This window comes from Choloepus didactylus, chromosome 14, assembly GCF_015220235.1.
Source record: "Choloepus didactylus isolate mChoDid1 chromosome 14, mChoDid1.pri, whole genome shotgun sequence".
Taxonomy (NCBI): domain Eukaryota; kingdom Metazoa; phylum Chordata; class Mammalia; order Pilosa; family Megalonychidae; genus Choloepus; species Choloepus didactylus.
Window position 1 is genome coordinate 51,853,187 of NC_051320.1, and position 144,179 is coordinate 51,997,365.

General features: G+C 41.2%; 3 protein-coding genes and 1 pseudogene across 4 annotated transcripts; 1 reads left to right on the forward strand and 3 right to left on the reverse strand.

The window, feature by feature from the left end:
- Nucleotides 1–9,101: 9,101 nt before the first annotated feature.
- LOC119509271 (cytochrome b-c1 complex subunit 7) lies at nt 9,102–17,280 on the reverse strand. The gene is made up of 4 exons (XM_037803205.1): nt 17,192–17,280; nt 13,369–13,440; nt 11,012–11,178; nt 9,102–9,921 (listed from the first exon to the last, which is right to left on the reverse strand). Exons 1-4 carry the CDS (start codon nt 17,208–17,210, stop codon nt 9,844–9,846), a joined length of 336 nt encoding a protein of 111 aa, XP_037659133.1. The 5' UTR covers nt 17,211–17,280; the 3' UTR covers nt 9,102–9,843.
- Nucleotides 17,281–20,756: 3,476 nt separating this feature from the next.
- On the reverse strand, nt 20,757–42,502 carry MTERF3 (mitochondrial transcription termination factor 3). 2 transcript variants are annotated; one of them, XM_037802708.1, is made up of 8 exons: nt 42,376–42,502; nt 39,556–39,904; nt 37,203–37,355; nt 27,464–27,653; nt 25,060–25,207; nt 24,630–24,701; nt 22,789–22,950; nt 20,757–21,019 (listed from the first exon to the last, which is right to left on the reverse strand). In XM_037802708.1, the coding sequence occupies exons 2-8, from the start codon at nt 39,887–39,889 to the stop codon at nt 20,825–20,827; spliced, it is 1,254 nt and encodes a 417-aa protein (XP_037658636.1). In that variant the 5' UTR covers nt 39,890–39,904; nt 42,376–42,502; the 3' UTR covers nt 20,757–20,824. The 2 variants fall into 2 exon arrangements, with proteins under 2 accessions (XP_037658636.1, XP_037658637.1); XM_037802709.1 differs by lacking the exon at nt 42,376–42,502 and adding an exon at nt 42,224–42,357.
- A 264-nt stretch (nt 42,503–42,766) lies between these two features.
- On the forward strand, nt 42,767–105,274 carry PTDSS1 (phosphatidylserine synthase 1). Its single transcript, XM_037802707.1, has 13 exons — nt 42,767–43,091; nt 53,705–53,796; nt 66,061–66,105; nt 69,156–69,280; nt 74,216–74,374; nt 77,876–78,027; nt 81,632–81,773; nt 83,627–83,739; nt 87,229–87,294; nt 95,561–95,660; nt 101,547–101,615; nt 102,342–102,411; nt 104,149–105,274. Exons 1-13 carry the CDS (start codon nt 42,913–42,915, stop codon nt 104,256–104,258), a joined length of 1,422 nt encoding a protein of 473 aa, XP_037658635.1. The 5' UTR covers nt 42,767–42,912; the 3' UTR covers nt 104,259–105,274.
- A 24,758-nt stretch (nt 105,275–130,032) lies between these two features.
- On the reverse strand, nt 130,033–131,860 carry LOC119508847 (annotated as a pseudogene).
- Nucleotides 131,861–144,179: the final 12,319 nt, after the last annotated feature.

Consider the following 144,179-nt stretch of genomic DNA (forward strand, 5'->3'; position numbering starts at 1 on the left):
ATGCGTATTAGAGAAAAGGAAAAAGAAAACAAGACCACCTTTGTGCACTAAAAGATAACCACTACTGACATTTTAGTGTTTCTTGACAGTCTTTCTTTTTTAATTTTATTTTTTTATTAGAGAAGCTGTAGGTTTACAAAAAATATCATGCAAAAAAAGCCAAGTTCCCATATATCACCCTCAGACATACAGTTTTTCCCTATTAACATTTTGCATTAGTATGGCACCTTTGTTACAATTACTGAAATATACTATTGACTATAGTTCAGTTTACATTGTTTACATTGACTATTGCTGTTATACAGTCCTACGGTGTTTTTTTTTCCTCTTAATTTTATTCTAGTAACATATTACAACCTAAAATTTCTCTTCTTAACCAAGTTCAAATACATAATTCAGTGGTGTTAATTACATTCATGATGTTGGACTATTACCATCACTATCCATTACCAAAACTACTCAGTCATCACAATTTCTGTACCAATTAATTTTTAGAAGAGTTTGGGCAGGACTGGTGTTAATTCTTTTTTGGAATGTTTGGTAAAATTCACCGGTGTTGCCATCTGGCCCTGTGCTTTCCTTTGTTGGGAGGTTTATGGTATTTGACTCAATCAGTCTCTGTTACTGGTCTATTGAGATCATCTATTTCTTCTTGAGTCAGTATAGGTAGTTGGTGTTTCTAGAAATTTGTCTATTTCATCCAGATTGTCTAATTTGTTGGTGTAGTTATTCCTAGTATCCACTTATAATCCTTTTTACTTCTGTGGGGTCAGAAGTAATGTCCCCTCTTTCATTTCTTTTTTATTATTATTATTTTTAACTGAAAATTTTATTGAAATACATTCACATACCATATAATTCATCCAAAGTATACAATAAATATCTCAGTGTCATCACCTAGTTGTACAATCATCATATTCAATTTTTTCCCTGTATTATTATTTTTATTTTGAAATAAATTCAAAGTTATAGGAACAGTTGCAAAAACAATACTAACCCCATACACAGAATTCCATCATACCCTGACCCCCTCCCCCGACAGCCCAATCCACCAACTTTAACATGCTGTCACATCGCTGTTTCTTTCCCTCCCTATCATTCATCATCTATTGCTCTGTCTTCTGAACATATGAGAGCAAGCTGCACACATCCTTGAACAAACACTATAATTCACATATACACTTCCCATGAATAAGAACATTCTTTTATGCAATCCCATTAAGCGCAGCTAAGAAGTACAAGAGATTCAACAATGATACAAAGCTTACATTCTATATTTCCTTTTCCCTATGTCTCAACTGTGTTCCTTTGAGCCACCTGTCCTCCATCCTCCAATACCATCCAGGTTCATCCTTGGCATTCAATTGTCATCTATTTAGACTGTCTCTCTTTTTTTTTTTTTTCAATTGTGGAAACATATACAGCCTAAATCTTCCCATTCCACCCCCTCCCTAGCCTTCCATTAGTGGGATTAATCACATTTAGAATGTTGTAATGCTCTTTCCCACCATCCCTTATTAGAAATTTCCCTTCACCTCAAACAGCAACCCTACACTCATTTCGTAACTCCCCATTGCCCCTTCCCCCATTTCTCTTAACCCATACTCTACTTTTCATCTCTATGGTTATATTCTCTGATAATTTCTTTGTGTTTACTGTGGGGCTTGAAATTAACCTCTTAAATCCATAACAATCTTGTTTTTCTTTGATACCACCTTCACTTCAATAGAACACATAAACTATGTTCCTATACTCCTCCATTCCCCCACCTTTATATAGTTGTCTAAAATTACATATTTTACGTTGAGTTCAAAACCACTGATTTGTCATTAGAGTTTGTGTATTTTATATCATGTAGGAAGTAAATAGTGGAATTACAATTCAAAAATTATTGACTTCTATTTGTATTCTGTTGTGGTTAGAGAATGTGCTTTGAGTATATTCAATTTTTTTTTTTTTTAATTTATTGAGGCTTGTTTTATGTCCCAGCTTATAGTCCCTTCTGGAGAAAGATCCATGATCACTAGAAAAAAATGAGTGTCCTGGTGATTTGGGATGTAAGGTACTATATATGTCTGTTAAAATTCTCTGTATCTCTTTCTCCTTTCTTTGTTTCTCTGTTGGTAGGGCTCCCTTTAGAATCTGAAATAGGGCAGGTCTTTTATTGGCAAACTCTCTCAGCATTTGTTTGTCTGTGAAAAATTTAAGCTCTCCCTCAAATTTGAAGGAGAGTTTTGCTGGATAAAGTATTCTTGGTTGGAAATTTTTCTCTCTCAGAATTTTAAATATGTCATGCCACTGCCTTCTCACCTCCATGGTGGCTGCTGGGTAGTCACAACTTAGTCTTATATCGTTTCCTTTGTATGTGGTGAATTGCTTTTCTCTTGCTGCTTTCAGAACTTGCTCCTTCTTTTCAGTATTTGAGTCTGATCAGAATATGTCTCAGAGTGGGTTTATTTGGATTTATTCTATTTGGAGTTCGCTGGGCATTTATGCTTTGTGTATTTATATTGTGTAGAAGGTTGGGGAAGTTTTCCCCAATAATTTCTTTGAATACTGTTTCTAGACCTTCACCCTTCTCTTCCCCTTCTGGGACACCAAGAAGTCTTAAGTTTGGACGTTTTATTTTATCTATCGTATCCCTGAGATCCATTTCGATTTTTTTCTCCATTCTTTCTTTTGTTCTTTCATTTTCTGTTCTGTGGACCTCAAGGACACTGAAACGTTGTTCAACTTCCTCTAATCTTGTATTGTGAATATCCAGAGTCTTTTTAATTTGGCCAACAGTTTCTTTTATTTCCATAAGATCTTCTATTTTTTATTTACTCTTGCAATGTCTTCTTTATGCTCTTCTAGGGTCTTCTTTATGTTGCTTATATCCTTGGGTACGGTCTTCTTGATGTCCTTTAAATCATTTGCCATGTTTTCATTCCTCAATTATAGTTCTTTGATTAATTCTGCCAACTACTGAGTCTCTTCTCATATCTTGATTTGTGTGTTTGGAGTTGGATTCTCCATATCGTCTGGTTTTATCATATGCATTAAGATTTTCTGTTGTTTTTGGCCTCTTGGCATTTGCTTTGCTTGATAGGTTCTTTCAAGTTGTAAAAAAAAAAGATACCAATCTAATTTTTCAGAAACACAGTTTGGTGACGTACACTTTCTCTAACTAACCAGCAGATGGCGTCTGTGAGTCACCTATACCCCTCAAGTCAGTTCTCAACCATGTTACTGCGGTGTGTGGGGAAATGATTCTTGTGGGGTTCAGTTGGAGAACTGTTTGGGTGTGCTGCTGGAGCCGTCCACCCTGAATGTGGGGCGTGTGTCTGGGTGGCCAGGGAGGAAGGGCAGCTTTAATATTCAAATCCCCCAGGTTCCCGGAGATTCAAGGCCGCCGCAAGAGTCTAAGCCTCCATTTCAGTTCAGCCCCAGACCCTCTCTCTCGCTGTCCCACAAACCACCGGACTTGGCGTAGTGTCCCTGGGTTCTCCGAGCAGGTCCCCCCCCCCCCAGCTGCAATCCTCCAGGAGCTCTGCCAAGGAAATGCCGTGCTACATCACCAGTGCGTGCTGTCCCTCAAGGGAAGCCCCGGGCTGCTGGGCCATGCAGGGGCACTCTCAGCCTGATGCAAAGATGGCCGAACGGGGCATTTCAACCCCCTCCCCTCCTTGCACAGTTCCTCTTTCCCAGCTCCGGGACAACTGGCGGGGCTCCAGGCTGTGGGCACAGCCCCGGGCAGGAGCTTTTCCAGCCCTCCAGGGAGCCAGCTGCGAGCCACGGGGTTTCTTTCACCTTCTGGCTCTCCCCTCCATTCCCCCGGCCACGAGGGTATCTTCAGCGGACTATCCTCCAGGCCAGACACCGAGAGGCCGGCCCAGTCCCCTCTTGCTGTGCTTTACTGTGTGGTTCCCAGTCCCGCAACTGCAGCCGCTCCTGGGTTTTTCCCTTTTTTTTTAAAAAAAGAGGCAGTGAGTCTCCAAACGCCAACCCCTGGCTTCCCCAGAACGCCGTGTGGCTGCGGGTCTTCCAGCTAGTTTACTCACTCATTTCAGAATGCAGACTCCCGGTTTCACCAAGTATATGGCCCCTGTGATACTAGCAGACCTCGTCCAGCTGGCGCATCGCTGTAACCGATATTCTGGGTCACTTTCTGGTTTTTATCTAGTGTTTTTCATGGAGGTGTTTTTTTACCCTGCCTCACCTAGCCACCATCTTAGTTTTCTCCCCTTTCATTTCTAATTTAGTTGTGTCCTCTCTATCTCTTTGTCAATCTAGCTACAGGTTTGTCAATTTTATTGATAATGTCAAAGAACCAACTTTTGGGTTCATTGCTTCTATTGTTTTTATTCTGTTTCATTTATCCCCACTCTCATCTTTATTTTCTTCCTTCTGCTTCCATTGGGTTTAGTTTCTTTTCCTAGATCCTCCAGTCGTGAGGTTGGATCTTTGATTTGAAATCTTTTTTTCTCCTTTTGAAAAATATAAGCATTTAGTTATAAATTACCCTCTCTGCCACATCCCCTAAATTTTGCTATACTGTTTTCATTTTCCTCAAGATATTTCCTAATTTCCCCCATGATTTCATTTGACCCATTGGTTAAGAGTGTGTTGTTTAATTGCCATGTATTTGTAAATTTTCCAGTTCTACCTTTATTGAATTCTACTTTCATTCCATTTTAGTTGGAGAAGATACCTTGTATGATTTGAGTATTTTTTAATTAACAGAAACTTGTTTTGTGACCTAACTCATAGTCTATCCCGGAGAATGATCCATATTCACTAGAGAAGAATGTGTATTCTGCTTTTGGGTGGAGTGTTCTATATATGTCTGTTCGGTCTAGTTGGTTTAGCATATATATGTCTGTTCGGTCTAGTTGGTTTAGCATATCATTCAAGTCTTCTACTCCTTATTGATCTTCTGTCTAAATGTACTATCCATTATTGAAAGTGGTATATTGAAGTCTCCTATTAATGTAGAACTGAGCACTTCTCCCTTCAAATCTGACAATATTTGCAACAGGTATGTTGGGGCTCCACTATTAATTACATATATATTCATAATTGTTATGTCTTCTTACTGAAATGACCCCTTTATCGGTCTATAGTGACTTTCTCTGTCCTTTTAACAGTTATTTTGCCTTAAAGTCTATTTTATCTGATATTAGTATGTAATCCCTGCTCCCTTCTGGTTACTGTTTGCATGGCATATTTTTTTTTTATCCTTTCACTTTCAACTACTTGTGTCCTTTCAGTTTCTTGTAAACAGCATATAATTGGCTCATGCTTTTTTATCTATTTTTCCAATTTCTGCCCTTTGACTGGAGAGCTCATAATATTTAAATTTAAAGTACCTACTGCTAATACAGGACTTCTCTATTTTGCTAGTTGGTCTTTGCAAGTCTAACTTTTTTTGTCCCTCAATTCTTCCATTAATACCTATTTTAATGTTTATTTGATTTTTGTGTGTTGAATCATACTGAGTCCCTTCTCATTTCTTTCTGTATACATTTTTCACATATTTTCTCTGTGGTTACCATGGGCCAATATATAACATCGTAAATCTCTAACCATCACGTTTGATTTGATTTCAACTTAACTTCAATAGCATACACATACAGTGTTCCTATAACCCTCTCTCTCCCCCACCAGTTTTTGTCAAAAATTATATAACTTTATATATATCTTTATACATTGTATTTCCAAAACCATGGATTTATCATTACTTTTTATGCATTTGCATTTTAGGACATGTAAGAAGTAAAAAAAGAGAGTTGCATACCAAAAATAAAATAGTACTGGCATTTATAATTACCCTGATGACTACAAGGTCTTCATTTCTTCATATTGCTTCAATGCACTGTCCGGTGTTCTTTCCCTTCAGTCTGAAGAACGCCCTTTAGCAAGCTAGTACTGACAACTCAGCTTTTGTCTGGGAATGTCTTAATCTCTCTCTCATTTTTGGAAGACTCTCTTGCCAGATATAAAATTCTTGGTTAGCAATTGTTTTCTTCCAGCACTTTAAATTTCATCCCACTGATTTCTTGCCTCTAAGGTTTTTTGATGAAAAATTGTTACTTATTGAGATTCCCTTGTACATGACTTGCTGCTTTTCTCTTCCAGTTTTCCCAACTCTCTTCCTTGTCCTCGACATTTAACAGTTTGAATGCTGTGCCCAGGTGTGGTTCTCTTAAAAGTTTGGGGCTATTTGGGCTTCTTGAATGGGCATGTTTATGTCTTTCGTTAAACTTGCTAAGTTTTCTGCCATCATTTCTTTTAATATTCCTTTTGTCCATTTCTCTTTCACTTTCTGGCACTTCCATAATGCAGATATTGTATGTTTGAATTTGTCCTACAGTTCTCTTAATTCCTGTCCACTTTTTTCATTTTTTTTCCTGCTTCTCAGCCTGAATACTTTCATTTTTTGTCTTTGAGTTCAGTGATTCTTTCTTCTGGCAGCTCCAATCTGCTGTTGAAACTGTTTAGGGAATACAGCATTTTATTTATTGTGGTCTTCAACTCCAGTGGGTTCTGTTTGGTTTCTTTTAAAAATAGCTCTTTATTGAGATTCTCATTTATTCCTTGTTTTTCCTGGTATCTTTTAGTTCCTTTTCTGTGTTTTATCCCTTTAAGCATATTGAGGATCATTTTTTGAACTCTTAATCCAGTACATGCAGTCTGGTCTTCAATGATGGGTTATGGAATTTCATCTTGTTCCTTTGGATGGGCTAACACTTCCTGTTTGTCTTGTAATCTTTTGTTGCATACATTTTAATATTTTAAAGTGTTAACTCCGGGATGTAGTCCCTGAGCTGTTACTTAAGTGTTTATCCAGCTAGTGATGGGACAGATATTTTTTTCAGCGTAGAAGCTAACAAAAACCAACCAACACACAAAAAGCCTTTCAGTCTTTGCAAATTGACTTTGCGTTGGCTAGTGCTTTCCTTCAGTTCAGCCCTCCTAAGAAGTTCTGAAGTTCTGCCTGAGGCAAGAATGGAAGTGTCAGGTCCTCTCCACCCTTTCTCAGTCTGGTTCTTGGTCTGAGATTACACTTCCTGATTATGGGAATTCAAATTCATCCTCTACCGTCTATGAAATACTTTCTCCCCATCACAGGGGTCTATTATATGACATAAACCAGGTAATCCTCTGCCCCAGGCCACTTAGTCTTATTTCTTACACTGCTTCAGCTGTCCAAAAGCTGTTTATGCCTGCAGGGAGGACAAACCAGAGGTGTGTTTCTTGGCCGTCTTTCATTCTGCCACTGGATAAATTGACACCAACATACAGGTAGCACATATGTGTATAGGGGTTACTCAGCTCTCTCTGAAGCAGGGTCAGGGACCCAAAACGAGAGTGCAGGTGGGCTCCACACCATGCTAGGGAAATGGTAGGGGAAGGAATTGCAAGGGCACTAAGAGATTCGCCTACCATTTCTGGAAGCTGTGTTTTTTGATTGGGCACTTGTTCAGTTACTATAATCCTTTATTTTCCCGAGTTCTAAGATGGCTCTGCCAGTTTTTGCTAGTTGTTTGAAGATTCTGTGGTGGAATGGCACTCTGGAGTGTCTAATGCTGCCATCTTGTTCCTCTTTCCCCTCAGTTGTTAATGATTAAGAGTTGTGGGTTTTGTTTTTCCACTCACTTTCATCTTTTTTTTTTCCCACTTAACATCAGAAGAAATTTCCAAGTTTTAAAGCAATCTTTATAAATGTACTTTTTTTCACTTACCATAGCTTGCTTAATCATGTCCTATTGTTGAAAACTTACACTGCTCCAAATATTTCACTTTTATAAACAATGCTGCAACAATTTCTTTTCTTCATAAAGCAGCTTTCACTGTGGTTACCAGCTTAAATTTTGGAGTCGTACACTATTTTATTTTTGTGAATGCACAATCTTGCACAAGTTGCTTGAATTCTGTAAACTTTACTTTCATCATCGGTAAAGGAGAGGTAATATACCTATGTCACTGCATTGTTATGACAAATACAGAATCAAAATGATCACTCAAATGGTGGCTGGTATTGGAATTATTTAGAACAATTTTGAGATTCTTAATACATATTACTAAAATTAATTTGGAACATTACACCCATCAACAGTTATGAGATTCAAATTCATCTGAAGTGGGTGAGAGCGAAAGGGAATTGGAGCATTACTAGCCAGCATTAAAACATTGGGGGTCCTTGGTTGTTCAAGAATTTATCATCTTAAGATCTACAACGAGATTCAGTACAGACAACTCATGACACAAAGATTTTACTAACTGACCCTCAAGCAAACAGTTCCTCACTAAAACATCCCTTAACACTAGCAGCTATAAACATCCTTATCAGATTCTCTGATTTCAGATATGGTTCCAAAAATATAATGCAAGTTGACTGCAAAGTGAAATGGCAAATCTTATTTATATTATGTACTCAAGTAGAACCGCTTTTACCAAGAGCAAAACCGTCATCAAATGAGGATCTGACAGATTTGGATCTGACAAGTAACAGAATCTTCAAGAATGATTTCAGGAGAGGTGTTTCAGAAAATAGTTTGAGTAAAAACTAGAAGACAGGCCCTTAAGGAATTTAATGAGGTCTTCTAATATTTTCACAAAAATTTCAAAAGACCCCCTTTATGATTATGTTGTAACTCAAAGACAACAAATGTGGAATGTCATATCACATCTTGGGGGGGGGGAGGGTGTTTTACACATACACAAATACACACCCGCTAAATACACATACATACTTTTAATTCTTTTAAGAATTTAAAATGTAATCTAAAACTTGTTTTTCTTAGTCTGTTTTGTCCCTTAAGGTAAGATCTCAACACTTGTGGACCACTGTGGGTTCCACAGAATTCCTTCCCTGCTTTGTGTGTGTCCATCCTTTTCACTCACATCAAAGAAAGCACTTCAGAATTTAGGAGTGGGAAGGATATTATCAAATAGTTCTAGTTTATATTCAAGGTAACCAACCTAAAACCTTAAAACTTTTAACTATTACTCATCTTCAGTCCTTAACAATATACTTTATAACAACAGTTGCTTTTTTTAAATAACAATAGTTTTGAGAGTAGACAAGTCACTCAAATATGGGGACAAAGCATAAATTGTCTTTATATTTCTATTTATTTTTCTAATGTCTACCTTTTGTTTTCTAATATACATATTAGCACAGGAGTACACATGTATGTTTTATACAACTTCATACTGGCACTGTGTACATGATTTATTTTTCAGTAGGATGCAAAATCAAATATTTGGAAGGCCTGTGGTTGAAAAGGGTCGAACTGGGGTTGGTTCCCAATCTTAGCAAACTGGGAAGTGAATCCTTTCTCTTTTCATTCTACTGAAGACTCACGAAGTAAGAAAGCCGGTCTGCTGGACTGCTCTATTTATTTCAGTTGAAATCAAGTACTGGCACTTGCTTCTGGCTCCATTTCATACCTGCAAGTTAGGCCCTTATGGAGTTGGCTTCCAAGCATCTTGCTAACCTAACAAAGGCAATATAAAGGTGACTATTCTACTTGGTATAACATTATATCCTTTAGTAAACTGACATTATCCAACCAGTGAGAACTGATTAAATTGTTCTCTCTCAGCCCCAGGAAGGAATTAAACACTAACTAAATGTTAGCTTAGAAGTTTGGAAAGAGTTATAACAAATAAGTGAAACCAGTAGTTAAGATTTTTGCAAAGTTTAAATTCAAAGACTCCAACAATGATTACAATTGGTATTTGTTTAAAGTAATATATTTGTAGCCCAAGTAGTTCTTAAATTGTACATTTTAGGTTTTACCAACTCCATAAAAATACTTTGGGGACAGCTGCACCCACATTTCAATTACATGATTATTTCTTTGCCCACTCTTCTCTCTCTTTTCTTTCCCGAATAACTTCTTTCAGATATGGTTCAAGATAGAATTTATCCTAAAGAACAAATAAAAGAATAGTATTATATACCACCATCATATATGGATATATCCCAAACACCCAATAGGTCTTAAACAACAAACAAAACCTGTGGTGGTTTGAAGCTGTATGTACCAAGAAAAATATGTTTTTAAATCTAATCCATTCCTGTGGGTATAAAACCATCATAAATAGGTTCTTTTGATAAGGCTACTTCAGTTAAGGTGTGACCCACCTCATTCAGAATGGGACTTACTCCTATTATTGGAGTCCTTTATAAACGGAATGAATACAGAGAAAGTCACAGAAGCAAGAAGCTGAAATCAACGGAACCCAGGAGGGAAAGGAGAGACCAGCAGATGCCGCCATGTGCCTTGCCATGTGGCACAGGAGCCAAGGCTTGCCAGCAGCCAGTCTTTGGGAAGAAAGAATTGCTTTGACTTGGACATTTTCCCAGAATCTAACTGTAAGTGAATAAACTCCATTGCATAAGTCAACCCATTTCATGCTGTTTTGAGCAGCCTAGGCAACTAAAACAAAACCCATCAAAATTAATTATTTTTATTTTCAATTTTACAAGATAAATTGTCAACCAGAGTAAGAATTATCTGCTTTTCTAAAATTTAAAACTGCCAAAGATACTGTAATAAGTTTCTCTGATCAGTTATGAAAAGGAAATTTTTCAGGGAAGAAAAAGAAATTATAGTCTACAGGCTCTGCTAGTTTTGATGCAGTTCAAGGTGGAGGGTCTGCTTCATAGAAGTCTCTCCTGGAAGCTAGAGGACACTCAATGGGCTGGTCACACCAATCCACATGACCATCTGATCAGGAAGCAGAAAGCAGAGGAAGAAAATGGCCTTGGAGGAAGAAAACTCGGAATCTCTATATCTGAGAATATGGAAGAGTCACTTCACCTCTAAGTCTGAATTTGTTTATCTCTAAAATGGGGCTAATACATGTTCTGTTAAGCTCACCATGCCATTGTAAGGAGAGTTATTTGACAAAATTTGGAGATCTCTAAAGCACTATAAAAATGAATGTGTTTCTAATGTTACTAATACTGAATCCTTAATTGCCAACATTATCAGATACATTAAAGCTGTTTTACCTCCTCATATTTTGTCCACTGCTCTTTAGGCAAGATCTGGTGTTTCATGCTCAGGTCCAGTGCTCTCTTAATGCGAAACACCCTGTCATTATAAACGTTCTCAGGAAGCCTTCTTATGGCCTCTTTTACATCTTCATTCTCAGATATTGTATCATCTCTCATTAAGCCTAGGATAGAAAACAAGAGAGTTAGATTCAACATGCATCTCTAAAATCAGGAATTTTTTTCTTTAAATGAGTAAAATCTTTATTATTTACATTGTAAGCTTGGGTGATATATCAAGAGTTCAAATACCAGGTACAATGGAAACTCTAGTAAGCAATGTATGTCTTACATAATAATGTGTTATTTCTTGAACTGTACTGTGGAAACTATGTGTGAGCCCTTTTGTATTGGTTTGAATCTGTTATGTACTCCATTAAAGCCACGTTCTTTTAATCCCATCTTGTGAGGGCAGACTTACTGTGTGTAGGATCTTTTGATTAGGTTGTTTCCATGGAGATGTGACTCACCCAACTATGGGTGGGACCTTTTGATTAGATTATTTTCATGGAGATGTGACCTCGCCCTTTCAAGGTGGGTCTTAATTGGTTTACTGGAGTCCTTAAGAGAGCTCAGAGCCAACACAGACCTAGATGCTTGGAGATGCAGACAGACAGATGTTTAGAGATGCTAAGTGAAGAGAGAAGCTTAGACAGAAATACCCTGGGAGAAACAAGCAGAAAAGCTAAGAGAGAAGCTAAGAGAGGAAATCTAGTTTGCCCCCCAGGAGAAGAAGGAGGACCCACAGGTGCTGAGAGAAGCTAAGACAGAAACCCAGAGACGTTTTGGAGAAAGCCACAGAAACCAGAAGCTAAATTCAGGAAAGGACCAGCAGACTCTGGCCATGTGCCTTCCCATGTGACAGAGTACACCAGATGCCATTGGCCTTTCTTCAGTGAAGGTATCCTCTTGTTGATGCCTTAGTTTGGATACTTTTATGGCCTTAGAACTATAAATTTGTAACCTAATAAATACCCTTTATAAAAGCCAATCCATCCCTGGTATATTGCATTTTGGCAGCTTTAGCAAACTGGAACACCTTTAAAATCCACAAATTTTTATAATATTTAAAGTGTCTACTATGTTGGTTTGAATGTATTATGTCCCCCAGAGAAAGCCATATTCTTTGATGCAATCTTGTGGGGCAGACATATTAGTGGGGATTAAGTTGGAACATTTGGATTAGGTTATTTGCATGGAGATGCACCCCACCCAACTGTAGGTGATAACTGATGAGATATTTCCATGGAGGTGTGGCCCCACACATTTAGGGTGGGCCTTGATCAGTGGAGCCATATAAATGAGCTGACAAATAGAAGGAACTCAGTGCAGCTGTGAGTGACATTTTGAAGTGCAGCTGTGAGTAATGTTTTGAAGAGGAGCTACAGCTAAGAGGGATACTTGGAAGACAGCACAGAAGCTGCAGATGAGAGACAGTTTGAAGACGGCCACTGAAAGCAGACTCTTGCTCTGGAGAAGCTAAGAGAGGACAAATACCCCAAGTGCAACTAAGACTGACATTTTTGAGGAACTGCAGCCTAGAGAGTAATGGCCTGGGAGAAAGCCATTTTGAAATCAGAACTCTGGAGCAGACGCCAGCCACGTGCCTTCCCAGCTAATAGAGGTTTTCCAGATGCCATTGGCCATCCTCCAGTGAAGGTACCCGATTGCTGATGTGTTACCTTGGACACTTTATGGCCTTAAGACTCTAACTGTGTAACCAAATAACCCTCCTTTTATAAAAGCCAATCCATTTCTGGTGTTTTGCATTCTGGCAGCATTAGCAAACTAGAACATCTACCTTGTTTTAAAATGCAAATCAATAAACTACATCTCTATTTTCTCATACTTTAAATCTGAGATCAAGATATCAAAGAACCTTAAAAGGGTAGTACAGTACCCTTTCTGTACTACATTATGTACTACATTACTGGACAGTAACATTTACAAAGCTTCCATCAAGCTTCAATAGCAAAACATGGTGTTCATGACAAATTATAAAGTTCTAAAAGTTCAGGAGAAAGATGAAGAGGAATGTATCATAAAGAAACATGTCCCAGGACCATATTTCCAGAATGCAAATCATTTCCATCTGAAACACTGAAACCATTCCATCCTTCTCCTCTCAAAAGAATGAAGAGGAAAGGAATTCGATTAAACATGATAATAAAATGTGACCTGGCTTTAAAATCTTCTGATGTACACATGAACAATTAGTTGGACGTATTTTTTTGGAACCAAAATGAGTCTTGCAAAAACACCACTCTCAGAAAAGAGAGAAAAAAAAGAAAGAAAACAGATGTATAGATACTCACCCAGTTTATTGAACCCTGCAGCATTGTAATACCATTTTCGAATACCATCCAGCCATCGGCCTGATGCTGCAACTGATAATGTCACACTGTTAGTTGCTACAATCCAGTTATATTATATGAACACACTGATAGGCAAGCAGCCAGTACTCTTCTACAGTTATCTTGTTAGAGAATATGAATATAGGAAAGTTTCCTTTTTTTAAAATTCAGTTTTATTGAGATATATTTACATACCATACAATCATCCATGGTGTACAGTCAACTGTTCACAGTACCATTATATAGTTGTGCATTCATCACCCGAATGTATTTTTGAACATTTTCCTTACACCAGAAAGAATCAGAATAAGAATAAAAAATAAAAATAAAGAACACCCAAATCATCCCCCCACACCCTATTTTTTCATTTAGTTTTTGTCCCCATTTTTCTCCTCATCCATCCATACACTAAAGGGAGTGTGATCCACAAGGTTTTCACAATCACACTGTCACCCCTTGTAATCTACATTGTTATACAATCACCTTCATGAGAAAAGTTTCCTTTTAAAAGCCTATACTCTATATACTGTAGAAAAACTGCTTTTGTATTTGCAGGTAAAAAAAATTAGGTGGCGGATCACGAAACAAAATGGGTAAGCTCAAACACCTACCTTACAAAAGCTCCACAGATAAAATTACTGCCACTCCAGTCCCTCAAACTCCAAAATCCCCAGCCTTTTAGGTGTCCCTGCTATCATAAGAATTCAAGGGAGGAAGGGAATGGAAAGGGGACTCAGAATTTCTTGATCATTTATAGTTTCAGAAATAGATTATATGAAATAATGGAAAATTTTTCAAGGGAGTTGGGATTGTATGTAAAGAGCATGAGATTTTAGGATAGGCTGGCAGGTCTAAATGGTCCCCACTCTTCTTTTATTCCAAATTATCTTTATTTCACTTGGCCACTCTCTTTAAAAATTTATGTATTTCTGGGAGGATTCCAATACCATTAATTAGTCATTTAAATATTACTATGGATGAATAAAAGAGGCCCACTTTTCTCCTACCAGTCAGTTACCACCAAGGAAATCAATATTTGAAATTGTGTGAGGAGAAACAGGTAATGTTGAAACTCTTTGGGGAACAGGGCTGAGCCCTAAAACTCAGCGAAGGATAAGGGCAACATGGCAGTGCCCAGCATTTATGGGAGGGATTCGGTACAGAAGGGGAGGTAGAACAAGTTCAAACTTTCTTTTACAATTTTGTCCGGGTCTAGCCTCTTACCAAGGAAGGAAAGCAAATTCTCCTTTTCTTCCAACTCCTCCTAGCCCCCTATTCCTTATCACATCACAGATGGCATGGCTTTGGTAAATTAAGAGCCATCTATAACACTCTAGAAAAACAAGTATCAAAGAGTCAACAACTTTCAAACATACTTGTAGAAGACAAATTATTCATAAACTTTGTACTACTTACAAATAATGTATGACTTTCAAGTTCCTCAATAGCATCTGAAACAAATCTTACAGGTTTCCCCTCTAGCCTAACAAAAAGCTTTATTTTTTAAATAAAGCTTCAAAAAAACCTCATATTACTTTTGAGCTTAAAGTCCTTAATAGGAGGTAGAAATTAAAAGTTCAATAACATGCACTTTGTTATTCTTTTATGTTAGTGGTGCTTCTTACAAAAAACAAAAACAAACAAAAAAAACCAGTGAGTGACCACTATATTCATTCAACAAACATGTACTGAAGTTGTGTGCCAGATATGGGGATACAAAAACACAGACACCTAGTCCCACTTTCAACCAGTCACCATCTAGTGGAAAAGTAGAGGCAACAAATACCTGCCATACAACAAGACCCCCACAATGCAAGGAGAATGCACAGAGTGCTAAGGGAGCCAAAGATGAGGGGAATGACACCTAGGGCAGGGGCAGCATTAAGGCTAAGCAAGGCTTAGGAACGTGATGTCTGAGTTGGGTCTTAAAAGAATGGATGGGAGTTACTCAGGCAAAGGAGGGTGGTGGAGGTAGGAGAAAGTAATATCACCAGAGGCGCACACACTCTGCGGTCAAACTGTCTGCCTTGAAATCCAGGCTCCTAAAGCTGGTTACCTCACTTCTTTGTATCTGTTTTTCCAACTCCAAAATGTGGTCAATACCAATTCCTATCTCATAGACATTGCTTGAGAGGAATAAATAAGTTAATAATAGTATTATATTATAGATTTCAATGTTATTTAAAACTCCTGTATTAGATATATATTAATATATCAACACTGTATATTATAAATCACATATATATTACAAGGATTAAATGAATAAATATTAAATGAGATCTTTGGAAAAGTGACTAGTGCTTTATAAGCACTTCATAAATGTTAGCTTTTATTATTATAATTAGGCAAAGGGCACAGTATAAGCAAAGCTGAAAAACAGCATTCTTTGTGAGGTAAGTTAAATGCAGTTAAATATAATGGGAGAAGGAATGAATAAATTCTCCCACATATTCAGAATTTATTCAAATTGAAGAAGGCTAAAGTTTCCTATTACTTCTTAGTTTAACCCAAATGTATTCAGGTAGCAAATGTTAATGGATTAATGGTGCTATTATCAGAATACTTTGAAATATTTAAGTATTTTATAACTTTACTACATGAATTAGGTATTAGGAATGCTCTTTGCCTTCCAAATTAAACATATTTACCAGTGGTAATAATAATATTCACTGAGCACTTACTGTGTCATGCACTATTCTATTTGCCTTACTTGTATAGCTCAGTTTACAGCACGCCTGTATTGCAGAAGCAGCAGCTTTGCAGAAATTATCCTATCAAAGAGCTAGCTAGTGATAAGATTGAGATCAGTTCTCCAAGAGAGCCTTGGACTTCAGTATTTGTCAAATTAATGAAACAATGAATTCTTAAGCGACTCTTCATCCTACCCCATCCCCCAAAGAGCTCAAGGTCATTTAACTTAACGGATTTTTTCGGCAATCTGTTTCCTAATAACTTCATAATTTCTGGGGAGCAGGAAGGAGGAGAGCAGTATTTTTAAAAAGCTAGTCCAATTTAAAACACGAGAAGGCAGAGATCGGCCAAAAAAAGAAACCCTACAAAACAAAAAACAACCAACCAACCAACCAACCAAACGTCAGAAAACCCGGCGTGACGTCCAGGCTGTTTCAAATATTAAGTTTAATTTCTTCGTTTTACTCCATAGTAAATATGCTTGTTTTTGTTCTGAAACAAATAAAAAATTCCCCAAATCTACAGATTAAGTTGCTGTTCCAGGTAACCCTTGATCTGCTGACTCTAATTACCAGGGTAAGAAGCGCGGGAGATGGAATAAGGTCCCCACCCTCATTCCACCCTATATCCGTCAATTACTTTGCCAATTACGTCTTCGGCGTGAAAGGGAACCTAGTATCTCCCCGGTGTCGCTGGTAGAAAAATTTCACGAGCTTATGAGAGCGCATGTATGGCTCCACAGTTAAGCACTTAGTGCATTTTGGTTAAAAGTCATCCACTAATGATCTCCTGACCGCTTTGCGAGTTCCGGGACCACAATCTTCTAAAGGGAACGACTGCCGATCACCAGCAGGGAAGGCCGGGGCTGTCGAAGACATTGCGGGCACCTTTACAAACAGAAGGTCCATATACCAACCGTCTGCGCAACGCCGGCTTGGGGGCAGCCACGCGGCGGGGAAAACACGTCCTTTCGCCTGGGCCAAAGCCTCCACCCTCCCTTACACCACAAACCTAGCCATGCAGAGTGAGCAAAGGAAGAGGAATATAAGGGCAAGTGGCGGAATAACCGCCAGACAGTGCAGGACTCACTTACCAGCTGGGCGGCCCGCCATTTTGACCCCAGGGCAAAGCGTTGCCTACCGGGTAAGTCCTAGAGGACGCGCTGGGCCCAGTGCGCAGGCGCCTTAGATCGCGGAGCGACGCGAGGCGAGGGTGGGCGGTGCCAGACGACGCTCGCGCAGGCGCCGCGCTGGTGGCCAATGTTAGGGATGCCGGGGTCAAACCAACAGAGTAATCCGGGAATTTTGCCCACCTGTTCCCAAGAAACATTCCTTATGACATGGAGGCAAGATTACTAGGCAAGCAATTAGGAGAACTGGCGTTAGCCTGGTTCTGTTACTAACTAGCTGTTGGAGCTTTGGTAATACTAATTGAGCCTTTTGTGCCAAAAACAGTGTTGTGCGTTTTACAGACATGTTCTCATTTAATTCTCCCAAAAAAATCTTTGAGATAAATACACTGATCCCCACTGGAGAGGTGAGGAAACTGAGGCTCAGAAAGGTTGGCCAGGTTTTATTCAACCTAGCCTGTTGAGGCGTTCAAATTTGGGACTCTGGATTCAAATTCAAGACTTCTTGACTACTGCCACATGCTGCCTTACTAATCCAGGAAAGACACTAAACCTCTTGCGTTCAGTTTCTCCAGCTGAACAATTACATCAAGCCACTTTAGGGAAAGGTTAGGGTCAGAAAAAAATTTATAATATTAAAACTATATTGCAGAATTCACATAAAACCATAGATAAATAAAACAGAAGCAAGTACGTAGATTTGCGCATTTGGAAAAGTTTCATACCCAACTTGTTAAGTCTAAGGCATAAAAGTCTAGGGACAGAAAATAGTTGAGGGAATTAGTATGACTGATAACTTGATTCAGTTACTGGTGGCTTTCTACCATTACCCACCAATACTGGCTTTTCTATAGTCTTCAGCTGAGACCTGGGACAGCATAGAATTCTGTCTCATTGTAAAGTCAAAAGGTTAGAGTTAATGGTCTTAGATCCATTCCAGTTCTAAAATTCTATCTGCTGCCTTCTTTGTCTTTTGTCTCTGTGATGCCACAATTTCTTGTGTAAATCTTATATGTAGCACTAAAAACTGATGAAAGAGTACTCCTAGCCTACACTAGCCAGTGAAGTCTTAATGTTGTGAAGAAATGCAATATATTTGTATAAGGGTACATTGCACCGCAAAAGGAAGTATTCAATAAACTTCTCTCCCTTCCTCTTCATCTTTTAAGTTCAGCTTGCTGGTTGCAGGGTGAAGAAGATGCCAAGAGAAGGAAGTTCTTATGTCAAGGCATGAAGTAACCAGGACAATCATCAAATCCTGTTTCTACAGGAAAGCTTGGATGTCAACTGGTAATCATTCGTGCCAATACAAAATATTTTTGGATTTTCTCCCTCCTGGTGAATGGTAGGATTGCACTTCCCTGCCCAAGGCATATAGCTAGCCTTAGCCAAGAAAATGTTTTTAAGAGCAATTCTCCATTTCCCTTTTTCTCTTCCATGGACTGGCCAATAGTCCATAAATGGTGGAGGCTCCATCAACCTGTATCACTAGATGATGTGGAGCCGAGCCACTCGTGGTCCCAAGATGGGTAATTATGAATGAAAGATAAACTTTTGCAGTTTCAAATAATGAGCTTTTAGGATTGTTCATTATAGCAGCATACTTAGCCTATTCTGAGTGGATTAAGACAAAATGAAGTTCTCAGCTACAAAGACCAGACAGGATGCTGTTCCATGCTTTGCCTCAAGGCTGTACCTTCATCCTTGTTTCCTCTGCTTACTGATCTCATCCATTGGACAGAGAACTCCATGAAGTTGCATATTTCTGCCACACTCACCACTGTGTTTTAGGAACTCAAATGTTTTTTGAGAGAATGAATAAAATAAAAACAGGAGGGCCACCATACTTAGCCCTGACCAATTACAAATTCAGTTTCTCATGAAATTTCAGGTCATCCATCACACCACTGAACACTGATGAACAACAAACTACTCTTAAAGTTAGTGGCTTGGAGTACTTTATTTCTTCCAATTCTGTTTAGTGGTTAATTGGTATGGCTGAAGGAGCCGGGGTTTAGCCAGGCAGCTCTCTCTTTACCAAATGTCTCATTGGAGTAACCAGACCCAAGAGCATGTTACAAGATGACAAGCTCCAATGTGCAAGCATTTATTAAGCATAATCGTACTGACCCAGTGTGCTGGTTTATACATATTATGTCACCCAGAAAAAGCCATGTTCTTTGATGCAATCTTGTGGGGGCAGATTGATTAATCTTTTTGATTAGGGTGTGACCTTTTGATTGGATGTTTCCATGGAGCTATGACTGACCCAACTGTGGGTGATGACTCTGATTGGATTGTTTCCATGGAGGTGTGGCCCTGCCCATTCATCGTGGGTCTTGATTAGTTTACCAGAGCCCTATAAAAGCTCAGACAGACGGAGCTCACAGCTTGCTGCAGCTTAGAGAAACATTTTGAAGACAGCTGTTGAAAGCTGATATTTTGGAGAATGTCATTTTGAAACACAGCCTGGAAGCAAGCAGACACCAGCTACGTGCCTTCCCATCTAACTGAGGTTTTCCGGATGCCAATGGCCTTTCTCCAGTGAAGGTACCCTATTGTTGATACCTTACCTTGGACACTTTATGGCCTTAAGACTATAACTTTGTAACCACATAACCCCCCTTTATAAAAGCCAATCCATTTCTGGTGTTTTGCAAAACGGCAGCATTAGCAAACCGGAACATCCAGAATCAGGGTGGGAGGGATTATGCAAGAGTGAAAATGCCAGGTATGGTTCATTAGGGGCCACCAGTATTAACAGTCCACCAAATTTGGTGACCGTAAGGCAATAACTGCTTATGATGTCCCATTTTACAAATAAAGAATCCAAAACTTGGAGGTTAAATCATTTACCCAGGATTACATGCCCTGTAAATGGGAAAAAAAAAAAAAAAAAAAGAAGAAAAAAGTACCAATTCATGCTATAAATCTTTGCATACTGGCAATAAGTAAAAGGTTTATCATGGCCTTTTTTACTATGTCTCATTCTCCCTACATACCTTCAAACTTTACTTTCCTCCCTATCCCTTTTCCTTTGCTGATTCTTAGTAGTTAACTTTGTGCAACTTCTGAATATCCATGCTCAGGAAGATGAGTAACAATGTAGATAATCCAAGCTTGAATGAGTTTTGTAGCATTATCTACATGAGTAATAGATATTACATGACTACTGTAGTATGCTCCAGATATTCCTAACACTTCAAAGAAAATAAAGTGTGATGAAACCACTTTAAAAGACCTGTGACTGTAACAGTGGGAAAGTCTCCAGTGTTCTTGCCTTTACCACAACTTTCTATCAGGGTGATGGGAAAATCAATGACAGAGCACCAGCCTCTAGTAAATCAACTCATAGTAAACTTTCTCTAAGTTTGCTATATTTTCAGTTCTTCCTTTCCTGAGAAGGAAGGAAATGATTGTGTCAGAGAAGAATTAAGTCACTAGGAACTTATAAGAAAGATCTACCAGAAGTGTACTCAAATTTACAATATCAAGCCATTGTTTCCAATGTCAATTGAGACCTGAGGCATTTATTTAAAATATATTTATTTATTCATATATACTTTCACTTTATTACATTTTAATATTCATCAAAAACTAAAGAGTTTTTAAGAATTTTTCAAAGTCCTGTACTGAGGCTTTGGCAATCTCTTCACAAAATATTTCATCAGGAATAGATACTAGTTTGTCCAAAGAGATGTAGTTAGATTTTGCTGGATCATACTGTGCTCTTCCTAAATAGGTAAGAAACAAATGTCTTTCTTTGATTTTTAACAACTTTGTATTAAATACCTAGAAAATAAAAAAAAAAGTTTTTAAAAAAACATTGTGCACTACAAGATGAAATATTAAAATTTACTGAGCTAAAAATTTAAATAGGTTAATATTTTTAAGGTATTGAACAATACTCAATAAATATGATAAATGCACAGGATTTTAATCCTATAGCTCCTGCTAAAAAGCTAATTTAAAAGGGACTCAAAACTAACAAACAAAATAATTATAAAATAATTAAGGACTACACTGTAGTCAAAGAACAATGACTATTTCAGAGAGACAGGGGAGAACGTACTAGAATAGCAAATCCTCAGGTCCCACCCATACCTACCTACTTAATCAGAAACTTTGGGAGTGGGGCACAGAAATCTGTTTTAACAAGCCCTCCAGATGATTCTGATGTTTGCCAAGTTTGAGTATCACCTTTAAAGATCAAGGTCTATGGCATCAAACATTTATAATATTTCATAATCTGTGAACCTTCTCTATATGTGTGTGTATCTTTTTTTTTTTTTAATTTAAATTCCTGCTGCTATCTCTGACTAGGATCAAAATGAAACTAATATTGTTTTTTGGGGGAGCAACTAGGTAAAGTATGTCTTACACCAGTCAACCTTGGAATCAAAACTCCCAAGAAACAGTGGCAGCAACCTTAAAAAGGAATCAGAAGCAGGCTAAGTCCCTACAGTCCTCTGCAAAAAATAAGGGTGAACCGGGCTTGAGATGGTGCCCTGAAGCTTGAGAGGGATCACCAAGGCTCCTTCATAAGGCCCAAACAAACCACAGTTGGTATCATGTCTCAAATTCTTCTCTTCGCTATATTACAGATAAACTAGGAATACTCCACATGACACACAACCTCCAGGTCTCTTTCCCTATGTTCAAATGCAAACAAAATAGTAACATACCACTTCAAAAAGACATTATGAAAAACAACTGCTGAAAACTAAAGTACTTTGAAAACAGTGATCAAAAAAATGTACAGCATGCTAATTCAACATGGGGTTGATTTGCTTTTGGAATAAAACACCCCTGGCACAGGGTGGATGATTAATTATGTATTGAAAGAATGATTAGACCACTAGGGTTTGGAGGTGACAAGATCAAATTCCCTTATCATGATCTACTGTCACTGAATGCTTTCATTTGTCCAGTGAATAGTTATTGAATACAGGAAAAGATTACTTTTATGAAATTCAATCAATCATTTGTTCAACCAATATTTACTGAGTGCCTACTAAGTGTCAAGTATAGTTCTAGGCACTGGGGATTCAACAGTGAATAAATCAGATAGGTCTCTGATTTTAAAGACTTAACATTCTTGCCAAAAAGCAGATAATGTCACTCACGAGGTCAGGAATATGAAAGTTTCATCAACTTAGAAAATAAGTCTTTGGCATGAGAGGCAAATGAACAGTTTTATGCTTTGGTAGATGATTACAATATGGCTCATTAATTCATGGATTCAGATAGATTTTGAATAAAAAGTACAGGAGGTGAAAGAAGCTTTAAGAGAAATGATCTATTTCAAATTTAGGAGAAAAAGGAGAGAATATTTACAAACCCAAGAGAGATTTGTTTTGCCTGTTTCCTACTGGCAGAACCAGTAACAATATGTAAAAACCACAGGAGACAGATTAATCACATATTTCTCCTCAGGAGATGTACATATGTACCTTGGAAATGATAAACTTCTCACAAATAAATAGCACTATGAACCTGGAGAGCAGCACTGAATGAAGGGCAAGGACAGCTTTTATAAAGAGAGATGTGTATTGCATTACCTGTGGGAACCTTACAATGATGTGGTGGGGAATCTGCATCACGTTGTGCACATAATCAAAAGTGTCAGTAAGTTTCCTTTTATTTGCAGTTAACATCTTTGGGATTCTGGTGATCATATGTTGAATTTCATTGTGTTTAAAACCAAGTTCAAGACGATAAACCTAAAAAAAAGGAGTTGTTACGAATCATGAATAGAAATCATTTTTGTTACTATGCCAGAGCATGCCTGATTCTTTTAAATAAAATCAGGGCATTTTAAATTCTGGGAGATAGATGCACTAATGGCCTCAAGGGATTATAGCTTCTTGCTTCTGGGATAACCTGAATTTCAAACTCCTCTTCTGAGAATGAGCTACTCACAACTCACAAGTATGCTGATCATCAAGAAGATCACCAAAAGGATCTAATCATACTTGTAAAAGAGAATAATGGTGGACATGGTAGGGCTTGTTAGGTTATTTGAGCTTCTGTTCCCAACCAAACTCATATACATGGTATATGAAAAACTGTCAACATTCCAGAGAGAGATGATAAAACCAAACACCCAAACATGGGTTAGGTCCTCTATGTGCTTTCATAGTACCTTATGCTCCCCATTAATCATCTTCTTTGCATTTTGTCTCCCCACTAGATTGTTATGTTCCACGAGATTGGGGACTATCTCCCCAGCAGACTGCTTGGTGGATGTTCAATAAAAATTTCTTCAACAAATAACTGTGAGACACTAAGCACCTCAGAAAATGGGCCTTCTGTGATAATTTCAAATATTATTACAGCTTTGTATCCTAACTAGTCAGCTGTCCTTGGAGTCACACTACTATTCTTTTAGAGGAAGGACAAGAAGAGTAGCTGGTATGTTCTGTTTTAGAGCATATAAGTTGGCAACTGGCACAGGGGGCTAAGGAAAGTGTCCTCTCCTCACTGGGGAGTAGCCACAGAAGTCTTTTAGATCCAGACCCCAAAACTCCTCATCTCCCTCCTGGGTAATGAAGTGGGGTCCCTTTCCCTTAATCCTAAAACATCTGAAAAGCAACAGTGTTGTGTAAACGGCATTAGGCCATGGGGAGGGGGGAGTGAGGCTGGGCCTGTACCAGTTAAAGGAAGCAAAACTTTACTGTTTAGGGGAGGCAAAGCTGCGGTTGCACGCATCAGCCAAGCGTAACCCTTTTAACAATAACTGCTCCAGGTCCAAGTGAAACTTTTTTGTAACCCTTTTATAATCAATAGCTGCTCCAGCTCCAAGTGAAACTCTTTGTGAAATTGTTTTTGTGAAATTGTTTTTTATGATCAATAACTGCTCCAGTTCCAAGTGAAACTCTTTGTGTAATTGTTTTTTGTGATCAAGAGCTAAACTGCCAACTCTGCTTCTGTTAGAACAGCTTGCTTGCTTGCGTTTCTAGGATACGGTTTCTGCCTATATAAGGCACCAGCGCACACAGGTGGGGGCTGCTTACTGAACTCCCTGCGCGGAGTGAGAGACAGCAGCCGCCTGCTAGCTGGCTAATAAAAGGCTCTTTAAATTCTGTTTGGCTGTCTCGTACTTTAACTCGCGGGCACCGTAACAGGTAACACAGGTACCGCTGACATACCTACTCTATTACTATAGAGTTACTGGTGTCAATGTCTGTAAGGTGATTTACTCATATATCACCTGTGAAAATATCATTAACCAAAACAAACTGCTTGCTAGAAATTATACTATTTCCTATTTCCATCTTTTTAGAAATAACATATTTAAAAATCTAGTTTTCTTTAGATGACAATAACAAAATCTGTTCTCTTCAGAGGAAAACAAAGAAAGAAGCTGATTTCTCAAAAACTTAAAATAAAATTGTCCTACCTTCATATTTTCTTTCACAGGCTCTAGACTTCCAGTTAGCAGCCTTGGGAGACGAATTACCAGATCTCTAGTCTATAGTTATAAACAAAACAGTCTATTACTATGTATGTGTATTTAACTAGTTGGAAAAACCAAGGGATTACTAAGTATACAAAGCTAAAATTTAAGATATGACCCATCAGAGAAATGCTAGGAACTCTGGAAATACATGAATTTAATTGTTTTAAGAAAATACAAATACTGAAAACAAAACTTAGAAGAACCAATTTGATGGAATATTATATAAAGATGCAGCTATATGCTTAACTTAGCAGGGTAATTCATTCTTGCACATTTAGGATTCATATGGGCCAGGCATCTGTTACAAAAATAGATTTAACATTTACTAAATGTACCTGTATGGAAATATATGAATTCTTCCCCCTTTTACCTTCTTCACATTAAGTTCAAGTTCTTTCTGAAAAAATCCCAATCTGTTATCCAGCCTTTCCACCGAAAAACTCAGCAAAAATGGTGCCTTTCTGACCATCTGTGCAATATCTGTCTTACTGAACTTTTTTGACTGTAGGTAAGCCACCCTAGAGAAACAAACAGAAATACATATATAAGGTAAACATTTACTACTATCACGCTGCTTTCCAAAGTAACAACAGTTTTTTAAAGTTAAGATTCCTACCCTGCCCTCCCCCAAAAAAAGAAAAGATAAAGAAAAATACTCTGTAATAATGACCTCAATATGGTTAAAACAAGAATCTACCCAAAGGTATCCCTTGTTATAAAAGGGGGGGGGGGGAGAAGGAGAGAAGTTGGAGGGAGTAAGGATAACTTTTTTTTGGTAACAAGAATCAGTATCTGATTAAAACATTATCAAAACTTTTGCCTATGCTGTGATGATTTTTCCAATAAAAAATAAAGGTAAGCCCCAATCAAAATAAACACATTTAAATAAGTATTTTAAATGCACAGATTATTCATTTGAAAATTCTTACAAAGAATCAAATAGCTTTTTCATATTTTTAGAATTTTCTGCATTGAAAAGAAAACAAGTACATGAAATCAGTGCTGTTACAGAAAGTCTAGAAAATAAGACTGCTCTATATATCAGAGTCATAAGCTAAGTTCAATTATTAAAATATTCTAAATTTAAATTTTTTTAACTTCCACAGCTTAATTTGATAGTCAACCAGGTATAGGAACTGTCAGATGCACCATCTATATAAAGAGAATATTCTTTAGTTATTAGGAACACATGTGATCTTAAGCAAGTAAACTAAGCTCCCTTTAAGCTGAAGTTTCCTGCATATAATTAAATGTTAGGAGATAGTATTGTGTAGTAGTTAAGAGCAAGGACTCTGGAGTTAAACTGAGTTTGAAACCCAGCTCTGCCACTTACTAGCTGGTTAATCTTGCACAATTCATTTAACCTCCCTATGCCAAACCCGTAAAATGGAGATATTAATAATGATGGTACAGAAGGCAGACTCTGAAATGGCCCACAGTGATCCCCACCTCCTGGTATGTATGCTTCCTTGGAATAAATCAAGGGCAAATTAATTTGTGAATGGGGAGGGTTAGTGCTCCCGACAGGAGGGGCAGAGCTGGATAGGCCAGATGAGTTTCCTAGAATCACCTTCTCTACCTCTTATCCTGTACTAGCCTGTCTATATTACAACAGACTGTAAGTCCCATGCAGGGAGACAGCATGTCTATCTCATATGTGTCAAATGTAAGCTCAGTGCCTTGTATATATACAGTAAGAGCTCAGATTGTTCAACATAAGGAATACAGTTTTTTTGTGTTGTTTTTTTCCTAGTTCAAAGAAAAGCCACTGAACTACGATGGTTCAAGAACTGTAAAAGCTCTCTATAATGTGGTGAGATTCAACACCAGTGTGGAGAACAGCGTAGAAGGGTCAAGACTAGAGGCAGGTCAGTGAGGAGATGGCTTGTGAGAATCTTGGTGTGAAATGAGAGGGACCAAAGGAAGTAGAAGTGAAGTAGAGAAATGGCACCTGACTGATTTGAGGTACAAAAAGGTAGAACTGATAGCCTGGGTGATTTATTAGATGTGGTCGCTAAAAGAGAAACCAAAGTTAATACCAATAATCCAATTTGGGCAACAAGGTGGGCAGTACTCCCATTCAGTGCATCTGGAAATATAGGGAAGAACAGATATAGGTGAGAGATGGGGGTGATGGTGAATTCAAAATGTTAACTTAAGGAGATGGACTTTGTATTTTTCTCTGTGGCATTCCCAATGCCAAACAGAAAATTTATCTTGCAGATCAATGTTATCTTATATCGATTCTCAGAGATTTCATTAATTCTTTGGATGCTGAATGAAGTACAAAGGTATTTATAGACTTGCTATTTAAAGAAGGAAAAAGGAACTACCGAAACCACCAACTTATGGAAATGATTAAACAAATTAAACATCAATTTGCCAAGGGAATGTTAAATGTCTACATCAAAAATTGGCCAGAAAAAAACAGAAAAGTTCAGGTTTTCATAACTTTAAGGGCACCTTTGGATAATTTAGCTATTTGTTAATGAACTTTTAAAGGAACTTATTCCGTAAGTATTGTCAGTAATAAGTTGAAATCATAAAAATAATAATGAGTAGTTGAATAAGAACTGTTTTAGGTACTTAATTTCTATCTAAGAAAGTCCATGCTCTCCCACCCCCCACCCCCCAAATATATATATTTATATATATAATTCATATTAATTATTTCAGTAGGTCCTTGTACAGCAGAGACTTAAAAATATAACTTACACATATATTTCCTCCATAATTGCTCTTGGGTCATGTGAGAATCATTCTGAAAGCCCTACCTGATCTTAAGATTTTCAAGGTCTTCAGAGAAAATGGCATAATTTTTAGTCAAGAATGCTCCCAGTTGGTTATCCTCTATACCCAAATCTTTAAGAAACAGGAGTATTTTCTTAAAGTCTTTCTCAAAATCCAGTCTCAGAAGGTGGTTGGCTGCATCAGAATGTTTTTCTATCTTGGACAAATCGACCCCTAAAATAAATTACAAATACTGTTTGAAGATAATTGCTTAGTTCAGCCATTAAACTTTATCCACATAAGCAAAAGAAATTACTGATGTAGATCAATAATCTATCCAAAGGAGAACCCAGATAGACCAATAGAATCTCCTAAATATTTTTAAACTGGTTGTAGAGATAAAAACAAATTAAAATGAAAACAAGAGTATTTATTTCAAAGCCAAGTACAGAAGAAAAGAAACTGGCTAAATTTCCCTCCAAAACAAATTCAGTGAGTCATATTGTCCTAGAACCATCTCTTTATGTTTTTTTGGGAATGAAAATAACCTACAATTCAAAATTCCCATAAAAACAGAGCATTTTATTCTCTCATTTTTTTCCTTTTATCTAATTGTTTTAACAATGAAATTAAACACAAATAGGAAAGGCCTGCTCTGTTTAGAATAAACATTTGAAGCTAGTGTAAAACCTTAAATTTAGACTCAAATTTCACATGCTTAAAACTAATTCTTCAGATGAAAAACAACTCTCCCAAACCAATTTCTAGATGCAACTTTACAGTCTTAAATACAAAATTATTAGATCCAAATATTATTCCTAATCCAAATGTCTTGATTTTAAACAGGTAGTTATATAAGATGGCCAAGAACAGAAAAGTAGATTAAACACATGCAGAGAATGAAGTCCAGAAACACACCCAGGATGAAGTAAAAATAGTATATACAGTAATAAAACATTTCAAATCAATGGGAAAAAGATGAACTATTTTTAAAAATATATTGTGACTGCTGGATATACATTTGAAAAAAAAAAATGAAAAAACTTTCTGTATCTTATACAAAAAATAATTCCAGATAGATTAAGAATCTAAATTGTGTCAACTCTAACATGCCAAGAAGAAAACAGAGAATTTAAAAGATCATATTGGAAATGAAAAAGATTTTCCTAAATGTGACATTATAAACATAAAGGAAAATATATGTTTGGCTATATAAAAATATAAAACCTATGTATGACTTTCTGCATGATACATATTTGCACAGACAAAGGTCTGGAAAGCTAGTCAGGGAATTGCTAATAGTGGCTACCTTTGTGAAGTGGAATGGTGATGGCGAGAGGACAAGAAGCCTTTCACTTGTAATATTACTTGCAGTTTTAACAACTAGGTGTAATGCTTTTATAATTTAAAATTAATAATATTAATAGAAAAATAAATCAATTATTGGATGGAAAAATAAACAATGGAAACTAGTTCTATAAATCTACGATAAATGGGGGAGAGAATGCTTTAAAAATAACATAGAAGGCTCAAACTTCAAATTTAACGAAATATTACAGCTTACATGTATTGAAGTGTCTTGCTCAGCATGAGCTGTGACACCCTGACTGTGCTGAAACAGAAAGCCTGAAAAGCTTCTTTTTAATAATATAGGAAAGCAGAATCTCATCAGGAAAGCACACCGCTGTCAGTACAAATCACTGGGGCTCACTCATGATTTCATTAACTTGAAAAACATTCACTGAATGCCTTCTATGGACAGGAACTCCTGTTAGGCACTAGGGATATAAAAAATTAATAAAACATCATTCTAACCTCTAGGTGATTCCAGTCTAAGTTGGCCTTATCTCATCAGTTCAGTAACAACAAACACTACCACTGTATTCAGGTATGGTTTCACCGGCAGGCAACAGAAACCCACCCACAAAGTTCAAATGAAAAGAACTTTAATGAAGGGACTCTATACAGTGGTGTGAGCAGAGTTAAGGGAACAGCAAACAAGGGCACCCATGTGACTAAAGAAATGAGAGAAAAAGTGTTATCAGAGCCCAGAGGGAGCTGGGAGCTAGTAAGGAAAGGGCTGCAGGGTAGGAGCTGTTGTCATGGAGTGAGGCAATTACATGACCCAAAGGAGGGAGGCAACAGGGAAAAACCACCCCAACTAGCTTTCTGTCTCCTCCTGCAGGTGCCTCCTATTGGCTGAAGCCACCCAGAAGCCAGCTGGGAAAGGACCCCTAATGATGCAGTGCAGAGGGGTTAGTCTCCTGGGGCACAGAGCAGACAGAGAGGGAGAAATGGATCTGGGAAGGAAACAGAGTAACTAGCACACCTGGGCACACAAAAATATTGTCTGACAATGCAATCATGGTCCCCTTAAGATACTGTCATTTAAGTTACTTCTAAGAGATGCTGTTGAAGTATCAGCACACAGATGAAGGAACACTAAAATATATTCCACAGTTCTGAGTGGAATTCCACAGTTCTGGGTATACTGCAAATTATTTAAAGGTAGAAATCAAGTCTTACGCTTACTTTGTGTCACCCACAGCACCTACCAAAGGCTGGGAAAGCTGTTATATAAGGACTGGTGACTGACCCCTGCTCTTAACACTCATCCTTCCCCCTTTGTTGAACCCACAAAACACATTATTTGTATTTCTCCTCTGGGACTTATCACTTTTTACCTTTCATTATTGCATTTCAGTTAATCTTATTTATAAGTCTATTTAGATGCTTCTGAAGACTTGAAACTTCTTGAGAACAAAGGCAATTCCCAATACATTGGGGTAACTTGCACAGGAACTGATGAATAAATGATTACAATGCAATGTCATTAGTACTAGGAAAGAAGTAAGAAGGGGGTGACATAGGAGCCCAGAGGACAGGCACAATGTCTGGAGGATCAGAGAGGACATTTTAGAAATTACACTTAAGTTCTCTAGTTGTCAGAGTTGGTTAACCAAAGGAGGAAACTGGTGAGAAATGAAGCTGAAAGGGTAAGCAGGGGTCAAACCATGGACAGCTTTGATGCTATGGAAGGTTTTCAAGGATTTTAAGGTCACTGACACAGTCAGCATTCCATTTTATAAAGAGCACTAACACTAAAGATGTTATCAGGGATGATATTGCTGGGAAGAAGACTATTAAGTTAAAAAAGCTCCTGCAGTCATTCAGTGGAAAATGAAGACCTAAAATAAGACAGTGACTATAGAATGAAAGAAGCAGATGGATTTGAGAGATATAGAGAAGGCAGAATCCATAGGATTTAGTGCTAAATTAGGTGTGAGGAGTGAAAGTAGGAAGCAAGAATCAAGGATGACCCCTAAAAGTTTCTACAGATGCAAAGGCTTTTCTCTTTTCCCTCTCCTTACAAAAATTACCCCTCAAGGGGAACGAGAAACAAAAAACTAAACTCTCCTTTGATGAAACAAGATTTATCTATATCCTCAAACCACAATAAATGAAAACAGATGAAAGAGTGGCAAAGGACTGAACAGGCAGGAGAAAGAAGAAACTCAAATGCCTGAAAATTAGAATTCTGACAAGATGCAAGCTGATTTATACATAAAAAACTCAAAAAGGTACAGAAATTGGAATCACCAGATATCTGAAAAGATTGGGAGTGAATACAGGCTGAAAACAGGGAGACTGAGTATCACTGTATACAGAGAGCTTAGACACAGTGATGGTTAGGTTCATGTGTCAACTTGGTCACATGATGGTATCCAGGTGTCTGGTCAAGCAAGTGCTGGCCTAAACACTACTGCAATGACATTTGTGACTGGTTAATAAACCAGACGGCTGGTTTATTAAATCATCAGTCAATCGACTGCACCAGTGACTGATCACATCAATGAAGAGTGTGTCTTCTGCAATGAGAGAATTCAATCAGCTGGATTTAATCCAATCAGTTGAACACTTTTAAGGGAGAAAGAGAGACAATCATCACTTCTTCAGCTAGCCAGCGTCTCCTGAGGAGTTCATCAAACACTTTCATCGGAGTTGCCAGTTTGCTGCCTGCCCTACAGAATCTGGATTTGTGCACCGCCCCCCTTCCCCCTGCCCAACCACGGAATTTGGATTTGTGCATTCCCACAGTTGCATGAGACACTCACATATATCTTTTGTTGGTTCTGTTTCCCTAGAGAACCCTAACTAATATAGCTTGGTACTGGGAGTGGTTCTTGAGAAACAGAATCTTAAAATGGGCTTTTACAATTTGTTTTCTACTCTGATTAGATTCAAAGGCGCTAATGACTCCATTTCCAATAATCAAGATGGCTATGACAGTCCATGGCATGAGTTGGCAACAGAGATACACAAAACATCACCATTTGATTCTCCTAATCATACTCTTGTACAAAGCAAGGCTCTGGGTGACAGTGTTTTTGACACCTTAACAGAGTTTTGCGGAGTGAAAAGGTATAATGGTGTTGGCTGGTTGCTCTTAGATACGCTGGATAAAGTTATAAGAGAAAGGGACGAGCTAAAGGCTTCAAATTAGAAACTTAAGTGCTGTATGACAGATAGAAAGGTTTCCATGTGTGCTCTGAAAGAAAATCTTATTTCTTGCGGCTGCAGACTTGAGATTTCTGAAAACCAGACCCAGAGTCTCATTGTGTGAGTAGCAGATTTACAACATAAACTAAAATCTCAACCTCGCAGGGTGTCTGCTGTTAAAGTAAAGGCATTGATTGGAAAAGAATGGGATCCTGAAACTTGGGATGGGGACATATGGATTGATAATAATGGCAGTGAGGACACTGGAACCCTGGATTCTGCTATCTTTGCTAGATATAATGGTCTGCCCTGAGGAGACAGATGCCCAACCGCCAGTCTGCTTTGAGGAGCCTGCCATCCAACCTCCACCTAAAGAGATTAACCCTTCAGTGCCTGCTAAACCTATAATCACCTTCCCCGAGGAAGCAGCCTTCACTCTTCTGTCTGGAGAGATTAATCCTCTTTCAGGGGATGAAACTGCAATGGAATGTCCTGAGGTAAATGGCTTGAGGGATACTTCTATTCTTTTCATGACCCACCTCCACCACCAGTCTTTGCTTCAGGACCTATAACTAGACTAAAGTCCCAACAGGTCCTGAAGGGTGAGGTACAAAGTGTGACCCATGAGGAAGTCTGCTATACTCCAAAAGAACTGCATGAATTTTCCATTTTATACAGAAGAAATCAAGGGAGTATGTGTGGGAATGAATAATAAGGGTGTGGGATAATGGTGGAAGGAATATAAAGTTGGATCAGGCTGAATTTATTGATATGGGCCACTAAGCAGAGATACTGCATTCAATGTTGTAGCTTGAGAGGTTAGAAAGGGCATTAAGTTTGTTTGGGTGGTTGGCTGAAACATGGATCAAAAAGGTGACTGACATTACCTGAGGTCAAAATGCCAGAACTGCCCTGGCATAATGTAGAGGGGATTCAAAGGCTTAGAGAGATTGTAATGTTAGAGTGGATTTATCATGGAAGACCTGCTCACACATCCCTGGAATGTCCAGAGGACATACCTTTTACAAGGACTGTGAGGAATAAATTTGTGACACTAGCTCCAACATCCCTGAAGAACTCTGTAGTCACTCTTCTCTGTAGGTCAGATATTTCTGTGGGAACTGCTGTCACTGACCTGGAATCCTCAAATACAATGGGGATAATCAGATCCCGAGTTGGCAGAAGACACGTGGCAGCAGTTACTCGCCAAAGACAAGGTGGGCGTGGCTACCACAATGGAAAACAGGCTCAAAATAGCAGTCAAAATAATCTGACTCACAGAGACTTATGGCATTGGCTAGTAGATCATAGAGCACCTAGAAGTAAAATAGATGGGCAGTCTACTAAATTCTTGTTTGATCTGTGTAAGCAGCAGAATTTCAGGTCAAGTGAACAAAAGCCTAACTTGAATTACAAAAACAGAGAGTCACAGCCCCTTAATCAATTCCCAGACTTGAGGTAGTTGACAGATCCAGAGCCTCTTGAATGAGGGGAAGGCTGGGAACACTTGGGGAAGGACCCTTTTGCACTGTCAAAAGTTTATATTGTTATTCTTCCTCCCAGCCTTCCCCAGGGGGACCTAAGGCCGTTTACCAGGGTAACTGTGCATTGGGGAAACGGAAATGATCAGATATTTTCGAAATTATTAAACACTGGTTCAGAAGTGACATTAATTCCAGGAGACCCAAAGCATCATTGTGGTCTAACAATCAGAGTAGTGGCTTATGGAGTTCAGGTGATCAATGGAGTTTTAGCTTAGGTCCGTCTCACAGTGAGTCTAGTGGGTCCCCGGACCTATTCTGTGGTTATTTCCCCAGTTCTGGAATGCATAATTGGAATAGACATACTCAACAACTGGCAGAATCCTCACATTTGTTCCCTGACTTGTGGAGTGAGGGCTATTATGGTGGGAAAGGCCAAGTGGAAGCCACTAGAACTGCTCTTGCCTAGCAAAACAGTAAACCGGAAGCAATACTGGATTCCTGGAGGAATTGCAGAGATTAATGCCACTCTTAAGGACTTGAAAGATGCAGGGGTGGTGAGTCCCACCACATCCCCATTCAATTCTCCTATTTGACCTGGGCAGAAAACAGATGGGTCTTGGAGGATGACAGTGGATTATCCTAAGCTTAACCAGGTGGTGACTCCAATTGCAGCTACTGTTCCAGGTGTGGTATCATTGCTTGAGCAAATCAACATATCCCCTCATACCTGGTATGCAGCTATTGATCTGGCAAATGCTTTTTTCTCAATGGCTGTTAGTAAGGACCATTAGAAACAGTTTGCATTCAGCTGGCAAGGCCAGCAGTATACCTTCACTGTGCTACCTCAGGGTTATATCAACTCTCCAGCTCTATGTCATAATATTGTCCACAGGGATCTTGATCATTTTTCCCTCCCAAAAGATATCACACTGGTCCACTATATTGATGAAATCATATTGATTGGACCTAGTGAGCAAGAAGTAGCAACCACTCTAGATTTGTTGTAAGGCATTTGTGTGTCAGAGGATGAGAGATAAATCCAGCAAAAATACAGGGGCCTTCCACCTCATTAAAATTTCTAGATGTCTGGTGGTGTGGGGCATGTCAAGATATCCCTTCTAAGGAGAAGGATAAGCTGTTGCATCTGGCCCTTCCTACGACCAAAAAAGAGGCACAATGGCGTCTCTTAGTACTACCATGCCCTGTGATTAAAGTCAAGGAAAACTGCAACAGGACTACCAATGGCCCAGAAACTTCAGGAATGAAGGTTTGGGTGACCCCACAGGTAAAGAACTACTGCCAGCTAAAGCACTTGCTGAGGGTAAAGGGAACATGGAATGGGTAGTGGAAGAAGGTAGTAATAAATGTGAACTATGACCATGTGACCAGTTACAGAAACGAGGACTATGATGGCATGAATATTTCCTCCTTGTTTTGTTAAGAGAATGTTTGTATTTGTCTGTAAACCAAATATCTTTGTTTTCCTATCTTATCCCCTTATCATGTGACATAAGGTGTATTGTTAATTTTGCAGTATTTAAGTTACAGGAAATCAAGTTTAAGAGTCAATGTTACCCAAGGACTTGCACCCTATTCTGGAGAGATTTAGTGCATTTCTGGTTGTATGCAGGACAGCTGAGCATTGTTAGGTGAAATATATGTCTGTTAATGTGCTCTATTTAGAGATTAAGTATGGTTTAAGGTAATGTGTACAACTGCCAAGTTGACAAGGGGTGGACTGTGATGGTTAGGTTCATGTGTCAATTTGGCCACATAATGGTGTCTGGGTGTCTGGTCAAGCAAGCACTGGCCTAACCATCATTGCAAGGACATTTGTGGCTAGTTAATAAACCAGAAGGCTGGGTTATTAATTCATCAGTCAACTAATTGCACCTTGACTGATTACGTCAATGAAGGGTATGTCTTCTGCAATGAGAGAATTCAGTCAGCTGGATTTAATCAATCAGTTGAAGACTTTTAAGGGAGAAGGAGAGAGGACCTTCACTTCTTCTTCAGCTAGCCAGCATCTCCTGAGGAGTTCACTGAACACCTTCATTGGAGTTGCAAGTTTGCTGAGTGCCCTAGAGAATTTGTACTCGTGTATCCCCCCACTACTGAATTTGGACTTGTGCATCCCCAGTTGCGTGAGACACTTTTATAAAATCTTATATTTACAGATATCTTTTGTTGATTCTGTTTCTCCAGAGAACCCGAACTAATACAGACCCTCAAATCTCTTATCTGTCCTGTCATCTCAATCTCCCAGTAAAAGGGAGGTTCATTACCTGGGAAAATCAAATAAGATAATGGGCAAAGCAGAGGGTTACAATTAGGGAGCAGACTAAAAAGAAGAGGAATAAATGTAAGTGTATTAGTTAGGGTTCTCCTTGGAAACAGAATCAGTGAGAGATGTCTCTGATTATCAAATTGTAAAAGTGACTCACGCAACTGCAGGCACGCACGAGTCCAAATTCTGCAGAGCCGTAAATAAACCGTCAACTCCAAGGAAGACGTCCGACGAACTCCTCGGGAAACGAACCGACAACTTTGACAAACTCCTCAGGAAACGAACCAGCAACTTCGACAAGCTCCCCAGGAAATGCTTCACTGAGCAGCCGAAGAAGAAGTGAAGGTTCTCTAACCCTCCGGCTTATAAGCCTCCAACTGATCACCCAGACCAAATCCAGCCAATTGCATTCTCTCATTGTGGAAGGCACGCCCCTTGATGAGTCATCAGTTAGCCGCAGTCAATTGACTGATGATCCAACAAACCGACTGATCACTGGACCAAGTCCAGCCAATTGCATTCTCTCACTGTGGAAGCACGCCCCTTGATGAGTCATCAGTCAGCTGCAGTCAATTGACTGATGATCCGACAAACCAGCCCGTTGGTTTATTAACCAGCCTCAAATATCCTCATAGCAACTGTCAGGCCAGTGCCCGCTTGACCAGACAGCTAGGCCGCCTAGCCAAGTTGACACATCAACCCAACCATCACAGTAAGTTTGCAGTTGAGACCCTCTGGCTGCCTTCAACTTCCCATATCTACCTGAAATTTACCAGTCAACAAGTTAAGGAAGAGGCCAAGAGAGAAACCATCCAAATCAGGACAGAAGACTCCAGGAGAAATGACATGGTGGAGATGTGGGGAGTAAGGGGCAATGCAAGCAGGGAGCAGTAAGCTAAGGGGCTGGGGAAGTAGAACTAATAGATCAACAGACAGGGTTGACTGTAGGGCAAACTGTACTGAGAGGCTATTGGAAGGTACGGGAAAATTTAGCCTAGGAACAAAGAAAACTAATCAAATGAAAAACAAGGCAATTAAGTCTAGGAAAATGAAAAGTTGTACAGGAAGGTAAGCAATCATAGAATACTTCTTGGTAGAGCAGCAAGCAATATTTATAGTCACAATGTAATCACTGACTAATGACTAATCTAAAAGTTATAGTATAACCAACTTGGGAGAATTGGAGTTGGGGAAAAGTATTTGTATATGTATAAAATCTCAACTGATGAACCAAGCAACAGCACTATAAACAATTACTGAAAATTCTGAAGGATAAATACAAACAGAAACAGCAATAAAAGTTAAACAGGTAACCCTGGGGAACCAAATGTAAAGTTAGGATGAAGCAGGAAATATGATTTTCCATGAGAAATATTTTCACAATGCTTGAATTTTGCTTCCATATATCTACTTACCTTGAAATAGAGCCATTAAATTTTTAATTTAAAAAACTAAGCAAAAAATAAATGGAGAGTACAGACTCAAGAAGCAATGTAGTTTGCTCAGACTTACCTAGAAGCACTAACTTCTGCAGAGTCTCAGAATGATCCACATAGTCTCGAAGTGTGAATGAAACTGGGGGCAACAGAGGGTCTGCAATAATTTGAATAGCCTCTTTCTCGGAAACTGGTTGCAATGGAGACAATGGAGGTAAATCTTCCAGTTCTTTGAAGCCAGCCACGTGGAAGGAGAGAAGTAAGTTAGCTCTCTAATCTGCACAATAAAATAATTTCTATAAAAACTTCTTCCCTACTTTGTTTCTTTCACTGATTAACTCTTGGGATCATGTCAGATTTAAATATCTAAGAAGTCCAAGTACTTTCTAAGAGATAAGGTTAAGACTATTTAGAGAGACTGTTCCTCCAAGAAATTTGTTGGTAAGTTTCAAGACACACAACTCCTTTCATTCCCTTCACTTTGAACCAGGAGGTAAGAATGTGCTGACGATCTTCAGCTGATCTTGAAGTACATTTTCAGAGAGACTGAGTCTACCATACTTGACCTGGTCAAAAGCACAACATATTACTACTACCAATCCAAACCGTATGGATCAAAGTCATCACATTCTGAAATGTCTTAGTTTTGATCCTTTTCCCTGCTTCCCAGTTATTCTCAAACACATCTCTAAGAGGACTTCTATGATTTTGTTTCTACCACCTGTAGTCCTTTGCTAAGTATGTGAACCTGTTCCCTCTTTAAACAATCTTGATTCTGCTAGCAATTTTTTTTTTCTGTCTAATGAAACACAGTATGGAAATACTAGGAACTGCAACCTACCTTAAGCTAAGGAATCAGGGCTATGATCTTCTGATGCATTTTTGCCTCTGATCACTGACTCTTCCTCATTTTTTAATGCCAGCCCCTCCTCTCCATCCCCCAGCTTCTTTCTTTCATGTTCTACTTAATCTAATAGTATTTCACTCCTGGTGAAACATTTCTGTGTATTTATGATACTGTGTAACAATGTTGCTTGTTCCCTCTTCATTCCCCGCCCCCCCCAAAAGTATTAAGTACTTCCTTTAAACAGCTATTCACTATCAAGAACTTGGTTTATTTCTCTCAAAACCTTTGATCAGTACTTTGTAGATCAGGTGCCCTTTTGTTCAATATTTAATTCTCCATCAGTTTCAACCAATGGGAAGAAAAGACTTTCCGAAGACAGAACTGCCAATTCACTTCTTGTAACTTACTTGCAGGTCGAAAACCATATGGAGTGAGGAAAGTAAAAAGGTCTAAAAGTAATCATTACAACACTTGCATGCATGTCTAGGGTGCTATGCTCTAGAGGCCTGAAAGGGAAAAAACATCTCCCTCAATCCCAACTAACAGTAACCCTTGCAAACTGAAAATTCTTGGGGTGGGAGATAAGGAATTTGCCCTTTGTATTGTCTAAATGCAAGTTAACTGAAAAAGTGGATATAGGAAAATTAGTTGATAAAAACTTGCTTTGCTTCAGTCAATTAAGCTTCTGAATTTCTGAAGTTTTAAACATTCCATTTATTTGATGAGTTGCCACATTGTTTTTATGATAAATTGCCTTTGATTTATAATTTTAAACTGGGCATTAAACACTCCAATCATCTCGATTGTACATATAATACAGTCTACAGAACTGAATTTAAAAAGAACGGCAAAAGCACACATTTTCTCTAAATGTAGTTCTACCCCTACACACACACTTATTTAATGAATTCACAATTTTAAGCTCTAATGGTGCTGGAACATTTAGACATCCATATGCTAAACTAAAATAAAGAACCTTGACCCATCTCTTGTATCACGTATGCAAATTAACTAAAAATAGATTATAGACCTAAATGTAAACCCTAAAACTATAAAACTTCCAGATGATGTGCTTGCAAGGGGCTGGGGTTGGAGGGAAAGGCCTGACTACAAAGGGACACAAGGGAATTTTGTGGGGGGTTCTACACGCTGTTCTGTATGTTGACTGTGGTGACTGTTACACAACCACATGCATGTGTCAAATTCACAGAACAGTATCCCCCCAAAAGGCTAATTTTACTCAATATAAATTATACCCAAATAGACCTAATTACCAAGAGAGAAAACTTTTTCTTAAAAGAATCTAAAGAATAAAATATTTAGAAAGCAAATGACATACCATATAACTATAAAATAATTATATATTAGCCCACAAGCTTTTTTAAAATCAATAAAATAAAGGTATAATAAAAGTAAATGAATGGAATTGGCATTGCTCTTTTGCTTGCTTAGTACAAAATATGGCTAAAATGGGCTAGCAGAATGTAAATAGATAGCTCTGTTCAATCTACCAAAGGCAGGGCTTGGGGTGGAGGTGGGGGTGGGGGTGTGGAGGTTGGCTTTCCTGAAAGTGCAGAATTACCTTCTAAACACAGCTCAGAATCAAAGTTGGGTGTCCTTTGTGTCTTCTGTGACTGTTCATTCACAGAAGGAAGCCGAGTGCTTTGGGCAGAATTATTCTCTTGCCTACTTGTGTTGGTATGCTGGAAACTATTCCATAAGGAGGAAGTCCTAAAAGTCTTAAATCCCCACTGGAGTACACCATTGTCAGAGGATATCAGAGGCTTAGCAGAAGAGCCACGCAATAATTTTCTTCCTGGTCTCTGAAAATGTCTGCTGGGTTGTGTAGCATTGATGAAGCTACCCAATTTAATTGAGTTGAACCATCTGGGTATCTGCTGGGCTGAGAGGGCCATTTTTCTTAAAGCAGCCTACAAAGGAAAAATACAACTGTGAAAAGGAGACAAATTTAATTTGCTTAAACGATTAAAACAGTATTCAAACAACAGAAAGATACACTGGAAATGACCATTTTAAAATGGTGTTTAATGAGTTTAGATGACTAATGTAGTCAGGTGTTTCTGAAGCAGAGGAAAAGCCAAAAACAAAGCAGTCTCCATTATAAACCAGAACATCTGAACAGGAAAAATAAGGATATGCTTTATAATTTAAAAATCAAAATCAAAATCAAAAGGGTAAGAAAAACATTTAAAACATAAATCTGTAAATGTTCAAATTATGGCTAAACCCAATAATCTCAATTTAATCACTTAAAGAAAATAAGACAGTGCAATTAAGTATTTTTGAAACTTGCTTTGAAGGACATTTAAGCAGCAGATTGCTGATCAAAATAACACAATTATTCAAATGCTATTTTATGTACTATAAATTTGCCACAAAATAAAAAAACAAAGAAATCCACTGTCTTAAATGGATCATCAAAATATCATCATTGCTATACTATATAGAACAATAAGGCGGTTTCTTGCTTCATCCTCAGAGCTGAACACTGCTGATTATGTTACAGATAAAGCCGTTTCTCAACAGAACCAAACAAAACTAGTTTTGTCAATTCTGTTTTACTGCAGGAAAAAAAAAGCGTTCAACAATAAAAGGTTAGAACAAGCAGGTAAAACAAAATGGTAGAAATAAGCAAACAGCAATGAAATTATGCACATTTTAACAGAAAAAGTAGTTGTGTTTAAAAAACTTTTCATCAGGAAAGGCTGTCACTACCTCAAACTTGGGGTATATGAAGGAATTTTATATTTAGCTCAATTAAATTAGAAAGATAAATTCAATGCACATAGTTTTACATTAAATAAGATAATCCATATAAAACACGTGGCCCAGGATCCAGCATACAGAAAATGCTCAATTAGCTTATTAGGTATTGCTGTTTATTACACAACCAAATACAAATGAATTGTCGACTTAATTTTTGCATATGATTTTTTGGTTCGTTTTCCTCCATAAGGAAATCCAGCTTGGTTTATGCTCTGAATTAGATCAATTATTTGAAGGCCTAGCCTTCCGGAAACTTGTAATTTACGGAGGACTGTTGAAAGAGATTTCTAAAAGTGAAAGTATCACTGCCATTCTGAAATGATTTTATAAAGGAAATAAGTATTCACTAAAACCTTGCAGGCAGGTGAGTTAAACAAAATTTTTTTCTGTTGGAAGTGAGCCTCCAAATGTGACCTGTCAAGTTTTCCCTCAAATGGACAACATACATTCTCTGCACAGCAATATCATAATGGTGCTCAACTGAAGGTCAGAAGGCCTCAGTCATGCTACCTTGACAAGAGTAGTTTCTTGTGGTAGTTTAGCACAGTGCCTGGTCCATGCTGGGGAGTCAATAACCATCCCTTCAAGTAATAAAAATTTAAAAAGCCATTAAGTATACAAGATGACTCTTAAGATTCCTGTCAGCTCTAAAACTTTTTTGACTCCTAAATTGTCTCAACACTTCATCCTATCTCAAAACAAAACTCCTGCAATCCGAAATTCGCTCTTCAGCCCTTCCATACCAGGTAGGATGAATTTCATTCATATAAATTAAAAGGCATTTGTGTATGTAATTAACGTTTATCCTTCTATTTTACTTTACAACTGCATTTTCTTCTCTACATCATTCCACTGCTCTCCATCCAGCTTAACAATTGGTTAATTGTGTCCATGAGAGCAGAGCAGCGTCTCATCTCGGGATCCACCCTCACAGTCGCTATTCCCCATAAAACCCAGATCTTCACTGAATGGCAATGAATCGACAGCAACTATGGTTAACTGACTTGCCTACACAACATGTAAAGAGGGGAGTCATTTGCATACGTGTATGAAAGTGTCTTCTAACAACTCCAGACACATTAAGAAAAACTCTTAAGGAGCCCTTTAAAATACCAGATACTACTTCTCGACCCTTCATCAAGTATTTCGGTGGGACTAGGAGTCGGCAGAGAAACACTGCTTTTTCAAGGGTTCAAAATGTCTACCTCTGTAAGGCTAATACATGGAATCAGGATATAAAGGTGGAAAAAGATAAGCTTCGTAATATAAAGGGCCTCCCAAATAATACCTTGCGTTCTCCCTAGGTCATTTTCACAAGTCAATTTTAGTTCCTCAAACCGAACTTCCGCAGGAAACCTATTTACACGCTGGGCCTCTCAGCGTCCTCTGCAAAGCGCGCTAATAAACAAGCATGGCTGAGTTTTCGTCATCTCAACCGGTAAACAAAATAAAACAAAACCAACCGATCTCGCCTGGGCCGCGAAGATCCAAAGGCCATGAGGTCCAGAGGCGCGGCTCTGACCCGGTGGCGGGGCGCGGCCTGGACGCGAGCGCGTCCGAAACCCGAAGGGGGCCGGACCCCAGCCCCTTCCGCTCTGGCGGCTCCCAACTTTACCTGTGGTAAGGCCCGGGCCTCGGCTTCTCTACCGCGGTGGCCGACCGGATCGCCCGACCGGCGCCGTACGCACTGCACACCAGCCCATCCGCCCGCCCGGCCCCGCGCTGCAGCGCGCTTGGTCCCACGTGGGTTGCGGCCTGTCTGGGCGAGACTATCTCCGAGTCTGCGCGGGGGGAGAGCTAATGGAGTGCGGGTAGGGGAAAGAGCCCACTAAGAGTCACAGCTTCCCTTATATGCTCGCTTTTCCATGAGACTGTGTTGTTGGAGGGTCTGAAGAGCCTCCGTGAATGTCTAGACATAGCTATCGCAGAGCGCCTGTTTGGGGACAACCAGTGGCGCCCCCGCCCAAGACTGTGTCGGCTGCGCCGCGACCCCGCCCTCCCGCGCAGGTCTTCGACTCAGTTCCCAGCCTTTGCTGGGCGCCAGACCCGGCCTCGCCGCCCGACCGCTGGCCTGTCTCGGTTCACTACCTTTTCGGTCCCAGCCTTCGCGGGCTGGGGCCGCTGCCGCTGCCTCAGGACGGGGAGGCGGGCCATGGCGTCCTGCGTGGGGAGCCGAACCCTGAGCAAAGATGATGTGAACTACAAGATGCATTTCCGGATGATCAACGAGCAGCAAGTGGAGGACATCACCATCGACTTCTTCTACCGGCCGCACACCATTACCCTACTCAGCTTCACCATCGTCAGCCTCATGTACTTCGCTTTCACCAGGTGAGGCGGGCCCGGCCGCGCGAGGGTAGCGTCCGAGAGAGAAGGGAAGAGGCGGGAGGGAGGCGGTGGCGGAGAGGGTGACCCAATGTGGCTCTGGGGTGAGGAAGCAGACTGGCTGCTGCACGCACCCACAGTCGCAGCCCGAGCAGATCCGCCGCCCACGCAGCGCCTCCACCCGCGCGTTGTCTCACTGCACACCCCAGCCCCCTCCCCGACAGCCCCTCTGGATTAGCATACGCCTCTACCTCCCTTCCACTCTCCCCCAACCCCTCTCCACCTCTCAAAATTACCCTCTCGCAACAGTGCCTCGGGCCACACCCCTAACCCACGCGGGTCACCTAGCACGAGCCCCCTTCTCCCACCGCACTCAGCACTGCGCACCACGCACGTCACGACTCTGGTCCCCACCTTCTGCAGCCCCTCCATTACCCGTCCCTACCCTGCACACCGCATGAATCATCTATGCACCACTTTCAGGACACAACACAACACACTTAAAACACCCCAACCCATACCGCCTCCAGAATACAGCACCCCACACCACACACACATTCAGAACTCTTCCAGTATTCAGTACAATATGCCAAATACACAAAATACACACTTGAGCCCACCCACAATCCTTTTGTATGCAGCACTTCCCCTGAACATCACAAAGTCACCTACCATAGCCCTTCCCCCTATCCTCAAACACTATCCATCTATACCACAACACAAACTGCTGCTCTAGACACACTGCACAGCAGACCTTTCCCCATGCAGGACAGGTAATACCCATCATCTCTTGGGTATCACTATGCCACACACAGCCCACCAGCCCACACATAACATCACACCCGGCTAGTTCACTAGTTACCACACGTGCTGAAATGAGACTTTGTAAAGCAACTGTAACCATGCTTGGGACATAGTAGATGCTGCATGTATCAAATCAATACAACATAACACAACCCTCTTATCCCTTGCAAACATACACATACTCAACGCACTTCTGATAAATACCTGTTTGTGGGGCTGCTTAGCCCAACTCTTGACACCCGCATCATGTAGCTCTAATATATATCACTATATATGTGGCCCTTATTCTCAACCCAGGGAACTAATACATTCCTGGTGTGTAATGGGCACAAGCGCCATGATTCCTCTTTATAAGGATTTATATTTTTTGATTGAACCTCTTTACGGAAAGGAAAGTCATACCTACCAAACTGTTGTGGTTTAAAAGACCAATCCAGATGAGTGTAGTTTTGGAGCCAGACTTTGCTGGTTTCAAAACTGGCTGTGTGCTCTTCCTAAGTTACTTAACCTTTCTCTGAGCCTCAGGGTCCACACCTATAAAATGGGGATGAAGTGAACATTTACCCAGGTTATAGAGATTAGATAGATATATATAAGTGTACTTAGCGGAGTACCTGGTACATGATACTCAGTCAATGTTAATTACTTCGCTTCCAGTATTTTTATCCAACAGTCAGTGGTTCTCGACAGGGAGAGCAAAAAATGTGTAGGGGTATTTCTGGTGGTCCCAAGGATTGGGGGAACACTTCTGGTATTTAGTGGATGGGGCTTAAGGATGCTAAATGTGTTGCAATGCATGGGACAGCATTGTACAACAAAGAATGATTTGTCCTCTATGCACACACACACAAACACAAATGCTAGTGGTGTCTCCCTTGAGAATCACTGCAATATTTTAGATTTTCATAAAACTGATAATATCCTTCCACACCACATGTGTTCCTTACCTCCATAATCTATTTGACTTTTGGTTCTTTTATGTATTTGTCTCTTTGAATTAAACTACCTACAGGTATAAAGCATTTGTAATGGTTACTTGCCCTTAATGATTGAGGGCTCCTGCTACTATTTTTGTAAAGTCTGCTGCTGTTGCTGTACAGTGGGATAAGGCTAGACCTTTCCATGGTATCTGACCGAGAATGTATTTCTAGCTTTAGAGGTAAATCAGTTTTGCCCCTAACTATGGTTAACCCTCAAATACTTCATTGAGTCATCTGATTTTGCTACTTAATACCTGTGCAGCCACTTAATTTTCCTAAGCCTCAGTTTCCTTAACTGTATGTAAAATGAAAATATTAATGGTAATACCTTATAGGATTGCCTGTTAGAAGGATTAAATTCATCTTTTTAGATGATCTATGTGTTCAGTGCATGGTAAATACTAAGTGCCCAATAAACATTGTTATTATTACATGATTTCACTGTATGCTAATGCCTTCTGAATTATATTTGTCATTGAATGAAGATGCAGTATGCTTTGTAATTCAGACAAAGGATAAAGGCATTGGAAAAATGGACATTGCTTTGACTAGCTAACATAAATGCCTGTTTCATATTAACTTCAGTTTAACTTTGTCTTACGTATGGCTTGGCAGTGATGAAATAAGTGAGAGAGTTTCTTTGGAAATTAGAAAAGCAATTACGGTGTTTTGTTTTAAATAATGAGAAGCAAAAATGAGCAGGTTATTTCAACCTTTTATCTTTAATATTATATGGACACTTTCAGAATAGACGTCTCTTCCCCTTTTCTAATATAGTAAGTTGCATTCTTCTGAAATTTCCCCTTTTGCAACATACTCTGCAAAACAGTCAATAAATTGCAGCAGTGAAAGTATAAGAAATGAATATGAATTTTAAGAAATGGTCAAAAGTAATAGAAAAAGCATAATCTGAAGTTCAGACTATGGCCATTTCTAAAAGTGATAATTTTATTTCTTCTACTAATTTTATGCAAAAACAGAAATCACATAATGAAGATCTAATTAATAATAAAATTCATGTTATATAAAATCAGAAGCCCAATTAGTATAATTAGTACTTACAACATCTTACTCTTTTTGGTAATAATTTCTGACCCTTTAAAACAAATTACAAAGGTCTCTGTTTTCCTCCATAAAGATTTAAAGTAATGACCTCTTGAATGAAAATTATTCATTCTGTGTTCTTTGTAAGTGATTATCTCTAGTACCTTATCCTTATTTTGTAACAGGATTTTAGTTGGATAGCTGTTCGATGGAAATTTTTCAGTAAAACGTTAAAAATATGACTTAAAATTTGTCGTTCAAAGACTAGTTGTCTCGGAGAACAGGAGCTAGAATACATTTGGGGCATCATATTACTAGTATGTGGGAAACAGTACCTGGGTAATATCACATGCTGTAGAGACCCAGAGAGAATTTAGGATTGAGAAAGATTAGATACCTCGCACAGAAGTCTGAAACAAGTTTGGATTTGTCAAGTAGTTCTTTTGTTAAAAAGCAGGTAGGCCAACTCACTGTTAAACTATAACATTTAAATCTCCTGTCCCCTTCATTAAAAATAAAATCAGATGCTACCTAATAGATTCTTCCTAAGGTTAAAAAAAAAAAAAAAAGCTTGCTTTGTCACATTTTTGAATAAGTATATTTATAAATTAGATGCTCTGACATATGTCTTATACACTAATTCAGCCAGGCTGGGGCAAGGAGTACCTTTGTCTGAAGCTCAAGTATAATAATTACTAAGGTGCCCTCGTATTTACTCTGCTGTCAGAGGTTGATAAACTCAGAAATATTGAATGACCTTAGTTGCAAAAACTCTATTTTAGATTGGGAAACACCAAAATTTATTAAATCAAATTCACAACAGCCCACTCTCTCCCTCCTCGAGGGTTACCTGCCAGTAAGATGGTGAGAGCATCCTGTTAGCCCTTGTCCAACAAAAATTATAACTTACCTTGATGGGGGTTGCCTTCCTGCAGATTGACTTGACTGTACCTAAGTGCTCATCAACTTGTCTATGCTCGGTTTCTCCTTGATACAGGGTTAAGGAGACAGCCAGGGGCAAGGGAAGGAACAGACTTTTGATTTATTTATTGCTTAATAATTGTTTTTACTTTAATTTCCCTTAGTGACTTTGTAGCTCTAGTTCATCATATCCCTTGGGCCATATTGCTGGCCTTCTGTGCCACTTCCCTTATGGATATCTGCCAACTTTCCCTGTTCCTTTCCCTTTAGACCATATAAATTCCCATTAGAAATCGTCTCCTGATGCTGCAGATTCAGTTGTCTAGGTCCTGTTTCCTTCAGGTACATCATGTTCTTTCTCGGTAACAGGAGGCCCTGGATGCCCTTGTTCTTTGACACTGGCCATATTTAGTGATCCCCTATAGCGACTGTACAGGATAAGCAGAACCTGTAGGTGAATAAGACACTGTGCCTGGGTCATGCCTGAGCTCCAGTTAAATTGACCTTCAACATTTCTCTTCCCCAGTTACTATATTTGAATCATATTTTTTTTTGTATTTAAATGAGCTTTTATTTTTTTTAAACATCCTTTTAAATTTCTAGTGTTTTAAATTCAGTAAAGGATTTTAAATTCAATGAAGGGAAAAATGTGTCTTGTATTTCTTCAGGGTCTTCTGTAGCAGATAGGCAGTTGGGTGGCTCAAATATTTGTTCTTTGGGTTGGATGGTGCCTCAACTGAGAGGTTACATGTCTAGGAGTCACTGCCTCTCAGACATCTCTTCAGTAAACAACCCTAATTCACGTTTGTTTGTTTGTTTGTTAATAATTGTGCATAGTCTTTTAAATATAATTCTATTACCAGTTGTAACATCCGTTTATCTTGTGATATAATCCCTGTAGCCCGAGTGTTCTGTAGAGAAGTTAGGAGTTTCTCAATCTCAACTAACTGACCAGCCTGGACTGCTTCCTCTGCCCTCAGCTCGGCATCCCACTTACTGCGATTCTACAGCCCGTGTTCCATCTATCCCAAGTCTCTACCCCTCCTGGAGTTCACCACCTAGTGTATCCTTACTGGGTCTAATTGGACCCAACATCTGTTTCCCCTTTCCATTCCCAGACCTTACCTCAGCAACCACACCCCCTCCCCCCAACCGCTTCATCCCTTTGGGACAGCATGCTCCTTGGCCTTGCCTCCATCTCTTTCCAGTCCCTCCTGCACCCTGTTGCCCTCCTGACCTTTTAAAGACAAAACTGTGATCCCATCTGCCCCCTGCTTTAGTCTTTCCCTGGATCCCCATTACCTGTAGGAAAGTGCTAGCCGGACTCCAAGGCCTTTCGTTAGAGAGCAGGCCTCCTTCTCCAACGCCCCCACCCCCGTCCCCTGCACACAGCCCACACAGTGGGCCCACAGGGCTCACAGGCCCCACACAGGGGCCTCACTAGCTGCTTTGTAGCTGCTTCCTCTGACTGGAAAGCACCACGTGGTTCCTCCTGCCTGCCCAGGAGCTCCCAGCACTTTACAGTCCTCTTGGTAGGTCCCCTTCGCCAACACTTCTCTGGATTGTTGCAGGAGGCACAGAGGAAGAAATGTGTATATATTTCTAAGCACTTTTTATTACTGTATCTCTCTTAATATTTGTATCTATGTCAATTTCTTAAGGACATTATAAATAATGTCTTAATCACTCCAGTATTCCCTGTGCATAGGCACCCAGTAAATGCTGATTGAATTGAATTCAAGAAATCATGTATTTATTTATCCAAATTAAAAATAATACTCTTTTCCTTTAGTGAATATCAGGTATAATTCTTGACAAGTTATAACTTTCTATCAAAAACAATGAATGTAGCATTCAAAGATAATACCAAAGCTGGTTAACACCAAAGATAATACCAAAACTAGTTGACGTTGCTCCGCTTTGTAACCTTGGATCACATTTGCCACTGGTAGAGAGGATCCTTAACAGGGACTAGTCTCATAAACACGACCCTGTGTGTCTCGATTTCAAGGACTCTAAGGTAAGTGATGATCAGGGCTAGACATTCTTGTCTGCCTGGCTCTATGGAGAAAACCTAAAGATTATATATGCGAGTGCATGGAGTTTGCATTGGTTTCCTGAAGATTCCATGCCAATTGCCTACAGTCAGATATTAAACTGATGGGTTTTTTTTAACATCTTTTATTGTGAAATATAACATATAAATGGAAAAGTGATAACTTTCAAAGTACAATTTAGCAAGTAGTTATGAAGCAAGTGTTGAAGAATGTTTTGGATTACAGTTCCACCATTTCAGTTGTTTCCCTCTAGCTGTTTTAATAGCCTAAAAAAAAAATTATATAAAGATGCAGTATTCATAATCCTTTGTTAAATCCTACCTTGTCTGTTGCTACTCCTGCCTCTAATTTGACCACTGTCTCAATATTCAGAAATATCTGGGCAGTGACCACCCTAATTTGTTCATATTGAAAAGAGGTCTGACACAGAATTTGAGTCAAAAAATCTTCTGAGTCCAAACTGTTTTTTTTTTTTAAGTAGAACTTTCCTTATACCTCTTCTACTTTCAGGACATTCTCTCTTCTCAGGGTAGTTCCCTATACTCATTGAAACACAGTGTTTGCCAGAAGGAGTTAAAGTGTTTGAAAACTGCATGGGGACAAGGAAGTCTTTGTCAGTGGACCCTGGGAGATTAGGCTGTGATTCGTCCTTGTTACTGGAGTTGTGGGGCCCGCTAGGCCCCATCATCTCTCTCATTCTTGCAGCAACTCTATTTAGAATGCCTGATGGGTGCCAAGCACTGTGCTGGTTCAGAGATATCTCAGTGGAAGGGAATGGGACCTGTTTCCTCTAGAAGCTTAAATTACAGTCTTACTGTACATTAAGTATGTTTACTCTATGTAGTAAAGGCTGTGCCTCATGCTTCAAGAGTACCAGGGGTGCCAACTAGGCTTAGTGGAGAGGGAAGAGGCTTTAACCTCCCTGAGCTTAAATGTTTGTATCATATTGATTAAGGTAACAATCATGACCTAGAGCCAGCCTTCTAGAAGCTCTGGCACCTACTCATACTCTGCCTCTATTTGTGTGTAACTGTGTGCAGATAAAGCAAAAACTTTATTTTCCTCATCCATTAAGAAAGATAATACTCACCCTACAGAATTGCAGAGCAGTTAAATAAAATACCAGCTGTGAAAGTTCTTTGGAAAGTTCAGAGCACAACAGACTGAGACGTTTGTTGTTAACAGTGGCAAGAGATCTAGGAAAGAATTCAGGGAGCTGTCACAGCATTGCAATTGAAAGCTAAAGTCTTTTTATTTTTGTTGCTGTAAAGCAAAATGTCTTAGTTTAACAAGAATCCTGAGGCTAGGAATATCCAGATGGGGATTGGGCAGCCCAGACCGTAAGTCATAAGTTTAGTGGGGACATGGGAACCCTTGCAGAATCCTTTGGAGATGATAACAATGGCATGGATAAGGACCAGACACATGTCAACATCCCAGTTGTACTCTTTTTGTTGTTTGTAAGGTTAATCAAAGACAGTCCCAGCCAATAAAAAGCTCTTCCGTTAGGCCAAGACTATACTAAGATCATGATTTGTTTTTTTTTTTTTTTTTTTTGATATGATATAGTTTAGGTTTATTAGTGTTGTTTGCCCAGCTACATTGTAAGATCCTTGAGAACAAAGAACATATTTTTTTTTTTTCTAGGCACTTAACGTGCATCATTTCATTTTTTTTTTAATCATCATTTTATTGAGATATATTCACATACCACGCAGTCATACAAAACAAATTGTACTTTCGATTGTTTACAGTACCATTACATAGTTGTACATTCATCACCTAAATCAATCCCTGACACCTTCATTAGCACACACACAAAAATAACAAGAATAATAATTAGAGTGAAAAAGAGCAATTGAAGTAAAAAAGAACACTAGGTACCTTTGTCTGTTTGTTTGCTTCCCCTACTTTTCTACACATCGATCCATAAACTAGACAAAGTGGAGTTTGGTCCTTATGGCATTCCCAATCCCACTGTCACCCCTCATAAGCTACATTTTTATACAACTGTCTTCGAGATTCATGGGTTCTGGGTTGTAGTTTAATAGTTTCAGGTATCCACCACCAGCTACCCCAATTCTTTAGAACCTAAAAAAGGTTGTCTAAAGTGTGCGTAAGAGTGCCCACCAGAGTGATCTCTCGGCTCGTTTTGGAATCTCTCTGCCACTGATCATGATTTGTTTTTATGTCTCATTGTCCCATTTATTGCATTCCTCTTGAGAAAAAGGGTCATGTCTTGTTCATCTCTGTTCTCAGCACCCAGCCTAGTGGCTCCCTGATGATAAACATTAACTAGATACATGAGGAAGCCATGAGTGGGCATAAATGAGGAGTGCTGAAACAGTGAATGAATCATAACTGGTACTGCCTATGTGCTAGACACTGCTCTAAGTACTTACATGTATTAAGTCTCTTATGGTTGATCCTTTCATAAGTCTGGAAATTATTTCATTATGTGTAGAAACTTAGCAGCCTGACTCAAGTTAAGACCTAAGTTAATTTGTTTTTAAATCTGAAGCCATACTTTCCCATGCTTTTCCTAAACTCCCTCAGATGCCGTCTACTTTATTTAACACCCTAGGACTTCAGCCTAGGTAGTTCATTTTTGTTGGATTCCACACTTCATGTATTCCAATGCTCTAGATTTTTCTTTTTCTGTGCAAATTTGATTCTCTTACTTTTCCTTCATTTAATGTTTTTTAAAACTTTTGTTGAAGTTATATATATATATATAAATTTCCCATTTTAATCACTTTCAATTGTTCAGTTCTATGGCAGTGATTACATTCATAATATTGTGCTACCATCACAACATCCTTACCCCAACTTTTTCATCACCTCCACCAGATGCCATTTGACAATAACTGCCCATTCTACTCCCCCCTTTATTAAAGTTTAATCTTAATATTCGTCTTTTGAAACTTCTTTCACTGCAGTCCTTCCCCAGATAAACTCCATCTCTTTTATACTTTTAAAATTTATTGCTATGGTCTTATTTTCTCTAAAATATTTCCTTCCATTCTGTTCCGTCTCATATTTCCTGCCTACTCATCCTGCAATTTTAAAAATCGTAAACTGAAATGTTGAAATTCCTTCTTTTAGCTTCTTAATAATTATTAATAATTCAGAAAATCTTACTGTCTTAAATATCTGTTTTCCCCTTTTTTGTTTTTGCCCCTTGAGCCCCAGATGCATTACTAGCTCTTCTTTTTTTATATAAGCTGTCAAAACCTGATTCTAAGAAGAATTTCCATTATGGAAATTTTACTTGGTTTTACACAAGTGTTGTCCTTAATTAATAATAATTAACTAATTAATTAATAATCAGTCCACTAATATCTCTTGAGTTCCCACTATGTGCCAGGCTCTGAGGATAAACAAATGAACAATTCCCTATCTTTGAAGAATTTACTCTATACATAGAAGACAGACAATAAATTATATATGAGCCAACAAATGGAATTGTTTCGGTTACTGGCATTATGGAAAATATAAAATACAGTAATATGGTAGAAATGACTAGGCATGGTGGGAGTCAGGAAACTTTACAATTCTTTTGCTTCTGCTGTGATTTAAATCTTACATGTATTTTGTTTTGTCTCTCTTTTTTTTTTTAACTTTTATTATCCAGCAGCTCCTGCCTTGCACACCTTTTCTTCATCACTTAGATAGCCAACTGCCCATTTTTAAAAATTCAGTTTTATTGAGATATATTTATATATTATACAGTCATCCGTGGTGTACAATCAACTGTTCACAGTACCATCATATAGCTGTGCATTCATCACCCCAATCTATTTTTGAACATTTTCCTTATACCAAAAAAAGTAAAAATAAGAATAAAAAGTAAAAAAGAACACCCAAGTCATCCCCCCTATCCTATTTTTCACTTAATTTTTGTCCCCAGTTTTCTACTCATCTTTCCATACACTGGATAATGGGAGTGTGACCCATAAGGCTTTCACAATCACACTGTCATGCCTTGTAAGCTATATTGCTATACAATCATCTTCAAGAGACAAGGCTACTGGATTGCAGTTTGATAGCTATAGGTATTTACTTCTAGCTATTCCAATATCTTAAAACCTAAAAAGGGTTTTCCATATAGTGCATAAGAATGCCCATCACAGTGACTTCTCAACTCCATTTGGAATCTCTCAGCCACTGAAACTTTATTTTATTTCATTTAGCATCCCCCTTTTGGTCAAGAAGATGTTCTCAATTGTATGATGTTGGGTCCAGATTCATCCCTGGGAGTCATATCCTGTGTTGCCAGGGAGATTTACACCCCTGGGAGTCAGGTCCCATGTAGGGGGGAGGGCAAACTGCCCATTTTTAAGAATTTATTGTATAATCTCATTGTGCTGTCTTCTTCTTTATAATCTTATGCTTCCTTTCTGATTCTTGAAAAATGTCTTTGCCACAGTCTGTTTCAGTACTTTGGTTGTATTACTTCATAAAAGTCATTGTTAATTATTCTTAAAGCCAAAAGGCATTTTCCCAAAATAAACCTTACCTTTTGACATCTTGGGTATTTTTTTAAAGAACAGTGGTTCTCAAATGCTCATCTGAGTAGAGTGTATGTTAGTATAAGATCGCCCATTGCCTTTCTTTTAAGAACTGGACTTTTGTGATATTATATTATTTCAGGAAATGATAGTGCATAGTAAGTTGTGTGGATGTTTACTGACTTTGCTCAGCAAAATAAAAAGTTAGTAATCCCCCGATTTTAGAACATGGAGCTCTAACTCCTTTCGATTTACTATTTAGATCTGAAGAGGAATGTTCAATGTTGTTTTTCTGTTTTCAGGGATGATTCTGGTCCAGAAGACAACATCTGGAAGGGCATCCTCTCTGTTATTTTCTTCTTTCTTATCATCAGTGTATTAGCTTTTCCCAATGGTAAGTGATGTAATGCTTTATCACATCTCTTCTGTGCATTGTGCCCTTCTGATATTTTTAAAATATGTGTCCTGTAGAAGAAGCAGCTAGAGGGTGGGATAAAAAAAAATTGTCTGAGTTTGTGCAGTGGTTAGTGGCACAGCCTCTGGAGGCAGGCTGCCCATTCTGCTGCTTCTTGGCTCTGTGGAGAAGATTCTTAGCTTCTTTGTGTTTTGTGCTTTCTCTTCTGTAAAATGGGATAACAGTAGGTACTGTTGTGAAGATTTACTAAATTAATCAATGTTAAATGCTCTGACCAGTGACTGACAAAGTGCAAGCTCTTAGTAAGTGTCATCTATTGGTTATTTTTTTTTGTTATTATCAGCTGAATAATAAAATACTTTATTTCTGCTGACTTAACTTCTCTTTGCTCAGAATAGGGTCAGTGCTATAGTGGATTTTACTTAAATTTATTGTCCTAAGTGATCTTTTATCACAATAAACATCCTTCACTGATTATGCATTTGGGGTATAAATTTTCATCATCAGAAAAAAAAAGACAATTATTACTTTGAATTTTATTCCCTATTATGATTATAGAGAGTGAAGTAAAAAAGCTTTTTTTTTTTGAAGGCAAGTTTGGTATTCTGCCAACCTTAAAATTCACCCCTTACCTCTTAATTGTCCATTATAAGATGCTTTATTTTTTCTTATTACCCTTCAGTAACCTCTCCCTAAAATATTCTCTCTTCTCTGTAGCCACTTCTAAATACTCACTCTTTGTATTCTATTTCTTTTATGCTAATTTGAAACTGTCCTTAAGTCTTATGGGTTATGCTCCATTGACCCCACTAGGGTTTTAAATATCATACTTCAGGATGTGTTTCTTCTACATCCTTCCATGCTCTTCAGTAGAGTATAATATGTTATATAATAAGCTCACTCTCAATGTTACTGACTCCTACCTGGAAATGTACCATGACAAGGCCAGGCTGGTATACTACAACTTTTCAAGCTGATGGCAGTGGAACTTTGATCTACATTCTTGCTAATCTTATATAACCATACTTATAAGAAGGTAAGTTTTGCCTATAGTGGAATAATCAAGCTAATAAAACCATGGCTCTCCAAATCCCTCAGAGAATGTATTCTTCTAGATAACCAACTTATTTGGGTAGCTGATTTTAACTCTCTAGTTGCTTAAGCTTTTAGAGTTTTTCAATGAAAATGTTTCAAGATATGAAAACTTGCATATCTTACGCAGATTGACAAACATAATTCAGCCTTTCCGTGATGACTGAGGGTTCTGGTAATACACAATTATTGAGGTATGAAGACAAGATGTACATTATATGCTGGGTCATGGAATGAATGGGTTTTGACCCTACTATAGAATCTGCTTTCTAGGAAAAGTCCCTGATGACAGACAGCTTTTTAGCCATTGATGTTACTTCCTTTTTTTAAACAAAAGTTCAAGTGACTATTTGCTAACTCTTTTTTTCCTCCCACCTCCAACACACGAAACCTTAGAATTTTGGGGTGAGAGGAGAGCTTGGACACTGGGTAGTCCATCCTCTTTTCCAAGGACATGATGTAGTACCATATATTGACCACCAGCAGCATGAGGCAGCATAGCCACACGGGAACCACCAGAGGCTGAGGGCAGGCCCCCTGAGCTCATCCAGAGGTGCTATACGAATACAGCCCAAAGCAAGGAGATAGTGAGCTCCAGCTCAGCTCAGACACCAACATGAGGCTTTCAGCCACCAAAGCCCCATGGAAGGTTTTGGAACTTTGAAAAGTTGGGTGGGTTAGTGGTGAATGTTTTCCAGGCCTCCTCTTAGCCATTCTACTGTCTGTATCCTGTGACTGTCTGCTGCTTACTTCTTACTTGTCTGGCGTTAGTTACTGGTCTGTGTCCTTTACTCCTATCTTTCTTATCTCCTCAATCCTCTGTCCTACGTCATTTGGGATTTTTTTTTTCATATGAGTCAATCAGCACGGTTATTGCTCAGTAAACTGATGGATCCGAAGACATCAGGTGTATTCTTTAGTCTTCAGCTTTCCTTGGCTATGTTAATTTGTTGCTTAGTTCTAAGAGGTTACTTCTTTAGGTTTTTTTCTTTTTTGCTTGCTCTTTTTGCCCTTGTGTCTGAATCCAGAGCCATTTTGGAAGTGTGAAGATTCTAAAAGATTAGGCTCTCAACAGCCATGATTTTACTGTTGTCCTTTCACTGAAGTTTTTCCAGGAGCTGAAGTTTTGAGGCTTCATTAGCAGATGTTTTTCTTAAGGTACCAAAGGCACTGAATGTTAGAGTATTAAATCTATTCGACTTAACATTTTGTGTGATTTCTGCTGCTTTTTCCTATATTTCCTAAGGAAGTCCTCTGATCTGAAAACTATTTAAACTGCTCTATCTCCATTGTGAGACTGTGCTTTTGTTTTCCTTTTGGAAGGATAAGCCTTAAGCTTGTTCTGTGCTTTTCTTAACCTGGCCAGTGGATTTGGAGATACATACAAAGTGGGGTGGAATCTGAGAGCTCATCTGGTTCAGCCTGCTCCGTTTACAAATGAGATGAGGTCAGTCTTGGCTACCTGATGTCGGCCTGGCATTAGAGCCTGGACTCCTGCGTTTTCCTATACTCTGTGTTGCTCTGGTCATATCTGATATTAGGTCCCTTGTGATGGGTTTTTATCTCTGTCTTGCTGTGTAATGTTTCTTTCACTCTCAGTTTCTCTTCCCTTCTGTCGGTCTCTGGCTTTTCTTTTTCCAGCACACTCTCAGTTGGTCTGTACCTTGTGCTTCACATCTTGCAGAAGGTGTATGGTTCTTGTGTCTCTGCTATTTGGTTCCTCAAGAGTTGTTTATGTCCACAAGAGACCAGCAGATTGATCTGAACCTTCCTACTTTCTCCTTGTCCTATTCTATTTCTGATTTACCCTTCCCCTACTAGCTCCCCCCACCCCCCCCCACACACACAGCTGTAGGCAGAACATGCCAAAAATAAGATTTCAGAGAGGTGTACAGAGGATAAGGGCAGTCCTGTGTAGGATTGGGAGTGTAGTCAGGGAAGGGAAGACTTGGCAAACACGTTGTATTTACCTAGTTTGTTTTCTAAAGGTCCATTTATTTGTATTTTATATAATATTGGTAAAACTATAAATTTTCCACATTAAAGAATATTATTGAATATTTTAAAATTAGGGACGGCTTTGGGAGGTGCCAGCAGAGCTGTTGCGGAAGCTAATGACTCTCTCTTGGCACGCCCCCTGGGACTAGGGCTCCAGAGCTGTGTGGCTTTCCAGTCTCAGAGCCAGCATTCAGACTTCAGACCTCTCTAGAAGCCTGCTGCTGGGTGGCTGCTTCTCTAAGTGGAATGCACATGCCCCTCGCATCTTGTCACCTTATTTTCAGTTCTCCCCACCCTTGGCACATATGCTTAAATTAAGTAATGAAAATGAAGGGGAGAAATGGAACCCCAAATCTGCCTTCTCCTTCAAAGGAAGTGTTGGGGAAGTGCCTGCAGTGGCTAGCATTCCCAGAACAGTTCCATTTTGGCAACTTCAAATGCACTTATCCTTGACCTGTAAAGACTGCACTGTATGTTTGCATATAGGCCTCCATTTGCCATGTCCATCTATCTTGTAAGTGTCAGTTCATATATGCTGTCTTTTTGGTGGAAATGGCCAACTCCTATAGGAAGTAGGAAGTGGGGCCATATGATTCTTTATGTATGGTATCTAAACAACAAAGAAGGCTTTTGCCTTTCTTCATGGGGCTCTTTGTTTTTGCTACTAGTAATAGAAAATTCATTTCAAAGTGACTTAAATATTAAGAAAAGTGTTTATTTTCTTCCATAACAAGAAGTTCTGAGGTAGGGTGGTTAATTTAGCAGCTCAATATCATGTGAAGACTCAAGTTCTGTACATCTTTCTGCTCTGCTGTCTTCAGCATGTTATTCTTAGTCTTGTCCTCTGTCTGGCTGCCCTGTCGTTCCTGAGATAGCTGCTATGGTTCTGGACATATCATGGTAGACAGTGTCCAGTGGAAGAAGAGGTCACCTCTTCCCATGTCTCTTCTTAAGACTAAAGAAACCTTTTCCAGGAACCCTCCAGCAGACTTGCTTCTATATCTCTTTGCCTCTTTATTAGCCAATTCCGAGGACGGGGATTTTATAGTTCCTAGAGGGGCAGGCGCATGATAGATGTTCAGAAGATTTATTGACTGAAAGAATAGAAGGGAATAGGACTACCTCAATTGGCTTACAGTTTACCCCTGAGTTGTATGGGGGAGAGGTGGACACTCAAACAAAATTGTTTGGTGATTGTTTAGGTTTGCTAAAGCTGCCAAAATGTAATATACCAGAAATGGATTGGCTTCTACAATGGGGGTTTATTAGTTCACACATTTACAGTTCTACGGCCATGATAATGTCCCAGTTAAGGTGTGAAGAGTAAGATACCTTCTCTGAGGAAAGGCTGATGGCATCTGGGGTTCTCTGTCACATGGGAAGGCACATGGCCAGAGTCTGCTAAGCCTCTCTCCAGTTTAGCTTCTGGTTTCTGTGGCTTTCTCCAAAATGTCTCTGGGTTTCTGTTTTAGCTTCTCTCTTAGCTTCTCCTGGGGGCAAACTCTGGATTACATATCTTAGCTTCTCTCCAAAATGTCTCTCTCAGCTTCTCTGAGCTTTATTTCTCTATGAGCTCTCTTAAAGGACTCCAGTAAAGGATTAAGACCCACCTTGAATGGGCAGGATCACATCTCCATGGAAACAATCTAATCAAAAGTTCCCACTGCAATGTGTCTGTGCCCACAAGATTGGATTAAAAGAACATGGCCTTTTATGGGGTACATAACAGATCCAGACCAGCACGGTGATCAACAGGGTGAACAACAGGGTTAGGTTCTGGAGTTCTTTCCTTACTTTTGAGGTGATACCGAGGGAGGGACTGAGAGTCTGATGTCCACTTCACACAACTTCTCTCCTGCCAGCTTCTTTCCCTTTCTCCTCTCCTGTTCTCTTCCAGCTAAGTGTGATTTTAACTAGACTACTGTATTGTATTGCTGGAGTGAAATTTAGAAACCTATTTGAGTCTCCAGTTGGCTGAGGGATTTCTTTTAACAGGTGACCTTCAGGTGTTCTTTTCTAGCTTCTGAGGGCTTTCTATCCCCCTTCCACCCACCCTACCAAACCAGCCAAACCTTATCTGTACCTCCAATGCCTGGCCTATAGTAGACTTTCAATAAAATATATGCTGAATTAAGTAATAAATCAAATATTGAAGGAAAAAAATCATGGAATTACCCTCTCTTTTCGTTTACTTGTCTGCAAGAGAAACACAATCCAGCACTTCTTAAAGTTATTTTGAAGAGAGTGAAATACTAGTATTTCTGGCTTTTTCTGAATTTCTCCTCTGTTCTCATTTGATTTCTTTGAGTGAAGATAATGCTAATTATATTTCCTTGAGATTTGAAGGCAATTTGGACAATTCACTGTCCCAACAGCTTTTTCTTGGAAAAAAAAATTCTTTCTTAAGTCTGAGATTTGCTTAGAGATAATTTTGCTCACCTTTTCTAGTTTTTCCTGGAAGGAATTTAAACATTAAAACAATAATAATCCAGAGAAGAAGCAAACTGAGAACGTTTTCCTAGGGGCCTCTGGCCAGAGTAACTGTTAAGAGAAGCAGCTTCTGTTTTCTGTTAAAAGAATTACACCTCCCTAAGATTTAGTTCCTTAAACTGAATTATGGATAGATATAACTGATTCTGGCAAATCAAGCAACGATCATAGTTTCTCATTTCTGAGATAGTTTTTAAAAGGCCAGCTCAGCTCATGAAGGAGACCTTTGGTTTCTATTTCTTTTGAAGTTCAACATGTTCTTAATATCTGATTGAAAATTATGTATTCTAGATTCCAAGACTGATAAAAAAAATTAAAAAAAAAAAACACAACACCTTTAGTTTTTAAATGTGCCTTGTAAGAAAACCACAATCCAGGCAAAAAGCAGCATCTGTTTCTCCATTGCTGCCCCAAGAAGGCTTGCCATTTCTCCTGCGTAATTAAGAAGATAAGTAACTAAATGGAAGATCCCACTCTTCCAGGCAGCTTTTATCAAACCAGAAATAAAGCACAGATTAGAAGTACCACCCCCACCTCCCACCCCATGGAACGCACATCAGGTAGAGCAGTCATAATAATTTCCTCCCATGGCAATAGCCAGAGAAAGAAAAAGAATCCTACAGTTACAAGATCCCTGAAAAAATAGGCTGTTGGAAAATAAGTGTGGTGATGGCATTAAGATAAAGTACATGTTCCCAGGATGCTGTGGGCACTGCTAACGTGCCTGGGCAGTGAGTAGCTTGGAGTGTGTGGGCCACTACTACATTCCCCATGCCGTTTAAAGGTGACTTGACTGCAGTAGCCAAGCGTGGGTGAACTAGACAATGTGAGCACAAGAGACGAAGTTTGTAATATAGAAAAACGGCAGCCCATCCTCTTTTTAAAAGTAAAATGATATATTTAGTGCCATTACTGTCTTTGATGGTAAAGATAGCACTGTTGGTGACTGATGCTACTAGGTTATACTTAAAATACTACATAAAATTTTCAGGGTTTCTTCTCAGAAAGAAGTGAGGATTATGAGAAGTCTCTCCACTTGGGAGGAGGCAGATTTGGTGATTGAAATAAGGACTGCATTCTTTTTTTTTTATTTTTTATGAGAAAAGCTGTAGGTTTACAGAAAAATTGTGCAGAAGATACATAGCTCCCATATACCCCCTCACACATCCAGTTTTCCTTAATATTAATGCTTTGCATTAATGTGTGCTACCTTTGTTACAATTTTGAAGCAATATTATTATAATTACACTAATAACTAAAGTCCATAATTTACATTAGGGGTCTCTGTTTATGTTGTACAGCCCTATGCTGTTTTTTTTTTTTTTTTTAATTCTATTCTAGTAAGATACATATAAACTAAAGTTTCCCCTTATAACCACGTTAAAATATATAATTCAGTGGTGTTAATTACGTTTGCAGTGTTGTGCTACCATTGCAACCATCCGTTACCAAAATATTTCCATCACCCCAAAGAGAAACTCTGGACCAATTAAGTATTAACTCCCTAATCCCTACCCCTACTTGCATTCCTCTGTTGACGGATATTTGGGTTGCTGCCATTTTTGATAATTGTGAATAATGCCACTATAAACATGCACACATCTGCTTTAGTCCCTGCTTTTGATTTTTGATTTTGATTTCTTTGTGTGTATACTTAGAAGAGGGTTGCCTGGGTCATATGGCACTATTTTGAGTGAATTTATGTATATGGCATGAGATAGGGGTCCACTTTCATTCTTGTGCATATGTACACCCAGTTTTCCCAGCACCATTTGTTGAAGAGACTGTTCTTTCCCTATTGAGTGGACTTGGCAAAAATCAATTGGTGATTGATATGAAGGTTTATTTCTGAACTCTCAATTTAATTCCATTGTTCTCTATGTCTTTCCTTGTTTCAGAACCATGCTGTTTTGATCACTGTGGCTTTGTAATAAGTTTTAAAATTGGGAAATGTAAGTCCTCCAACTTTGTTCTTCTTTTACCCTTCCATATAAATTCAAGCAGTGTTGGTGTTAATTTTGCTTAGAATGTTTGGTAAAATTCACCAGCGAAGCCACTGCTTCTGACATTTTCTTTTTGGGGAGGTTTTTGATTACTAGTTGCATTTCTTTTCTTGTTATTGGTCTGTTGAGATATTCTGTTTCTTCTTGAGTCAGTTTAGGTAGTTTCTATGTTTCTGGGAATTTGTCCATGTCATCTAATTTGGTGGCATACAGTTGCTCATAGTATCCTCTTATTATCCTTTTCATTTCTGTGGGTCATGTTTTAGTTTCCCAGCTGCTAAAACAAATACCATACAATGGGTTTACTTAAACAAAGAGAATTTATTGGCTTATGGTCTTGAGGCTAGGAGAAGTCCAGTGTTGAGGTGTCAGCAAGCAGTGCTTTTTTCCCAAAGACACTCTGTGGCTGGCTGCTAGTGGTTCTTGGTCCTTGGCTTTTCTATTACAATAGAAATGCACATGGTGGCCTCTCCTGTCTCTCTAGTTCCCACTGACTTTGTGTTTTTTTTTCCTGCGGCTTTCTGTCTCCATCTGATTTTGACTCTGCTTATAAAGGATTCTGGTAATCTGTATTAAACCCCAACCTGATTCATTTGGGACACACCCTAACTGAAGTAATATCTTTAAGAGATCTTATTTACTATTTACAGTGGATCTATACCCACCAAAATATTGGCCAAGACCAAGAACATGTCCAACCTGGGGTACACAACTCAATCCACATCAGGTTGGTAGTGATGTCCCCACTTTCATTCTAATTTTAGTTGTTTGTATCCTCTCTGTTTTTTTCTTTGTCAGCCTAGCTAAAGGTTTGTCAATTTTATTGATCTTTTCAAAGAACCAACTTTGGTTTTGTTGATTCTATTTTTTTAAATTCTTTGTTGAGATCTTCTTTTTTAATGTAAGCATTTAGAGCTATAAATTTCCCTCTCAGTCTTGCCTTTCCTGTATCCCATAAGTTTGGATATATTGTGTCTTTACTTTCATTTGCCTCAAAGTATTTCCTAATTTCCCTTGTGATTTCTTCTTTGACCCATTGGTTGCTTAATAGTGCATTGCTTAATTTCCATGTATTTGTGAATTTTGCATTTCTCCCTCTGTTACTGATTTCTAATTTCATTCTTTTGTGGTCAGAGAAGATACATTATATGATTTCAATATTTTTGAATTTATGAAGACATGGTTTGTGACCTAACATCATCTATTCTAGAGAATGTCCATGTACACTAGTGAAAAATGTGTCTTCTACTGCTGTTGGGTGAAGTGTTCTATATATGTCTATTAGGTCTAGTTGGTTTATAGTATCATTCAAGTCTTCTATTTTCTTATTGATCTTCTGTCTAGATGTTCTATCCATTATTGAAAGTGTTGTATTGATGTCTCATACTATTAATGTAGAATAGTCAATTTTCCCTTCAAATCTGCCAATATTTGCTTCATGTACTATGGATCTCTGCCATTAGGTGCATATATATTTATAACTGTTAAGTCTTCTTGTTGAATTGACTGATCCCTTGTCAGTATATAGTGAGTGACCTTCCTTGTCCCTTGTAGCAGTTTTTGACTTCAAGTCTTTTTTTTCTGGTATTGGTATAGCTGCCCCAGATTTCTTTTGGTTACTATTTGGCATATTTTTTTTCTATCCTTTCACTTTCAACCTACTTGTGTTTTTTAATTTAATCTGAGTCTCTTGTAAACAGCATATTATTGTGTCATTCTTTTTTGTCCATTCTGCTGGCCTCTGCCTAGTGACTGGAGAGTTTAATCCATTTACATTTAAAGTTACTAACGATATTGCAGGACTTTCTTTTGCCATTTTGCTTTTTGGTCCTTGTATGTCTTATACCTTTTTCCCCCTCAAATCTTCCATTAATGCCCACTTTCATATGTATTTGTTTTTTTGTAGTGTACCATTTTGAGTTCCTTTTCATTTCTTTGTGTTTGTATATTTCAGATATTTTCTCTGTGATTACCATGGGGCTTAAATTTAACATCCTAAATCTCTAACAATCACATTTGATTTGATACCAAGTTAACTTCAATAACATATTCAATCACTCTTCTCCACACCTTTTTGTTGTACTTGTTACAAATAATATCTTTGTACACTGTATGCCCAAACCATAGATTTTTCATTACTTTTCATGCATTTGCAGTTTAGCATCTGTAAGAAGTAAGAAGTGGAATTACATACAAAAAAAAAAAAAAGAAGATACCATAGCATAGGCATTTATGATTGCCTGTACCAGAGGTCTTCATTTCTTAAGCCACTTTGATCCATGTTACAGTTTGCTAAAGCTGCCAAAATGCAATACCAGAAATGGATTGGCTTTTATAAAGGGGAGTTATTAATCTACAAATTTACAGTGCTAAGGCCATAAAAGTGTCCAAACTGAGTCATCAACAAGAGGATACATTCTCTGAAGAAAGGCTAATTGTGTCTGGAGTTGGTTCCTCTGTCACATGGGAAGGCACATGGCCGGAATCTGCTGGACCTTTCCTTGGGTAGCTTCTTGTTTTTGTTGCTTTCACCAAATGTCTTTGGACTTCTATCTTAGCTTCTCTCTCTCAGTTCCTGTGCATCCCTCCTTGTTTCTCCCTGGGCATTTCTCGCTAAGCATCTGGGGGTACTTTCTTAGCTTCTCCAGGGCAAACTCTGGACTTCATCTTTAGCTTAGCATCTCCAAACATCCTTCTGTCTCATCTCCAAGCATCTGGGTCTGTGTCAGTTCTGAGCTCTCTTAAGGACTCTAGTAAACTAATTAAGACCCACCTTGAATGGGCAGGGTCACATCTCCATGGAAAAATCTAATCAAAATATTCCACCCACAACTGAGTGGGTCACATCTCCATGGAAACAACCTAATCAAAAGATCCCACCCACAATAGATCCCACAAGACTGGATTAAAAGAACATGGCCTTTTATGGGGTATATAACAGATGCAAACCAGCACAATCTACTGTGTAGTTTTCTTTCCTTTCAGTCTGAAGAGCTCCATTTAGCATTGCTTTGAGGCAGGTCTAGTGGTGACAAACTCCCTCAACTTTTGTTTATCTGGGAATCTCTTAATCGGTTCCTCAGTTTTGAAAGATAGTCTCACCAGATATAAAATTCTTGGTTGGCAATTGTTTCTTTCAGCACTTTCAATATTGCATCCCACTTCCTTCTTGCCTCCATCATTTCTGATGAGAAACTGGGACTTAATTTTATTAGAACCCCTTTTTACTTAACATATTGCTTTTCTCTTGGCAGTTTCAGAACTCTCCTTGTCCTTGGCATTTGAGTTTGACCACTATGTGTCTGGTTGTGGTTCTTTTTAAGTTAATCCTCTTAGGGGTTTGTTGGGATTCTTGAATGTGTATTTTCCTGTCATTCGTTAAATTTGGGAGGAGGCAGAGCTCTCCATACCAGCTCTCTAGTGTCACTAGCTCCTGAGGGCAAGTCTGTCACGGGTAACTAAAGGACCAAATTCTAGTTGTAAAGAAGGCTGTGAAACAATTTCTGGCAACTCCCCTTGGAATATGGGATTCATAACATGGGAAATTCTCCCAACATCAGAAGGCTGTTCAAAAGGTGTGGGTAGCCACAAATAGGGCAGGTGCCCACATGAGCAGTGGTTTTCAATATTTACGAGTTGTGACTCTTCAGTTGATATATCAATCCGATGGAAAAGGCCCAGCTTGCTTGCTTTCTTCCTCTTCACCTTTTTATATTTTTTAAATGAACTAGAACAGAAAAGAAAGTATTGGTGTATCACTTATAGTAAGTGTAAGTTTTGTTCTGTGAAACTTCAATTTTGTAGAGTCTGTGTGTATATGTATCTGAACTGGGTTGCCATGTAAAGGGTGTTTTGTTACCACAGGTCATGATCAAAAGCCACTGCATTTGCACGTTCCGGTGCTCAGAGAGTTTGTTTTCAGTCTCACTCCCCACCCCACAGTATTTATTCTCTCTCATTTTCAGTCTTTCTCTCTGTGTCTCTGTTTCTATCTCTCTCCTTCTGTCTCCCTGTGTCCCTTTCTCTCCCCCCATCTCCTGTCTTCCTTCCTGTCTGTATCTCCTCTTTCTCTCTCTGTGACTCTTTTTCTCTCTCTGTCTTGCTCTCTTTCCCTCCCTCTCCCTCTCCCTCTCTCCCTCCCTCCCCCTTCTCTTTCTCTCTCTCTTCTATCTCCTCCCCTCCCCTCCACCCCCCAACTCTCTCTCTCTCTGTTTTGCTCTTGCACACATACAGCTAGGCAAGCAGGCTGTCCAGAGCCTTTCTCTGGGGTACTGGATGGCTGGGAGATTTCACTTGTTAAGTTGCAATGTGCGTTACGTGTACCTAAATTACATATACTTACATATACTGGTAACCTACTCACTGTTACAACATTGTTTTCATGGGAAAGTGTGTTCAGATTTCTAACAAAGGAGTTTTTAAAAACTTACATTTTGGAGAGTGGTGCTTTTATGATTGTGGTCACTGTTAACAATGTTGATGAGACATTTCAATCTAGACTTTAACCCCAAAGTATTTATGTAAAAAAAGAATTTTTTTTTTTAACAAGAGAACTTTTTATTATTATTATTTACGTGGACACCAGCAGCACTTTCTTTCATTTTGGTTTCCTCTGTCTGAAACCAGTTGATTCTAATTCTATAATATTATCTACCTACAGGTCCATTTACTCGACCTCATCCAGCCTTATGGAGAATGGTTTTTGGTGAGTTTCCCCTATTAGGTTTTTTTTTGTTTTTAATATCTCTTTTAATATTCACTCTTTTATATTCACTCAGGGAATAATTCTGGGTCACTGTTTAGATTTTATTCATTCACTGAAGCACTCATTACATGGAAGGCACAGGTCTAGAGTTTTTCAGTGAAAAATAAACAGTAGGCATTTTCTCCTCTACTTCTATGCACTCTAATTAAAATCCTAAAATGAGTTATAGATTCCTTCAAGAAAAAAAAAGTAACCTACTTTGACACTGAACTGTCCATTATCCATCCACTATTAGGTTTTAAAATATATTTTACTTTTTAAAAACTTTTTCTGTGTATCAATATAGTAGGTTTGCTCACTACTCTACACTCAAAACTTTAAAGCTTTTTATTTTTTGTTCCTAATATAATTTCTTTTATTAAAATTCACTGCTGCAAAATAAAGTACTGGTGATATCTTATTGTTCTCTTACATGTGAACTGTTTCAGCTCCACATGACCCCTTCCAGAGCTTTGCTTTTTAATGTACAGAACATTTACTCATTTTCCTTTACATGCTTTCATATTGCTATTTGCTTATGCAAATTCCTTATGAGCACATTTGTCTTGTCAGCATCTGGGAGGAAATGAAAACTCAAAGGGTGGGAATGGACAAGAACTTGGGAAAGGGAGAAGTCTTTAGACAAAGGGCCCTAATTTTAACTAAGGTTTAGTGATAAACATCTCATTTAAATATTGGTTGTCTTATTTTTACTTGATTTTCTGGTCAAAATGGTCAAATACCCTGAAAAGATTTAAAAGAAATCTTTTAAACTTTGTCAGTTTGATTATTGGCTTCATCTTGTCTAAATAAGACATCAGATGAATTATTTTAGATTTGGGAAATCTAATCTTATGTGAAAATGTAATAGGACTCTAAAAATGTATATTTCCTTAAAGGTTGCCTATTTTTCCTTTCAACCGTGAGAGATCTCAGGTCAGTCTCTTCATCTCTTTTAATTTGTCGGTGAACTCTTCACCATCTGTTCAGCAGGTGTTTGCTGAGTGTTGCTGTGTGGAGGGCCCTGCTCTGGGCACTGAGGTGGCAGGGAGGGCTGGATAGACAGGAGCCTGCTCCTGGGACTGCCCTTCCAGTCGGGGCAGCGGGAGGGGAAGGAGGACAGCTGTAGTATACGAACTATTAAACAAATAAATTGGATGTCTCTAAGTGTTAGCAAGTCCATTAAAACCATGTGCAGAGAGAGGGACTGGGTGGCTGCTGCAGCTTGGGTGGTGAGGAAAGACCTGAGGGGCGGGGGGTAAAGCTTAAGCTGAAATCTGCACGCAAGGAAGGATGGAACCTTGAAAGACGGAGGGAGGGGGCTGGGGAGGAGCATTCCAGACAAAGGAAAGACCCGTAGAATGGTCCTATGGCTAGAAAAGGCTTAGTGTGCCAGGCCAGTGGAGCCAGACTGTCGAGTTGGAAGAGAGAGGTCATTGAGTTGGGCCTAGACAGAATCCCACAGGGCTAGGGGCCAGGGAGGAGCTCAGACCTTAAGGACAGCAAGAAGTCATGGGAAGGTTTTCTGCAGAGGAATTACATGACTTCATTTACATTTTATAAACAGATAGTCCTAGCTGCATCGTATATATATATATAATGGACTTGATATTGCTGTAGGAAGTTGTAAGTTACTTCTACCTTGTTGGCTGCGTCTTAGTTTTTCCTGTTTCAAATGATCCATTGCACATAAGGAGCAGTTTTCTTTCTTCTCTGAGACCTTTTTGGGATCATGGAGCATTTTGGTAATCTTATGAAAACCATATAATCTCCTGCACTGCACAGACCTTGAAGCCCAACCACAAACTCCAGCTTTTGAAGTCCTGCTCCACAGAGACTTACTTTCTGTCTTAAAACGATTATTTCCAAAGGATCATAATAAAAAGGTATAGTGGGAAGTATTAAAGTGAACATTCATAAAAATAGCTGGTGCATAAGTACAAACCTAAGGAGGTTCTCATTCCAACAAGCTTAGAAATGTGTGTTTCCTGGGCCCCCGGGATGCCCGACCGTGGGTCGGCCACACTGCTCTGAGCCTCCCTTGAGCTCCCTGAGGACTGCAAGAGGGGCCCGGTGGCATGCCTGGCACTGTCACAGTCACAGTGCATTTCATTCCAGCCACGGATGTTCTCTCCTCTGGAGCAGCTCATTAGAGATTAGTGCCAAGCCAAATTTGGACGGGGTTCTGTGATTCAAGGTCGTTTGTATCACAGTGTCTAGATGTCCCACATACCCAGATTTTGATTCTCGTGAGGCAGCAGAGAAATTACAGAGCCACTGGTTGTTGGTTTCTAACACTTTCTAAAATGAGTTACACAGCCTTTGCCTTCTTAAAGTCTATCATCAACTTTTCTTTTTAAATGACTCAGAATGTGTATTAGGATAGCAATTATGATCTTATGTTATAATAAAATGATGCCCACAGGGCTCCTGTGGAGTGTAGGCATCTGACAGATGGCCCTGGGCTGCCCCTCTCACTGGACCACTGAACTGGCCCCCAGACTTGGCTGTCCAGAACTGTTCTTGCCCTTCCCCACTCCAGTCCCACACAGCAGCCAGAGTCACCCTTGTAAAAGGTCACTGAGATCATCTTATCTCCCTATTTGAAACTCTTCAAGTGCTCCCCATCTCTCTTAAGATAAAATCTGGAGTCTTTGCACTGCCCTCTTGCCCGTTCCTCTTTCTGCCAGCACTCCAGGCACGTGTCCCGTCCCAGCTGGTTCTCTTTTCAGACACCTGTCTGCACGTCCTTTGTGCTGCCCAAATATTGCCTCCACCCCTCTGCTCCTGTCCACACACCCTTTGTCTGCCAGTCCTTTAGCTCCCAGCTCAAGCGGACGGAGCCCCTTAGCCTGAATTAGGACTATTTATTAGGCTCTCTCACTAAAGAAAACACCAGATTGTAGGAAGGGTCTTCACAGAGTGTGCTGCAATATTAGTGTCTGGTTTGGGCAGTAAGCTGTTTGGGTCTAATGTGTTGTGTGTCTGACAGCGTGTTCTTGTCCCCTCAGGCCTCAGTGTGCTCTACTTTCTGTTCCTGGTGTTCCTGCTCTTCCTGAATTTTGAGCAGGTTAAATCCATAATGTATTGGCTAGATCCAAATCTTCGATACGCCACGAGGGAAGCAGATGTCATGGTACGTACTTGCCATCGGCTTCTTAGAGACATTGGTAGATCCTTGGGTGTAGGAGGTGGTCGACTTCACATTTTAAATTGTTCCCACTCCATATTTCCTGTGTAGACATCTGAATCCCGGGTGTCTGGGACCGTTGTTGAGAGGTGTGTGGTTTTCCGCATGTAATACGGTCCAGGGAGATGCAATCCTGTCACAGAGCAGAGGGGGACAGTGGAAGGGAGAGGGTGAACATTATCGTCAGACGGCCTTGGGCCTGAATTCTGCCTCTGCCACTTATTAGCTATAGGACTTTGGGCAAAGTACTTGTTAGCCTGTTCCCTTTTTAAAGTAAGGTGATAACATTACTTATTCTGGGGGCTCCTTGGCAGTAAGGTGATCTGCAGGGCCTACCACGTCCAAGCTTCCCTCGTCCCGGGTACTCAGGACTGGTGGCTGCTCTGACCACTTGCCTTCTCATCCCGTGGCTCGTCCCACCCCTTTTGCCCTCGTGCCATGATCCTGCCCAGCTGCTTCCAGGCAGGGCCTATTGTACTTACTTAAGCCATTTCATTTGTTATTTTTGTTAAACCATGAAAAATTTTATTCTTGGCTAAAACTACTCTGTATTTGGGCTTTTAGCAAAGAGATTATTTTATTTTCTAATGCTATTCTTTTCCAATTTTTTTTTTTTATGCCTAACAGTTTGATATAAATTGAAGAAAAACCCAGCAATGCTCAGGAAAAGAACAGGCACATTGGGCCATGGACACATTTACTTTGACAAACAGGAAACACTGTGCAGGGACTTCATATAAGGTCCAAGGAGTAATCTCTCTACTGTAACGATTGGTCAGACCCTTCTTGGCATGGTGTTTCCAGATTTTATCTTTTACTATTTTAAGGGATATGCTAAGGGCAAAAGTAAGAATGCCAAAAATTATTTAAAAGGCTCAGGCTCTGTTTTGGGGTTGCTTGCTCTATGGAAGACAGTAGTGGGGGGTAACTTCTGGCTTTTAGTGACGGTAGTGAGAGGGGAGGAAGAGGACTCTGGTTGTTCCTGATTGTTGACGGTCCACTCTGCTGGGCCCTGTGCTGGGTGCCATAATGTTTCTGCATAAGCCTCCCTGGTCTGTGAGGCATTAATATCCCCATTGTACAGAGGAGGAAATAGAAAATTGAAATGAATAAGAATCTTGCTCAAAGAACAAACCAGTAGATCTCTGGCTCCAAAACAAATACTAGTCCTTTGACTGTGCTTCAAGTATATTATTACGTAATAATAGTAAATGGATTAAAGAATCCTCACAGCAGCCTTATGAGATAGAAATTGAGAGAAATATAACCCCATTTATGATATTTTCCCCCTCAATTTTTGCTGTTGTTGATCCAATTCTGAGAGTCAGTGGGAAGAGGTTGAATCTAATAATGCTCTTGACATCTAGTTTTCTTAGGAGTTTGACATCACAGGGGCATCCGAATGTCACAATTATAGCCCCCAAAGAGCTCAAACTGGCTTTTGAAATCTAGTTGATGCATCTCTTAAATCTCTTGAAATAGTTTACCGCCTCTTGTTACCCCTTGATATTTATTTGTTGATGAAACCATATCATTTATTCTTTAGAGTTTCTGGTGCCTGGATTTTGCAGCTTGCATTTGCATGGCATCATTTAATGTGTTCCTCTGTCTCCCAGTATTTCCTGTGTACTGAGAGTTAGCTGTAGAGAGCTAGATCAGATTCCGGTTCAATTTTCATGGGGGAATTACTTCCTAGGTGGGACCGTGTTTCACAATGGGAGTATATCACACCTGGTAATCTCTTTTTGGGTAACATTAAGATAGATCTATGGGTTCAGGAAGTCAACATCAGTTTTAAGATGCACCATGAATTATAGGTACAGCTTTTGCAGGGGTGGGGGTGGGGGTGGGGAGGAAACCTTATATTAATTGTACCATACATTAAAATACATTGGAATATTTATCCTATTTCTTGAGATAATACAGTATGGGAAAGTTGCATCATAGAATCAAGAAAGCACAGTCATTACATTCGTGTGAAGTGCTATAAAGGAAAAGAAGAAGGTGCTGTCGGAACTTATAAAAGGTACCTAATCTAGTCTGAGAAGTCAGGGAAGACTTCCATGAGGAGCGGATGTTTATGCTGACAACTGAAAAGTGGGTGGGGATTAGCCCACAGCACAGTGGGGGAGGGTGTGGGGCCAGTATTCAGGTGGCGGGAACAGCCTGTGTGAAGACACTGATTAGGAGCTAGGATCAGCTCAGAGCCAAATCAAGAGGCTACCAGGGCTGAGCAGACTTGAAGAGTTTGGATTTTATTGTAATAAAAGGCCACAGAGAGTTTATAAGCAGAGTTTCATGATCTGTGCTGGTGTGTTAGGGAGTCAAGAAATAATATCCCTGATCTCTAGTCAAATTTGGAAACGGAAAAAAAAAAAAAAAGAGTTCAAAATGTCAGCTGATTTCTTCCTGTTAAAAGCTCATCAGAGAAGATGACTTTAGACCTGGACTAAGTAGTCTTGCTAATAATACATCACCCCAAATTAGCGAGATTGACTGTCTTAAGTTTGCCAGGGCTGCCATAACAAATCCCACAGACTGGTTGGCTTAAACAAGAATTTATTGTCTTCCTGTTTGGGAGGCTAGGAGTCCAACATCAAGGTGTGGGCAGGATTGTTGTGCCTTCTCCGAAGTTGGAGGGTTCTGGTGGTGGCTTGTCCGAAACCCATAACTCAGTCTCTGACTCCGTCACGTGGCCATCTCTCTCTCTCCATCTATTTCCTACTAACTCTGCTTCCAGATTTCCTCTCTCAATCGATTAGGACTCCAGTCAGATTGGATGAAGGCCCACCCTGATTCGGTTTGGCTTCACCTTGACTAATAGGCTCTTCGAAGATCCTATTTATAAATGAGTTCACATTATAGGACTGGGGTTGGGATTTAAACATGGTTCTGTGGGGGACGTGATGTGATCCACAACAGTCTTCCCTTTGGATCCCCAAGATACATTTCTTCCCACATGCAAAATACATTCACCCCATCCCAGCACCCCAAAAGCATTAAGCCTTTTCAGTAACCACTCTTAAGTCCAAAATATCATCTAAATCCATTATGGGTACAACCCTTCCTGGGGCAAAATTCTTCTCCACCTGTGAAACCTAGGAAACAAGTTATCTGCTTCCAAAATACAGGAACAGTTGGGAAATGGGCAGACTTTGTCTTTACTTATCACTTACTCACAGGCACACACCTTCCCCATGTGGATCCTTCCAGGCTCTGGCTCTGGGCCATCCCTCATTTAAAGCCCACTCCTCCTGGTTCCCAGGGGTGTGTCTGCCAGTGCTGCTCCTTGGCTGCAAAAAACTGCATTGTCCTACCTCCCTGCCAGGACTAGGACCCCAGGGTCTTCCAAATTATCAAATCAGCGTATCTATTCTTTAATAATTATAATACATAAAACCAATTTACTTAGGATTTTCAAAATGCCTCTCTATATATCCAAGCCTAGAAATACTCTAATAGAGAGTGCAAAAGCCTCCAAATTAATTTTTAACCTGTGAGTGCTTTAAGAGTAGCCTTCTTAAAACAAACTCACACCTTTCTGGTCTAACTTGAGTGGTTAATTGCACAGTAAGTAAGAGGATGGGGTGATTGAGGGATTCAGAGCTGATGGAGCCCTGCGGCTCTCCTTATTGTATATCCTGCTTCAGCCCAAGGGTGTCAGTCTGTCATTCCCTATTACAGGCATATGTTCCAGAGTCTGAAGAGAGATTTTTCATCTTATTGCAGTGCACTTTATTTTTTTTAAGCCTTATCTTGACTTACCCTATTGGATTTTGTCCTGTTTTCTCCAAATTTCCCACTTACACACCATAATATCACATCACATTGTTTCTTTAAAAAAATGACATTTTTTCCATGGCCTTAGAGCTTTTCAAATTGACATGCATTTTATCTGAAAAAGGCTTCAGAAATCTGATGCTGTGGGTTTCAGAAGAGAGAAGCACGGAGTTGCCCTTTTGTTCCCTCAGAAAGTGTCATTTCTAGAATTTGAAAATTATAGGAATTCTTTCAACTGGTTGTTATAGGTGAATTTTCCCCCCGATTGTACCACTGTCTATCAGATTAATTTGGTGAAGAAAGAATGTGAAATATTGAAGGTCTTGAGAAATGTTATATTGTCATCATGTAACTACTTTCATAATAAATACAGAGTGTTAATTTAAAATTACTTAGAAATATATATCATCTTAAAAATAAAACATATTAGAAATGGAAACATTCTTAAAAACTTTGTAAGTTTTAAAAATATTAAAATTATGTAGTATCTGATACATTTTAGGGCAGAGATTTATTTTGTTTTCTTTTTCTAATTTCCTAAGTTGGAGGCTTAGCTCATTAATTTCCCATTTTTCTTCTTTTCTAATATAAGCATTTAAGGTTTAACATTTTCCTCTGATTTTTGTTTCACTATATCCCATCAGCTTTGAAATACAGTATTTTTCATTATCATTTAGTATTGAATATTTTAATAATTTCTGTTGTGGCTTCTTTAGCCCATGACTTACTTAGGAAATGTGTTTTTGAATTTCAAAGCCTATTGAGATTCTTCTACTTATGTTTTTGTTACTGGCTCTAACTTAATTGCTCTGTGGTCAGATGACATCGTCTGTGTGATGCCACTTTTTTAAATTGTGTCCTTCCTTTGTAAAATGATTTAAACCCATTTTAACCCAGCTTTTGCAACTCAGAGCAAAGCATATAAACTAATACTTGTCCATTTTTTCCTCAAGAATCTGCAGTTATTAAAAATTTTCTTTTTTAATTGAATAAGACATATATTAGTTTTCAAGGTCATATCAGTTCTTTTAATTTACTGCCAAAATCATGGAAGCAAGTTGATTTCTAGAGTATCATTATTTCCCTTTTTATTTTAAATAGGAATATGCTGTGAACTGTCATGTTATCACCTGGGAGAGGATTATCAGCCATTTTGACATATTTGCCTTTGGACATTTCTGGGGCTGGGCCATGAAGGCCTTATTGATCCGTAGTTATGGGCTCTGCTGGACAATCAGTATTACCTGGGAGCTAACCGAGGTAAGAAAGGCAAAAGGGGGAAGGGGGAGGGGGTATTTAGACTATACACGTTGTATTGTTTTTATGCAGGAGGAAAAAAATTAGTCTTTCAGTTAATAGTCAATTAAGCCCTATGGCACAAAACTGTACTTAAACCATCCCCTAAGAATATTTTATGCTTTTGCCTATGGGGAAGAATCACTTCTTAAAACTTAATAAAGTGTGTCTATCCCATAAGTTTTAAAGACAAACAAATGAAATAAAGCTTAAGAATGCAATTAAAATCTCATGTGAGACAAATAAGTGGAGATGAGGAGATTTTAGGCGTGAACAGGTAAATTTACCCACCAACTAATCTCTGTTTGTGATGAACGCAACTGTGGTGTTTAGGAATCACAGATGCATCCAGGATATTTTGTAGTTGAAAAAGAGATCCTAACATAGCTCCAGTATCTCAGTAATCAAAGTTTGTCTCATTTAATGAATGGAATAGATATAGTCTTAAAAGACCCTTAGCAAAATGAAATTTGAGAAACTGATTCATTTATTGTTCAGTTATTAAATTATCCTTAGTCAGTCCCAGAGAATAAACTTTGGCCATGTGCACAGGGTATTTCTTGATGCCAATCATTGTCCTGACCCTCATTTAGAGAAGTGTGCCAGTTAGATGTAGCTCCTGTTGAATGCTCAGCACTTTACATATACCATCACAAATCCTCACAGTAAACCAGAAGAGGCTATGTGTATTCCCACTGTGCAGGTGTCAGCACCAGAGCTCAGCTCCTTGGTTCAATAGGTGAGCCAGGATTGGATTCCAGATGTGCTTGCCTGTGTCCTCGCTCTTGTGTCCTGCTCTAACTCTGAAGTCAGAGCATCTCCATAACCTTCACCTTTCTCAGCCTCCTTTGCGTCCTTTTCACTCACACTAGACTGAGCATCGTGCAGTACCTTCCTTTCCCTGCTCTTCAGCATCCTGTAGTCACCACATCCTGTAGACTGTTTTATAAAACACGTCTATGGTCTAGCTAAGTTTTTCCATATTCTTGCTCCCTCCATCCTGTGTCTAATCCACTGTCGTCATCTATCTGAATTACTTGTCTTCTTCCTTCAGGCTATTTATTGCCAAAGCAATTCTTTCCGGCTTCCATGTGATCATGTCACTCTCCTACTAAAAACTCTTTGTCCATTGCTCTTAGGATAAAATCCAAACTTCTGAATCAGCCTATAAGGCTTTCTGTTAACCAGCCCCTCCCCACCATTCCAGCCCTGTCAAAGATCCTCTCCACCTTCTTTCTTCTTTCTCTGGCCGTCTGTGCTTTCTTCATTTCAAAGACTTTGTGTACTTTCCTATCACAGGGCCCTCACACAAGCTCTTCCCTCTCTTCCCTGCCCCTTCACCAACTAACCTCCTCAGCTTTAATCTCTTCTTAGGAAAGCTTTCCCTGATCCCTCAACTAGCTTTGCTCCATCTTTACACACCTGGAAATATAGCACCTCAGCCTTCTCCTTTGAAATGTTCATCACATCTCTTTTCCACTAAATTTCATACCTTGTGAGGGCAAGGACCACGTCTGTATATTCACAGAACCAGGAATTCCTCCTTACACATGGTAGGTGTTCCTCAGATTTGCAGTGAACGAATGAGTGAGGACCCCACCCTTCCAGTTCCTTCAACTCTGATCTCTCAGGGACCCATCTCACCCCCAGAATCACTCCAGGCATTCCCTGGAAAGCTCCTCAAGTTGACATATGTCGTCAACATCTCACTCTTAGTTTGTCTCATCAAATCTGCGTCACCGACTTCTGCTTAAGTTTCCTTCTTTACTTGTCAAAGGGCAAGAGCTAATGCTCCATCTAGTGGGTTGGTACCTGGTAATATACTTACCCCATAGAGGTGTTTTAAGAAACAGTCTACAGGATGAGGTGACTACAGGATGCTGAAGAGCAGGGAAAAGAAGGTGTTCCATACCTGACAGGCAGCAGGTACACTTGATAAGATTTCCTTATATTCATATATTGATTTATACCTTACAAAGTGCTTTCAGGAATAAAGTTGTATCTATGCAGTATTCATTATATTACTTCAGAGGTTTGTAGTTATAGGGGTTGTTTTTTGTTCCAGAGAACCTCCCAGACCTTGTCTTTGTAATTTCAAACCTTCTTAAAGTGAGCCTTCACCCAGCACACTTCCTGCTCTGGGCACAAAAAGATTTCCAGAAGAGATTTCTGTTCTACCTTTGATCTTACTATTCTTCCAGGAATGCCCTCATCTTCCTCTCCACCTCTTAGAAGTAATCATACCCGTCCCTAAGGATCCCACTTGTCTTGGTTTTCAAGGGCTGCCCTAAGAAAGTACCATAGACTAGGTAGCTTAAAAAACAGAAAATTGTTGTCTCACAATTCTGGAGATTAGAAGTTCAAAATCAAGGTGTTGCAGAGTTATGCACCATCCAAGAATTATAAGGGAGAGTCCTTCCTTGCCTCTTCCTAGCTTTTGGTGTTTGCTGGCAGTCTTTGCCTTTCCCTGAGTGGTAGATGCATCACTCCAATATCTGCCTCCTTCGTCACATGGGCTTCTTCCCCATGTCTGCCAGTCTCTGTGTCCAAATTTCCCTCTTCTTATAAGGCCCACCCTACGCAGGCTTGGCCTCATTTTAACCAATTACATCTTCAAAGATCCTATTTCCAATAGGGTCATATTCATGGGGTGGGGTTAGGACTTGAGAACTTTCTGGAGGACATAGTTGAATCCATAATACCACTCCAATATGTCTTTCTTCCAGAAACCTTCTCAGATTACCCTCAGTCCCAAAATAAAAGCTTTAGTCAGAATTAATCTCTCTTTTGTCCCCAATGTACTTCATTTATGTCACCATTGTAATACTTGCCCCAGTCTACTTTGTGGTTATGGTTATCTGGATAAACGTCTGACTCCTCCACCTGAGATCAAGAACCTTGACTTCATTTTGTCTCACCACCTTGCACCTCATGGGTGCTTAATAAAAGACTGTCCTTTTTATGAATCAGCTAGTGTGAGGTTTCCTATTAAGCACTCAGTTTCCTACATCATGTCGTCAAGAGCTATCTCTCTGCTCTCATGATTTACTCATAGTTATACCTGAATATCTATGGAATGTTTCTAAAAATGCACAACTTGAATTCTTCAGCTAATAATTTTCAGGCTTACGTCAATGCTTTATTGTCAGGTATGAAAACTTCTTTTCCCCTCCCGAATCCTTGTCATGTTATTGTTACCCAAGGTAATTAATTGGTAGTAATTTTCAAGAGGGGCCAGCATTTCTTGAGAGCCCTATATTAAAAAAATCAAGAGCTGTTAGATTAGTATTATTTGTAAACCATCAGCAATATAAAAAACAAGACCCAGATTTCAGACTCTGTCATTAGGGAAAAACGAAATGTCAACCACTTATCCTAAAACAATGTATTGTAAAAAGGAAAGCTATCTTTCTGTATGGTACCCCAAGTTTTTTACAGTCATCATCTTTTCCTTGTGTTTCTCAGCTTTTCTTCATGCATCTTCTGCCAAATTTTGCTGAGTGCTGGTGGGATCAAGTCATTCTGGACATCCTATTATGTAATGGCGGAGGCATCTGGCTGGGCATGGTCGTCTGCAGGTTTTTAGAGATGAGAACTTACCACTGGGCAAGCTTTAAGTGAGTCATCTTTTTGGACACGAGTCACAGTTTTTCACAATGTATATTTAAGTGCTTTAGTAGGGTATAGTGTTGGTACATCTTTGATGATAAGGAATAAATTACATGTTAATAACTGAAACTCATAAATGATTGTAAACCTAATTTCAGGCATTCATCCAGAAAATGCTAAGTCATTTAAAATTACTGTTTCCCTCTCTCACCCCATATATTCAGAGGAGTCAAACAACCTCTTGATTCCAAAATTTCTTAAATCCATCTCCTCATTTTTATCCCTACTGCCTCAGCCTGCCTTCAGACTCCCACCACTGGTTTAGTTGTCCCCTGACCCCCTGGTTAATCCCTCCAGTCCTTCTCTCACGTGCATGAGTGATCTTCTCACCAACTTTGGAGTAAGACACTCATGTCATTCCTGTGATGGTCTGTCATGTTCTTTAGAATGAAGTGTAGGTTCATGGGCTCACCAGATGAGGTCCCTTTCTTCACCCCTGCCCAGACTCCTGAGATCTGGCACCTGTGCACACTCTTCCTTACTGGGATTTGACCCATGTACCCGTGGGCCAGGCTGCCTTATCTTTTCTCTCCTGACTCAGCTCAGCGCAGTTGTCACAGCCTCTGGAAGCCCCCTTGGCTGTCTAGTTTATTAGTTGCATCTCCCTCTTCTGTGCTGCTTCCAAAGAGTTCAGTGCATACCTCTGTGGCTGCTTTATCCTCCTCCTTGAACTTGTTCTTCAACCTGGCTGCCATTGATGGGGCAGTTACGGAGAAGAACATGGTAGTAATGCTTTTTATTATGTTTAAAACTTTATCTTATATGGCAAAATATGAGCATATGCCCATGTCATTAAATATTCTCTTACAATTTGACTTTAAAGGGCTTCTTTGTAGCCAAACATAGGGATAAACCATCAAATTTTTAGCCAATTCCCTTATATGGTTATTTAGTTGTCTCCAAATTTTTGCTTTTACATAGAAGGCTAGAGTGAACATTCCTGAACATATATCTTTGTGTGTTATCTCTGATTGTTTTGTAAATAAATTCTTAGCAGTAGATTACACCAACTTATACCCTTGCCTACAATAGATAAATGTGTCCATTTCACTGTTGCCTTGAATTTTATTTTTAACCTTTGCCAATTTTATCACACATAAAGTTGAATGATTTTGGATTTCTATTCTATGTCTATTAGATTTCTCCTCTTTTATTAGGCTTTTTTTTTTTTTGATAGATGAATGATATTAATACTTTGTCATAATTTGTGACTTTATTTTCCATTTTGTCAGTTTCTTTTAATGTTATTCATGATGGATTTTCTTTTAAACTTCAAAAGCTCTTAATTTTTTTTTGTTGTTGAAATACATGTTCACTTCTCTTTTCTTTAGTCCTTTAGTGGTTTCATCTTTTTTATTATAAGTAATTTATTCGATCTACATAAAATTTATTTTGATATGTGGTATGAGGGGAAGATTTCATAGTGTTTTTGCAGATGATCAACCAATTTTCCCCTGCCCTTGATTTGAAAGGATACTTTTTTATATATTTGAGGTAGTATGTATTGTAACAAAAACTGTGCCTGTGCTAAGTATTGTCTCCAGATTGTTTTATAAGCAAGATCTTAGCCACATATCAATTCTAGGCATAGACCTTGTTATTCTCTTCATTTTAGGGATGATGCAACTGAGATTTGAGTGTGGTAATTTGTCTAAGGACTCACCACTAGCATGCAGTTCAGTCTGAATTTGTCCCCAGGCTAACTCCTTAGCTGTGCCACAGTGCTTTCCTATTTTCTTACATTTATGCTCCAAATTTGACTTTAGAATCACTCTGTCAAGTTACCAAAACATAAGTCCACCAATAAACAAAAAAATCCCATTAGTTTTTTTTTAATTCGGTTTTATTGAGATATATTCACATACCATAGAATCATCCATGGTGTACAATCAACATGTTCACTGTACCATCATATAGTTATGCATTCATCACCCCAATCAGTTTTTTAATTGAATTGAATTTTATTTAAATAAATAAATGAAAGTGAAAAAGAACACCCAAATCTTTCCATCCCCCCCATTCCACCCTATTTTTCATTTAGTTTTTGTCCCCATTTTTCTATTCAGCCATCCATACACTAGATAAAGGAAGTGTGAGCCACAAGGTTTTCACAACTCACAGTCATACTATGTAAGCTACATAGTTATACAGTCGTCTTCAAGAATCACGGTTAGTGGGTTGTAGTTCAACACTTTCGGGTATTTCCTTCTAGCTATTCCAATACACTAAAACCTAAAAAGGAATATATATATATATATATATGGTGCGTAATAGCGCCCTCTGGAGTGACTTCTTGACTCCATTTGAAATTTCTCAGCCACTGAAACTTTATTTTGTTTCATTTTTCTTCCATTAGGTTTTTAAAAAGTGTAATTTTTTTTCTTTTTTATTTAAAATTACTTTATTTCTCAAATAAACAACATTTCCAAACAAAACAAAGCAAAGCAATGGGATAAACAAAAATATGTGTTAAATGTATAAACAAAAATATATATTAAATATATAAATTAATACAGATGAATGTGGGTTAAATTAACCTCTATACTATATTAAATATTCTGGTTCTCAATTATGCTGTCCTTCTTTCTTTATTCTAGTCTTCCTCTATGTCTTTCCATGAAATTTTGCCATTTGTTAAACACAGTTCTTGCATGGTTCTTGTTTATTTTTAAATAGTCTCTGTTTTTGGTTGCTTTTGTGCCTCAAATCTTCTTGTGATATTTTCTTATTACATACCTGTATGGGTAGATGGGTGAATGAAAGAACAAACATGATTTGCCACCACTCTCCGTCCCCCCACTCCCCACTGGAATAAAAGGTCCATTAGGGCAGGAGCTAGGCCTGACTGGTTGTTAACTGGTACTGACGTCAGGTTTTAGCTCTCCCGACTAGCGTGGGAGGGCCAGAATCTATACCCAGCTCTGCTGTTTACAAGGTAGGCCCTAGTCAGCCAGGTCTCTCTGAGCCTGAATTTTCCCATATGTAAAATGTGGGTTTGCTTGTTTCTGTCATGACTATATGAACTTTTTTATTGAGTGATTCTGGGACTAAAACTAAGAATGGTTAAAAATAACTGTTCATTAGCCCAAACTGCTCACTTCTCTGAGGCATAAGCAGGGTAAGGAAGTGACATGGGTGATCCGAAAAATACAGACTATCTTCTCTAGTTCACTAAACGCCCTGACCTGGGAGATGAGGGCTGTGTGTTCTGTAACCTTGCCGGACTTGCAAATTCCCAGCTGGTTGTTCTTTTTAATGCCTCTCAGCTTCTTTTTGCAAATTAGGCTTTCCAGGCCCTGCGATAACCTCACCTCTGGCTGTGCTGACAGCCCCGTGCTGCTCTTATCACCGCTGAAATTCCCCTTGGAGTGGGCTGCCTTCTTGCTCTGCCTGTGGCTGGAGAGGCCATTGATTGAGAAAGGATTCAAATAGAAAGGGATCTTTTTGATCTGAGCATTTGTTATAAAATCATCAATGCACAGTTTTTTCTTGTCTTTTTTTTCCCCTTTCCTGTATCTTTGGATTTTCACCGGCACCATTCTCCTCTTACAGGGACATCCATACCACCACCGGGAAAATCAAAAGAGCCGTGCTCCAGTTCACTCCAGCCAGCTGGACCTACGTTAGGTGGTTTGACCCCAAATCTTCATTTCAGAGAGTGGCTGGAATATATCTTTTCATGATCATCTGGCAGGTATTTCTTCAGATGCCCAGAAGTAGAAAAAATAAAAATAAAATGTTTTTTGGGGGATTTAGAGTTAATATCAGTTTGCTTTGCTTATCAGTAGATGCTTCAGAAGATCAGCTTGTCTCCAGCTGGCACATAGAAGTGATGTTGGAGCTAAGGTCTTGTTTCATTGTTAAGAGTTTTTTAAAAATATGAATCTTTGAATTACAAATTAGAAACAGAGTTTCCTGAAAGGAAATAGTGCTCGACACCTACCCCCCAGTGAGTTAGGCATCAGATTGCTTTTTAGAATGATCTTTTCAGGACCAGAGGAACACATGGACAGTCTTTGCTGACATGCCAATCAAATTCAGTGTTTGAGTGTTAAAACTGTACTTGGCTGGTTCCACTCTGAGTCATGTAAAGAAGCCCTCTGCTTCCCGTGGGAAAGTAGAAAGCCTGGGAAACCTGGATCTCCAGAAGGTCGTGGTCGATGGAGAGAAGCTGTAGTTCCAAGTAGACCATTACCTTGATGTTATTCAGATAGCTAAGTGTCTTGGAAAAGGCTTATCAAAGATCCCTGTTTTCTAGAGACAGACCATTTATTGATCCTCCATTCCCCAGGTTAATTGTTTCACAGCTTTTGGCAAATAGCCAGGGGAAACCAACCTTTGCCTGAAGGGTTCTTTCAGAAATCATTAGAAAGTATATTTTGAGCACATATGCACAAAATATTTCCAATGTAAGGAAAATACCAGGAACGTGTCACTTTTAAGAATGACAGTGTTCCTTGTCCATACACTCCACCTTAATAAATGAAATGTATGTACACAAAAGTATATATGGATATTTAAATAATGGTTGTGGTTTGGATTAAGATTTCCCTTATCAGGGCAAATGTCAAGGAAGCTCTGAGTTTTCTATTATTGGAAAAGCTGATAAGAAATGATTTATCAAGGGGAGATGCATGTCCTGGATGGAACTGCCCGGGCAGCTCTCCTTGGAATTTACCTCTCCCATGGGTGTGGAGGTTGCGCTGTTATCAGCTTTCCATATGTGCTGTTAATTAGTGAACCATTTAAAAATTTTATGTCCTTGAAGTCAGTAATGTGGGAATATGTAATTGAAATGCACCTGCCAGTCCATGTAATGTGTTCTTGAAGCACAGCAGCCTTGTGTAGTCAAGCCCCTTGCTTGAGATCCTGGGGAGAAAGGCAGGAGCCAGACTCCAGGCATAGAGCAGCCACGCCCCGGAACACTCTCTGTTGTGCTGTCAAGGATTCATCCTGCACTGGGATGCTGACCTCAGGGGGAAATGCCACTGCTCCTAGGTGAAGCTGGTGCCAACCCTTCATACCCACGCTTAAGAGTTGCCCTAGGCTGCCATCTGCTCGGTCCCAGCATGTGTGAGACATGCACACAATCCTCTGTCAGTGGTGCACCTGCTTTGGGTCATAAAGGGCTTACTTTCTGACAGTTGGACTTCTTTTACGCAAGGCCTGATTTCTGTAAGGCTGTGTAGATGTTCCATGGCACACGCTTGTCTTCACGATGCTGCTGTTCTCAGAGCATTTCTCTTCTGACTGTGCCAAAGGATCATATACGTGACCCAAGTGACAATCATGCAAACCAGGAAATATGAGAGGTAGCTAATGCCCTGAGCCCCAGTGTGTCCCTCCTACTGCCCAGAGCCTCCTGGGTCTCCAGTTGGTTGATACCCTTATTGTACTGACTCTTAACTAGTTTGAATAGCAGCCCTTAGAAGACCCCATATAGTTCCTGAAAATGCTGAGAACATACCAAGTATTTTTAGTTGAAGGATTCTATGAGAGTGACTTAGCATTAAGTACCAGGTTGACTCATTTCTCCTTCTTTTTCAGCTAACTGAGTTGAATACCTTCTTCCTGAAGCATATCTTTGTGTTCCAAGCTGGTCATCCATTGAGTTGGTGTAGAATTCTCTTTATTGGTGGCATTACAGCCCCCACAGTGAGGTAATTTTCTGCAAGCCTGACTCTCACTTGAGGACGTTGACCTATTTTATGTTCACCTGTTTGGCGTAAGGGAAGCCGCATAAACTAGCAGATTTTCCTTGAAAATGCCATTCTAAAGAATTATACATCCAGAATATAAGAAAAATGGTTTTCTCTCATTTCTGATGTCTTAAAAAGAGAAAGGGGATAATCAATAGTACTATCCCCTTCACAATATTGTTTTGCTGTTCTTTTTCTCTCTAATATTCAAATTTTAAAAAAATTAGCAGTGACATTGAGTTTGTTAAAATGAGATTATTGGAAAACACAAAAATTTCTAAGGTAGAACTGAAGTCATATATGATGTTACTTTTAAATGATACTTCATTAGCTTTCTCAGACTCACTTGAGTCAATTTCCTTTTTTTTAAATGCAATTTATTGAGATATATTCACACACCATATAATCTATCCAAAGAATACAATCAGTGGCTCACAGTACCATCATATAATTGTGATTCATCACTACAATCAATTTTAGAACATTTTCGTTACTCAAAAAAAAAAAATAAATAAATAAATAAGAAAAAAGAATACCCAAAACATCCCATACCCCCCCCATTATTTTATTTATTTGTTTGTTTGTTTGTCTTTATTTTATTACTCATCTGCCCATACACTGGATAAAGGAAGTGCCCATCACAAAGTTCACCCCATAAAAGCTATATAGTTATACAGTCATCATCAAGAATCAAGGCTATTGGATTACAGGTCAACAGTTTCAGGTATTTCCTTCTAGCTATTCTAATACACTCAAAACTAAAAAGGAATATCTATATCAAATGCATAAGAGTAACCTCCAGAATGACCTCTCGACTTTACTTTAAATCTCTTAGCCACTGAGACTTTATTTTGTTCCATTTCTTTCCACTTTTTGGTCAAGAAGGCATTCTCAATCCCACGATGCCAGGGCCAGGCCCATCCCTGGAAGTCATGTCCCACATAGGATAGAGGATGATAAGTTTATTTTCAGGGTTGGTGGAGAGAGAGAGGCAACAAAAGAGGTTCCCTGGGGGTGACTCTTAGGCATGCTTACAAGTAGGCTTAGTTTCTCCTAGTCAATTTCCTTTTAAAATGTCTAGCATCACTGAGATGGGTTTGGGTGGGCATGTGCCATTCTTTCTCTGGATTCATGAAGGGCCCTAGAGATGGGGCTTTATTCAGAGACCGTCCTCACATAGACCAATCCCAGTGAACTTCAAAGTGATACATCTTCTTTTGCTTCATTTTTCCTATTTAGAAATGGCATTTAATTTTTGTAACTTATATGGAGTACCGACATTGTTCAGTAGCAGCAGCCAAGATCTTTACACAATCTTTACACAGTTTGGAATGAAACTAAGTAGTTAAAAGGTTAACCTTTCAGAAGCTTATTTTTAATGCTTGCAAACCACACGAGTAGAGGACTTCACTTGCCAAGGAGTATGGCAAAACTAAGACATTTGCCCTCCCTGCCCCCCCCAATCAGAACCTTTTCTTATTCATTAATAATAATAATAATAATAATAATAATAATAATAATAATATATTAAGCTTCTAATATCCCCAGGTGCTGGATTAAGCTAAGCAAATAAGACAATGCTGAGCCCTTTGGCGTTAAGGCCAAAAATTCCAACTTTTCTTTTAATAACCAACCAAATAGGAATGTAACAGTTGGTGATCAGCTGCTCTTTGATGCTTTATAGGCCATGTCTGTTGAAGTCGTCATCTCATAAATGTTGTTACCCCTGATGGTATGGAGCCTCCCTCCGTTTTAATTTAATTTGAGGTTTGCAGTTATTTTCAGGAATGATTAGTAATGGTTCCTTCATAAAATTAAGAGCAATCAACAAAGTAAGGGGGGAAAAGGAAGCTCTTCTTATAAACTAGCAGAGCAAATCACATCTGGTTTATCATGAAATTTCTGTGTTGTTAAACATTCCAAAACAACACCAGCCACTAAAAATCACATTTTCAACTTTTGAGAGCACCTCAAAATTTTTGCTAAACCATAAGGATTTTTTCACAATTCTTTGTTTAAAAATATCCCACTTCCTGTGCTCTTACTGCTTCATGCAGTTTCCACATAAGGAAATGCTTTGACAGTTTACTGGAAAGATAGGAGTGCTCTAATCGGTTTAACACAACCATCCCAATTAGTAAACACCAGGTCCTATAAGGAGACAGCGCTGTGGGCTTGGGGAAGAAAATGTATACTGCATATCCATTTTCTCCCTTTTTGATTAGGCTCTCTCACAAAACTGCTTTGAGAAGAGATTTGAGTGAACATTCTTTGAATCTGATAATAAAAGTGCAATATGCTGGGATAGGTGCAATTAGAGGGTAAAGTAGCAGAACTGATAAAAATGCAATTAGGTAATGAAAATGTGAAGTTAGATGAAAACCTGAATTCTTCGTAACCAGAATTCTTCTCTTGGGCCTCTAGTGGGGAGAAGGTGATAGTTCATGGATGAGCTTTAGATATCTGTGTATCCCCTAGAGTTTAATGCAGCATTCTGTGTGCATATTTTATGTGCCATTGTTATAGCTTTCATCAGATCCTCAAAGGAGCCTGTGGCCCCAAAGAGATGATGAGCCACTGGTTCAGATGCTACTTGGGAAGGGATGGGGAGAGTTCAGGGTAATTAGGAGGCCCTGAGCCTGTGCTGTCCGTGTGGCAGCCACTTACCACCTGTGGCTTTTGAACACTGGAAATATGACTAATCCACGTTGAAGTGTGCTGTAGGTGTAAACTCCATACCAGATTTCAAAGACTTAGTATGAAAAAAGAATATAAAATGCCTTGTTACAGTGTTTTTGATATGTAGGGTTAAATATGTATGATTAAAATTAATTTTATCTGTTTCTTTCTTAACATCGCTACTTGAAATTGCGTTTGTGGCTCGTATTATATTTCTATTTGGGGAGTGCTGCTCTAAGCCTTTAAACTCCATGACATTGCCTCTTTTTCTAGTCTGGTCAGTAACATTTGAAATCATTTGAAGCATTTAGCGACTGTGAAGTGCAGCTGGGGTCTCATTCCAGTTTCTGAGAGCCAAAAATCTGTATATTTCTTGCCTGGTTAAAACCAGCAACTTTGTCCAGAGAGAGCCATGAACAGTGGTGTAGACCTTCAAGAATCCCCTCCGTAGAGAGAAACTAAAACACCTGCCTGGGGTTGCTTTAGCTCAGGGCTCTGGGGGTCTGTAGCTGAGTCAAGACTGCCCTTGCCAATAGGCTCACTCTTTAAACTGTGCTCCCTCCTCCTTTCTAACCCAGACTCCTACCCTCTTACAGGAACTTTCCTACTGGCACTGGCTCTCTCTTTTAATAGTACTAGACCAGGCAGCTCGAGTACATTGAACAGGCAGGGTTTTTTTATATTTTTATATTCTTTCCATCAAAGTTATTTCATTTTATATTGATTTGTTCCTCTAGAAGCTCTCGATGAATTCCAACTTTGTTCTTTCAGGCAGTACTACGCTTACCTCACCGACACGCAGTGCAAGCGCGTGGGAACGCAGTGCTGGGTGTTTGGGTGAGTAATCCCCGCAGGGTAGAGGCTTAACAGTCACGAAAGCCTCTAACTTTCTTTGGTTACTTGGTGCCTTTCAGTGCAATTTTCCTCTGAAAGCAGATGGGCAAGGTTTGCTGTTGTTTTGTATACCTTCCATTCTTAACATTCCCTTTTCTGATTCAAGTTTAGTATAGTTACTTGGCAAATTGTAGACAAAGGTTATAGAAACTTTTTTTTTAAATTAAAAACATCATGAAATTAGAAGATAACTCCCACATAAAACTCTGTGATGTTTTTTTTTTGTTTGTTTTGTTTTGTTTTTTTAAATCTTCATTTTATTGAGATATATTCACATACCACGCAGTCATACAAAACAAGTCGTACATTCGGTTGTTCACAGTACCATTACATAGTTGTACATTCATCACCTAAATCAATCCCTGACACCTTCATTAGCACACACACAAAAATAACGAGAATAATAATTAAAGTGAAAAAGAGCAATTAAAGTAAAAAAGAACACTGGGTGCCTTTGTCTGTTTGTTTGTTTGTTTCCTTCCCCTATTTTTCTACTCATCCATCCATAAACTAGACAAAGGGGAGTGTGGTCCTTATGGCTTTCCCAATCCCATTGTCACCCCTCATAAGCTACATTTTTATACAATTGTCTTCGAGATTCATGGGTTCTGGGTTGTAGTTTGACAGTTTCAGGTATCTACCACCAGCTACCCCAATTCTTTGGAACCTAAAAAGGGTTGTCTAAATTGTGCATTAAGAGTGCCCACCAGAGTGACCTCTTGGCTCGTTTTGGAATCTCTCTGCCACTGAAGCTTATTTCATTTCCTTTCACATCCCCCTTTTGGTCAAGAAGATGTTCTCCATCCCGTGATGCCGGGTCTACATTCCTCCCCAGGAGTCATATTCCACGTTGCCAGGGATCTGTGATGTTTTATAAGATAAATTGGATAGAAAATGGATTAGTTGAATTCCATCTTGAGTTTGGAAGATCGTCTCATCGTGGGCTCTCCCATGCTTCATTTTACTTTCACATCCAAAGGACCTCTTGAGGGGTAGAGGGAGGGAATGGGGAGTTAATGCTTAAATTGTAGAGTTTCTATTTGGGGCAATGGGAGAGTTGTGGTAATGGATGGTGGTGATTGGTAGCACAACAGAGTATGTAGTTAACAACACTGAATTATATATTTGAATGTGATTAAAGAGGAAATTTTAGGTCGTACATATGCTATTAGAATAAAAAAAAAAAGACCTCTTGCAATAGCTGATTGCCCTTTACTGAGGTATAGTTTTACTATTCCAAAGAGAGCTAAGACATAGCTGTATGGGTCACAATTTATTGTCTTGTTACAGATACAAGTGCTGTATCTTAATTTATTATTATTTAACTGATTTGAAAGAGTCTAGGTTATCTAGTTTAACCCCCAGTGTTCAATGTGAGATCATCTTCAACATCTCAGGTAAGTGGTTCCTCTGCTTTAACATCATCAACTATTTACCATGCCTGTAGCAACAGAAATACCAGAGATGCCCAGCACATCTGTATGTGAAGTTCTGTCCTTGAGGGAGCTTATATTCAAGACCTAGGTTCTAAATTGAGTGTGACAGTATAAAGGAAATTTAATGAAAACTTGTACTAGAGAAGAAATTTCTACTTTCAGCAGATTTTTAAGCGATACCTTTTTTTTTTTTCAAATTAAAAGGTCACACATGCATATTGACAAAAGTTTAGAAAAGAATGTAGAAGAAACTAAAGATCACCCAAAAAAGCCAGGCATGCAGAGATAATTGCTCTTACCATATCAGTGTCACTCCTTCCAAACATTTCTGGGTTTGTGTGTGTGTCTGTGTGTGTGTGTGTATGTGTACATACCCCAGCTCTTAATCCGGATTCTGAGGGATTCAATAGTTTCAAAGGATTAAATGGTGGTACTCAAGTTAGGATTAGCTGATTTTCCCCCATAGAAGACAAAGGGCCATTGTTGTTTGTTTCTTATAAATTCTGTGGGGGAAGCTAATTTTTTTATCCAAATTGATTGCAGCTTAAAGGGTGATAAGATGGGTTAGATTTCCTTGGTTCAGGGGAGAACAAAGGAGAGAGAGTTTATATGTCTACAAATTTCTAATACGCTAAGCACAGGAGACTTTGCCCACTTGAGGTGTAAGGAAACAGTTGTGTGGTAGCAAGGAGGGATGTGGGCTTTCTTTATTCATGTCTTGTTGGAGGAGAAAGTGATCTTCCTTGCATTTGAGCTCTTCCCACAAGCATTTTTTTCCTACATATTTAAAAGTCCTTGGCAAGGTCTTTTTCTATTGTGGAGTGGATATTTTCCACAGGACTGTGTCTGTTTACCTGTTGAGAAAAAGGAGAGGGAGGTAGTGTTAGACAAAAGTTTCTTTCTAATCAGGCAGCTAAAAAATCAAATGCCCATGGCCAAGATACATCAGGCCTAAGGGTGGTGGAAAAATGCTGCTACAGAAAGTCATGTCTGGTTGGGAAATGATTAAAATAAAGTAAAATGCAAAGGAGAAATCATTTGGCTTATCTAGTACGCTTTCTGAGGATGGAGAACTCCCAGAAAGTGATTTTGAGATTGATGAATCTTCTGAGACCTCATGTGCCATGCTGAATGATAGCAGATCCCCCTCCTGAGCCACGCACAGCACACCACGTGTGTGAACACTCCAAGAGCTGTCTCCTGCACAGGTGGTACCTTCAGCCAGAGCTCGGGAGGCCAGAGTCTCCGGCCTCTGTGTTTGCCCCTCGGAGGCCACCGCCTCCCGTCTTCTGCCCCATCCCTTCATCCTGCCTCCCTGTTGCCTTTGGTTTTATTTCCTCTACTGTCAAAACAGGAAATGCTTAAATGTGTGATTTCCTTTACTAACTCAACTAGTTTTATAGCATTCTTTTCACTGATTTTGGAATGCTTTCAGGCTTTAGCAAGGTGTGGAGATGTGAGCAAGAATTGAGTGGGAGTGCTCCATGTAATGACATTCCTAACTGCCTTGGGGTGGCAGGGCGAGCAGGGGCAAGGTCATCTCCTTCTCCAGAAGAGGGTGCTTTTCATCTCTTCTGTAAGTATTAAAAAGCTGGTAGTAATTACTTGCTGAAGTGACTAAATCCAGATCGCATCATGGTCTTCCACAGTTGCACCACAGATCTGAGCTTTTTAACCTTTATACTTAAACATGTTGCGTATAGCAGAGCTAAGATTCCCTCCAGCTAGGGAACAGGACCCTTACTAGCGAGAAAGCAGTCATATGAAAAAGTTGGCATCGTCTCTTTGGAAAGGCATTTTAAGTTATTTCAGCTCGCTGAGAGTTTTAGGACCAGACTGATGCGAACAAATTCCCCAGTTGTGGGGCTTATCTCATCTTCGTCTTTCAATCCCCTCCCCATCCCACCCCAATTATAATTGAGCATCTGTGCTCAAAGGGAGAGTATTAGCCTGGCTCATAAGGGAAAAAGGTTGTTCTGTGATTTGGTCCTGGAAGGGAGGAGTCCAAGCTTTGGCCAGAAGAGGAGTGAGCAGTCTTTTTTCTTCTTCCAGAGAGTTTCTGGGTTGGCCCTTTGTCTCAGTCATCGCCATCCCCCTTTTGCCCATTGTTTCACAGCCTCTCGCACTGTGTCCTCTCCTTCCCTGTCCACCACACCTGTTTCAGGCCCTCGGTGCTCACCCTGCTGGGTAGCTTTGTAGCCACTTTCCCTGCTTTAGGCATCTTCCCCTTCACTCCTTCTTACTCTGGATTGTCTGTTCATCCTCTCCAGACATCAGTTTCTTCCTACCATTCCACTGCTCCCTTTCCCTTAAATTCTTTTTAGTAACTGAGTCCCTGTCCTCAAATGAAATCTTACCCCAAACTCTGAGATACATAAAAACAATTGAGGGGAACGGTTCTGGGTTAGCAACCTCTCTTCTCACCCTCCCCGTCCCACCCCTGGGGGGTCTTTGGAAGCCAAAATGCACCATGGAATACTGTTGAAATTTTATTCATCCGTTAAGGACCAGCTCAGCTATCACTGAATCCAGAGAGGTGTCTTTGGTCATCCCAATCGGAACTGGAGCCTCCTCTGAACTTCATGGGCACTTCCAGGCCCCTGGGTGACTGTACAGTGGTTTTTCGTAGGTGTATTTGTGTCTCACTTCCATGGTTGGTGGGCCTGCTTCTCCCTGGTGGGAAGGGGCTCGCCCCCTCCTGTCGCCCAAGGGCAGGGTGTCATCATGCAACTCCGGGTGGCACTTGGTGGGTGCTGGCAGGCGCTGCTCTCACGGCAGCGGCACCACTCCAGGCGCTCAGAATGCAGGAGCAGGTTTGTTGGAAATTGAAAACCCTTCTTTTGCTTCTCAGGATGGAACACCCAGCCTAGTCACGCTAAGCCTAGCTTTTTTTTTTTTTTTTTTTTAATTATTGTGGTAACGTAACACAGAATTTCCTTTTACTCATGTTTAAGTGTATACTGTGTTGTGCCACCATTTATTACCAAAACTTTTCTATTACCTCAAACAGAAACTCTGTACCCATTAAGCAATAACTCCCCATTCTTCCTCCCCCAGCCTCTGGTTTCCTCTAATCTACCTTCTGTCTCTGAATTTGCCTATTCTAGATATTTCATGTAAGTGGAATCATACACTATTTATCGTTTGTGTCTGGCTTACTCCACCCAGCATAATATTTTCAGGGTTCGTTGATGTTGTCGCATATATCAGGACTTTGTTCTTTTTTATGGCTGAATAATATTCCACTGTATGGATATACAACATTTTGTTTATCCACTCATCTGCTGGTGGGCCCTTGGGTTGTTGAGCCCCGAATTTCTTTTATAAACCTGTTTGCATTCTTGTTCACTAAGGAACCCCTTATCCTTGGCTCTGTGCTAACATCATCTTTTTCTGCCCTGTGGAGCAGGCTCCCAAGAGAAGGGCAGCTGGGTGTGTGGGTCAGCAGAGCAGTACTAAGGCAGGAGACCCTCTGCCACCCCCACGCAGAGGCACCTCGGGCAACCCAAGTGTTGATTTGCCTTTTAATCTTGCTCATTCAAGAGGAGCATGGCCACAGATATCAAAGGGAGGGGAAGGGCTGAGTGAATTCCATCACACCACAATCTGGCTGCATCTTTCAGAGTCTGGTGCAGATCAGAGACGTTTAAATTTGAACTGAGGAAGAGGACACTTGGTTGCAGAGGAGGGATGAGGAGGCTGGTGCTGTCACAGGCTCACACTGTGCTAAGCCTTTGCCTCAGCCCTAAAGGAGCAGCCGTTTGAGTCTTAGTACAAAAGTAATGTTAATTTTCTAGAAGGAGGCTTTGAGTATGAATCCCTCTAGTGAGTCAGAGCTAATGAGGAAGGGCCTTGGCTGGTGTTTTTTATTATTATTTTTTTAAATTTTTTATTCAATTTTATTGAGATATATTCATATACTGTATAATCATCCAAGTGTACAATCAGTTGTTCACAGAACCATCATATAGTTGTGCATTCATCACCACATTCAGTTTTTGAACATTTTCATTACCATACACAAAAAAGAATAAGAATAAAAGTTAAAGTGGAAAAGAACACCCAAAACATCCCATCCCCCCTCCCTCCTTATTGTTCATTTATTTTTTGTCCTCATTTTTCTATTCATCTGCCCATGTACTATATAAAGGGAGTGAGAGCCACAAAGTTCTCATAATCACACAGTCACACAGTGTAAGCTATATAGTTATACAGTCATCTTCAGGAATCAAGGCTACTGGGTTACAGTTCTACAGTTTCAGGTATTTCCTTCTAGCTATTCTAATACACTAAAAACTAAAAAGAGATATCTATATAATACATAAGAATAACCTCCAGAATGACCTCTCAACTCCATTTGAAACCTCTCAGGCACTGAAACTTTATTTTGTTTCATTTCTTTCCCCCTTTTGGTCAGGAAGGCTTTCTCAATCCCATAATGCCAGGGCCGAGCTCATCCCCACGAGTCATGTCCCATGTTGCCAGGGAGAGTCACACCCCTGGGAGTCGTGCCCCACGTAGGGGGCGGGCAGTGAGTTCACCTGCAGAGTACAGGCTGGTGTTTTGAGTCCATGTGACTGTTGAGTTTCATATATCCCAATTCTCACCATTCGCCACCATCTCCACAGCTACCATCCTGGTCCTCTTGCCTGGATTTTTGCAATAGCCTCTTACCTACTGATCTTATTTCTACTCTTGTATTTTTACTTCAGTTCCCAGTTCAGCAGCCAGAATGATCTTATTAAGAAGTAAAGCAAATCATGTTGAACACTGCCCTCTGAACCCTCCAGAGGCTGTGTCTCCCTCCAACTAAAGCCAAGACCTTAGGAAGGCCCTTGGAGCCCCCAAGGCATCTCTGACCTCACCTTGGCCACTTACCCTCTCCTGAAACCACGCTGTGCCTTTCACATACCCGGGCCTCAGCCCTGGCTGCTGTCGCCTGGGCCTGGGCCTCTCCTCGCCCAGATGGTCTCCCAGATGGCCCCACACCGCCTTCTGGTCTTTCTGTTCAACTCTTACCTTCGCAGTACAAGACAGTGGCTTAGCTAAGATTCCTCAGCAAGTGGAAGCAAATTTTACCCCAAAGTTGCAGACCGAAAAGCACTGCCTAGACAAACTACAGGTCATTATGAAACTAATCGAGTGGATCCTGAAGTGAAGTAGAATAGAAAATGTCAGAATAAGTTTACAAATTCACTTTTGTTTCAGGTGCGTGAGTACCTGTGCTCATGGGTGCTGGGTCAAATGAAAACTGTGTTTCTTGCTATGGTTCAGAGGTCACAAAAGTTTGAGAAAGAGCTCAAATCTGCTGATCTCCATGCTTTTGCAACATGACTCAGGAATCTAGTAGAAATCTCTTGTAATAAACTTATTAGGGTGTCCTGTCTGACTCAAGAGTTGATAGGCACACTTATTTCTTAGGCTTATCACTTTCATTTGTAGGATTTCTGCAGAAAGTCCCAGCCAAAGATTAAATAATCCTTTTCATTTCTTCTCTCAGGTCGCCTTCCCCTCACTGTGCAGGCTGGAAGTAACAAAAGTTTAACTGCCATCTAGTGTTGGATTACATTCTAGACTTAATAATTACAGTGAATTTAGCCCTACACTTAAAAGCCTTCCTGTGTACCTCAGCTAAAATGATGCTTTCTCACTCATACACACTCTGTTTGGGAGGGTGTGGCTTTAGAGATTCAGGCCAAATACTTTTACACCTTATTTGGCTGTGACGAGGGGAAAAGGCAATCCCAAACTCTGTAAAAGTACATTAAAGAGATTTTCTCTCTGCTGCCTTGCTGGAATGGTTCTAATTCCAGGACTTCCCTTGTGTAGAGCCAGCCATTTGTTGATGGCAGTGACCTTTGCACCGCCAGTGTGCAGGGCAGAGAGATCAAGCGCCTTCTAGCCCCCCTCACCTTTTTAGAGAATATCTGCACAAGTATGCCAGTTGCTGATTGTCCAACTTCCATCTCAAGATGGGGACACCTAAAACTGAGTTGTATGGAAGTATTCTTATGCAGTCTTTGGGATCACGGGACCAGTGTAACCCTCACCTTCTTCATTCTCCCCTCCAAGCTGTGACTCTAAGGCCTGATTCTTATATTCATAAATGAGGATAGAGAACACAAAAGTGGCTTTTTTCCTTAGTGTTTTAGTTGAAGAGTAAAAGCATGAAGTGGTTTCTTTTTGTTTCAATTTTTGTTTTACATTTAAATTTAACAAAATTATTGCTTAGAGATGAAGAGAGGATAAAGGGTTTAACTGGAAGGAGGTGGCTTTGGAGGGAATGTCTTCAAGTTATTGAAAGACCATCCCGTGGAAAGGATCAGACTCACCCTGAATGATTGCTGAGGACAGAGTTAGGACCCATGGGTAGAAGATATAGGAGGCAATGACAGCTCAAGACAGGGAAAAGCTTTCTAACAGCTAGCGAGGTTTAGCAGTGGAGTAAGCTGCCCTGCAAGGGCTCCCTGTGCCGGGGGTGGGGTGCAACAGAGGCGGCCTGAGGGTCCACCCCAGATGAGAATAGGGGCTCTCAGGTGACACAGGGGCCTCTGGCTATTAAAATTCATGTGTTGTGATTTTGGTCTGGAAGGAGGGAAGAAGTTAAACTAAATTGTTACTTACGAAGAAACTGTCATTCTGTGGGGTACTTGCTACTAGTGTTTGGGGCAGAAATCTTGTGACCAGTTGAACTGTCTGAGTAATACAAATTTCTGGTAATGTATATCCTCTGATAAAATGAATTGGTTTTCAACCTATTGTTCTTTGTTTAGGGTCATTGGTTTCCTGGAAGCGATTGTTTGCATAAAATTCGGGCAAGATCTCTTCTCCAAGACCCAAATACTCTACGTCGTGCTGTGGCTTCTATGTGTGGTAAGTCATTACTTTTGACCCTGAACTTTTAGCAAAACTCTGATGTGCCTCTTTAAAAACAAAACAGAACAAAATAATACTCTCTCATGCACCAAGTTTCCTTAGCAATTCAAAGAAAGACATTTCACTTGTAATTCCCCTGCAATTGGCAACAGGTTGTTGCAGTCTAAAGTTCAAGAACAAAATATACCAAGTCCCACGTGGCATTTGGAGTGGCTCCCCTTGCAGGTTCTGGTCAGAGGCTCCCAGCAGTTGCACCATACAGGCACTGATTTAATTTCCAGGAATTCATTCATGTGTGCCGAGTATTTAAGGGCTGCCCTGAAGGGTCAGGGGCAGTTGACAGTGCCCTTTCCTTCATCTCATCATCCCGCCTTATCCATTTTAACATGTATATTACTCTACAGGGCTTTACATGCAAAGCAATGTACTGTAGTTGATAGGTAACATAGACATTTCCAAAAGTAATCAGAGTAGCCAGTTCTACCCTGTGGGCCAACTTTATAAGCCACCCATGTGGAAGCAGAGCCTCTGCTTTGATGGGGATTTCCCTGGGGGGCCCGCCTGGCCTGGGAGCTCTGTTACAGTGGGCAAGGAGCCCAGCCCCTCAGGGACTCATTCCTCATCTTTAAAATGAAGTTAAGATTACAGCTTAAACATCTTGCGACTGCTCTTCTTAATTTAATTGTTGACTCCCCTTCTTAATTTACTATAACTTAGTTATTTTGGAGAAAAGTTCTTATTTTACATTTAAGCTTAAGATTCTTCACTTTTGCTTTACTTGGACTATAAAATTAACTTGCAGGCTTTTTAAAATAATCATAGAAAATCTCAAGCATATTCAACAGTAGAGAGAATATGTTCCCATCATCTAGTTTCAACAATTATCACCTCTCTGCCAGTCTGCATCCTGTGCTTTCCCTCCCCACTATATTCCCATCCCGACTTGTTTTGAAGCAGACTCACCTTTAATCTTTCAGACGTATCTCTAAAGAAGATAAGAATACCTTTTTGGTTTGTTTAGCATGACGACTATACCGTTATCACACCTGAGAAAGAATAAACAGTGATTCCTTCGTATTATCAAAGATCTAATCAGTGTTTGGGTTACTAATTTTTCTCTTAAATTTCATGTTTTTTAACAGTATGTTTGAATCAACTTATTAATTGTGATTGGTGGTCATGTTATTTAAGTCTCAAATCTGTAGGTTTTCTCTCAATCTGTCTCTTGCTTGCAGTTTATCTGTTGAAGAAACCAGTTCTTTTGTCCTGTAGGTTTTCCCACAGTCTGGATTTTACTGATTGTATCCTGGACTGCAGTTTAACATATTTCTTTGTCCTCTGTATTTCCTATAAATTGGTAGTTGAATCTAGAAGCTTAATCAGATTCAGGTCTAATTTTGGGGACAAGACTAAACTTTGTATTTTTAAAGTGCCTTTCAAGCCTTTCACGGCATCTATTTTTAGGGTTACTTGTTAGAAATCCTAGCTGCACCAAGCTGCCTAGAGCCTGTGCTGTCGTGTTTGATCTTGAACAATAAAAGTGAATAATGATCTCCTTTGTATTTAAACTCCAGAATTCTCAAATGTATTTTTTCCCTCATCATGAGACCAGATATAAGGAATAGGTTCAGTGCGTATGTCAGATGTACCCAGAAAATGTGCTCTTCTCTGATTTCTCCTGGCACGTGCACTTCCAGCCCATGAATTGTAACATGACCTACCCCAGTGGGCAGAGAGGGACGCTTTCCTCACCTACTGCCAGAGAACCACGAGGACCACAGTGAGGTCAGAGGCAGAGGGACATGGGACATGGCAGATGGCTCTCCCCAGAACAGCTCATCACAGCCATCCCCCCGCCCCCCCACTGCCTGCTGCCAGTGCCAGTGGACAGGTTTTCATAGGACCCACCCGCCCACCTGCCTTGGGAGCATCAGTGGCAGAAAGGTCTCCTCAGGCCACATGTCCAAGAAACCGTCTCTTGCCACTCAGCCTGCAGAGACGCCCACTAGTCTCTATGTTTTGGAGACTTTCTCTATTACTTATTTGACACTTAGCCTTTGCCTCCTTATGTTGACTTTTTATTTGTCTTTGTCTCTATGTGGCTTTAACTTTATTGAGGACATGAACTATTTTTTATGCTCCCATCCATTTCTGCTTCACTTAGCGTGGTACCCTGTAAGTCATTCATTCACAAAACTTCTGCCACATGCTCATCAGTGCTGCCCCTGGTCCTGGAGGCACACAGATGGACAATGGTGATGGCAGTGGTAAGATTTATTGATGCTCGCTATGTGCCGGATACCATTCTAAGCGCTGTGCATGGATTACATATTTAATTCTTACACTTTGAAGGGAGGCACTTTATTATCCCACTTCTATAGATGAGGAAACAAAGGTACAGAGAGGTTAAGTAACTTGCCCAAGGGCACACAACTCGTAAGTGGCAGAGCCAGGACTCCAAAGCAGACAGCCTGGCTGCAGAGCTCAGGCCCTTCATCACACCCTGCTGATCTCTCCCTTCAAGATCTCTGCATCCAGATGGGAATTAGACAAGCAAATGAGTTATGTTAATCTGTGATTAATACTGTAAAATATGTGTGTGCATAGAGCTCAAGGAGTATGCAGAGCACCAGAGGAGCTGGGAGTTAGTGAAGACTCCATGGAGGTAATACGTGAGCAGGATTTTGAAGGACTGTAGCGAATGGCTTTACCATCCACCCAGATGACCCCGCTGAAACCTAGGAGCTGGCTTCCTCCGTCACTCTTCAAATCAGCAGATCACCAAGTTCTGTTAATTCAACCATGTAGTTCAACTCCTCCTCTCCATTCCCATGGTCTCTACAGCTGTCTAGACCCCATTTTCTCACCATTTTCCCTTCAAATCAATTCCCCACACTGCTGCCAAGAGACCTTTCAGAATTCAGATCTAATTCTGTCATCCCCTGTTGAGGATCCTTTCCTGTTGCTGGGGACCTGAGAGGAATTATTTTTCCCCAGCCAAGTTCAAAATAATTAAGAGACAAGGTGTGGAGGAAGGATATGGAGATCAGAATATCATCTTTAGTACTGAGTATCTACATTTTTTTAATATCAGCTTTAGATGCATGGGAAAACAATGTGGTCTGATCTGTATCTCACAGAGAAACACTGGAGGGTGGGTCAGTCAAGAAAGGAGATGAACTGAGGCAGGAGGATGCTGGAGGGTCCCAGATGAGAAATGACCAAGGCTGAGCCACGGTAGTGGCATTGAAGATGCTTTGAGAGCTGTTCAGAAGGTCAATGCAACAGGTTGCCACTGCCCGTTGGGGACATGAGGTTGACATCACAGTCTCTAGCCTGTGCCACTGAGGGTGCTACTGCCAGTTTGGGGGATACAGAAGAAGCCCAGTGATGGAGGAGATGAATTTGGTTCAGGAGAGTGGAGAGAGGGGCCAACTTACAGGTGACAAAGTCCTGTATCATTGGAAATTCTAGACTGTTCTGTAACATCAGAAACGCTGGATTGGCACTGGAGATAAAGCCTTGGAGCTGTCAGTGTGTAGGGTACGGTGGAGGCCATGAGATAGGTGAGGTAGGGAAAGCATCCCGAGGGGAAGAGAAGCTGGCTGAGGATGGAATTCTGTAGGGCTGATGCCTGAAGAGGTCATTGCCAGGAGATGGAGCAGCAAGAGCTCCTGCAGGGACCGCGGGGATCCCCCAGGGCAGGACTTTGAAGAAAGGTGGATCTCCTCATTGGCGTTATCAGATGAAAGGCATAGAGTGGGGGACCTGAGGCCAAAAGAGGCCCTTGGAGGGGAGGATTAGGGGTCCCCACTGCCTTGCACGTTTACCTGGTAAAGAAGAATGGAGACAGCGTCTGGGCGCTTTTTCATATTCTTGATTTTTTATTTAAGAGCAAGATTGGTCTCAAACTCAGGGGTGAGGTGAGAGTTCAGTTACATGGTGCCTCCCACCCTACTCAGAGAAAGGAAGCCCCTAATTGCTCCCCCTGCAGGGTGAGAGTAGATATCCGCCACTGGAGCAAAGATCCAGTATGTATCTGTGTGGAGCAAAGATCCCTCATGCTTGTTAATAAGTGTCTCCTGCAGCAGTTGTCTGATCAGTCGTCCTGGTCTGGATGCTGGTTACCATGCCGTGGAAGCCTGGCAGCTGCTCGCACTCTGTGCACTCCTGGTGTGATTGCCTGGCTCACATCCTACAGAAAATGTTCCTCCCTCTGCCCCCTCCCCCTTTCGTTAAAGAAAATCTGTACAGTTGCTGTTTTAACTTCAGGCCCTGACGTTTTAAGTGGGTCCATGCCTAGATAGCCACAGGTGTGATTGCAACCCCATAAATTACAAGTTTTTCTTCCCCGGGACAAGTGTAAGATGAGCCTCTTTTACTCTTAGGTAAAGTGGTAAGTTTGGCAACCGCAGCAAGTCCTTTGTGTGGCGATTGTGATGATGAGCACTTGTCGCTCACCACCTGCCAGTGCTTGCCTGGCTCCTTCGCAGAGCCAGCAGCGTCTGCTGCACAGAGAGCCCTGCTGCTGCCCCTGCCTGCCCTCCCCGGGGTGGGGTCTGGGAAAAGGAGGGGAAGAGCCCCGTGCCTGCCCTCTGGTGGGCAGAATTCGCAATGACAGCCCTCCCAGCCACCACTGCTCATTTCGTCTAGTGGGGCTCTCTGCGGCCAACCTCCCCACTCCCACCACCCCCCAGCCACAGTTTTGGGAGGGTGGAACCTACCCCCATCCCTCCCCATGTCCCAGGGTGTAAGCCTGTGTATTTTCTGCTCTTTGTCAAGGTCCTCACACATGCATAAGTTTACACATCTTCACTAGCTTTTCCTGCTCTTTCCATGCCATAAAAAAATGGTACATTTAATGTTGGTGTATATTAGAAATCTGAGCATGCACTAGAAAATGTTAAAGATTTGAAGTTTTACATTTTATGATTTTAATGTATTTGCTCAGTGCTGAGGTACAGAGCATATACTGCTGACCCTGGCTGTTCCCTTGAAGCTTTTCTTTCTCCAGGGATGGATGGATTGATGGGTGAATGAATAGAGATATAAAAATCAACATTTGTTTATTTATATCTATAACCACCCCTAAAACTTGGATCCAGGGATATCAAGGAATCTGTGATTGGGCACCAGTTTTGTCACCCACTGAGCTGTATGTGTGTCCTTTGAAAGCCATTCACTTCTCTGAGCCTTGATTCCTCTTCTGTAAAATGAGGGGTCTTGAAATTAATGAGCTCTGGGGTGATCCTTTTAGATCTAATGTTATGATTCTTGGAAAGAGTTATTCCCTCAAGAGATGAGGCACTTCCACCATGATTTCATAACTGTCTCCATGGTTGGGGCGAGGTGACAGATCCTCGGCAGGAAATGCAGCGGAAGAGGTGGGGGTTAGATAGCCAAGATGGTTTGGTATAGACGGATTCTTAAAGCAAGGCATGCTGGAGAAACTTAATGCTGGAACGGGCAGTCATTTTGATTTGAGGTTTGTTCACTTTCACTCTGGAAGTCCTGGCTGAGATGTCCTTGCTCTCCTGACATGCTCCCTTCTTTCTAGAATCCTATATGTTCTCTTAAAAAGAACCTGCAAAGCTGTTAAGGAGGTGCATCCTGCCTGATCGTACAACTAAAAATGATCTTGCCTTCTGCTAATAGAGTCATAAGTGGTAACTCTGGTCTTAATCATACTGCTTTGTGCTGCAAGCTTTGGGGATGGTTGATCTGCTTGTCTCCTGCAGTGTGATCATCAGATGTCCTAGGAGGAACGGCAGAAACGCAGTGAGCCATCTTGAGTGAATCCCACTGAAACTCTCAAGTTCTGGGAAACAGAAAATTTTCATGCAACATTTATAAGATGGTTTTTTACTTATCTTTCTCTTACAGGCTTTCACCACTTTCCTGTGTTTGTATGGCATGGTTTGGTACGCAGAACACTGTGGTCATCGAGAAAAGGTATAGGAAGAAAGAGAATTTAAAGATTATTTAAAATAATCACTTCCCACTTGGCCCTTTAACCCAGAGCATATTTGTTTAAGAATATGGAGTAGACAGCACTGTGAGAGCTCCTTCAACCTTGCCACTGTAGAAACATAACCATGTCAGGATGCATCCTCTGTCAGTTGCTGTCCTTGCTTGTGACTGCCCTGTTCAGTATGTCAGTATTTTTATCCTCCTTTTGCAAGAGGTTTAAAACTTAACTATATGTGTGTTAAAAAGGAAGTCATGTGAATGCACTGGACCAGTTTTGGGAAGGCCTTCCATTTGTACAAACCTCTTCCTCTGTCTCAACCTGGGGCTCCCTCTGTAAAGTGCAGATAATGCCTGTCCCACCTACCTCAGAGTAGCCTCGGGGATTAAAGTAGAGAGTAGACATACATGGGTTTAAAACACTATGAACGCCTCATAGATTACAATATTTGGTCCTTTAGTCATACCTTTGGTTTAAGGAACTAAAGGCACTTTCTACGAGATTTATTCTGCATTCTCTGGATCACCCTGGGAAGTAGAAGAGCCCTTGATTTTATAGCTGGGGAGCATAAGCTCCAGGGGGTTTTGTCCCTTGCTAGTGAGGTTCTCCAGCCTGGGAGAGGCAGAAACAGAGCCTCAACTGCAGACATCCTCATTTTTTTGCCCGGCCACTGCTTGAAATTCTGCCACTAAGTCTGTCTTTCTCCCTAGACCTATTCAGAGTGTGAAGATGGCTCGTACAGTCCAGATATCTCCTGGCCCCACGGGAAGGGTGCAAAAGGTATCTTCTTCTTTCTGATTATTTAAAACTTTACTGGGTCCTCTACCTTCTTAGGCCCAGTAAGGAGATTTGGAATCAATATTTGTGCTCCACATGTTGATAATGTATACTCTGAAGGGCCTCAAACCTATTCATCGATCATCTCTTGTTAATTAGTAAGAAACATGCAAAGACCCCCTCAAGATCTGCCCAAGAAACTTGCTTTCTAAGAAGAGACTCCATGTAGTGCGTTTTATGAGGCAGGAAAATGTAACAAGACCAGCCCCAGTTCAAGCACCCTGATGGGAATGAGTAAAAGAGATTAGAAGGAATTATGTACCAGGAGGACAAGCTTTTCAAAAGAGGTGGATCAGTTTAATCACGTCTTTTTGAAAGGCAGATCAGCATAAGAGGGACTTCAATAGTGAAGTGAGATAGGGATCCTCCACTGTACCTCTCTCCGAGGGGCATTTTGGAAAGATTTGGGACCACCTGGTTATTTTAAGAATTGGGCTTGTGGAGTGATGGTGCTGAGAAGGTTCCATTGGGCACTCGTTCCTTGCCAATTCCTATGAACTGATTGGAAGGCTTGACTGAGGGGGGAAAATTATGAATTATTATTATTCTATGTGAGCTCACAGAATGGCTCAGAGAAAGAGAGTGAGCCTAGGGAAGAGGGGAAAGCACCACTGGCCCAGCTGCTCTCCTAAGTTCTCTGGGAGAAAAGAAAAATGGCTTCTGAATGGGAAAAGAATCTCTAGGACTAAGCCAAATGCTACTTACAGTGGAGTAAAAAACCTCTGGACACTTTGTTTCCCATGACTGTCTTACATGGAGATTTCCGATGGAGCTGAACCTGAGTCCCAGGGCAGAGGACTCTCTGGTTTAGCTGCTCGCCCTGGGGTTGGCCACAGCCTCAGTCTTTAGCCAACCCAGTGCTGGAAAGTTCTGTTGACCCCCCAAGGCTTTGCACACAGTGCACACTCGGCCTGGAATGTGCCGCCAGCCTTCCCCCTGCCTCCACCCTCTTCCACCTGCTGATTCCTGCGATTGCTCAGGACCCAGCAGAAGTGCTGCCTCCTCATGGAAGTCTTTCTCTGAGCTTCCAGAGCACCAGCAAATACTATAGTATCTCGCCTCTGCCAGGATGTGAGCTTGAGGGCATGACTCCAACTTCATGTACCAGGGACTATCTGTTATGAGCAGCAAGGGCCTGATTTGTAAAGGTAGCCTCCAGATCAGACAACAGAGGGCATGTAATATCTTTAATTTTATAAAGGCAAAAAACCTTTCCAATTTAGAGTTTAGAAACTGGTGTATAGCAGATTAAGGGGTGCAAACCCAGGTAACGCATCCTTCGGATATAAGGGTAGGATGGTTTAGGTTTTAATTGTCCCTCATCTGTGCTCTCAGTGTCATTTGCTCATTCACTTTTGGTCCCTTTAGCCACAACCACAGTCTACCCCACTGCCTCCTACACAGTGTGGGTGTAGAAATTCTTCAGGAACCACCCAGACTTTCAGGGGCCCATGGCCTTGCATGCCGGAGGCGCCAGCTGTACTAATTGACTCCTGGGGTTTCTGTGTGCCTTGCCTTAATTCATTCATGAGGCCACTAGGTGGAGCGCAAGTGTCAGTGAAAGAGCCTGTACTTCGCCGGCAGGCAAACAGGTCCGGAAAGGGAGCCGGCCAGTCCCGGGCCTAAACCCTGCGAACCAAGCAGCTCACGGTGACCATGTGTCCTGATTCCTTTGGCCAGGTTCTGAAGACAGCCCACCCAAGCATTCGGGCAACAGCGAGAGCCATTCTTCCAGAAGAAGGAATCGACATTCCAAATCGAAAGTCACCAACGGCGTTGGAAAGAAATGAAAGATCCTAGTTAATCAAAGATGATCCAGAGAGTGCCTAGAACTGAGAGGGACATGGAACTCCTCTGGGCCCCCGTTAGGAGGCGAAAATGCCCAGAGCAAACAGGGAGAGGAGAGGGAACTCTTGGGGGTCACTATTTGAGAGTAAGTCGGGTTTCCCACGGATCTGGCTATATCAGGCAGATCACTGCCTGCGGCCCTTTGCCAATTTGGGGTCTCTTCTAACTTCAGCACTCGGCATGCGGTCACCGGTAGCAATTCAGTGTGTTTAAAGGAAAAGGTAGCTATTTCCTCACAGTTACCAAGAGCAGCTTTGTGCTTGGGTGTATTGTGGATGCATTTTAAATGTCTTCATTCAGACAAGACATTAATTGTATAGTTAATGGACTCATCCCCAGGTTTTATTTTTATGAATCTGCCTTTCCACATTTGATTGGAGTTCAGACTACTTTTCTTTTTTTTTTTTTTTTTTTAATTGTTATTGTTGTTACTTGTTTTTAAGTTAGGGTGTTTAAAAGCCTTCAGAAGCCGCTGCTGGAATTGAAACTGGCAGAGGTTCCCCTTCCTTCTAGAAAAAAAAAAAGGAAAGAGCTTTTGTGTTACTATTTAGCAGCCTCAGCCCTCTTTCTCAAACCTTAAGCCACATGGCAGGGCATATGGCTTAAGCCATAAGGCAGTCTAAGAAAAGGTTAGTTTCCTGTTTGGGATCCTGGGCTCCAGAACCGATCCTTTCTTGTTCCATTTCCAAATGTCATTTGTCCAGACTTATCCACAGTGCACAAAAGTGAATCTTGTAGGCAGTGAACAAGGCGGCTTCTCTCCACAGCCAGGTGCCTTTTACAATTTGTTTGTTTTCCTTCCATGGTGTGTTGCTGACATTGTCTTTTAGTCACATGTGAGGTGCTGGTGAGTATTACCTTTCATCTGTGCCATGCTCTAGAGCATTTACCCCAATAGTTCACCTCCACTGATGGATCCCTGTTTGAAATAAAATAATTCACTTTAAAGCCCATCAAAGGTCTGTCTCTGTGAAATGTTCATTTCCTTGTCTCCTGGTATTTTCCATTGTTTGTAAGCAATCACTGTACTTTTCAAGTAACTTTAGGGTAACATGAATGTGTGTGTTTTATATAGTAAGAAAACAAAAATACATATTTTAGAGCACTTAACAGACACATATGTCCTCTTGCTTAAACTTTCCAAGGGCTCAAAGGAACATAAGCAACATGGTCATCATTGTTTCCTGGGGTAATGGTTGCGTTGATCAAGTTAGATATTTTCCCCTCACAAATGGCCAGTACCCAGATGATTGGCTTTTAGGTATAAACTGGCTGAAAACAATCCATTCGTTCCCTCATTTCAGAGCCCTAAGATTTCAATGTCTTTTCCCCTTTTAAGGAAATCTCTATCCATAAAAGTGTCATGTTTTTCTTTTTCTGCAAAAGAATTCAGGGGTGAAGGGGTTGCGTGAATCATGCAAAGCTGGGGTCATTTCCTGTGCTCTGGGCCGCTGGGTGTCCACTGGGTTCAGAGCCCCGCTCAGGTTGGCTGCCACCAGCCCGGAAGCACCAGCAGCCGCCCGTTTCACAGGCCGAGTAAGGGCATCAGCTGTGATGGGCCTCAGCTCCACACTTCTCCATGCTGCCCTTATGGAAGATGGGCAAAGAAGAACGCATTGCTGAAACCCACTTGCACTCTCATAGCCCATCAAAGAGCTCTTTTAAGACATAGGTACAGTGCAAACATTACTTTACTTTGAAAGCTGCCATGTGGAGGAATCAGTAGGTAAGTGTGGGGTTTCTTCTTGCATTTGTTTTTTGGGAGCACTAGTGCTTGCAGACATGGTCTCGCCTCCCTTTATACCTGGGGCCCATCACTGAGTGTTTCCAAGTTTGTTTTCTGGGAGAATCGAGCCTGGTGCACTAATGCGCCTCTGATTAATAGCGGGTCTGACTGATGGAAGTTGTTGTTTTCTCCAAGGCCGGCACCTGTTTAGCTTGTGGTGAATTTGACATTACTGTGAGATACGTGAAGAGCAAAAGGCACATGGACAATTTTTCCTCTGCGTCTTTGTAAAAAATAGCCCAGGAAAGTTCTCAGATACTTCCGTGCCCTCCCTGTGAATGTAAACTTTCTCTTTTCTCCTTTCAGTAAGAGTTCTTAACTACAATGGTTGCAAAACCAGTGCTTTCCATGACTGGCCAAAACACCAGTGGCCATTGCCTCCTGGAAGCCACACTGCTGGATTTGGCCTAATTTTCCCACCTGTTTCCATGGGAATGGACCTCACATTAATGGAAATAGAATAAAAGCTTCAGAGTCATCAGTTAATATCTGAAATGATTTCATTGCAAATTCTCTCATGTTCAACACGTGCAATCTGCCCTCTTAAGAGACACCATTGCTTTAGGCTTAATGCATAAAGAATGTTTTATGTATTTTTCTTGTTGAGTAGCTTGGCATCGTGTGTTAGATACTCCTCTCTTTTTGCCATTCTTGGTCCTCCCATGGTTTTTCCCCACCTTTCTTGTGTCTGTTTTCACGACTTGTAAAAACCTTGGCCATACTATTCCCACAGCAATGCCAGGATGCTACGCTGACCTGTTAAGCATGTTGATGGCAAAAGACGTCCTCTAAAAGCTGGTTTAATAGTGAGTTCATGAGTAATAAGTACTCACAAGGAGAAAGAAAATAAAATTCTTTAACAAATAACATCAAGTTGAGCCCTAGTGGTTGTCCCTCTGGTGCTGCTGTGTAGCATCCCTAAGGGACAACTCCTTGTGTCCAGGCTCCCCTTTTGAATTGTGCTCCCAGTTTGGTTTGCTTGTTTATAATAGTGCACTTGGTCAGGCCCTGGCAGGGTCCCTGAGAATGGGGTGAGGCTAAACACTGAAGGGGAGGCTTAACACAGAGTGGAAAAGAGAAAAATGTAACCACTAGAAACCAGACTGAAGTGAGTACTTTGAACACGGGGGGATTTAACTTCCATGCCTCTTGGATTGTGCTCAGTGGCTGCTGTGGAATTTCTGGGCCCACCACAGTGGTTTACCAGGCGGGCTCTGTTTCTATCATTCTCTTGTTACGACATATAGGAAATCCTATATAGGCTATTACAATCTCCAATATATTTCCCATTTTATGATTGAAACAAAGATGTAAAAAGAACTAAGACTTTTGTTTATCAGTGTTGCATTACGTATGTATGTGTACATTGTAGGGTTATATTTGAGATTCAGCTCTTTGCAACGTTAGCATTGGTAATGGCTGAGACCAATGGGCTGCATAATCTGTGATTATTATGCAAAACCCATAATACTTAGAGTTTTACAACATTTCCCCTTATTTCATTTTATTCCAAACCTGATGTTAGGACTAACACAGGTGAAGTTTGCAATATTTCTTAATTGACTTTTAGTATTATCTTTGATATAATAAATAAGCGTGGCTTTTTATTTTACTTTGCTTCTGTGAATTTAAAGAAATGATTTATTGATGTCTACCAAATAAGGGGAAAAACAGACATAATCCTTTTTGGTCTGTGGGAATGCCAAATTATAAAAATCTTCCTTGTCTCAGATTTTTACTTAAAACTGCCTTTAATCCATTTCAGAAATTCAGCTATGATTTTGTCTACCCTGACATTCCCTTTCCTGAAACTTGTATGAATTTTGAAGCTGCCTGTTCTATGAGAAGAAATTTGTTGTCACTTTAACACTCTTCAGGGTTTGCAGCAGGTCCAAGTACCTCCAAGGCCTCACATAGCTAAACTTAGTTTATACATCATGATGATCTGGGCCCAAACCTCTGTCTTTATATACAGCATACCTGGCTGGCTGGCAAGCTTCCTGCCCGCAGTCCTGGCAAAAGGGACTTCTGAGCCCCCAGCATTCTATTCCTCTTGGAACAGAGAGAAGGATGTTGGCAAATCTACCTCCTTCTTAGAAGTCTGAACATCATTCAGAAAAGAGAAGTTTCCTGAGGGTTTTGCTATTGAAGCTGATGCAACCAACAACCCAGCCTCTTCAGCTGTCCTGGGCTCATGCTTGTTACACCTTTTGTGCCCAAGTGTTAATGATCACTTCTTTGGTACTGGCATGTGCTGCAGCAATCACATTGCTGAGGGCCTGCAAATTTGTGGGTCCCCATGATGCCCTGCGATGGCAGGAAGGTTTTCTCTGAGCTGCCTGGTCTCCTGTTCCTGCTACTGGGGTTCCTGTGCCGGTTGTGTTCCTCCTTCCTGGCTGCTGAGAAAAGGGAAATGAGGTTTGTTTGCCTTTAAAAGAAAAATAAAAGGAAAAAACTTGAGACTAAAAAACCAAATTATTGCATTTTCATGTCTAAAATAACACACAATAGCTTTAATTACGGTGTCAAATTGCAGGCAGAGTTTATATAACAATCTGTACCGGAAAATCTGGACTGTAAACCTTACTACTCCCACTCGGCTGACAAAGGGCTGTTTCGGCTCATTCTCGTCAATCCAACTGTGCATACATCGTGGACTGATTAGGTATTTTACAGGTGCAACCTGGGAATGGCTTAAGGCAGATCTCCAGCTTTCCAAATATTTAGAATCCTCCATCATCTCTTTGAGTGGATGTGATCCAGAGCAGGAGCAGGGGGGATAATAGTTCACCATTTACGCTGCTAATGTCTTCCAGACAAAGGGATTCTGAGGATTGGGAACCTTTAGAAGACCCCGGCTGGGGCTCTTGGAACATCTTCCTCTCTTTTCCCTGTTGGCAACTCCCTGAATCTTCCTAGTGGCCACAGTAGCACTCAGCTTGCATTGCTAGTGAACCTCACGCCAAGAGTGGCAATTTCCATTCCAAAGAACTGGGTGTCACTGAGACCCTCCCCACATGTATCCATCACTGAATGTATATATGTTCTCTTTGAATCCTGTGAGTTCGGTGGTATTATCCTCCATTATACAGGAACATGAGACTTAGGGAGGTTAAGTACCTGACCAAAGATCATACAACCCGTAGGTGGCTGTCTGGTCAACCCAGGGCCTACTGCTCCTTTGTCCATCCCACGCTCCTGATTCAGTTCTTGTGCACGTGTCTTGATCCCCAGAGGCATCACATGTGCCCACTGCCCTAGCTTCCAGCCAGCCTCAGCAGCTGGTAAATGGGTGATGAAGAGCCAGTTCCTCGGGGTGCCTCACACCTCTGTCTCCCCCTTTCCCTTTGAGGAGACTCGATGTGACTCAGACCTCCGGTCCTCACTTGGTGATAGATGGCCAGACCTCCACGCCACTTTCCAGATGTCGGCTCCCTGTGAGACTGGCTGAAGGAATAATTAGTGTTGGCCTTTGTTGTCACTTGTGTCTTGTGAGTGGATGGATTCTTGGGTCAACATCCTTTTCCTGTGAAGTAAAGTAAGTCAAGATGCCATCAGTTGAAGCAGAATCCCGTCTCTCCATTCGCGTTCTCTTTCTGGTATTTTGATGCATTCTGCAAACTGTCGGCAATTCCTCTTGTCTGTGGCAGCTCCCTCTGCCCTCAGGAATCTGATTTATGATCTGGCAAGGCCATAAACCTCTGCTCTTCACTTCTGAAAAACAGCAAAGTATAGGAAAGAATGTAAATTATAAATTCTGAATTCCTATGGTCAGCAATAATGTTCCGGCCTGGTTCTTTTTTAAGTGGTATGCACATGGCTTTAATTTCTGAGGGTTTGGGCTCTGTCACCCCCCACCCCACCCCACCCCCATGCTTCGAGGGAAATGTCCTGCTGACATATGGTATTTTTCCAAAATGAGAAATAACATTTTTCTAATGAATCACTGGCAGAAATACTTCGAAATGCCACTCTTCACAGAGAGGGATGGGACAATGGGTGACAATGACATCCCCATATTCACCAGGCTGCTGATCTGGAGTAGCTCCACACCAAAATCTCCTAGTGTTCTCCCTTAGCAAAATGCCCAATGTTAACTTTCCAGGAGGAGGTTTTCCTGTTGGATTTTTAAAATTCTCGCCTTATTCCTCTTACCAGTCAAGGGTCTGCTCACTAACTGGGAATAGACTTCTGATCGCCACCGCAGGCAGCAAAGACAGCCACAAAGTCACACTGAAGCCCAAAAGGCAGCGTGGGTTGGAATTTTCTTTCCAGTGGTGGGTCAGCTCCAGGCTTAAGTTTCACAGGCTGGGCAGAAGCAGCTCCCTGCTCCACTGAGGCGGGAAGGAGCCGCCGGTCACCCGCGTGCAGTCCTGCCGCCGTTCTCTTCAAATTGCAGAATCCAGCACTTGGTGTCACCGTGCTGGTGGTCAGCATTTCCCCCTCCTTAAACCCAATTCATCCAGTTCAAAATGATGGGTGAAAGCTGAAAAAACACCCAGGGTCTCCGAGTTTCCAGGAAACTGTTAAAACAGCCTGAGCCTGCCAGAGCTTTCATTAAAGTCAATAGGGTTGTGCTTTTCTTTGTGTGATCAGCAAGTAGGGGCAGTGTGCGTGTTGTGTGTGAGAACATGATGCTTAAACTCACAAACATACCCACCCATGGAAATAGGTAATCTCACAAACACCTATCCACTCATACACTCTCCCTTCCTGTCTTCCTTCGTGTTTCCTTTGGACCACGTTTCATTCACGAAACGCCAGGCTCAGCGTAAGTGGCGAAGGCTGGACCACACATAGGGCATGAAGGAGAGGGTAAAGGGTCTCAGCAACGTCCGGCGGATGCTATGCTCCGGCCACCTGCACGGCCTCAGCTGCAGGCCTGTTCCTCGATACTGCCTATCAGCCAGGACTTTTTGTTTATGCACACTGAAGTAATCTCAACAAAAAGAGGACACGAGCCCAGCAGTGATAACCATAGAAAATATATGCAGCAGCCTCTTACTTGGACTGGGGTTTGTATATTAAACTTACAAAGGGAAGTGACAGAATCAGGTTTCTTGAGTAGTGAATGCTCTGAAGTGTGATTTCAACATGTAATTAACTTGTAGTGTCGCTGGTTTTCAGGCCACGCTGCTGTGAACAGCAGAACTGCCTTTTTTAAGGGTGAAATCTCACCCAAAGTGGATATAATATAGAATTGGCTCAAGGACAAAAACACAAAATCTACATCACATGTGGAGGCCGCCTCAACTTTTCCCACTTGTCCTGTTCCAACCCTTGATTTAAAAAAAAAAAAAAAAAATTATTGCAGCTAGTTGGTTATATCTTGTTTAAGGAAATCCTTAAATGTCCAGCTGTTTGGGCTGGGAGAGGGAAAGGTATATTTAGGTTTTCCAAATAAATTTCTATATGTTTCATGTGTTGATATCACCCTCCTGCTGTTGAGATGCTAAAGTGACTCAGGATTGCTGTGTTTTGCCCTCCTTGGTAAAATGATCAATACTAAAGGAAACACTTATTCAGGCTCTATGCCAGGCATGGTGCTAAATGCATTCCTTGCTTATCCAATTTTTTACTCCCAAGAGCCTTGTTGGTTTGCCCCATTTTACAGATGGGAAACGACGTTTGAGGAGGTTAATTGAGTCAGGTAATCTGATTCTAGAATACAAACCATGAACCTTCTGCCTGAGAGGCAGTAGCATAAGAATTCTGGCTCTGTTGTCAGACTTCCCAGGTTCAAATCCTGCCCCCACCAGTTATAAGCTGTATGACTTTGAGCAAGTTATTTAATCTCTGTTTCCTCCTCTATAAAATGAGAATGACAATACCCATCTTATGGGGTTGCCATGAAGATTAATAAATTCATTCTTTTAAAAAGAATGTCCAGCCTGTAGTAAGTGCTCAATAAACAGCAACTGTTATCTGTTATTGTGTTATTGCCTCCTTAGAGGCAGGGAACCAACGTTAAGAAGGTGATTGTAATAATCTAGGCAGGAGCTAGTGAGGACCTGAACTAGGGCAGCCCTAGAATGGAGAGGAGAGGACAGACTGGAGAGGCCTTGCAGAGAGAAGCAGTGGGGCTTGATGCCTGATGAGAGAGGAATTCGGGCTCCTTGGCCTTGCGAAAGACCCAGCCATGTGTCCAGCATCAACTCCTGTTGATCTCCTTCCCCCCATCCACCACCACCCCTTTACACTTAGCACTACTGACCGTCTGGCAGTTCCCCATGGCCCACCGAGCACATCAGCTTGAGGGCTGCTCCGAGTCTCTGCCGTGCCTAGGAGGTCTGCCCAGGCACTCTGCCTGTGAGCGTCGCTCATCCTTCAGATCTCAGCTCAAAACCCCATATGCTCTGGGAGGCTCCCTCCCTCCAGACCTTCCCTTATGTACCGTTATTCATCTCTTACAGCAGTCACGTCTTTTATCTCCCTGGTGAAGCCATAAGCTCCTCGAGGTGCTCAGTAAATGCCCTTTGAACGAGTGAATGAGTGAGTGAGTCTGTAGGACAGAGGCTCTGGATTGACCCTTGGAGGATGTGACACTGAGCGTGGGTAGTTCCAGTTCCCTCTGATTCCCCAAATTCCTCTGGCCCAGGCTCCCCGTGGCCTGCACCTGCGGGCTGGTCCTGCTACCTGTACTCCATCCAGCACATCTATGTCCTTGGGGCCCACACCTGGCATTTTGGAGGCTGCTTTGCTTACTTTTATCCTGTTAGATTTCCACTGACAGTGGAAATTGATTGACCATCCTTTGGAGTGTTAATCAGTAAAGACCTATTTTATATGAGTTTCTTACAATATCCGTCCTTTGAAAATGATGACTGAGGGCCACCTTTCGATCATCAGCACCAGGGCTGGGACAGGTGCCAAAAGCCTCTACTATCCTCCCCCCAATACCTGCTTTGGTTTGCCAGCTGCCACAGAATGCCAGGACTTCCTCCCTTGGCATGCTGGATCATGATCCAGTTTATGGATATAACTCAAAACTCCAGGTCTGGTGGGCCCTCCATTTGGGGGTCACAGTTCTGGAGGTCCTTTCTAGGAAAAGTAATACAAAAATCACTTAATTTGAAAATTTCACAAAAACAGGTATCATGTGGTTCCATTGCTAGGCTACCTCAGAGTCCTAGAAGAGGCCCAGGCAAGTGAAGGGGGCTCAAAAGCTAAAGCTTTATTAACTTCACAGTAAATCCCTCTCTAATATTACCAGTATAACTCAGTTGACCAGCTTCAAATAAGCCACATCTCGCATTTCTCCAATTACTTGCTTGAATCCCAACTTGCCTTTATCAGCAGGAAGTATAGCATCCCACCGAGGCCTTTTTACATCCACCCAGATTCTCTAAGAACACTAGGGACTTTTTCCATCCATTAGTGTCAGACAACTAGACAGTTCCATCAGCTCAGGAACACTGATTCAGACACTCAACCCCACTGACTCTGCAGAAGAGATGGGTGGCAATGGTCCACTCTCCCAATCCCATAGTAATAGTGTCCTACTGTGGGCTGTTCGGTGACTCAGCAGGAAATCATTTCCAAAGCATGACTCTGTGCCAGGGTGGTTATCCTCCAGAGGTCCAAGCCGCAAACCCAGTCTGCTCCAGCTCCAGCCCCCATGGATCCCAGTTTGGCTTCCCCCATGATGAAGTCTCCTTTGGGGCCCTCCTTGATATCCCACCCTGCCAGAGCCATCCTAATCCATTGCAGAGATTCTTATAAAAGAATCTCTCCATCCCTTTCCTCCTTGTGGGCTTTTGGCCTTTGCAGATTTGCCACCTCCTTGTAGGAAGAACTTGCTTCTAGGAGGAATTGCAGGCGGGTGCCTTGCCAGGCTACCAAAGCAAAACTAAAATGTTCTGCTGCAGCAGGCCCCTGCTTCCCAGTTTTATGGTTCTCCCCCTATAAGGAGCTGGCTGCATCTGCTTCATTGAAACTGACAGTGTTCAGAGGAGTTACTGCTCCCATACAAGCCACTTCCTCCCTGCCAAGACCCACGGCCCCTCTGGCTTTCAGATGAAGCTGGCAGTATTTGTGGAGGTTCCTTCTGGAACTTTGCTGAGCCACAGGGTTTGGCCTGACAGGACCGTGTGCACCCAGGGAAGATTCCCTTCCTTATGTATCTTGCAAAGCCTGGGTACTGCTTTAATGAGAAAAAAAAGCCCTAAAGAAAACGTGCTTCCATTGATGGTTCTCCCCAAACTGAACTAATTCCCTTTCATCTGCTAACTTTATCCTGCTGTGACCAGTTTAATTTGGGGAACTATTTTTGCTTCTGAATGCAAATGTTCTTCCTTCTTGCATCTGCTCACCACAAGCTTTCCATTCAGGCAGTGATGGACCATGCTTCTCCTGTGAATAAACACTTGTGAGTTTTTTGAAAAAGTGCTTCCTCAAGAAAGCCACCCCCATGTGCAACATCCTCCTTCTCTGAGCAAGTGTCTATGTTAATCTGATTTCTCTCTGGAATTAACTGAGCCCAAAAATGAATAACTGATTTGGCCACTGGGAGAGGCCAACCTGCAGTTCTGGAAGATTACAATCCCGTGATCAGCCTACCGATCCCTCATGCTGATTGAAGCCATCAGAACTGGGCAGTATTAAAAGATGGCTGAGGAAATGAAACATAATAGCACATTCTCACACCCCCGCCCCATCAAGGGAGAGTTGCTCCCAGATGTTATTTCCGCAGTCCAGCTTCTGGCTCTCCAAACTGTTCAAGAAGGAGGTTGTGGCCCGACTGGCCAAGAGCCTGCATGACACAACCATCCCATTGTAACACTCGCACACACAGGCAGAGGAGATAAGGAGCAGCCGGGGAGAAGTTGGAGGAGAGGAGGCTCGGGGCCAGCCTAAGATTTATCCCCTACGTTTCACAGGTCAAAACATGGAAGCCCAGTGTAGTGAAGTGACTTGGCCAGGATCACACAGCTGGCGGTCCCAGAGCCAGGGTTCAGGTCAGCCTCTGGTCCCAACTCCACGGTCGCTGCCGTAAACCCCACGTTAACCCGTGGGCCACCGCAGACAAGGAACCATGTGTTGCTTGTGCAGCCCAGGCAGTTTCATGCATTTAGGAAATTGGTCCTTTCTAACGGATGCCTTTTTTCCCTTCTCATCATTGCACATTTCTCACCTTCAGAACCCAGCTCCACTCTCTGAAGGCCTCTATCACTGACTAACAAGTACAGAATTTTAAAGGGCATATACAAAAATAGAGTGTGCATAGCTGAGGATGCTTTATAAAAGAATGGCAAAAAAAGAAAAAAAAATCTGTAAAAGCAGAGTGTCAGAAGTGGCCAAAGCCTGGGGCAATCTGAGGTTTTGGAAAGTGCTAAGGACAATTTTAATAAAGGAGGTGGGGAGAGCTTTTGAAAGCCATATATAGGAAAAGAAGTGTAAACAAAAGAATGGGTGCCCACTATTGAGAAAAAGAGTGTTGACTAAATCAGTCCCTGCTGCAGATCCTTCTGCAACTTCTCTTTGCTCTTGACCATGCCTCAAAAGTCAAGCTCCAGCACTGCAGTCTCATCTGTAACTCTCCCCCTGCACTCCACTCATTCTGGCCTATTTTTATTAGGTGAATATTCATCAGGGTCTTTCCCATACATACTGTCCCCATTTTTCCCCCGGTAAACTCATATTCATCCTTTAATTCTCAATTGGAACATGACTTGTGTAGGAAGATTTTACTGACACCCAAACTAGCCCATCACCCCCATAGCACCTCCCATCTCCTCTTACAACCCTGGGTTCCTGTTCAACATCTGTCTTCCCTGCTAGGTTATTAACTCCAAGTCTGTTTCTGGCTTGTTCATTCTCATATGCCCAACTCTTAGCCTGGGGTTTGGTACACAGCGAGGACTCAGCAGATATTTGTTGGACTAATGAATTATTTAATGAATATATGATAGACAAAACGGGAAAAAATACTTGCATGGCAAATGAATAAACAAAGGGAGAAACGTGAGTCAGGAAAGACTTAGATGAAATGAGAGATCATCCAGCCAAATCTAGAAGGAAATGACTATGAATGAGCAATGAGAAGTCAGGAAGTCACTGGGAAACAGTGGGAGGAGCATGAAAGTCTGAGGCAGAATCAGGCAGGAGTCCGCCTTGACCGTGAGGCCAAGGTATTAAGATTTTGTTTTTATGTTCTCCATTAAAAGAGTAACAGTCAAATTGGAAAAGTTAGAACTTACATTGGTAGAAGAGAACTGAAGCCCAAGATGGGACCTGCCTTAAAAATGTCGAGTCTCCAGGCTCTCGATGCAGTAAATATCATGGTGCTGAATTTCAGTGTCATTGTGGGCTGAGCCCTGAGGAAAGAGAGAGTATCCAATCAGGATGGAGAAGGGAAGAGGTGGATTTTGAAAACAGAGATCAACAAGCTTGATCTCAATCCACAGTAAAATTCTAGAGCAGAAGATTGAAGAGTCGCCTGTGACTGTCCATACAGAAGAAAGCTTCGGTCACCGGGCATTAGCAGAGGTTCACTAAGAACAAGCCGTGCAAGGCTAGTGTAGTATCTGTTTTCCACGGTGTTTCTCATTCTGGGAGATGAGGGAATACTACAAGCCAGCAAAGCTCAGAGCACAAATTCTCACCTAAGCTCAAACAACAACAACAACAACAACAACAACAACAACTCACCTCTAAGGGAGAATTTGAGAAACCCAGTATGCTATTGCTCCCTCTTGGAGCATCACAGTGCACATTAGCACATTAAAGTCTCTGAGAAGTCCTGCACCAAAGAAACATTCTCAACCTAATCCCTCTGAACTAGTGTTCAACAGATTACAATTGGAGAACGGATATTTTGGGTAAATTTCATCAAGATCTATTGCAAAGCCTTTTATTGTATAGACTGTGAAGGGGTGGAGAAATGTGGGGTTAAAAAGTTCATTGGATGGACAGCTGGGTAGAACATTAATTAATTGATTATGAATACTATCAAGAACATTAATTCATTAATAAGCACCCTGTTGGAAGTCTCTAATGGAATGTCTCAAGGCCTTGGTCCTGGCATGTGCAACATTGTTACCAGTGACTTCTATCACAACATAGAACACCTGCTTTAAAAATTCTGAGATAACCTAAATCCAGAGAGACAGCCAATATGCCATAAAACAAATTGAAATACTGTCTTAAAACCAACCAATGAAATCAACAGCATCCCAGTGGCACTTAATAGAATCAGTGGTATAAGTAAAGGATAGATTTCACCTGACTTGAAATTAGCACATATGAAAGAGACCTGGGTTGTAGGTACAGCAAGATCAGCCAGGCCAAGTGGGTGATAGGGTTACTTGCCTCTAAAGCTCAATGGTGCCTTCTTGGGCAGCTCAAGGCACTGACCGTATACTGGTCTGGTCTAACTGCACAGTGTATTCTGGTCTTAGAAGCTACATTTTGAGAGGGACATTGAAAAATTGGAGCATAATCAGAGAATGATGAACATCAGGAGAGCTCTGGAGAACATGTCCCCTGAGGAGGAAAGTCAAAAGAAGTCAGGGATATTTAGATAGTCTTTGGAAGAGAAGATAATGAATGGGGCCTGTTGATAAGAATTGGCATTGGAGGCCCTATAGTATAGTAGGAAAGAGGTGAGCTCATGCTCAGATCTCTGCCCCAGTGCTTCTGGGGTGCATGACCTTGGACAAGTTTCTTAACTTCTCTTAGCTTCAGTGTCCTTAGATGAGAAATCATGATCCCTATTTATTGGGGTTATTGGGATGGGCCTAGAGTGGAGTATTGGGTTAATACATGCTCCTTTTCCCCTTTTTTCATGTGGAGGGCAATCATAGGGATGAAACAGGCGATCTGCTTGATATAGACCCAGGGAACAAACTGGGACCAATGGGAGAATTCTCCAAAGGGAGGTTTGGCTGATTAAAAGTAGGAACATGGTGATAATCAAGAGTAGGAGCACAAAGGAACCAGCCTGGCTGCCTTTGCTGACAGTGTCACAGATACTACCAAAGAGATCTCTGCTTTGGGTGGGAGATGGGATTGGGTGATCCCCGGGTCCCTTCCAACTCTGAGATTCCTTGATACAAAGACTTAACTAGACTGCTTATTATTCTCTTCCACGGGTAGTCAATTCATATATATTCAACACCAATTCATATATTTTGAAGTGATACTTCTGTGGACTTAATTAAAATTACTCTTTGACTTCTCCCTATGTGCGGGTCCTTTCTCTCCTATTTTGGGGTGCCCCATTACAGTCCACTTTAGGGACCTGCCCACACTGCATTTTTCATGCATGTTGATGGATTAATAAGAGTGGTCTATGAGGTCTAATGACCATGCATACACACTTTGGAATCTTACAGTCATATGTTCAAATCCTGGCTCTACTTCTTGGCTATGTGACGTTGGGTGCATTAGCTAACGTCTCTGGGCCTCCATTTCCACATTGGTAAAATAGAAATAGTAATGATAGCATTAGGAGAAAAAATTTAAAAGAGTACTTTAAGTCCCTGGAAAAACAGAAAGTGTAAAATAAATGGCAGATATCATTATTTCTGTAGTTGCTGTCAGCGTGAACTTAAATCTACTCAAGACAAATAAGTGCTTGCTGCTTATACAGTAAGAAGCTTAGGGACAATTTGACTCTTCCTGCACCTACTTATCAAAATATTTTTTTCCTAAACAGTGTTCTTGGTTATCATACCCCAAAGCCGGCCAGGTCTACGCCCCTGGTTCTAACAGAATTTAGGATGGGGACAAAAAATAATGAACTGGAAATGAGAAAAAAATGGAGACATCAAAGTGAGAGTGAACTTAGCCTGGCAAGAAAATCTTTGACAAAGTGAGAGCTAGCCTCAAACACTCTCGTGGGGTACAAATATGTGACGTGCAGTCTGCCCAGGCTGGGTACTAAGTGAGCCTTGAGCTGTGGCCACTGGAGAGCAGCTCTGCCCTCATGCTGTGTCCCAGGGAACAGGGAAAGAGCCCAGGTGGGCATGCCCTGTGGCCCCGTGAGCCCTCGGTTAGTGCCTAGCCCCACAACGGCCATGGCCTGGACTTCCAGCTACTTGACCAGGAAGGATGGGAGGAAGGCAGGGAGGGAGGGAGGGAGAACGAAGTGGAGATGTTTTTAAAGTGACACAGAAGTTAAGAGTTTGGAAGGGTGGAGGGGGAGGGGAAATAAATGTCTAGAGACAAAGAAACACAAAAGACTCATGCCCAGCAATGGTAGTTTTGAAAGAAGACCAGTGAACGGTGGACAGAAAAAATTGTTGGTCATAGACTACTGAGTTGTAAGAAATAGAACCCACTCAGACTACTCAAAGGAAGAGAGAGGCTTATGATGAGAACACAGGGATGTCTCACGGTACCCAAGGCTGGGTCTCAAGAAAGACTGGAACCGGGAACTGGAGTTAACCAAAGTTCCTCTCTTCATCTCTAGAGAACCCACATTCTTTCTGTCAGCAGGAGGCACTGTTCTAGACTTTGAGGATTCAACTCTTAAAAAAAAACAGACTTTATAATGGCACAGATTAATACACAGTTAAATAAATAAGAACTTTCAAATTCTCTAAATTGTACAGATTAAAAAACAAATGCTGTGGTGGGCCGGGACCTGACTGCACTAGGTGATCACGGATTACTTCTCTGAGGAGGGGGCAAGGAAACAGCTATTAGAAGAACAAGAAGGTGCCAGCCATGGGACGTTCCAGGAGAGGAGTGTTCCGAGCAGAGAGAACTGTGTTTTCAAGGAGGGGAGAGGAGGTCCGTGGCACCAGATCGGTGAGCGAGGGGGAGAGGAGCGGCCGGAAAGGAAGGCAGGCACCACTTCACGCAGAGTTTTGTGGACCCTGAAGCAGGGCTCCGATCCTTTCCTAGTGCAGTGGGAAGTCACTGGCGAATTTTAAAGTAGGGAATTGCATTATCTGATTTAGGTTTCCAAAAGATCCTTTTGATGGTTGGGTAAAGAGTATATCGGAGAGAGGGAAGGGTGGAAGAGGGAGACCTGGTGGGATTCTAGTAGCTGGTGTTTTAGACCTTGGTAGAGACAGTGGAGGTGGAGAGCAGTGGCCAGAACTTGGAAGGGAGAATTGGCAGGCCCTGCTGATGGCTTGGAGGAGGAAGATGTGGCCTCCCAACCTTACTTTTTCCCTGCATCTGCTTCGTTCCCTGTCTTTCTGTAGCTAGACTTTTTGTTGTTGTTGTTAAATTTATAAAATAATAATAATAATAATAAAACATTTCCAGATGAAGTAAAATAAAGGAACAGGAAAAACAAATACCCTGATATAATTTCATTGCTTCCAATATGCTCCAACCATACCACAAAAAAATTAACAAACCATAGAATAGCAAGACTTTAATTACTGGCTTTCTCTGCGCACAGGAGAAAAGTGGTGGTCCTAGGGCTCACTTTCTATACCCTCCAGCTCCAGCGTCCATACATTTGGAATCTCTGAAACCCAATTTCAAATTCCCAGGAGAGAGACTTGTTTGCACAGCATGGGCCAGTTCCAGAAAAGCAGGGTTCCTCCTAGGGCTGTGCGGGCTGAGCAGCTCTGTCCCTCAGAAGTGATAGGACTCTATTTCCAGATTTTTTAGACAGAATGAGCATTGAATGAGTGCCTTCCATGTGCCACATACTGTGTCAACTGCTTTCACATCCGTAATCCCATTTAATCTCTCATCTACACTGTATGAAAGCCTGTGCTGACTAAAAGAAAACATTCTCAATTGGTCTTGATTTGTGGTGTATGCATAATGTCACACCGAGGCCACCACGGGTCCCCGGGGTAGGAAGAGGTCTGCTCTTGAAATGGGATCATCAGACACGGAATCTGGTTACCAGAGCGGGGGGCAGGGGTTAACTCACCAAAACACAGGGCTCATCGTGCCTCACTGGTTAGTGAGTTCCAGAGCCAGCAGAGAGGTGTTTCTGAAAAATGCTGTAAATCAGTCTAAGGGGAAGAGAATCTGTTACAAACAGCTATTTGGTTCTTAAACATAGGTAATCGGTGAGTTCTCTATTTAAAAATTTCCCCTGGCCTTTGCTTATCCGCCCTTACTCTTTAGAAAGAGCAGTTGTCAGTGTCTGAGGCTCAATGAAGGTGGAGAGATGAGACACAAAGAAAATCCGTATTCTTTAACTTAATCAGTGTTTGCGGAGTAGGCAGAATCCAAATCCAAACCATATTTCCAAAAAGATTTTCCCTCTTAACTCTTAAATCCATGTGTATTATATGAGAAATCCAATCCGTATGTTTCTTACTCATTTACACTTAACTCATCAAAGTGTTTCCTCTGAAAAACTATTTGAAGTCCAAGGAGACTTTAGAGACTTTTTTCTTTTAACAAGCCTTTGTTCTTAGAACTAAAGAAGCTGCTGAAGTTGTATATGCAAAGAATAAATGAAATTGAACCCAATAAAGGTTAATCTTTGTTTCAACTAAGTTCTGTATTTAGAATAAACAACTTTGGAAATGCTTTTTCTTTTTAATTTTTTGGGGGGACTCCAAGTTGATGATTGTTTTTTTCATGTCGAAACAATTTCCTCTTTGGCTGTTGATACACACCTTTTGGGAGATAAAATCCATCTCCTCAAGCCATTCAGAGGTGGTCTTAAACTTTTAGTCAGAGACTGCACCTAATTTGGATCTCTATCTGATCATCTGTGGCAAAATCTGCCAAGAGGAAGATCCCATTCTTCTTTTTGGAAGGTACAAAGTTATTTGATGAAAGGAAGGTTGTGGAACCATCGGGCAGGCAACCTCACCTGCCCAATCATCTGAAAAAGTCAGCCTAGAACCTTGCTCAGCTCCTGCATGCTGAAATGTCTTCCTTAATTTGCTAACACTTATCTCTTTCATTCTCATAATACATTTTATTGTGCACCTTCTAACTAGTGGTGTCCTGGTCTGGGTGTATGGAAAGGGATAGAAAACGTGGTTCCTGCCCCCCATAGCCTCATAATTTCTTTAGGGGGTGAGGTGGGGGGCCCAAGTGAGAAGTTCATCAGGTGTGTGTTTGGCCAAGCCACTGAGCAGCAGAAAGAAACCTGTGTTTGATTCACAATGTCCTGCAATGTTCTCCATTACCCTCTGTATTTCCTTTAGAAGAGTTAGTGGGCCTGGATGAACCAAGACAAAACATGCACAGTAGGGCAGAAAGACTGTGTCTCAACACACATATCTAATAAGGACTTGCTACCAGGACCTTGCTAGTGAATTATCTGCATTCCAATAAATTTTCTCCTGGGCTTTCCTTAATAAAGACAGATTTCTCCATTTCCCGGGGCTCCCTCAAGATCATACTGACAACTCCCCCATTAATTATCAAATTATGCCCCTGCACAAAATGATTCCATTTACTTCTTACCCAAACACCTCCCCTCATTTATGAATAGCCTCATTTAAACTAATATGCTTTTAACTTGCTTAATTTCAACACCTCCGTAGAGGCTACTAATGAGCTGATTCCTTGCCCAGCTGACTAGTCCCCTGGCCCTTCCTTGTGTTCTCTGTTCCAAGACCGATTTAGATCTTGCAATACAGGAAAGGGGGAAATTGCCCTTTGAGTCGGATCTGTCTGGAGTGATGTGTATACTTAAATATGCAACCTTGATTCTGAGCCCCCTGTGGAAGTGGGACTCCACTTGCTGCTTCCAGAAACATGAAAATTGCCCAAGAGTGGGCCATGGGAGTAAAACGGCCTCCTGGTTTCGACCGGGCAGCTTAGTGAGTCAGGTAATTATACCTCGATTCCCTTTACAGCAGCCTCTTTATTATTTTTTTACAAATGATAATTCCAGGCTGTGACCCGCAAGGCTGGCAACGTTATAACCATAAAGCAGAAGAAGGGCTTCCTCCCAGATGCAGTCGTTCTCTGGCAGGGAGACAGAGGTGCTTTGAAAGGACCTCTCAGTTCTGTTTTATGGAGCATATCTCATGCCAAGCATCTCCTCCTCCGGCACTGTCTTCTCCCGGGTGTCAGATGGGTCACTTCACCGTAGTGCTGTGAACCACGTCAGTCTGTTCCTCCTATTAACCCTGATCTCATTCTGTTGGCAGCAGGCAGCAGCCTGGGGCCCTGCTGCCTTCCAAATGCTGCCCACTCATGCCAGGGATACCGGCAGCAGGAAGAGCTGATGGGGCAAATACCGTGCCAGGCTCTGTTCTAAGTGCTCTTGAGGCATTATCTCCTTAAACTTTCACATAGTTATTATTAGGCTCCCTTCCCCATTTTACAGATCAGGAAACTGAGGCTCACCAGGGGTTACGCACTTTGTCCAAGGTCACACAGCTAACGATTGGGAGAGCTGGAATTTGAACTCATGACTCTCCAACTCCAGAACACCATACTTCCAGGAGTGAGATGGCCAGTGAGGGCACTATTCAGGCTTTGTTGTCATGGTAAGAACTTTGGTGGGTTGTCAAAGGACCTCCACGTACATTAATATTGATGGCACATCATGCTGTGGCTCATGTCCAGTGGCTTAGTCCACTAGTCATGTCCCTGTCCCAGCCATATTCATTAGACCAGGAAGGAGCCCATTATCCAAGCCAGACCAATAGGAGGACTTCCCGGGGACATTCAAATTGGAACTGAACAAAAGAGGGGTCTTCCCCCTCCAGTGGTACAACTGGGTAGATGGATGCTGTGAGCACCACAGGCCATGGTCCAGGCTGTAGAGAAGGGCAAAGAGGTAATGATGACAACACACAGATAACTGGACACAGGAGAAAGAGAAGGACTTCCAATGGCATCTGAGCCCCAGATTCAAATCCCTGACGCACAACCATTTATTTCCTCCAGTTTCCCTTTCCACCCAAGCTAGTCCTAGTTAGGTTTCTATCACTTGTGATCAAAACAATTCCAATACACCATGCTGTGGTATGTGGTCTAAGGACAGCAGGGAGTCTCTAAAGGATTTTGTTGAGCAAACTAATTTGTACTTTAGAAACGCAGCTGCAGCAAGACAGCACGGAGGCAGGAATTGAGAAGATGATACTGGGAGCAGGAAGATCAGCAAGGAGCCTCTTGCAGTGTGGGCTATGGTGGTGGTCCAAAGGAGAGATGATGGGGGCTGCCACCAAGGCAGTAGCAGTGGTAATAGCGTCTAGACATATTTAGTTGGTAGAAGTTTTTAGACTTGGTGACTGATTAAAATGGGAGAGATGATTTTGGAGGTATCCAGGATGATTGCTAAGTGAATGGGGATGCCATTAGCTGAATAGGAAACACAGGCAGCAGAGGGGGCTTGGGGGAGGTGAATGGAGAAGCCAGATTCAATAAGCTTGGCCATGGACCATTGACTGCTGTCCAGCTGGGCATGGCTCCTAGAAGCTGACACAATATGTTCTGGCACTGTGATGCGAGTGTGCTCTTTATCACCTTCTGTTCACAGCCTAAGTCCTGAGCCACTTACCCTAACCTGTTCCTCACACCCCTTTCCATCCTGCTCTCAGCTCTTCCGGCTGCCAAGACGTCTTCTTATTTTTATCCTTGCATTACCCGGCAGATTTCTAGTATTGTCTTCCTGGGAGAACTTGGGCTCTTTTCCATGGGATTCTGTTCCTTCCTGCTGCTCAGCTGAATTGAGCCACCTTGGATAACTTCCTCCCTGGAGTTGGGGGAAAGGATGGCTAGCACTGTTAAAAACAAACAAAGGCACCATGCTGTGGAAATCTGATTCTGGCCAATTTGGCTGCTTAGAATTTTTAGGTTCTTTTTTACAGGATATCTATAGCCCCATAGCTAAAAGGTGATGAGGATTCTAGATCTCCTTTACCATAACTTCCCAGCTAAGGGATATGGGCATGTTGCAGTGAAACCAAGACCCAGACTGAATTCTGCTATGCATATAAACATTACTAACAAGCAGGCAATAGAGTAATGTACAATCTTTTCTTTTAAGTTTGAGGAAGTCTTTGCTCTCTGTCTGAAAAACATCTTGCTTGAAAGGTATACTTGAGGCAGGTGAGAAAATATTCTCGTGGCAGAATTCAGCTGAGCTACTAGTCAGAATCAGGCAACAAAATAATCTGTGAAGTGGCCACACATAGAACCAGATGGGGCGATTATGAGAGTGTAAGCCGCTGACCTTGCAAAATTCTTACACTCTGTTGATGCAAGCATGGAGGACCCATATCATATTTCTAGTCTTCCACATATCTTGTGCATCACTCATTCCACCAATGAAAAATCAGTTCTAAACCCATTATACAAATTAACAAACCCTCTCCTCTTGATGGAAGATAAAGATAAGTGAAGCTCTTGTAGAAGCCACCTCTGGAGTGTGGACTTCCAATTAGACTCTTTCAAAGCTAATTAAACATTCTGGAGTAAATATTCTTGATCAGTATACCTCAGAGATTAAGGAATTGTTTCTAGGGTGTAGATGAAAACTAACACATACATCTCTTAATCTATGCTGAAGTATTTGAAAACAAATCACACGCAATAAAATTCATTCCATGCTTGTGCCTCAGAACCTTTGAGTAAGTTGTTCTCTGAATGTAATATCTCCATTCTCTTCTCATTCATTTTCCTGAGTAACTTCTATTTAATCTTTGGATTTAGCACAGCTGTCACTTCTTCAAGAAGCCTTCCCTGACCCTCTCCCCCCCGCCCCAACAAAAAAACTGAGTTGAGTGTCTCTCCCATGTGCTCTTGTGGCGCCGTGGGCTAAATTCTCATCATTGCAAGTCAGCCGGTCTCTCCCCTTCACTTGACAAAACCAACCTTTCCTTGTTTTCCTTCCTCTCTGCTTTGCACCCATGTATTAGGAGAGGAATCAACAATTTTTGTGGTGGGCCAAAGATAGATGGTTGATGAGAAGGGGATGGGACCTAGCCCTGGATACAGCTCTGAAGAGAACACGAGTGTGAGAATAATTGGAAAGTGACCAAGTGTAGAAGCATTTTTAGCTTGCTTTCCCTTTAAATGCTTCAAGTCTTCAATGAATTTGCTCTTAGGGTATAAGGTCTGGAGCTGGAGTAGTGGCAAGTATCTGTGCGTTGGCTGATCTCTGATATTTATCGTGAAGAGAAGAAAGCAACCGGGTGCCTTATTTATCTGAAGTCTCCCTGGGAGTTGTGCAATTCCCAGTAGAGTGGAGGTCGGTGAGATGCCGTCCGCCAGACAGAAAGCCCATCAGGAGGCGGCTGACCTCATTTTGTCCACCGCAGTCCAAATACACAGACTTGGGCCTGACATTTGCCAAAGTGCAGCTAAACAAATGGTGGTAAAATGGGGCTCCACCTGGTCAACTCCACATCAGAGGGGCTAAGTGGAGTTTTCTGTGTGAGAAAATAGACTGCAGAAAGACTGAGACACAGTCATTTATTTGGAAGTTCTTTTCCTTTGCTGCCATGAATCCATCATTTTAAGTAAGACCAGGCCTCTGTCTCTTTGAGCAGTTGTCTCATTTAAGTAAATAGCGATGAAGGAAGAGAGGATGCTGTGGAATTTATGCATTTGAAACATGTAACATTTATGCTTTCAGATTATGTGGAAAATACTGTGAGCAAATGACTGCTGCTCCAGAGATTTCAGGAAAGGAACTGGAGACTGGCAAGGGCAGTAAATCCCATTTCTCTTCTACACCTACAGTCCCACCGTCCCCTCCCATCCCCAGCCCCCTTAGGGACTGTCCGCCACGACACCACAAAGTCACACCAAGTTCAGGGTTCCTAGGATGGACAAAAATGCAGGACAATTCTACAACACAGAGCTGAAAACCACAGTTCTGGGAAGTAGATTGGGCACCGACTGCTAAGAATCCCCGGGCAAGACTTCGGTTAGGGCTTGGGTGGTGAGTACAGCCTGGGGCTTGTTATTCTTTCTTGTGGGTGAACAACAGATACTCTGAAAAGCTCTTGGGATAAAAATTCCACCAAATGAATTATGGGAAACAAAACAAAACAAAACAAAAAAAACCTTAGTTTTCAGAGCTGTGTGAATTTTAGAATTTTTTGGATAAGGCTTATGGACTTGTAATAATGTTTTCCTGAGGGGCTCTTTCCCAGCTTGGCTTTTTTGAGAAGAAAGGCTGAGAACTCCGCTCCCCCACTTAGGAAGCCACAAACCAGCACGCAGCTTCTGGTGCAGATGCCTGACATCCTTCAGGTGAAATGGTAGCACTCACCCCCTCTCCACTAGCACTTCCTTCCCAGAGATTTTATAACTGTGTGTGAGTGTGAGTGTGTGTGTGTTTTCATTTTTATTTCCTTTCTGTATTCTGCATAAAGCAGTGTTAGCTTCATCCCTCCCACTGATACCTGTGAAGGTGAAGCAAGACAGTAATGGTGAAGGGCAATGGCTTTGTGGTTCGAAGGATCTTGGTTTAAATCCTACCTCTGGCACTCTCTAGCTGTTTGCTGGATCCTGGGGAGGGCCTTAACCTCTCTGAATGTCAGCTTATTCAGCTATAAACCTCTTGCAGGGTTGTCAGAAGAATTAAATGAGACTGTAAAATTGCTGACATTTATGGAATGCTTGCACTGTTTTAAGAGTTTTTATATGAAGGATTATTTTATCAAATACATGTCACCCCTATTTTGTAGATGAGGAAACTGAGGCTTAGAAAGCTTACATACCTGAAGTTACATTGCTACTAAGTAGAAAAGCTGGTATTAAATTAGGTAGTCTAATCCTAGTGCTTTTAATTACCTAGTTATCTTGGGTCATTAGGTAAGATGTTTTGTACAATTTCTTGTCCAGAATGATCTTTCAATGTATGCTGTGGTGGTTTGAAGCTGTACATATCCCAGAAAGACATATTCTTAAATCTAATTCATTCCTGTGGATGTAAAGCCATTGTAAGTAGGACCTTTAGATAAGGCTACTTCACTTAAAGTGTGACCCACCTCATTCAGGATGGGTCTTAATCCTATTACTGGAGTCCTTTATATATGGAACAAATACACACAGAGAGAGAGAAAGCCACAGGAGCAAGAAGCTGAAATCAACAAAACCTAGAATAGAAGGTAGAGACCAGCAGACGCAGCCATGTGCCTGGCCATGTGCCTTGCCATGTGGCAGAAGAACCAAGGATCGCCGGCAAATGGTCTTTGAAAAGAAAACATTGCCCTGATGATGCCTTGACTTGGACGTTTTCTCAGCCTCAAAACTACAAGCTAATAAATTCCCATTGTTCAAGCCAACCCATTTCATGGTATTTGCATTAAGCAGCCTAGGAAACTAAAACATATGGTAACCCTTACAGTGCTGCTGCTGTTGATGATGATAAGGAAAATAGAGGCTTTTTTAAATTAGGTAAATAATTTAATAAAAGAATGCCCAAATTCCTTTAAACACAAAATTTCAAGTGACCATATTTTTTTCTGGAGTACAGATCTGATATGGTACAAATAATACCCTGTGCCGGTTGAATGTATTATGTCCCCCAGAAAAAGCCATATTCTTTGATGTAGTCTTGTGGGGCAGACGTTTTGGTGCTGATTAGATTTGATTGGAATTTGCCCCACCCAGCTGTGGATGATGACTCTGATGAGATATTCCCATGGAGACATGGCCCCACCCATTCAGGGTGGGCCTTGATCAGTGGAGCCATATAAATGAGCTGACTCAAAGAGAAGGAATTCAGTGCAGCTGTGAGTGATGTTTTGAAGAGGAGCAAGCTTGCTAGAGAGGAACGTCCTGGGAAAAAGCCATTTTGAAACCAGAACTTTGGAGCAGACGCCAGCCACGTGCCTTCCCGGCTAACAGAGGTTTTCCGGACGCCATTGGCCATCCTCCAGTGAAGGTACCTGATTACTGATGTGTTACCTTGGACACTTTATGGCCTTAAGACTGTAACTGTGTAGCCAAATAAACCCTCTTTTTATAAAAGCCAATCCATCTCTGGTGTTTTGCATTCTGCAGCATTAGCAAACTAGAACATACCCTAATATTAAACATGAATTAAACAAATTGAATGAAAAAAATTCTCCTGACTTAAACCCTTTCCACTCATTCCCCTCTCATATTTACTCTCACTTGCCTGAAATTATTGCTATTTAACCTATCTAGCTAAAAGCTTAACACACAACCCGGGAGGAAAAGGTGTGCTGACAACCGGCTGAGACGGGCCACGGGCCTGGGCGGGGCCTGAGGACGCAGAGCCCCGCCCACCACACCCCCACCCTCTCTGCTGGGAGCCAGTCCGCTTTCTGTTCTGTTTCAAATCATTCAGCTCCGGTGAAGCGGCACTCAGTAACGACTGGCTGTTTGAGAACAGAGAGAAAAGTCATGCAGAAAACTGTTTTCTTTTAGAGAGAAAGCAAACGGAAGGCCAGCCTACAGCTCTGCAGCACTCAGGTGCCACGCTGAGCGGCCCCTGCCCGACGTCCGCACGCCACGTCCACGAGTCGGCGGCAGCTCGCTCCCCTGGCTCTCTTGCTTCTGTCACTGTGGCTGCAGCTACCACAGAGGCCTCACGGAGAGCAAAAGGTCTAGGTAAACCAGAGGTCTAGACAAGCCCACAGCGATAGACACGCGCGGTATGGCTGTTGCTAGCATCGCTGGCCTTCTTGCTTTCAGCAGTACCTGCTAAGAACACTTTTCTGAGAGACCCTGCTGGTCTTTTTGCAGCGTGGAGTGAAGAGGCTAACTTTAGTGGTGACAAGAACAATATGGCCAAAGAGCAGCTACCCAACCCAGGTCTGTGAGGACCAGAGGAACCGTGGGGTTTTTGCTTTGGTGCACATTTACATACATATGGGAAAGTTTAATGAATTGCTTTTTTAATGTTTCATTACTTGATAAAGTCACACTCTATGTAAAATCACCATTAAAATCCACTGACTTCCAGTGCCCAATTTCAGAAGGCTCCATCACTTTTAAAGCATGGCAAGGAGTCATGGACCTCAAGGTACATTTCAGGGTGGGTTAACCCTGACATTACTGAGTTCTGTTTAGTCCTGACTGAGAGGAGAGGACTTCACCCACAAGTACTGTCACTCAATAACTAAACAGGGAACAAAGGCTCCTCTTGAAGGTTTTGGCACCTTCTGTTCCCTGGAAGGGTTTCTGATTGGTGGAGGCACAGAGGACAGCAGGTAGTCCACGGTGGATCTACAGCTCCCAGATGGGCCAATAGTTATCCTGTGCAGGCCAGGACCCAGAAACTGGAAGCTAAGAGCTGCTGTCAGCCACGGGGTCTCCATCCCAGCATGGCAGCACAGCCCCATCCATCCAGCTCCTGCCTCAATCCAGCACCCAGCAGAGTAGCTCTTTTGGAGAGGGAAGAGGGGAAGCTGGCACAGGTGAAGGCCGGGCTGCTTCCCAAGTCCTGGTGCTCTAGGCCATACCTAACAATCTAGTCAGAGTGAGGAATATGATCCACTTAGGAACTGAATAGGCACTATTTCAGGTAAGAGTGGAGCATCTTGGGAAAATCCAGGATGCCTACTCTGAAACTTTAACTCAAGAGTATGGAAGCCACACCAGTATGCAGGTATATCCCCCTCTTAAAAATCTGGATGGATGTTTTGGTTCTCAAGCTCCACATGAAAACTTTTTAAAAATTTTAACTACTTAGTATAGCGCACATGTTAAGCATATTTTAGAGACCCTATAGCTTAAATGGGTTAAGCAATCATTTATAACCATCTTCATGTCAATGCTGGGTTCTTCTACAGTATCTGGGATTAAACATGCAACCAAATTGTATGTTTCTCTCAACACATAACCAAACTGCATGTACAACTATAGGTTTATGCAAAAGCCCTGATATATCTATATTTGATCTTTCAGAGAAGGTCCTTATATTCCACCAAAGACAAAAGTAGTAACTTTTCTATTTCAGTACAATTATGGGCAGAAATTATATGATGTAAAATAGAGGTCCTTCCATAAAGTTTAAACTTTAGAAGAAGGAAAGACAAAAGCATAAAATTCCCATGAAGCCAAAATAATCCCACATTGGTGTTGAACTCTGTGAAACCCTGAGATGACCTGTAGTCCTTAAACGTGTGTAGTTGGAGCCAGGTTCACCAAGATACTTCAGCATGCTTCGAAATGGCTCACCATCAACTTCCTGCTGTATTCATAGGCCGTAAAGAGTGCCCCATTGGCAGAGAATGTGTGACTCATACTAGGCTTTGATTCTGAATATAAGGCTATTTGTTCCTTCATTTTTCACAACACTTACAAAGGTTCCAATAAATCCTGCCTGTTTTCCAGCCATGGAAAGAACCTGAGTTCTGGATTTGATACAATCCACTGGGTATATAGCTAGCCAGAGGCAAGTTCCACCAACTCCACCATTTAACATCAAAGGGACAGGGCCTAGTTCATCTTTTGATCTCCCTAGTACAAAAAACAGTTGGCTCAATTCATAGCCACCAAAGAAGCAGAAATAGCCTGGTACTTCTCAAAGTGCTGGAGAGACCCTTGGCCATCCTCTGCAAGGATCCTCTTCACGTCAGACCCAATTGTCTTATGGCTTTTGGCGATCTTTCCTGACGTCTCCATCTCGTACATGGTCAGCAGGCTGCACTTCAGGAGCTCATTGGGAAAGAGCACTAGCCCACCAAAGTCAGAGGTGAAGGAGCCAGTGGTGACAATCTGTAGGTCACTCAGCTTTTCCTGCTTGTCCAATCCAACCACGTTCCTCATGACCTGTTGGCAGAAGCCGTAGCAAATGAAGAGGACAGAGTTCTCGGCGATGTTGGTGATCAGCGCCTGGCTGGTCCCCTTGCAGAAGCCGCGGCAGCCCACCTGGGAGTAGGTCTTGAGGCAGCAGTTAGAGAGCCCACTGTACAGGTCGGGGAACGTCTGCATCTTCATTCTCATCCTGTCAAAGGGCTGCCCAGTCAGCGCATGTGCTGTGACCCCTTTGCCCCCTCTGTGAGGTCGACGGCAGCTTAGATGGCAGGATCAGACTTCAAGTTCATCCACTCGTCTGTAGGTTTCCATGGAAGACAACTCTCTGGAACTTATGCTGGGCACCTCCTATCCTCCCAAGGGGCTCCCCTTTGGCCCGCAGGTGCCAGGCCGGGATGTGCTCATGGGCCGGCAGTACCCCAACGATAAGCTCCCAAAGCTCTGCCAATGTGTTTTTAAGTAGAGTCCTAAGTATAACTGGCTCAGGGATTGAAAAAAAAAATTACCAGGCCAACCTCCATGTGCTCTAGCTCAGTGACAAAGCAGCGCGACTGTCTTAGATCAGCTGCTTGGGAAACAGACACTGAGGTAGAGACTTGCACACAGAAAATCTGTTGGAGAGTGTTCTAGAGCTGAACATTTGTGGGGAATGAATGAAACAGGATTGGGCAAAGGGAAGAGTTTCACTGTGGTGCAGTCGCAACAGAGGCTTCAGGCTATCCCACAGAGAGTGCTGGGGCTAAGATGGACAGCGGTTGGCAGAATTGTAAGATGATCTCCAAGATTCCCATCCCTTGGTGTACATGCCTTGTGTAATTCCCTTCCACTGAGTACAGATAGAACCTGTGACTATGATGGAGTATCAAAGGGAGATTACAGCCTGATTCAATCAGGTGAGCTCTTTAAAGGCCCTGGACCCTCTCCAGATCCCAAGCAGAAGAGAGGAATGGACAAGGCCACACGGAAGAGAGTGGCAGGCAGCCTTCCCATTGCCTAGCAGCATGGAAATGGGGCGCTAAGTGCTATAGCCACAAGGGGTGAGTTCTGCCAACCACCTGAATGAGCTTGGATGAGGACCCTGAGCCTCAGCTGAGACAACAGTCCTGCAGCATCTTGGTTTCAGCCCGGGGAGACCCGAGCAGAGGATCCAGCTACACTGTGGTTTGATCTCTGACCCACAGAGCTGTGAGATAAATGGGTGTAATTTTTGTTTTATTTTTTTAATTAAACTTTTAATTTTGAGATTATTACAGATTCACATGCAATTGTAGGAAAGAATTAAGAGAGATCCCATGTACTCTTTACTGAGTTTCCCCTACTGGTAACCAAATCACAACCAGGATATTGACATGGACAGAGTCAAGGTACAGAACATTTCCATCACCACGAGGACCCTTCCTGTTGTCCTTTTATAGCAGCCTAGCTCCCCACCCCCATCCTTAACCTCCAGCAACCACCAACCTGTTCTTCATTTTTAGAATTTTGTCATTTCAAGAATATTGTATAAATGGAATCAGAGAGTATGCAACCTTTTGGGATTGGCTTTTTTTGCTCAGCCTGATTCTCTTGAGATTCATCCAAGTTGGTGAGTTCATTCCTTTTTATTGCTGAATAGTGTTCCATGGTATGGATGTACCACAATTTGTTTAGTCATTCACCTGTTGAATGAATGACATCTATGTTGTTTACAGTTTTTGGCTACTACAGATAAAGCTGCTGTGAACATTCATGTACAGGTTTTTGTGTGAACATAAGGTTCCATTTCTCTGGGATAAATATGCAGGAGTGCAATTGCTGGGTCATATGGTAGTTGCATTTTTAGTTAGTTTAGAAACTGCCAACCTGTTTTCGAGAGTGGCTGTACCATTTTACATTCCCACCAGCAATGTATAAGTGATCCAGTTTCTCTGCAGCCTCACCAGCATTTAATGTTGTCACTATTTTTTATTTTAGCCATTCTGCTAGGTGTGTAGCTATAACCTCGTGGTTTTAATTTACATTTTCCTAATTGCCAAAGACATTGAACATCTTTTCACGTGCTTATTTGCCATGTATGTATCCTTTTCAGTAAAATGTTTCTTCATGTCTTTTTCGCCTTTTGTATTTGGATTTTTAAAATTTTATTTTGTGTTTTTAAACTGTTGAGTTTTGAGAGAGCTTTATATTCTAGATACTAGTCCTTTGTTGGATATGAGGTTTGCAAATATTTTCTCCCAATTTGAAGCTTCTTTTCATTCTCTTCAGGAGTTATTTCATAGAGCAAAAGTTTTAAATATTTATAAGGTCCAATTGATCAGTTTTTTCTTTTTTGGATCATGTTTTTTGTGGCAGGTCTAGACAAGAGCTCTTTGTCTAGCCCTAGAGCTAAATATTTTCTCCTATTTTTTTTCTAAAAGTTTTATAGTTTTATACTTTCTGTTCAAGTCTATGATCCATTTTGAGTTAATTTTTGTATAATGTGTAAGATATAAGTCAAGGTGTTTTGTTGGCTTGTTTTTGGGTTTTTTGTTTTGTTTTGTTTTGTTTTTGCCTATGAATGTTCAATTGCTCCAGCATCATTTGTTGAAAAGGCTATCATCTCCCGTGAATCATTTTTGCAACTTTGTCAAAAATAAGTTGAGCATATTTGTGTCTATTTCTGGTTTCTCTATCCTGTTCCAAACTTCTTCCTCTGCAGAAGGTCTCAGGCATGAGAGGAGAGGACTGTTTACCGTGCTGTGTTCTAAGTGCTAACTGAGATGTGTGCAGAGCCCCACTAAAGTCTAGAGAAATTAATGACTACCTGTACAGCAGTATGTGGCTTACATGAGGAGAAGTCTGGGAAGGCAGGAAGGACTATCAGAGAATGCATCAGTGTTTTAAGCCATGTCTTAAAGGATGGTGAGGAACTCACAAGATAGTTGAGGGAAAGGATTTCTAGGGTGAAGTAAGGCAGGTACAAATGTTCTGAGACATGAAACTGGCTTCCTTGAAAAAATACAAATATTTCAGGATGGCTGGGTTGTTGAGTCCAAGAAGGAGGATGGTAGGAAATAAGGCTGAGATGTAGGCAGGGCAGAACTCCAAGGGCTCTTATGCTGGTGCTCAGGATATTGGCTTTTATCTTGGAAGATGACAGAAACCACTGTGGGATTGGACGTAGAGAATGAACGGTGAGGTTTGCCTTTTAGAAATCCAGTGACTGAGGCTGGAGAAGCCAATAAGGACACTGTAGGAAAAAATCCAGGAAAGGAAGGATGAAGTCCTATGTTATGATTAATAGCATCCTTTTTCAAGTGCTTTGCCTCCTGAGCCTCCTGACTCTGATACGAGATCCACTGTTCTACCACTTGCCCATAGTCATCTCAAACTCTTCTTTCTCTTGTTTTCCATATCCAGCCAGATGGTCCACTCTGTTGGTGGATCCTCTGAGTCCTCACTCTCTTCTGTTCCTTTGCTCTATTCACTGCCATCACCTTCAGTGACCCTGGAGGATTGACATGCTCCTTGCTTACTCCCGCCAACTTCTGCATTTCCTCCACTTCCAATCCATTCTCCATCTTTGCCCTTGAGTTCATCCTTGAAATGCCCTGCTCTAATCAAATCATTTCCGTTTCCCTCCAAAAATGTCAGAAAGAGTCAGCTTAAGTCTGGGTCAAATGGAACAGACTCCTGGCTGCCTGGGGACAGGAACCAGGATCTTAGAAGAAAAGCATTGGGAGGCCTTTGGGATGGATCTCACGCGAATTGTCAATAGCAAATCTCATGACGGTGACCATCTGTAGGACATGGCTTTAGTGCCTGAAGAGATGCCCTCCCTTTAGCATGCCCACCCTCCACCTAAGCCCTGGTTCTTTCCCCCTGTGGCTGCTTTCTCAAACAGGGTATCTCAGGATGGGCACACAGTGTCACTCAATGCCTACTTGCTAAATTGACCCTGGTTCAGCCAAGTTAGTGCTTTGTTACTATGACTATTATTATTTGTAATCTAATCTGCATTACTGGGACTTCTCTTCTCCCTGCTCCTCCTTACCTCAAAATTAGAAAATCCCTTCTCTTTCCTTGCTTGATTATGCCATGGGAGGCGAGGCCTGTTCTTTGGTCACTCAGGACCCTGAACCCCGATCATGTGCACCAGGGAGATCCTGCCAGGCTGCTGGGGCCCTTCTCGGCCTGGATTGTGACATCCTTAAGGACAGAGATTGAGCTGCCTTTGTGATGAGGGGTGGGGCAAGATGCTCCAGTCCCTGCCCCTGCAGGGCTGGAGAAGTGTTTATTTAGTAAAGGAGTGCTAATATTTGGTTAGATGTGAAGCCCTCAGGAAGTCATTCCAAGAATGCAAACTGACATCACAGCCCTCAAGTTCCCTGATCTAGTCTATCAACATCCCCAGCCCCCATCACCCATCCGAATGCCAAAGACTGAATTCTTTACCTTGCCTCATTATCTTCCTCTCAGATCTGCTCCCTGAGCCCTCTCTAGCCCTTTTTGTCACTACAGAGTCCAGGAATCCACTATGGGTGTGAGCTCTACCTGACTCTTTCCTCTGCCCTTCCTCTCGTCTCAGGTCCTAGGTTGCTTGTGCAAACCTGCCCTGTCTCGGTTTATAAGTTATTAGGGAATTCCTCCCCAAGCCCCACCCTGTCTGCATTTGAGTATTAAGGGCTCACCTCTTGGCCATGATGGCATTCTGGCCTCACCTACCAGGAACAATGGTGGGTGGTGTCAAGGGTGAGAGGAGTGATTTCAACAAGTGGCTTCGGGTGGTTCTATGGGGTTGTGGAAATGTGCCAGATGCTTGGTTGAAAGACAGGAGACCTTCAGAGGGAGGCTTCTAAGAATTGCCTGTGGGAGAGAACAGAATGGCAGATCACACATTGTTACTTTACCAGGGATTTAGCGACTCTGACATCCTATAGAATATCAAACCTCTATTAATGTCGTGCCCAGTCCTCCAAGGTTGGCAGTGGAAGAAGAGCCCAGATCTCACGGTCCTGACTCCTGGGGGAATAGTCATCTCTTTGATCTTCCTGAACAAACTCTGCCCACAATTCTTCTCTCTGTGTCAGGGTGCTATGTGGCTGGGACCGTACTGGTGAACTATAGCGTTTAGATTTCTGACAGCCTCGGCTCCTCTACTGTGTGCCTGTAACACAGGCACTTCCCCTCTCAAAGCCCTCACCACTGAGAACATAAATAGCTGTTAGTGGTCTGCTGTTCCCAGGCTGTATTTGTGTCTTTCATAGCTCAGTGACTGCCACAGGATAGATGCTTAATAAATGTTTGTTGAGTGAATGAATGAACGAGCTTTGCTTAAGGCTCAGGGAGAGCAAAAGGGAAAACAGACCTAGAGAGCTAATTGTAACTAAGGAACCTGTCTTATAAACTGAGACTTACTTATTTTCAGCTCGTGTTCCTCCCAAGGGCCTCCCTGCCTAGCTCCACATCTGTCCCTTCCCACCTGGTGCTACTCCAGCACAGCTAGGCTTAGCAAGGCAGACTCAAAGAGGGAGAGAACCATGAAATCCTTCCTAGGATGACCTACAGCCCACTCTCCAGGTTCCAAATTCCTAAATGAAGCACTTCATCTTCCTTGGGTGATGGATTCTGGGAATGCCCACCTCTTTGGGTGTGGGGCCTTACTCTAGGTCACAGAAGCAAATAGTTAAATATACTGGAGTCTATTTGTTATGGCAGTTCGCTTACTCCACCTAATACCATGTGGTTTTCTTTGTTTAAATTTATGTGTGAGCTTCATTTTAAGACAGTAAAAAAATTAAAAACATATGTTGCAAAAAATTAGTTGTAAAAAGGAGACTTCCTGTATGATAGGGTTGAGAGCTACTGGCCTACACCATGGAAGGTGATGTAAGGACTGAAAAGAAGAATAACATGTGGTTATTCATCAGGCTTATAATATAGTGTGCTACACTGACACACCCATATGCAGAGCTAACCATTAAGGTAGTGAGAAAAGAAACCATAGAGTAGGATAGATGGGGAAAGTATGCACTGGGAGCCCGGGCAAGGGGTGGGTGGGACGGAACTTGGAGGCCATCTTCGAATTCTTCCTGCCATACCTTCTCTCCTGGCTTAGGTGGTTTAAATCAGTCTCAAGCAGAAATATTTGAAAAGGTCAGTCATCCCAAGATTGTCTACCTAGAGCCTGAGCAACTGATCCATTTATTAAACTTGTTGTTTGACTCATGTAATCAAAATAAACTGATGGAATGTATTTTTACTTATTAATCTGGGTGTCTTAATTTTTGGAAGATAAAGTATAAACTAAAACAAAGGACTTCACTTAGTTAAAAGCATGTTTTGGACACTTTCTGCATGTTCCTCCCCTAAATCATAACTGATCCCATGGACTAAATTTGGTGCCCTTTGATATATACCCTCTTGGAACGTGATTCTTTTCACCCATGATTTCTGCAACACTCCTAATTACTTATTCAACATCTTTCTACTAGACTCTGAACTCCGTGATGACACAGAGTCTGTGTTTCTTATTCAATGCAGTATCCCCGGTACATAGCACAATGCATGGCACATACAATAAATATTCATAGAATGAAAGAGGACGGGGCTGTTCCATGCCTGACTCATTTATGTGCTCTGCATTGCTTAGGGCGGAAAAGAAGGAAAAGAGGGAAAGAGGGAAGAAGAGACAGAGAGCACAGAGCTAGGCCTTTAAGAAAAAAATCCCAGGTAACTTGCAACATTCTAACTTCTCAGCATTTTACTTCCAAGAAAAATTGTTTAAGGTGATTTAATTATTTCAAAATGGCTATTGGAATTCTCAAAGGCTATGGAGCACAATGGACAAAGGGGTCCCACACCCAAAAGCTGGCATCAGGTGCACCCTGAGGGCGTTTGTCTGGCTGGGTTCATGCCAAGGGGCTGCCCACGTGGTGCCATCCTCTGGGTTTGTTCAGTCTCTGCCCTTAGTCACCTGACCACCTCAGTCACCTGACCACCTCCAGCCCTGCACAGATGAAGTACGCAGGGATCCAGTTTCTCCTGTAGAGAGGCAAATAGCTCATCCCCAGGTCTGTGTGAGAGTTTAAAGGCAGACAGGCCAGAAGGCAACAGTGACTCACAGAACCTGGGACAGATATAGAAAAGGAGATTGCTTCTAATGTCTGGAAGGTCAACAACTGCTTGCTTGTGAACCATCCCAATAGACCTGGAGATCTGGCTTTGGAAAAGGATTGAAGCAGTCAGACATCTCGGAAAAAATACATATGCTGGGCCCAAAATGTCAGTAAAAATGCACAAACAAACCCAAAATAGGGAAATACATTCCAGGACCATCGGGAATGGCCTTGTTGTTCCTCCCGTCAGCCCCTCCTCAGCACGCCCCTCCCTCACCCTGGCCCCTCTAGAGCCCCAGCTCTCTTCTGACCTTTTAATTGGAAGCCTAAAGGGGCCTCTCCTCCTACCTAATGGTGGAGCTGGCCTCCTAGTTTTTCTTTCTCGGATACATCACTGGTTACAGGAGGATGATATTCATAGACATGGGTAAGTCGGTGGGGGAGATACCATTGGGAAAGGAGTGTTGTCCAAGCTGGTTCTGCCTCAGTGCTGCCCACCCCAGACTGTGCTCCGTTCACTTGCCTATATTACCGCAATTGTTTGTGTGATGACAGATTCCCTGTCCGATATGACAGTTCTCCAGGAGCATGTCTTACTCATCTTTGCCCTTCATAGTACCTAGGCACAAGTTCCGGAATGTATACATGCTTATTGAATGCTTGTTAAACTTCAGATTCTGGGCTGGATCTTTTCAGGCAATGGGAGCCATAGAGAGAGATTTTTTATTTATTTTAATTTTATTGGAGTAATATATATATACCATAGAAGTTACTGTTTTAACCATTTTAAGTGGCATTAGTTACATTCACAATGTTGTGCTACCATGTATTACTTAGGGTTCTTTGGGGAAATAGTATCAATGAGAGGTATCTATGAATATAAGATTTATAAAAGTGACTTACGCAATTGTGGGTATGCACGAGTCCAAATTCTGTACGGCAGTCAGCAAACTGTCAACTCCAAGGAAGATGTCCGATGAACTCCTCAGGAAACAAACCGGCAACTTCGACGAACTCCTCAGGAAATGAACTGGGATCTTCGACAAACATGTTCAATGAACTCCTCAAGAAACGAAATGGCAACTTCAACAAACTCCTCAGGAAATGCTTTGCTGGTGAGCCAAAGAAGAAGTGAAGTCCTCTGTCTGTCTTGCTTATAAGTCTTCAATTGATTAATTGGATTAAATCCAGCTGATTGCATTCTCTCATTGTGGAAGACACACCCTTCGTTGATGTAATCAGTCACAGCTGCAGCCAATTGACCAATAATTTAATAAACCAGCCTGTTGTTTTATTAACCAGCCACAAACATCCTCACAGCAATTGTTAGGCCAGTGCTTGCTTGACCAGACAGCTGAGTACTATTACCTGGCCAAGTTGACACATGAACCTAACCATCACAACCACCATCCATTACCAAAACGTTTTCATCACCCAAACAGTCTCTGTGTTAAGCAATAAATCCCTTCCCTCCTACTCCTATCACCCTCCTAGCCCCTGCCCCAACTGCCCCGGCCCATGGTAACCTTTAATCTATTTTTTTTCTTTCTGAATTTGCTTATTCTAGATATTTCATATAAGTGGAATCACAATATTTGTCCTTTGTCTGTGGCTTTTTTCATTAAGAATAATGTTTTCCAGGTTCATCTGGAAGCATGTATCAGAATTTCATTCCTTTTTACAGCTGAATAATATTCCATTGTATGTTTATACTACATTTTGTTTATTCATTCATCTGTAGATGGACACATGGGTTGTTGTCACCTGTTGACCTTTGTTAATAATGCTGCTATGGACATTGGGGTGCAGGTATCTGTTTCATTTCTTTTGTGTATATACTAGGAGTGGGATTTCCAGGTCAAATGGTCATTCTATGTTAAACTTTTTTTGAGGAATCTCCAAACTGTTTTCCACCATGTCTGAACTATTTTGTATCGTCACGGGCAAAGCACAAGTGTTCTAACTTTTCCACGTCCTCACCAACATCTCTTCCACTTTTAAAAAATAATAGCCATTTTAGTGCACGTAAGGTGGCATCTCATTGTAGTTTTCATTTGCACAAGAGTTTTTGAATGGGGAATCGTGGTAGCTGTGGTCTTAAGCTAATGATTACTCCTTGGAAGCTGAGATTCCCGGTCAGTGGAATTAGGTTGTAGAAGGATGAAAGGATGCAAAAATTCTTCCAGCAGATAATTCACTGCATAAATGTAAGAGAGCCATAGGAGTTCACCTTTGCCTCCCTGCATTCCTCTCGAGGTTGAGGAGCTGCTAAAGACCCCTCTGTGAAGTGCTAACTTCATTTCCGTTTATTTAAGCTGGACGAATTTGTGATCGAGTAATTCTCCCTAATTGTGCTGTTGCTGCCTCAGAAAGAAAAGTGTGCAAATGTGGAGGCAATTTGAAGTCCTTTATTATGGGAAAAGTCTCCCATCATGCTCTCAACTTTCCTTCTAGGCAATATGTGAAGGTTCTTTTCTAAATGCTAAAATTCACGTTGCTATCCAAGAGCTACCGAAGGGAAGGAAAGAAGCCCTTGAGTTTCAACTCATAAATATGTTCTAGCAACTCTACAGACTGTTTAAACACATACACATGCTTATGTCAGTTGCTGTTGCTGCCATTTCATCCTTAGGATTATTTAGCTTATAAAGACCACAATACAGGAAACACTTCCCATAAAATGCCCCAGCCGGGGAGTTTGCTATGAGATAAGGATTTCCGTATATGGCAGTGTGACTAAGAACTGAAAGAAAATGTGGCTGAAACTGTTGGCTACAAATCTTGGATAATTCCCTGAAATGGACTAAAAAAACACCAAAAAACAAAAAAAAACCTGTGGCGCACCGGAAATGCCTGGCTAACACAACGACAGCACATTTGTGTGGGAAAATGCACAGGCTCTTAAGCGCCAGCTCCTGGTGGAAAGATGACTTTAAAATGCTCGTTCCCCAATTTTACACCTTTCACGTGACTAAGGGCGTCCGTGGGGACTTTTGAAAAAGACCTTGGCACTTCAGAACAGGACATTTTGAATGGCCTTTCTCATAGATTTAGCTGTATGTTCTTTGCAAACAGCTAAATCCTTCAACCTCTAAGTTTTGCTTTGAAATAATAAATTTCTCTCCAGGTTTCTTGGTTTTCGGAAACCAGCACAGCATGTTTCATTTGGGAACAACTGGAAGCAAGCGAATTTACTGCCCCCCCCCCCCAAAAAAAAAGAAAGAAGAGAAAAAGAACTTCCACTGGCCCTTAATTTTATAGAAAGGCATGTGCTGTCTGCCGGTGTAGGTAAATACAGTAGAAGTGAAATAGTTTAATCCTCAGAATTGCACTGCTGTTGTAGGCCAAAAATATCTCAACAGGCTACGCTATTGGGCCAAATTAACAAAATATGAACCAGAAGATATGAATGCAACATCTCTCATTTCACTTCCAAAATTTAGCTGCACATGTGATTTGGGGTGGGGTGGGGTGGGTTCCACTGGTTTTTGCTCCAGTTTCCATTCTGCCTTCTCCAGCCCCCACACCCAGTCAGGAACGTGGATACAGTCCCAGTCTGACGCCTCCCTTACAAAAGCGTGTGTCCGGGGGGAAGTCCCTTAACTTTGCTGAGCCTCAGGGTTCTCACCTGAAAATACGGATACTAGGAAACCTCTTCGCAGAGACAGGTAAGGATTAAATCAGATGACAGTGACTGGCACTTCTTAAACTTTTACTAAATAAAACCTAATGTTATTAGGATCGTGGGTCTTTGACTGGGTACCACTTTAGAGGACAAATCAATCAGTAGGCCTCAACCAGCTTCTGGTATTTATGATATAAACCAAATTCTGAAAGGGCCCTTAAGTTAAAACACTAGAGCCAAAATGGGTTTCTTCAGAATAACTTAATATGCACAGTCTGAAGAACTTTGAAACCATCTACACAGTTTCAGTAATTGACTACGCATGTGTTCAATGTATCGGTGAGTATCCTCCAGCCTCCGATCTGTGCTGATCCTTTGTTCTCTCTTGAGGTCTCCCAGGCTGAGTGTCAGGATCTCCCTCCCCACCCCCGCCACCCCCAGCTGGTAGACACGTGGCTGAAAGCACCTGCTTCCTGGTAGAGTTGTTCTATTATTTGGGCTTTGCATTCCCTGGCTACAAATCCTCCTAAATGCCCTTCGTGTCTGTTTTCTCCTTTTTGTTTATGTAACTCACATTCCCTTTCTTTCCTTCTGCACCTTTCTCTCTTTTTTCTCCTTTTTTGGGGGTGGGGGTTTGCCAGAGACATTGCTTTTTCAGACTAATGTTGCTACAGGGCACTTCCTTGTTATAGGGTCTGTTGGGTTCAAATCTTCTGTTACTTAAGTCAGGTAACCTGTCTCTGCCTCCACTTCCCCTTCTGTGAAGCGGGTGTAACATTAGGATTAAGTGAGTTAACATGTGTAAAGTGCTGACAACAGTTCTGGCCCCTGCAGGGTGCACACGAGTACTGCCTACTGCTCTGTCCTCTCGTGTGATACTCCTCCCCTTCCCTCACGAGGGGGACATCCTCCTGTGGATCTGCACTGGGTCTTCCCAATGCCTGTTGGATGATGGAAACCAGGAATGACATCTCTGTTCTGGGAAAGGCTGGGTGTGCCCCTGAGACCCAACTTATTGGTGAGAACATGACCTTGTGTGAAGTGGGGTTGCCTGCCTTTGGGGCCATCTGCAACCCGACTTTGCCTCTGTCTCCCTGATGAGCCTCTTTCTGGGAATGTCCAGGGAAGGTGGCCCTAAAGCGACAAGGCCCACCACCTGCCCCAGCCCAACTCCAGGAGCGCTAAACAACCAGCAGTGCTAAGGCTGAAGGACTGGCTTGTACAAAACTCAATTTTGTGAGCGTCTTGTTTTATTTCAACTGAGTTAGCATCACACGTGTTTGGCATCTCCTCCAAGAGGCCTATCAGTCAGCCAGAAGCACACGAAACGGAGCCTGTGCTCTCGGCAATGGCATGTTGACTGCACTTGAGGTTATTAAATCCTGAAAGCATGGAAAGGAAAATGTCTTAATGCTGCCAGTGGAGAAGAGAAAGCACACACAAAATCTCCTAATGTGAAGATGGTATGTTGGGAAATGAAGCAAAAGGGAATTTTTCATTACTTGTATCTGGGTTTTATGTTATAGTAAAATGTATCTGGTTACTCCAGCAGGTTTTATGTAGACCTAGTCCATAACTACTAAAGCACTCCATTGGGCTAGAATTTAATCAAATATCTTGATTTCTAGTTAGGAGATTTGTGCAAGCATCAGTGATAAAAAATAAAAAGCCCACCTGAAGTATTCCATCTTAGATTTAATAAATGTTCCCTTCTCAAACTCAGGTTGAAAAGAAGGAATTCTCTGATGGAGACCAGGGAATGAGTTCTCTTATTTTTTTTTTTTTTTCTTTTTCA

Excerpts from the sequence above, each read along its gene's own strand:
- LOC119509271 (XM_037803205.1), bottom strand. Across the intron at positions 11,179-13,368 it reads TGCAGGGTTCAATAAACTGG|GCTTAATGAGAGATGATACA; the intron begins GTGAGTATCTAT and ends TTTCTATCCTAG. Across the intron at positions 9,922-11,011 it reads AGTGGACAAAATATGAGGAG|GATAAATTCTATCTTGAACC; the intron begins GTAAAACAGCTT and ends TTTGTTCTTTAG.
- MTERF3 (XM_037802708.1), bottom strand. The coding sequence starts at position 39,889 with ATGGCCCTCTCAGCCCAGCAGATACCCAGATGGTTCAACTCAATTAAA. Across the intron at positions 37,356-39,555 it reads TTCTGAGCTGTGTTTAGAAG|AACTGGAAGATTTACCTCCA; the intron begins GTAATTCTGCAC and ends CTGGCTTCAAAG. Across the intron at positions 24,702-25,059 it reads TTGAACTTAATGTGAAGAAG|ACTAGAGATCTGGTAATTCG; the intron begins GTAAAAGGGGGA and ends TTATAACTATAG.
- PTDSS1 (XM_037802707.1), top strand. The coding sequence starts at position 42,913 with ATGGCGTCCTGCGTGGGGAGCCGAACCCTGAGCAAAGATGATGTGAAC. Across the intron at positions 95,661-101,546 it reads TGCTGTGGCTTCTATGTGTG|GCTTTCACCACTTTCCTGTG; the intron begins GTAAGTCATTAC and ends TTTCTCTTACAG. Across the intron at positions 102,412-104,148 it reads CCACGGGAAGGGTGCAAAAG|GTTCTGAAGACAGCCCACCC; the intron begins GTATCTTCTTCT and ends TCCTTTGGCCAG.